Source organism: Phoenix dactylifera, chromosome 18 (genome assembly GCF_051530095.1).
Source record: "Phoenix dactylifera cultivar Ajwa chromosome 18, Ajwa_hap1_PhDact_Kaust_v1.1, whole genome shotgun sequence".
Lineage (NCBI taxonomy): Eukaryota > Viridiplantae > Streptophyta > Magnoliopsida > Arecales > Arecaceae > Phoenix > Phoenix dactylifera.
This window is the reverse complement of record NC_143207.1, coordinates 16,502,034-16,610,021: the sequence shown is the minus strand read 5'-3', so window position 1 is coordinate 16,610,021 and position 107,988 is coordinate 16,502,034. Positions and strand designations below refer to the sequence as shown.

The window sequence follows — 107,988 nt, the reverse complement described above, 5'->3', positions numbered from 1 at the left end:
AAAAATTTCATCTCTTATCCTTATCTTAAAAACCAGCAGACTGTTTTAAGAGGAAAAATTATATCCTACACCGGATACACCAATATAGCCATGTACTAGTATCCCAATCATCTCATCTCATTTCTATGGGCCAATCATCGAGACAGACAAATATTAATCAAAATTTATAGCAACAAAACGAGATGATTGGCATAATACATAGCTTTATATTGCATGCAATGCAGGGAATGATTTCTCAATCACACCTAGGAGTGACCCATCCTGAGCAAGGGCCTGCAGCAAATCTCCTCTTTCCCAGCACCTCCCCAAATATGCTAGTATCTCGTTTTGCCATGTATTAGTATTCCAATTATCTCATCTCATTTTTATGGGCCAATTATAGAGACGAGTAAATATTAAATAAAATTTATAACAATAAAATGAGATGATTGGCATGATACATAGCTTTATACTATATACAATGTAGGAAATGATTTCTCAATCACACCTAAGAGTGAACTTTCCTGAGCAAGAGCCTCCAAATCTCTTCTCTTTTCTAGCACCTCCCCAAATATAATAAAAAAACACTGAGTGCTACCCTTGCCTAAGTTGGTGGCCCACCTAACCCTTTCTTCCTTCTTTCTTTTTGTTGATCTATGGGTACAACTAGGCTCGCCCTGGTTCATACGGCCATGGCGTCAATTCCTTTGCTGTGGGCTCCACCAGTCACGCCACAAGGACATGCATTAAAGAATGGACAGCGGTGCGCCTCCAACCGCTAAGCCATCGCCCATGCATGGTCCCAAACTGCACCACGTCGGCAGGTGCAATAGCTCTGACCGGAGCGAACAACGTGAGAAGGTGGCCTTCGTCGTGTTCTAAATTAAAGTCACATTTCCCCGTTCACGTCCCTTCCGGTTTATTTTTTTTCCCCTGGACAAAACCATTTGCCGACATGGCTTTTTCCTCGCAAAACCATTTGCCGACACGGGTTTTTTTTAAGCCATTTGGCGGTCTCGTTCTACACGTGCTTCTACTTTTCAGCGGCAAACTTGATTGCAACCTCTTTTTGGTTACTTATTTTTAATTTAAAACCACAAATTAGGAATTTTTCGAGTCTCAAATTTAGTTATGTATCGAAATTAAGCAGATTAAACTTTAAACTTAAATTTGATTCACACTAATCAACAATTAGGAGGTCTTAGAGGATACATGTTAATGTCGGTAGATGAGCATTCGCGTTAATGTCGGTATGGCTTGCAATTAAGGATGATGATGTTAGTTTATAAGATCAATCAAATTAAAACTCTTCCTTGATCACTTTCAAAGAGAATTGCATGAAAGTTCCAAGAAGTTGCACGTTTATGGTAAAGTCATCAAATATAAGGACTTCATTAGCCAAAACCAGTTCTTTATATTTGTTACAAAAGTTTAGAATGACTTTTCCGATATGTTTTCGGTCGAGAACAATATGATCTTGGATTAGTATGCTAGGCAATCATAATATTTTAATTTAAAAGCAATCGCATAAACATGCAAGCAAACCTAATAATACCATCACATTATTACTTTAAGCTCAACATGCAATATTTAACACGCACAAAGACCTCAATGTTTGACGCATGAGACTCGTAAAAATAAAAGATAATCCGATGGCCGCCGACTAATACATCATATGTCATGCTTCTAAGCCAATGTAATAAACATATTATCGAGTCTTCTAAAATAGTAATAAAGTATGAGACATAACCAGGCCTATTAATAAGTCACCAACAAAAATATGGATATTTAAAGATTAGTGTCTAACCTAAAACCTAGGTATCAATATGAGACTGTAGAGACCGCCAACTCGAGCTACATTCCAGAAGCGGTGCTACCAAATCGCAGAAACATGCTAGAATGGACTTAGAAAAATTTGTGCTCCAACCAAAATTCTGAAGTAAAGGTGGGGAATCCTTCACATGATGTCATTGGAATAAGTCATAGGCAAAGATATTGCCAAGTCACCTTATGCTTCGAGATATCTGGGCAATGGTGAGGGACAGAGAGGCCTTCCAGGCCAAGCATATTTTCTGTAAAAGTAATGGGATTGCGGACTGGATGGCTAATTATGTAGCCAGTCACTCTAGTAGTACCCTGTGGGCTGGAGATGGAGAGTTGCCATTGACACTCCGAGGTATTTTGTTTTTTGATTTAATTGGGTGTATCCGTACTCGTCAGGTATGATCTACCCGCTTTAGCCCAAAAAAAAACAGAAATACTGCCAAAGTGACCATAGTATTAATGGTAAGAATGCATCTTCAAGGCCAAGGACCAAGCTTTCAATCAAAAAGAAGCCTTCCGGGTTGGTGCGCAACAAAACAGTCCTGTAATCTATACGAGCAAGATCTTCGACAGCAATGGCAATGGTGATTGATGGATGATGTTGGCTTCCATACCATATGCCATATGTAGCTGATTGTGACCATCTTCCATGCTAGGTACCTAACTTTAATCAAAACAAGCAATTGGGATTGATGGATATAGGCCCTGCAATTTCTACCAAACTTCGGCTATAACATTAATGGTGATTCATGGACACTGGTGGCCCTTCCAAATGCGACGGTAATCAATTCTCGCTTCATTGTGGAAATATGTATCTTTCGATATGATCTTTCGACAGAATTAACTTTTATTAAAGATGGGGTATATGTATTTATGAAAGATTAGAATATACAAACACAAGCATATCGTAGAGCCAATATGCTCTATCTTCCCCTATGACGTGCATGAAATGGAGCAGCCATTCATGCAGTTGATATTCTTTTAATCAATTATCTAATGTAAATCGGGGTCGATATGGGAGACAAAAGTTCGAAGTATACAGTAGAGATAATCTTTGTCAAACCAACTTGGTGGCTGTTCTAATTACTCCAAGTAAACAACAATTATTGTTTCCAGTTCAATATATGTAGGTGCTTCAAGAGACTACTTAATTATGCACCAAGCTAATTAGTCTGATAATAACTTTATTATGAGCAAATGAAAACTCTCTCTGTATGTGTGTGTGTGTGTGTGAGAGAGAGAGAGAGAAGAAAATGCAAATCCAATAATATAAGTTAACAAACATTTATACATATGATTGCCATCATCAATTTATTTGTCCATTTCTCTCTACATTGCAGTACATCCATCCCCTTTCTTCTTATAAGCAACAGAGCAACGACTGAATTAAAGTCAGATAGTACTTTGCTTCAGAGATTTGAACAACATCTCCTTTCTTTTACCCCTTCGACTCAGAGCTCTGCTCTGGCTTTGAAGCTGCTCGACCCAAATTAAGCCAGGACTTGCTATGCTCTGGCTTGGTTGCTTCTGCTGCCGCCGGAGAGGAAGCATTCACTTGGTACGGGGCTTTGGTGCTAATCCTGAAAAAAAGTTGACAACCATAAGTCTTCTCCAATTATTCTCAAAATAATCATTAGTCTTCCCTCTTAAGAATTTTCCACATAATATGATCACTGTGCATGAATACTCACCGATCCTTTCTCTTCTCAAGAAATCTATGGAGGGAATTCTTTCTTGCTATGGGCATATCTGTCGTTCGATAAGAAAAATATATATCATTATGAGTCATATTAAAGTCTCTGACCATGACTAGATCTGACAAGATACTATAGAACTAATTAACGCATCATGCTAGGTTGGGAGCTAGTTATGAAACATTTGAAGAACTTAACTTTAATTAATAGAAAATGATTGTAAAAGAATTGTTACCTGAAGCATTGGCTTGGGCAGGTTTTGGCATGCTGTCTTGAAGCATCAAAGTTTGGCTGCCGGAGTTGCATGCAATATTAGAACTATGTTGGTGAGAAAACTCAAGTCTTGCTGCAGTAGTTGAGGATGGGGTGGTAAAACTCAAATTCTTAGCAGCCAAGCTCTCCTTGCTTGCCATCTGCATCAAATCCCCAACTTTTTCTGCTGGAAAATTGTCCAAAACCAATACTTTTCCAGCGTAGAAAATTGTCAATTGATTCTTCTCTGGCTCCCTACATAAAACAAATTAAGGCATGAGAATTAAACTTTGGAGAGAACAAGGTCTTGTGTTAACTTATTCTTCTCTCTCTCTCTCTCATTTTTTTTTTTTTTTTTGGTTTGGAATGAGGAATCAGAAGTCAGCATACTTATTATGGGAGATCACGCTGGATTCCTTCTTAGCCGAGACAGCAAGGGAGTCAAAGCCGGCATGCTGGGGAAAAAGCTCCATAGATTTTGGAGAAGGTTGGTCTGAGCCATTGTGGGCATGGCCTTCTGCCGACACAGCAACTCCCGGCATCAGGCTCATGGTGGTGGGCGCCTGAATTATTCCTGAAATGGAAAAGAAAATAATCGATTAAAAATTATAATTATTTAAAATTTTAGAAGATTCTAACTGAATTTAATGACAATAAATGAGTCGAGCATGCAAATGAATATTTAAAACTTGAGAAATCAAAATTGGAAAAAAAAGGGAAAGGAAAGGAGGAATATCGGTACAGGAGTTGGATAATAAAACATGAAAAAAATACAGCATGAAATCAAAAAATAAAAATAAAAATACTTAAATTTGGTTAAAGTGAAAAAATAATGGTTTCTAGATATTTTGACAGGGAAAGGGAAAAAAAAAAAAATCTAAGGTTGAATCTAGAAAATCTATCTCTTTAATTACAAAAAAATAAATTATACAATACTTAGATTCCACCACATTTTCTTCCATCATTTTTAAATTCATCAAAGGAAAAAATAAATGTTTTTAATAAAAAAATATTTTGAGAAAAAAATTAAAACTCCGAGATCCAATCCACCAAATCTATCTCTTTGATTCCAAGAAAACAAAACAACAAGTCCACAGAACTCCCCATAAAACAGGTCTCAACTCTATCTCTTTCCAGGGGAAAGAAGGTAGGCTTAAAAAAAAAAAAACACATAAAGGAGCAAAGGAGAAGAAGAAGAAGAAGAGCTCAGGTAAAAATCTGACCTTTAGCTTGTTCAAGAGGCCGAGGGGCGACGCCGAGGCCGATATCGCCGAAGCTGCCCTTCTCCTTCAAGTACCTGCTCAGCCGGCTGCAGGTGACGGAGAAGTTGGACTTCTCCCCTGTTTTCTCTCCTCTCTTCCCTCTCATATCCGCCATCCTTTCTCTCTCTCTTCTTCCCTTCCCTTCTCCTCTCCACCTTTTGCTCTCTTTTTATTCTCTTCCTTTCTTCTCCTTCTCCTCTCCTTTGTCCTCCTCCTTTCCTTCCTTTCCTCTTCTTATCCCTTTGTTTCTCCTCAATTCCTTTGGTCTCTTTTCTGAGCTTCTTGGCTCATCTTTATGGCCCTTGTGCTCCCAAGAGAGAGAGGAAGAAGGTAAAGGATGAGCTCAAAAGCACGTGCCTTTTGAGCGGACAAAAGAGAAGGGAAAAGAAAGGGGATGAGGAAAGGAAAGAAGCTAGAGTTATCGACCTCGTGCGTGTTTACATGGAATTTAAAATTCTTGCCATCTTGATTGATGCCGTGCTACAGTTGCTTGCCAAGGAATAGCGTTTATGTGCTTCTTTGTACGTGGTGGTGCTCGTTAGTGTCATTTGGTTCGACCAATGGCGTCGCCTTGTCATCCTTTCAATGCAGTGTGGCATAATCTTAGCTATTACTTGATTGTGAATTATGGCTTGACTTCATTATACCAGTAGTTGTGGTTGTAGTGATCACTATCACCATTGCTTAAAAAAATATTGAATATGATGGCATGTCTTTCTCATGCAAGATATTACATGTATTTGTTCAAATATACTCTTCATGTTCGGGGGATTGAGCCAGCAGATTAAATTTGACCGATGTAAGAATATGACTGTTGATAAGTCCAGCTATCTCGATCGCGTCTTGCGTCATAGATACAATATTCTCTGAATTATTGAAAACTTTTTGAATTATCCTTGCTTTTTCTCTCCAGTGGAGGATTTCCTGAGCCTTATGACTCATTCGTGAATTATTTATGACTAATTTAACATTTTTTATGTATTATACTATTATATATTGTTACTAGAAGTGATTTTCTTTCGCTGTTATTTAATATTTTTTCTCTCCTGTGCCTATTTTTGCCTCATTCTTGCTTTTTTTTAGTTTTATTATTTTTTATAATTCTTTGTTATTCAAATTTTTGATGAATTTTTGATGAATTTTTAAATTTTTAAATTCTAAATCATTCTATCCCGTCATCTTGAATGTTAAAATTGTGTTAGGATAATCTAGGATCAATTGGAGGCAACTTTCGTGTGATGCAACTAAATACTTAGGATATATTTGGTTGGTTAGAATGGAAATCAGGAATATGAAAAACGAAACCTAGAAAATTAATTCCTATCAAAAATAATTAGTTTGATTCATGTGTTAAGATAAATCTAGATAAATCCTTAAGGAATGAAACGGCTTGATAGACCGCATATTAATATAAATATTAATATATTAGTATAATTTAATAATATTATTTCTTTAATATAATTACTAATAAATATTCTTTATATCATAATATTGTTAATTTTATGGTATTGCTAAATATTACAATATTAATAATAAATCCAAAGATGTTTTAGAATTATTTGGGAGAAATAAGCGGTCTGGCGTCGGCATCCGCAATAGTTCACGTGAAAAATGCTGGGAGCCGTCCAAAGGCGACGTTTCACCCGGGACTCTGTACCGCGATGTTCGGGCGTCTACCAGTTGCTGGGTCGTCATCAGACGGTCCGGATCGGATGATTGGAATTTGACATGACAGCCGTCCGATCGATGTGCCCGGACGTGGACTTGAAACTATGGAGGCTGGCTGGTCGGGGGTGGTTGTCCTGGTTTGACCATGACTCTCCCCAAATGGGATCCCCTGCATGGCTCTCTATATAGGGCTCAGTTGCAATTTGGGTTGAGGCTCATTATGCTGCTGACACGTGTATACCTAATCTTATATTGGCTACTTTTCAAATGTGGTCCAACCGATTATAATTCCATTAAAATGGGCCTAACTCGGCCACTTAAGCTCACAATCTTGACAAAAATGTACCTAAAATGGTGGCAGAATTGGAGGTTTTATTGTATTCTAATTAGTAGTGTTTGAATTAACGTTGTGCAAAGCCTTAAAGATGCCATTGAGATGGTAGCTCAGTAGAACGGGGCCTTTCTTCCAACCAAGTGGTTCCGAGTTCAAAATGCACGAATATCGATTAAATTGTGGAGACCGGATGCTTCCTGCTCTGACACGAGGTTTGGAAGGGCTACTGATCCGCTGGTAGCCTCGGTGGTACCAGTTGTGACGTACTTATACGGAGGGTTCATGCCGGAGCTTAGAGGGGTATTCAAACCGGCCGCGGTGCCCAACACACGGTCATTTCTACCCGCATCGAACATTCACCTGGCAGGATGGGGGTCCAGTGGGGGCTGCTACGCGGGGATGGGCTTGTCCCTTCTTCCTCCCTTCCTCTTTCTTTTAGCCAAAAAAAAAAAAACCTCAAAGATTAGGCATCCTATGGCCCTTGCCTCAAGTAAAAGTCCTACTCTCAAATTTAATATGAAAGGATCTAGCTAAAGTTTGACCTAGCCCTAACCTAATCACACCAACTTTGATTAGTATATATATTTCGAATAGGAAAAATTGCAACCTGTCTGGGATTAGCTCTTGTGACACATAATTTATAAACAACATGCTGACATTATTATCAACGTGCTATTCAGACCGAGTCAAATAATTACTAGGCTGCTAACCTACTGCATATATATATATATATATATATATGCATATATATCGATAAAAAAAAGAGACAAAACAAAGAAGTAGAAGGCCATAATTGTTGTGCTTGTAATGTATCCTCGTGCTTCCAATAACTTCTCGTTTACCACCAAAGTAATAGAAAGAGGGTCATGACTCATCATATTATTTGCTACAAAAGGTCGAATTAATTGCCTCTCAAAATATCTCATCCATCATTAATTTCATCACCATTTCATAATGATATTGACCATGCAACACATAGTATTATCATTTGAAAAAAAAAAAAGATAAACAACAAGCAAGATAACTAATTACTCAATATATTGCCAGAGAAGCTGAACTAAAGTGGACATTTTAGAAATAGGTTCTCTAACATTTTAGAAATGGAAGCTGAAGTTACACTTTGAGGATTAATAACGGGGATTTCCATCGTCTTAACTCAATTTATATATTTTTGAGCTAAAGAAAATTTAATCTACTTTAAACTAGTCCACCCCAACTAATTGACTTACGTCGGACTAAACTTCTGTCTAAACTCAATCTAATTAAACCTAATGTAATGTGATCCAACCAAACTATATTATATTACAGCAGAGCAAAATCATCAAGATGCAGTTAAATTTGGAACTCCCATTCTAGCTTGATCTATTTTCTTAATCTTCTTTATGAGTAAGGCTAACCATGCCTATCTCTTTCATCAAGATGCGGTTAAACTTGGTTCTTAATCTTCTTCATGAGATGCCATCCTTCTTACTTACGAGTTTTGTATTCGCCCGGTAGGGCCAGGATTTTTGGGCCCCACAAAGATGACTTGTCGCATCACGGAGTAAGGCTAACCATGCAATGACAAAGCTTGTGACCAATAGCTTTCACAACATTCCCCGTTCGGCCAAAAAACGCGCGTGCCTGCGGGTCCCATTAAGTACATGACGTGTGAATTTCAAACTTACCTGGAACGGGATGGATGGTCAAATATACATCAAAGATTAATGAGATTTATTTTTTTTTTTTTTTTTACAACGGCGGCTCACATCCGACGGATGTGAATGCGACCAATAAGATCAAAAAATAACAAGCTACGAAAATGCTCCAGCGTAGACTCGTGATCTCCTAGATGAAACCTCCTGAGTGATGAGCAGCAAAGGAGGCAACCCAAACACCAGCACTGTTTGCCTCCCGATAAGCATGTGTAACTAAGTGGGACCCACACTCCCTCAGGAGGCAGTGGATATCGTGGAGCAGCGGCCGCTCCCAGATGCGTATCCTCGCCCCCCAAATTCACTTGATAACTGTAGCCGAGTCCCCCTCCAAAAATATACACTCCACGCCCAGCACCTGTCGTGCATAGGAGACCCCCTCCCATGCCGCGCGAAGCTCGGCGCATACCACAGACGTGTCAAAAACAAATCACCCCCTACTGCCCCCAGTCTGGCGTTGTGGTCTCTGATAACAAATCTCACACCTCTGCAGCTCCCTTCCTTGCTCACACTGCCATCGAAGTTCACCTTAAAAAAGCCAGGGGGTCGGGGACCTAAGAGACAAGGATGGACCCGAACGCTGTAGTAGCAGAATGAGTGCCTTAGATTTCCTCAGTGAGCCCAATAAGCGAAACCTCCGAAGTGCCGAGAAACTCCACAGCATGCAGAAGAGCTTGGTCCGCCACTACCCTCAGGTGAGAGCCACCATCCTCAAAGACCCGGGCATTCCTATCCAACCAACTATGGTAAGCTAAGTAGGCAGCTCGTGTCCCCCCCTCCTCGCGCCCGGGACTCCTCACCAAGTCCTTCAGAAAACCCATATAAGTCCTCTATAGACGACCATCTCTGCCGATGGCTGGGGTGGGCCGAGGCACACTACCAATCCGACCAGCACACGGGCACTCGAATAGGACATGGTAGATAGAATCGTCCACCTCTGGGCATGCCACGCAATCTGAAGGAATTCGCACTCCCCGCCTGACCAACACACTTCTGGTGGGCAAACACCCCCACGCCACTTTCCAAAGGAACAACGTAACATGGGGGCGGATATGCAACCTCCAGATCCATCCGCAATCCAACTGCCGCACTGAAGGCCTCCCAAGCAACCCAGAGATATCACAGGCTCGCACCACTAATCTCTCAGTCAGGCTCCAGACCCTCCTGTCTGCTGTCACTCATGTGGGTATCAGTACAGACAGGACCCGCTCCGCCAGCAGCTCCCTAAACATCGATCTGACAAGGTCTTCATCCCACCTCTGCTCTCCTGGAACGAAAAGATCACAGACTCTACGACCTTTTAGCTCTCCCTGATCGTACATGGTGGGCCAGCTCTGCAATAGGACCTCAGAGAGCCACCGGTCCTCCAAGATTCTAACGTCTGCCCATTCCCAATCTTCCACCTAATCGTCGCTGATACCACGGGGGTGCGAGCACAGATCTCTCGCCAGATGAAAGAGGAGCCCCGTCCCACTCGGAGAGCAGATGGAAGAGCTGGATCCCCATACTTGGCCCTCGGTAGCGCTCCCTAGAGACTCTCCAACTCAAGAAGAAACCTAGTTGTCAGCCTGGTCACTAGAACCTCCCGTTGCTCCACCAAGGAGTGGATCCCCAAACCACCCCTGCTGGTCGGCTAGCATATAGTCTCCCAGGCTTGAAGGTGGAAGCCTCCTCTATCACCCCTCTGCCCCCAAATGAACCTCCTAAGCAGTCTCTTCAAGCATCATAGTACTTCTAGGGGTACCATAGTGTGAGCCATCAAATAAAGAGGAAGGGAGCTCAAAACTGACCGTACTAGCTAACCCTGCCCATCATAGACAAGGCGCCTGCCTGCCAACCCTCCAATCGTCGCCTGAGACTCAGCTCCATGGATGAGCGCTCACCCCTGCGAAGCCGTCGGCAAGTGATCGGCACACCGAGGTAGTGCAAAGTCCCCTCTTGCTCCCCTATGCCCAATATGCGCATGATTGCGGCCCTCGTACCAACGTCAATCTTCGGGCTGAAAGAAATAGCAAACTTCGTCAGGTTCATCTGCTGGCCTGATACCCCACAATAGACCCCCATAATCCTATGAATGGTCAGAGCTGAACGCCTTGTCGCATGAGCCAGAAGCAAACGTCATCCGTGAAGAGCAAGTGCGATAATTGAGTCAGGCCTCCCGCCGGTCTATATGCCTCCACCTTCTGTCCCACCGATGCATGCCGAAGAGCTCGTGACAAGGATTATGCATTTATAATAAATAACAGTGGTGATAGGGGGTATCCCTGCCTCAACCCTACCGATGATACAAAAAACTGCGATAGGGAGCCATTAATCAATAAGATTAATGAGACTTCATCTACTAGTGTAAAAGCTTTCAGTTCCAACACATGCTGGAGTTTAAATTAGATTTTCATTTTTTACTCTTTCCTTTCCTCTTCATAGAAGGAAGCATATCAAAGTGGCAAATGAAGTATATTTTTTATTATTCAATCAAAAAATCACATTTCTATACTCCAAAAAATGCTTTTGTAGCATACGTTGTATAAGTCCGAAATTCTAGATTACCTAGCTTTTGCAGCACACATTGTATATGTGGAGTTCTAGCATGGAAACACATCAGCTTGTATGGATGGTGAACTTTATTGATGGTTGTGCTATAAACTTGGAGTGTAGGTCTCGCCTTCATCAAAGAAGGATAACTAGAACTTATAAGTATTCGATATAGGGTTTCTTTGATCTACTGACTTCTCATCTTACAAATTTGCAGTATTCCATCGAATGTTAGAGAGCATGTATTTCTTCACTTCAAGATCAATATACAGCAAATTTTATGATGGTAATTTTTCTTCGAAAGAAATGAGAGAAATGTGGATCAAAAGAAAGAATTAGTTTGCTTCAATATTGTGGGTGAAAGAGATAGGCTTGTCTGACTTTGCTTTGACTGCAGGCAATACACTTGAATCACACAAGCACCATGTGCTTTCTGTGCACAATTCCAAATCCCTCACTTGGGAAAGACCACTAAAAGAAGAGGGAGGAAGATAAAAAGAAGCTGAGATTATCCCTGAACTTTTCTGATATAATCTTCTTTTACAAAAATAGACTTTGTTATTCCAATTTTCAGATAGGTTTGAGTATCTATAGACCCATCTTATCTCATTACATACTCTCCAACATGTCCTCTTCTGCCCTCGTTTTCTAATTGGTGGGCGTCAGCCTCAAAAGTTGACTCAGATGGCAGCCAATTCACTTTCATGACAAATAGAAGGAATTCTGTGCATGGATGCTACCCACAAGTGGAGGAATTAGTACCATTTTGCATATGATTGAAATGAAAAATCTTTCAATTTGACAGAAGGATACTTTTCATTTTGGGACCACTTTTAAGGACAGAAGGTGCATCTCTAGAAACTTAGTTTAACCTGATTCTTGATCCTATTTTACAAAATATCCCTAGACAAAGTTAAGAAGTCTCTTTTAGCTAATTTGTAAAGGAAGCTATGAACTTATTTATATTAATGATAGTATTGTGTAAAAGTTGGCATATATTGTAGTAAGTAGGCTTAAACATAAGACTCTGGCCGGGCAAATTGGAGCACAATGAGTTGCATATTTCATCTCAACAAGTAATTTCTATAGGCAAATCAAACCAATTGGAAATCCATAGCTGTATTTATTATCCAGTACCAAGGTTGTATTGCTCTGTATACACAAATTATAATTGAAATGAAGGCGTATCACGGTATGTGCTACCCTATCATGTGACTTGGAAACCCTGTGCCATAATAATATTTCGAAACTTAATCCATGGTAAATCAATAGTAAGTTGTTACAAAGACTATCTGCATCTTAGAAGCATTTTTTACTTCCAGTAATTTCTCATTGGAGCTTCTCTCATTTCTTTTATCAAGCATAATGATGCGAAACGAGCTTTAATAAGTTCTAATACGGAGATGCTGCATGTATAATTACTGTAAACAATATTTGCTTAATAGCTCAATCTGTACATAGCAAAACCTCTTTTTCTATTTTTTTAAAAAAATTATGGTAAGGGAATTAAATCGTTTTTCCCAATTACTCTTATTCTTATTTTATTTTGATGGAAGGAATACTCATCTGGTAAAATTACCTTGGTAATTTTGTGTCAAATACTTGAAAGTTTCACACATGGAACTTCCTCAGTTCCTCCATTTGTGTGCAGAAACTAGGCAGCAGCCCAGTATGTTAAATAGTAATTTATTTCCATTGGCACATAGACCACACATTCCACTACTGCAACTGAAGATTCTTAACCAACTTGTTATTTCACAGGCAAGGTATGTAGCTCAGAGGAAAAATGTTCAAATTTCATCAAACAGTTGCAGCCACATAACACCCAAACTGTATTGTAACAAGGAAGAAAACAAGCTTACTTTGCTCGTTTGACTAGGGTTTGGAAGAGATGAGGTAGTTGAGGAAGGGTTCGACGTTGGGAGCAAGAGCCTTGAGCTCAGCAAGAGTGGCTAGCTCATTGTCCTCAAACTGGAACGCAGGGGCGCAGGTGACACCAACGAGAGAATAATGCAGCTCAGGGTCCCTGTTTGGAGCTTTGGCAAGAGCACTGCCATCTGATGCAAAGGATTCAACATCCAAGGTTGGGAATGCACCAAACCACACATTTGGTGGTACTGTGTACTGCGGGTGCTGGCCGGCTTCTAGGTCCGGTCCGACGACCGTCAGCTTGATCTTGCCATCATCAAGTAGCTCAAACACCTGGTTGAGGTTGAGATCAGAAGAATGACACAAAGCAAAGAAAAAAAGGTTGGTATTACACGAAAAAGCACAGTATATGTTTAAATAATGCAATCTACATTATAGCTGCTAGAATTAGTTTTCTAACCGTGAGAGGCTCTCCCATATAATAGTGCCAGGTTTCAGAACAAGGGATGCGATGGAGGTGAGCAATGCCTCCTGATGGCAGCAAGAAGTAGATGGCTGAGCTCACAGGACGGTCCACCTTGTCTACAAAAGCCTCAAGTTAGAGGGTGTAACGCTTCAAGGAGACTAACAATACCCAAATAATAAGTAAAAGTTTCCCCAACAGTGTGGTTTCAACTTCATGAATCCTCCTTCACGACTTGTTCCTATTAACAGTTAATTCGCTTTCACTGCCAGCTGAATCAGAATTTATTTCATAGTATAATTATTTCTGAGAGTGGGTGTCAGCCAGAGTTTTTCACACTCCAATATCTTGGCGATCTTGGTAGGTGACTCATACCAAGTTGAATGAAGAAATTTGTCTTACGGAAGTTCTTTCTTTCTTCTTCTTCTTGTTTCTTTCTCCTTTTCTTTTGGTCTGAAGTATGGAGACATCAGATCTACCCGTATCGATATATCACTCTATCAGCCAATGTAATAAGGAGATTAACTACCATTTTATCCAATGATTTTAATATCTGGTGATTAAAATATCAATTAGTCTCAACCACTATATTAGTAGCATATCAACAGTGCTTATCTGTATCAGTCTGTATTAGATGGTACCACCGAGGTCCGACACCAGTACATATCAGCATCTCATTGAAATGACCAACATAGTATCAACCTCAAGAAAGTAATATTTGTGAAGGAGAAACAAAAACAAAGTCTCCAAAGAGATATGGCTACTCAAATAGAGTCTGTGTTCAATTTCACTCACCGAATTAATTTGAGATACGAACAGTGAATTATCCAACTATTATGACAAAATTTGGCTAAACAACCCTGCACTATTTAGTAATTATGCTGCTAATATCTAAACCCAAAGGTGGTTGCTTATAGATGGCTGAGGTAATTTCATTTTTTGGATTGTATTCTAATATCAATAACAAATTAGAATATGTAGATTTTAACTAAAGAGGAACTACTAATGCATTGTTCCTAACCCTAACCCTTATTTCAAATTGTCCAAGCCCCACTATAATCAGGAGTTTCCAACCCATCAAAACAGAGAATCTCTACCAGCAATCAAAGAATAAGCTTAGATTACCAAGAAAGAAGTGATGAATCAAAGAAATTTCATCCATTCTAACAAATCGACCATATTTAACAACAATCAAAATCCAATAAAATGATGGAACGACTCAAGAATACCCACATGAGTACTCGGACAATACCCCCAATGACAAGATCAAAACTTTACCGAATCCACCGTCTAAAATAACGACAAACAGCAATAAAAAGGTCAAATTGAGGAGAAAGATCCATTACAAATGATGAGATAGAGAGGATCCAAAGAAAAATCAAAATATCGATCAATATATAGCTAAAAAAACAAGTTTTTATAGAATTTTTCAAGCTTATAGCAGATAATATCTAAGTGAAATGCGCTTACAATGGGGTGGGAGCTGAGATTTGGGGAGAGTGACGGAGAAGTCTCTGAACGTCTCCAAGTAGAAGCCTCCATCAGGGTGGGGCTTCAGATCCAACAGAGCTGCGATCTCTGAAGCCTTCATCTTCGGCGAACCCATGCCCTTCTCCACGCACGAAAAAAGGGAGGAAGAGAGAGAGAGAGAGGAGAAGAATTGCAGTAAGAATTAGAGGGAGGTGGAGGGTCACGTGCCTCGGCTGGGCTACTCCAACTCAGTCCACACTCGGGACCAAGGCGTCAATGATGCCGTTATGATATCATAACGGCCATTTTATAAAACCGTTAACGGTCATAACGGTTATAACGGTCCAAAATTACTTGAATTGAAATTATTTAAATTTACAATGAGGAATGATATGGAGTTCTCATGAACAATCCTGTTATCATGTGGCAACTGAGGATCGATGCAGCTTGTATAATTTATTGCTAAATATCAAAACTTGGTTAATTATAGAGTTGCAAAATCGAGCTCAATGAACTTTTTCTTGTGCATGGAATAGATATTCTGAAGAATTTTTTATTTAACATAATAATAATTATAGCATTCATTATTTTCTATTGTAACAGAAGATGATGATTGAAATATCATTGTAGATTTTGAAAACATTAGAATAATTATATTATGATATTATAACATACATTATTTTAGAGTATGACAGCAATGATAGGTAAAAATTTTGATGGCTTAGCTTTGCGGTAGCTTAAATTCATCTTTTTCATGTTTTTCTAATTGCATGCAATTTTAGCCTACTAAAAATATACCCTCGTTTAATACTTATTACACAACCTAGCCAAAAGGCTCCTTCTTTCTTCTCTCTTTTTATGATAGGCTAGGAAGGGGTCTCATCTAAGATTTCCCTCCTGCATTTAAGTACAAAATGCTCCCCATTTGGAACAAATTCTTGGGGAATAACATCACCTAATACTTGAACTTGGACCTACCATTTATGACTGAAGGGGTACAGCCATAAACCATTGAACTAACGCTCAGGTCCTAAAAGACCAACTGCCCCCTTAGCCCTAGCAATTTTGGCTCTCAGTTATTTCCCGAGATGTTCCAAAGAGAAACGGATGTTGGTGCTATTCTCATTTTTCCAATATACAGTTAATTAGGTTTTGCTGATATAATTAGCTCGGCATATTGTATGAAGGGTCATGGCTTAGTGCAGTGAATTACCAACCATAACATCTCAATGTCATCCATATATAGTCAGGAAGAAAAGTTCAGAAATGTTTGTTTACTTGAATCAATCCCTAGAAGGAACATTTGGAAAATAGTGATTCACAAAACCATAGCTGGGATGAGATTTTAGGGTTATGAGTTAACATCAGTCATCCAATCAAAATAGAAGCAATGAACTTATCGGATTAAACAAACAGAAATGCCCGGGTTTCTGATTGTGATAGTTATATCTGATATGCAAATGGGTAAAGCAGCTGCAGTGGTATTCAAAACATTCCTGGATTCAATTTTTAGTCCTAGTGCAGGATATGCTGTGATCCTTAGCTAATTGTTAATTTTCAAGTCCACAAGTCATTATTAAAAAGGGCAAACAAGGAATTAAGAGGGGTTAGTTACCCGACGATGGATTAGCATGCTATTTAGATAGCCCCCATAACATGTGTAAAGCATTTAAAAATTATCGATGCTAGTAAAATAGTAAATTCCATGCCAAGCACTTAATTTTCGGCTGTCTTGCAAATTTAATCTTTTGATCTTCAAACTGTAAATTTGCAAAAAAATTTCTCCAATTTTGAAAAAACAAATGCTGTACTCAATAACATATGGAGAAGTTAATTGAACATCTTCAAATCATTTATGCCAGCAGCATGAACAATTGTATTACTTCTTCAAATATAACTTGAGGATTCCGATTGTCCTGGTAAAAAGCTGAAAATTTAAAATCTCTCAAATGATCAATAGGACAGAGGGACTGGATCACAATATGAGCAACAACTGTCGATAGAACTGTCATAAATGTCATGTTGATGATTATAAACAATTATGAAGCCAAAAAAAAAGTATCATTTTTCTCAAAAACTATTATTGCAGCCTTTTTATGTATAATTACATGACAGCTTAGAAAGGGCAAAAGATGCACTTATTTTACAGTTTTAACTTTTGGACATTAAGTTCACAACTGAATGCCAATATTCAGACTTCTACTTCATACTTTACAATTATCATACTGTCAAATTCCAGTTGCTTAACATATACTGCTACATCAGGCATTTTATATATTATGTTCACGACCATTAGAGCAGCACAAAAACAGCTATACTATTGAAGTACTTGCCATTTGCAAATTGAAACTATGATACAACCAGGTATCCTTTCATTGGTTGGAGGAAATACAAATACAAGGAATAAGAGAATCTCTCCTGCACTTCCAAATTTCAGCTTCAAATCCTGTAAGTTCTCTGCTGTGAATATCATCTATAAAATTAACTATTCAAGAATTTTGAGGGCAGAGAACAACCTGCTGCAAGACCATGAAATGACCATGCTTATTTCTTGACATTCCAAAAATATAAATAACCAATGAGAACTCTGTATGTACAAGCCCCCCAGAAAAGGGAAAACAAAAACAAGGGGGAGAAGTAAAACTTGGCAGTAGATGCTTGACAAATTTTTTCAAATATCATAGTCAACGTCGGTGCTGTTCTGTGACACTGATCGCCTCACCAGCTGCCCCTGCTCATCGTAAACGTCGAGGTTCTCACATGGCGCAGGGAAGATGGACCCAATCACACGTCCCTGAACAAACGAGCACTGGAAGATGTGCTTCTTCTTGTAAGTTATACCCACTGACATGTTACGGAAGCTGACACGCTTGACCGGGATGTCCTCACTGCCATGGATCCGAACTGGGACGCGGACTCCCTGTCCGTGAATCTGACTGAAGGATATGTTCTCGATAAGGGGAACAGCCCTGGGATCAAAGCCTTTATCAGGGTGCTCATTATAGTCAGTCTTAATCACGATGCCAACACGGACATTATCAAGGGTCACGTTGTGGTAGGATATGTTGCGGATGTAGCCCCCCCTCCCAGGGGCAGTCTTTATTCTGATGCCCCGCCTTGACTCCCAGACATTAAGGTTTTCCACGGTAACATTTGAAACACCTCCAGACATCTCACTGCCTATTGATACTCCAGCACTGTGCAATAAAAATAGTCTAATTTAGAGTAGGAAGTGGCTGAAATTCTAATGCAATTGATCCATGAGTTCAGCAGAGAAAAATCTTTAATTTCTTAAAACAGCAGTTAGAAATGCAACAGCGCAACTCCAAATTAGGTCTTGATAACCAAACTGAATTGCATTTACTGCTGCTTCTCACATAATAACAATGGATAAGGTCTTCTACTGCCCTCGCATTAGGTATATTGGAAAATGCTGGAAAAACCGCCAAAAAAAACAGGTTGAAATTTGCAACCAAATTGTACGAAAAGGTATTTCAATTCAGGGGGCTACAATCCTGCCCTACAACCCACATGACATGCAGTGCGTCTGCCAGCAGTAGCAGGCAGTTATGAAGAAAACTGTGTTGAGAATGTAAAACATAGCGATTTCTTTATTTTCTTTATCAAAAAAAAAGGAGAGGTGGATGGGATAATTTTGTTTGCCGAGTCAGGGCTGATGTGGAATATGTTGATCCCTGAGTTATGCCTAAGAAAAGTAGCCATGTGGCTATACTGCTAGTTCACCAGAGGAACTTGAAGAACAGTCTTCAAGATTGAAGATGCCGGCAACAATACAAGGAGATATGTAAAAATGGTGAATGGTATAAGAAATGAGTGATGGACTACATATAGATGGTAAATTGTGCATGAAAAAATATGCACATTATTCTGTGTCTTTTGCAAAAAATTATCAATAAATCATGAGATGACAACCAGTTGAATGATTCTGTGAAATAGACCTTGATTCCTAAATGGTTTATGAAATTCACAAACTTCATTGAAAAATTTCAAAGCCATGGACAATCTGGACTTCAGGTGACGGAGTTGTGGACTTGGTGAGGTTTGGGATATGCAATCTGGAGTGAAGGAGCTCTAAAACTTTCTTTTGACATTTTAAAGACCATGTCTTTGATATTACATCCAAGCACAAAAAGTTTAAAGTTTTCAGACTCCGAGTCCATCTTCAAACAGTAATCATCAGCACTTTCAGCAGCTGATTGACTGGAAGTTTTCCATGGCTTGTTCGAGTTTTGGGACTCCAGTTCCTTTCTTCAAAATTCGAATTCGCACTTGCAACTAAAGGATTCAAGGTTACAGGTGCAGAATCATCAAGAAGCCTAGATAAATCATGCTATCCGATTTGCAACTAAACAATCATAAATACATAAAAAGCCTAATGTGTAAAACGATGCAAAATAATCCCAAAAAAAGAGGCTCACCTCACCACAGAGCGAACAGTGAGATTGCGGATTAAAATGTTAGTAGATGGACGCCCATATGCAATTCCATACTGATCCCAACCACTCTTTATGGCTATTCCATCATCACCTACGCATATGTAACAGTTCTCTATCACCATATCCTCACATGAATCTGCATATATCATGAGCAGCAATAAGGACTTGATAGACTGAACAATAGAGAAAGAAAAAGCTATCAAAGAATTCCTAAACAGTGCGAACTAAATTTATCCATCAAATAGTAGATATACAAGTTATCAACGTAATGGGTTTTCTCCAAACATGAATCAGAGAAGCTTGCAAAGCATGCATCGTAGAAAAGGGAAAAGAAGGGGGGCGGGCGGGCGGGAGCGGAATTGAAAAATGTTTGGTTGACAAGAAGACAGCATCCTGGCGTGGGGTCATATTCTGTCAACTTACCAAACCCATTTAAGAACCTTCAAGAAAAACTAAGTATATAATAGCGTAAACTAGATGTACAAGCATATGCCTGACTTCCAAAGCTTCCAAGAAACCAAATATATGTGTCAATCTCTGCAAATGGCTGCTTGCATCATATTGAGAAAAATAAAGGTGTTAAAGCCTTAAAGTGCACACTTACCTGGATCTATTCCATCTGTGTTTGGAGCTCCAGTAACAGGAGCCAAGATGGTAACATTTGTGACAGTTACATTCTTGCAGTCGAAGGGATGGAGCGTCCAGAAAGGAGAATTGCGCAGAGTTATGTTTGAAATAATTATGTCTTTGGACCACATGATCTGCACAAGAGGCCCTCTAGTGTTGTTGAGAAGTCTTTTGAGATATTTTGTCCACCATGCTTGACCTTGTCCATTTATGGTACCGTTGTGTCCTGTTGGACAAGTGGAAGAATACATCTAAGCAAGCAAACCGCAACCATCTTGCTCATTAGTCATTGAAAATTTTCAATTTTGAAGAACCAAAACACAAACAAAAAATAGCTGGAAAACAATATAAACATTAAAATAGCAGAGAATTTAGTAATTCTCAGACTATAACTTATAATGTCATGCAAGATCATAATTTACTGAAAGGGTGGTCTTGATAGCATTATCAAAATACCATTGTACTTTTTTTGTTGAAAAGGAAATCAAACATAGCTTAAAGTCCTTAAAAGAATTTATTTATTTATGCTCTAATTTAACAACTATATTCTTTCCTGCTAGAAACAAAAGTTTTGACAATGTTAACCTCTTCCAAATCTATCCTCATTGTTGCTAAAAGTAGATTACATCTGAACTGGAATGCAAGCATTTATCAGGACGATATTATCTGCCCTGAACCAAATGAATGGAAGAAGGTTGAACTCTTGCAATAATGAAAATCAGAGAACTGTCATTTGTTAGCTTCTGATCTTAGTTAAAGCATCCTTTTTCCCCCTTCTACTATCCTAAATATTAGAATACGATGTAACTATTAAGAGCTAGCATAGGAATTTTTTCTGAGGAAATAAGGTAAGAAAATACAAATTCAATTTCGCTAATTATGAATGTTTGCCTAGCAAATATAATGGATTTGGGTACGGGTAACTTTTTATTGCATCTGAACACTGAATAATTAAGTCAGATTTAGTGAACAGAAGATATAAGCTTTTAGCTGCATTTTTTGTGTATTAGAAGCCTGATTCAGAATAAATTTCCTTAAACTAATTAGCAATTAATACTTTGAGAGTCTTTGGCTTGATATTCAAATTTATCAAATACCTTGGTGAGACAAATATCATCAACTGTTGCCATATATGCCTGTAGTCATCAGCGAATTTCTATTTTTAGGTCACATAGTGTTCTTTCCCACAATTATAGTTATGGTAAGTTATGCTATAGTCTTTCATTATGATCAAGGAATCTAATACTAAAGCTTTCACATGGAAATGTGAAGGCATTGAGTCCTAGCCAAAGTATTTATTCTAATCAAAATAAGGTAAAGAGACATCTCCTTGTTAGTTTGCTAATTGGTTTTTAACATCTCCCAGTAATTAGTGAAGTAAGTTAAGATACATTTGAGCTTAGGTTGATGATTTCATCGATAGAGACAAGGTGCAGCTACAAGGCAACTTAAACAAGTACTTCTTCCAAGAAGTGACTGTTAAGGGAGCTCACGAAATCATGCTTGTTAGTTTTATATGTGAACTCTATTTTCCTTTTTTTCTTTTCCTCCCTTTGATTTATATAAGTTGTTTATCAAAATTAATAGTACTTTGATTACCACCACACTACCTTGACAAAGTACATGTACACTCGTCATTATTTTTAGCCTCTAATTCATCTTGCTTTCCCACAATAATTTTGTTTTACTTATTTTATACATCAGGAAGGAAACCTTGAAGATAAAAGATGCAGCAAATGCGTTAACCTGTTATAACCAAATCCTTCAGATTCTGGCCATGGATCAGACTCCCGTATCGAGGTCCCTTCTGTTCCCTCCCAAATCCATATGATGGCAATGGAGGCATCAATGGCCAATATCTCTCATCCTGTTGCAGCATAAAAGGATTGCAAAGTTAAATAAAATACTTCTCTCATATCCATAAGATGCAGCATAGGGGAACTTTTATAATAAATCGTCATTAATGCCCTTCTGAACTTGTATGATGAAAAATGAAGGCCTTAAAAAAGTGAGGCATGTTTCTCACTAAATGACTATAACCTGGTAATGGCAAGCAGAACAGAAAAAATATGGATTAAGGCCCACTGAGGAAACGATAACATAGATGTTCTCTGAAAATGAAGCAAGAATCCCATAAGTATTTTGATTTTATTTATAATAAATGCTTCAACTGCAGGTTAAGTACTATTTTGTAGTAGCCACTCTCAGAGTCACAAACATCCAGAGTTACAAGAAATATTATAGAAGATCAAATAATTAGATTCTAAGAAGTTATATTTTCTGTCATGTGACTACAGCTTCCCTAGTAGTTACTATGTAAGGAAGTTAATATTTCGAACGAGGGAAATCATGATAAGAGATTAGAGACCTAGTTGTAACAAAAAAGAGACCGAGAGGTTCAAAACCTCCCAAACAATATGAATTATGGCAAATTCTTCTTTTTGAGTTTGTTTCGTTATTGATTGTGTCATATTGTCTTCTTGCACAGTTCATCAAATATAGCATCTTTAAATTATTTCAAAAAGGGGGGAAGGAAAGATGGATAAGCTAATGAATATAAGACTCCAATCTCAAAAGACGACAATGATTATTTGATGTTTATCAGACGAAAATCCTCAATTACTGCTATCTACTCAGTGGGAATTATTATCACATTAAATGGAATTAAAAAAAAAAGAATCCCATATGGCGCTATCAACTACACAAGCAAAATATATGGCTACAACCTCTACAGATTACAAGTTTGATAATGGTTATGGCCTCACAGAAAGACAATGAAGTTGGGTCTCCTATCATTGTCAAATTGGGACTGCAACTTTGCAATAACACAAAACCACACACATCTTAAGGAAACCAACATCCTGCCATGCATAACTTCATAGATACAATAGTTACTTTAAAATGAAGTCATCCACTCCTAATGTCTATTAATTGTTAATTAGCAAATTTCTTCAGCAAAGGTCTCGATTTAGATACATTACAATACATAATAGCATCAACTTGAAGGTAAAATGTTACAATTCTAAGTTAAGCTACAGATATGTCATTCTTATAGAACTTCCATTTTATCATACATAAATGCCAAGATGACTTAAGAGATATAAACATCTTTTAAGTTCCAAACCTTCCCTATATTATTTCTTTACCTCATAGCCTCGTTAACTTAGGCTTACAAGCCTACAACTTCCCAGTAATTCAAATAAAAACAGGACATAACGAAATAAAACAACTAATCTCACCTCAATACCACGAATCTCGGCACCTTCTGCAAGAAAGAGAGTCATATGGCTAGTGAGGTTGAACGGCGCCGTAAGCCAGACTCCAGGCGGCACATTGAGCTGCCCGCCGCCCCTCCTTCCGAGCCTCGCGATCGCCGCCACCGCGCGCTCAAATGCCTCAGTATTCAGCGTCACTCCATCCCCAACCCCACCAAAATCCGTTATATTGTACGACACCGGCCGGAGCTTCGGCGCCGCCACTACCGGCAGCGCCCGCCGGAAGAACCGGATCCCGTCGACGGAGCTGCTCTGCCATAGGAACACCGTCGCGAATCCCACGATCCAGAGCACCAAAAAGAGGGTCCTGTGGGTCGAGAAGAACCCCGGCAGCCACCGCCGGAGTTTGTGGAAGGAGAACATCCCAATCTCCACAATTATCCCAATCAACCCCCACCTATCCAAACAAAAACACAAATTAACAAAACATAAAAAAGAAAAAATCACCGGATCTTCGGAAATTCTCTACCAAAAGAGGTGAAATTTAGGTCGACGTAAAGATCTCGGACAGGAGAGGTCGATCCGGACAGAAGGAAGGAATATAGATAAGGATTTGGAGGGTCATCTTAAGGTTTGAAGAACTAGGGTTTTGGCCATGGGCAAAGGGTATTTAAAAAGAGCGGGACGTGGAGTGAGGTGGAAGAGAAGGGAGAGAGGTCAATAGAGTTGGTGGTTCTGATTGGTCATTAGACGGAGGACGGAGAGGCGACTAATTTACGTGACGAAAATACCCTCAGTAGGAAATGTAATTCCCAAATCGGGACTGCTCTACCACCCCGTTTTCTTGTGTGCTCAAGGTATGCTATCCGTCGGATAGTGATCCAACGGTTGATAGTTTGGGGAACACCGAAAAGTTGTTATGCCGTCGGTCGGTGACAGGACTAAATTATTGGTAATTAATGCAAGGTTTGGTGTGATAGGAGGAATAATACATGTTGCAAATAATGGTTTTGGACTTTGAAACGGAATTTAGATATTTTATTTCACATGATTGGGATCCGACCATTGGACTGACATTGGCTGAGTTGTCTTCAGATTTGTTCTAAATTTTTATGAGATATGCTTGGAATTGTGAATTAGTGGGCTTCTGATTGGCTTGTTTATAGGGAATTTTGGGCCATTTTCTCAAATGGTGACCTGAAATGACTTCTGTTTTCCCAATACCTATACTTGCCAGATTCAGATCCACCTATATACAAATTTAGACTAAAATCTGAACTTAATTATAATTATTTTAATATTGAATCAGTAATACTTTGTAGTTAAGCTTTTAAGTTGCATGCATTGAAGAAGAATTAGGCTGAAATGTCTTGCTTGTAAGATTCTGTGGGTGTTATAAGGTCAAGTACTCGAGTAGGTTAGGTAAGTTGAAGCTTTCATTAGGAGCGTGAAAAAGACGAGTGGATTTTGGTGAAACATCAGTTTTAGGATGGAAGGATGGGGTTCCCCAAACAGTCAAATGAATGAGATTGAAGAACTTGTTTAACCTAGACTTGCAAACAATAAAGCACTCAAGATTATTTAAGGAATGCCAAGTTTGATGGTTTATGTAATTTTGTGGAGTGGAATTAGTCTACCATGGATCCAATATAGTTTACATATGTGGGAAAGGCCGCTAGTTATTCTCCACATAACCAATGGGAAGTTTGTGAATCCGATGACTTGCTTGTTTGTAATTTTGTAAGATTGTGAATTCAATTGCTTGTGTAACTTTTTAATTGATGAAAGAGTAAGGAGGAGCGGAGAAGGTTATTTGGGATTTGGATGAAATGGGAGAGACAATGAGAACAATGCGGACTATTTTCTTTCTTTCTTATTTTTTATTTTCGGTATAACTGCTGCTCACCCTACTTTAATATAGGACCAGTCAACAGAATCAGACACTAGAACCTGACTCAAGTGCGAAGGAGGGCCCCCCCCAGTGTGGCCAAAGTATCTCTCTATAGTGCTACGCAGCGTAGAATGCAACTCAGTCTGCGACTATGTTCGCCTTTCGGTATAGATGCACTACCTGAAAGGCGCTGCAATCTCTCAGCATCAGCCTGATGTCGCAAAGCAAGGGGACTTCTCTCCCTTCTCCATTCCTCCTTCCGTATCTAATCGATCACTGTGGCCGAATTTTTCTCTAGAATGATGCGCTCGGCCCTCAACCTTCGTCTCATATATGAGATCTTCTCTCATGCTGCCCTGAGCTCCACTGATCCGCCCAGCTCTTTTTTAACAACTAGGACTTTGCTGGTCTTCATTAGCCCACAAATACAGATATTTAAGTGGGCCCACCTCTGAAGAATCTCTGACACCTGGCAGCTTCTCATTGATTCTGTATCCACAAGCAGTTATGTCCATCCGTAGCAACCGCCAGTAGATAAAGCCCTCTCTCTTGAGTCGTGGTATTGAATCACTTATCCATGGCACTGGCTATTGGTTCCTCTGCATTCTTCAACCTCCAACCCAGGTTTGTAGATCACCATTCCAATCCTCTTCTCTCCTTTTTTTGTTTTCCTTTCACGCTGCGCCTTCCTTCAAGAATTCAATACCTTACAGCATTTGTAATTCCTCAGTAGTGTTCTGGCAAATTAATAAATTGCCATACCTTCACCTTTACGACTCTAGAAGCTCTAAGTACTCTGAAAGAGACTTGGCTTCTTTACTGACAAGCACTCTTTGTTATTGTTGTTGTTATTGTATTATTTGATGACAGGGTGAAGGCCCCAAACACAGTATCAAGGCTAATCAGGGCTTTTGCAAGACTACCAACTCGAACAAATGCAACTAAGGGGGTGTCCAGTGTGTGTGAACCCCTCCCCCCAGACAGGCCTCTGTGGTTCCCTGGAAGCTCCCCTCCGGAATGGCTTGATGGAAGGTTACTTTATTTTGCCTCCCTTACTTTTGTGTGTGTGTGTGTGAGAGAGAGAGAGAGAGAGAGAGCTGCTTATCTTTGCCACTTGATAAAGCTTCTAATGTTGTACGATAGTGAATGAATTTTCTTTATGTAATCTTACAGTCTCCCGGGAGATTATGGCTTCGATCCTCTTGGATTGGGTAAGCGTTCAGTACTCAATCACAACAAAGTTACATATGCCAATAACCAAGTGTTCTTCTAATACTGAAGTACTATTATCTCTTTAGTTACATTAGAGGAGCACTCAAATCATTCTTCTCATATATTATTACTAGAGTTTTCACTTGAATACTGCTTAATTACATGTTCTTTTTATTTTAATTATATCGAATGTTTCAGGGTCCGATCCAGAACTTCTTCGGTGGTTTGCACAGGCTGAACTGATGCATAGCAGATGGGCAATGCTTGCTGCTGCTGGCATTCTTGTCCCTGAATGCCTCGAGAAGCTCGGTTTTATTGAGAACTTCTCATGGTACGAGGCCGGGGCACAGCAGTATTTCACAGACCCTGTGACATTGTTTGTAGTTCAAATGATTCTAATGGGATGGGCAGAGGGAAGGAGATGGGCTGACTTTATAAAGCCTGGCTGTGTTGATATTGAACCCAAGTTTCCAAATCGAAAGAATCCTAAACCTGATGTGGGTTATCCTGGTGGTCTTTGGTTTGATTTTATGATGTGGGGTCGAGGGTCGCCGGAGCCGGTGATGGTGCTGAGGACGAAGGAAATCAAGAATGGCAGATTGGCAATGCTCGCTTTTATGGGGTTTTGGTTCCAGGCTATTTATACTGGAGAGGGGCCGCTCGAGAACTTGATGGCTCACTTGGCTGATCCGGGGCACTGCAACATTTTCGCGGTAATGCTCTGCTACTCCTTTTTCAGCCTAATGCACAAGGCTTCTATCACCGCAGGGTCTATGAAGGGTCAGATATATATAACCTTATCCTCGTGTATGAAGAGGCTGTTTTCATATTTTAAACTAGTAATACTTAGGTCTAGAGGAACCTTACTGTTGCACCAAGACTCACTATCCTTTTAACAAAGAATGAACTATCTATATAACCAATATTATCAACCTAGGTTGGTTAACAATTCAATTAGATGGTCACTTTTGAGCCACTTGTTGTAAAACTTATCAGCAACACTGAATAGCTGGAGAACAAGATGGATCCTAAGGAATTGTGTTCTAAGGTCCATTTAGAGAAGCTCTTGCTCGCCCATGATAAGCATGGATGCTAGATGGATGTAATTGAGCTTGATCCCTTGTTTCCAACTGAACTAAAGAATGTGAAATTAAGACTGAAAAGAGGAATGAAGCAGAAAGGAGAAGTAATAGAGACAACAAAAATGCTTCTCTCCAACATTGGAGCTCTTCTGCAAATTTAAAGTGTATAGTCGAATCATATACATCCAACATTTCATGATACTAAATTCTTTAGTAATATTCCTATTTAGTTACCTTATTTTAAGCTATCTGTTTTCCTTGTATTATAGCATCCCTCGCCGAACTATACGAATTTGAATAGACATTTTGAATATATTTCTGATACCAGTGTTTACAAATAGTGGGACAGTTTTGTTACTCAGAGATGTTTCTGTATTTGTCACTACAACTTTAAGCTCTCCCTACGCTTTCAGAATAGATATATAATCTTATTTTCCCCTTTTCTGGATAAATGATACTGGAACTATTACATATTTCTCACATACAATATAATACAGTGACATAAGGATGACAAGGGAGGAGCAATGCAAGGATAGACAGTTTTTGTTTTGCACAAAAAACTGAACATAAATATTGTGGTCTTGTAATATGATTGCTTTCCTCTATGAATTGGTCTTGCAGTTCTTTCTTCTCTTCTTCATTCCTGATTGTTCCTTTGCAGGCATTATCATCTCATTAATGTCCTTCAGCCATGGTGGATGGCTTCATAAGAAGATGATGGTAGTTGGGCTGCTTGGCTGGAGTAAAATGCGATAGGCACCATTGAGTTCTTTTCTTTTCTTTTCTTTTTTCCTGTAGTTACAAAGTGCTGCTATTTAGAGAGCCTTGTACACATTGGATGTTACTGCAAGAAATTTTCAATTCAGTCTGCTATTTTCTCATTTGGTTGCGTCTCTGATTTCAGTTTTGCTCATTTTGCTTTCTTCTGCTCAAGTGACTGCATCTTTTGTTTCTCAAGGGCAAAGTTTAATGTTCTTAAGATTTTGAGGTTAGAAAAGACCTGGAAATATATTTTGTTTTCGAACTTTATTGGGTGTGTCCATTCCATTAACCATCCAATTGCACAAGGGCAAATATAAGCAAAATTCTGAAAAGAAGGGCAAATAAGACAAGTAGAGTCCGCGGGTTGGTTGCGGGTTGAGTCCAGATCAAGCATTCTTGATCCGCTTGTTGGTTGGGTTGGGTTCATGTCAAGCCTTAAAAACCTCGATATCTGATCTTAAACCAACTTGAACCCTATAGGACCTGCTCACCTAATCTTGGATTGTTTCTATGGTGCACTGCTGACAGCTAAATTAGGGTATAATTTCTCACGATGAACAGGTCTTTTTTGGGGTCATAGAGAGAGAATAGAGATAAGGTGTGACTGATCTTTCTATAAAGGGTTTTTTTTTTTTTTTTTGGCTAGTCTCTTCCATCGCACTGGTTTTCAACATTTTTTTTTAATTTTATTTTTTTTATTACAGAACACTGAATGGATGGGAAGGATTTCCTCAGTTCAAATTTCAAACCGTAGAAGTTTGATCATTCGTTGGTCATAGTTCAAATTTCCTTTTTCTGGATGTTCTTGAAATTACTATATTGTTCAACAGCCATTGTTTTGGATTATGGTTTATGGTTATGGTTACAGTTATTATGGTTTTGGTTACAGTTATTATGGTTATGGTTCCAGTTATTACGGGTATTACGGTTATGGGCTACATTGATGACCAAATACAAGAGGTCAAATCATAAAGTCTGAGAAATAAGTTTAGTTCTGAAAAATTAAGCAAGTGGCTGCACATATATGGAAAAAAAAAAACATGCTTCCATTTATTTGGTGGCTTTACTTGAAGAAATACTTGGTATCTAGGTGTTGAACAGAGGATTACCAATTACCCAAGCAAGTCTCTAAGCAATCCAAACCCCTCACCCAAAATAAAGACAAGAAAGGGGACAAAAACTTGTTCAACTTTTATATATATATATATATAAAGAGTGCATGAAACCTTTTGAACTAAAAATGGCCTTTAATGGACCCATGGAAGCAGTATTAGATCCTCTAAGGTCCAATTCTGGAAAATGGGTACATAATAGATTTTGATTGTCTAGAGAAAATGATGAGGTCCTCTTTTTAATAGTAGAGAAGGATGGAATAAGGAAAAATTGAAAACTTGATTCTTTTAAATATTTTTAATTGTGCCTAGTACTTTTAAATATTCTCATCATGACCCTTCATTTTTTAAACCAGATGCCTTAAAGAATTGCATCCAAGCTAGAGCAAAACAACTATTAGAAATCTATCAAATGCCTTGATTCTAGGAATTTCCTTCAACTATGACTGTATGCGATTTGCCCTCCCATTGAATACTAATAAAAAACCTCAATGCCATTTCATCTATCTTATGAATTAGTCCCATATTTAGATATGTTTGGTAGTGCTCTAAATTAATGACATTTGGATGTATCACTGGCGCTAAATTGAGGCAACGAAATGATGGTTAAGTAGGCCAAATTATTAGTTGGATCAAATCCACCGTTGAGCTAGTGGGCTAGCTCAACTAGAAAGCAACACATTCCTGGCTTCTCTTTTCCCTGCTCTTTCTTCTTTATTCCTTTTTGGTTATATTGCCTTCTAGTTGTTTTAGGCATCAGCTCAGCAGTCGATCCAGTCCAATCAATAATTTTTCGTTAAGTAGGCCATCTAAGATAGTAAATGCTAACAAAAAGCTTACAAAGCAGCTTTTGAAACATTATAAAGAAATCTCCTATTAACTATTTGTTTCCTCATAAATTTATTATCATATAAATAAGTTTCTAAATGTGTTTGTTTACATACAATGTGTTTCCCCATCTTAGACAATCCAACAAAATAGTATTTCCACAAACTTGCAATGCAAATATATTAGGAAATCTAATTTAGTCCATATTACTTGTATGGCCAATAAGCCCATGTCATTCGACCTGGTTGTGTAACCAAGGATGCATTTGTGCTGCAACAACTGTGTCACCTTAAAAGGTATCTTTCTTAAAAAAACAAGGAATAAAAGAAGAACACATTATGGTCGACAGAGGGGTCACATTATGGAGTCCCCTATGATTAACAAAAGCCAATATGAGAGAGGGAAGAATCCTTTAAAGGTGGACCCCACTGGTTGACAAACAAGCGACGGAGCTCCCTCCCCGAAAGCGGTGGGCCCGACCAGCTAAGCCCGAGCCACACCCATCGAAACAAACCCAACCTCGCCTCCTGGCCCTGCGTACGATCCGGGCCCACGCATCACTGATTTCGGTCCCGCTTGTACGGAAATCTTTCGAGATCCCCTTACTTTCCAAAACGCTCCCATCCATCCGACGGCTGGAAACGACCGACCCTTCATTTGATCGCTCATCCGCCGTCTCTCCCCTCGACCTTCGATCAACGAAAATAATTTTTTCTGCGCTGAATTAGGATTTTAATTTAAAAGTAGAGTGAAAATATCAAACGGCACCGTTATTTTTTAGCTGGCGGTCTGAAATCGTCGCGACGGGCCGTTATTTTGAAGTGAAGGCGTTTCCGCCGCCCGTCCTCATGTGGGCCCCTGTCCGAATTCCCCTTTGGTCGGAGTCGGATTATCCGATAAATCCGGTGGAGCAACTCCACACGGGTGCCCATTCCCATATCAATCTCACACGGGAACCAAGTCATAATGCCTATTTAAACGTGCCATCACGCCACCGTCCGATCGTTAGTCTTCGAATGGATATGAAACGCCGCCACCGGAATATTCTCCCCCTCTGTGAGTCAAAATTCAAAGCGTCACCCTCCCACGTCTCACCTCTCTCTCGCTGCCCAGGAAGAGAGAAAAGGGGATCAAGACAAGAGAGTCCACAGCCGCCCCTCGAGACCTTCCAATCTCTCTCTTCTCAGACGAATCACTGCCGTCAAGAAATCCTATCCCTTCTATGATGGACCGCTCCGGAGGCGCCATGCCGTCGCCGGCGGCGGATGGGAATCTGGAGGAGGCGGAGCGGGAGATCATGCGGTGGGACTTGGCCTCCACGACCGCGCGGATCTTTGACGGCGGGGACCGCTCCGACGCCGAGCGCTTCCTCCGCGCCGTCGACGAGATCTGCCGCTTCATCAAGAAACCCATCGACGTCGGCAGCCCCCGCCGGTCGTCTTCGTCGTCGTCGTCGGCGGCGGAGAACGGGATCAAGATCGCGATGGCCCGGCTGGAGGAAGAGTTCCAGAATATAGTGGTTTCGAGAGTCAACGAGTTCGAGATCGAGTCGCTCGTCGATCTGAGCTCGCTGTCGATGTCGAGCTCGATGTCCGTGGAGGAGGATCGGGCTGGCGATCTCTCCGACTCTGAAGGCTGTGATGAGGGTAGCCTCCTGGCGTCGGGATCGGAGGGGAGCAGCCTGGGTCACAGGAGGAAGAGCAGCAGTTGCCGGTCGACAAGAAGCATCCGGGAAATCGATCTTCTGCCGGAGGACGCAATCGCGGATCTGCGGAGCATCGCGGAGCGGATGATCGCCGCCGGATACGGCCGGGAGTGCGTCCAGGTGTACAGCTCTGCCCGGAAGGCGGCGGTGGACCTGTGTTTCCGGCAGCTGGGCGTGGAGAAGCTCAGCATAGGCGACGTCCAGCGCCTCGGGTGGGACGCACTCGAAGCCAAGATCCGGCGGTGGATCCGCGCCGCCCGGGCCTGCGTCCGGATCGTCTTCGCCAGCGAGCGCCGCCTCTGCGAGTGCGTCTTCGACGACCTCGGTGGCGTCCCCGGCGGCGACGACGCCCCCTTCACCGAGGCTGTCAAGGGCGCGGCGATTCAGCTCTTCGGCTTCGCCGAGGCCATCAGCATCAGCCGCCGATCTCCCGAGAAGCTCTTCAAGATTCTCGACCTCCACGACGCCATCTCTGACCTCCTCCCCGACATCGCCGCCGTGTTCTGCTCCAAGTCCTGCGAGTCCATCTACACCCAGGCCGCCGAGATCCTCTCCCGTCTCGCGGAGGCCGTCCGGGGGATCCTTTCCGAGTTGGAGAACGCCGTCCTCCGGGATCCCTCCAAGATCCCGGTCCCCGGCGGCACCATCCACCCGTTGACTCGCTATGTGATGAACTACATCAGCCTCATCTCCGATTACAAGCAAACTCTTGTCGAGCTCATCCTCACGAAGCCCTCGGTGAGCTCGCGGTTCTCCGGCGACGATCCGGACGCTGGTGGCCCGGAGGTCGACTTCCCGGAGCCGGAGAATAAGTCACCACTGGCGTTCCACTTGATCTGGATCATTGTTATACTTCAGGACAATCTCGAGAACAAGGCCAATCTCTACAAAGATAGTTCCCTCTCCCATCTCTTTCTGATGAACAACGTGCACTATATTGTCCAAAAGGCGAAGGGCTCGCCGGAGCTCCGGGAGCTGATCGGGGATGGCTACTTGAGGAAGCTGACGGCGAAGTTCCGGCAGTCAGCGACTAGCTATCAGAGGGCGACCTGGGTGGGGATCCTGTACTACCTGAGAGATGAGGGGGTTCATGTGAGTGGGAGCTTCTCTTCCGGGGTTTCGAAATCGACGCTGAGGGAGAGGTTCAGGGCTTTCAATGCAGCGTTTGATGAGGTCCACAGGACTCAGGCTGCATGGCTCGTGCCGGACACCCAGCTGAGAGAGGAGCTAAGAATTTCGATATCAGAGAGGCTGTTCCCGGCCTACCGGTCCTTCCTTGGTCGGTTCCGGCATCATTTAGAGAATGACAGGCACCCTGAGATGTATATCAAGTATTCAGTCGAGGATTTAGAGGCGGCCTTGTCTGATTTCTTTGAAGGATGCACGCCTTCTCCACTCAACAGGAGAAGATCACATTGAAGAAGGTGATGCTTTAAAGAGGTATAGACCCACGGGTGTTTTAGCTGATATTCTTTAAATTTTTAGGGGGAAGTTTGCAGGTGCCTGCTATTAGTTGAGTAGAGCTTCAAATTTTACAGGCTCTTATTGTAGCTGATGGAGAGATCTACAATCCTGCATAATATTTCTTTGTGAAATGAAGATCTTGCTGGGGCTGTCAAATACTTAAGGGCCTGCACCTGTTTAGTTTCCCTCTGTACGCAAATTTGTTTTTGATTCTTGACATGATCTAGTCTTTGTTTAGCATGTTCATATTAAGTCTAGTTTGTTGATGTGAGTTTTCGTTTGGAAAATAATAAGTCATAGCAATTTTCTACCTCAGCTTTATGATTTTTTTTTTCCCAATGATATGCCTGGTTAATGAGCAGTAGAAACTTGTCTCTATACTTGTATTTCATACCTCTTCGGCATGATCCAGCAGTTTCTTTGGCTGTTGACACTTCAGGCTGAACAAGAAATTTCATGGATGGGCAGAATTATATGGTTCCATTTTTTTCCTGACTTGGAAAAAAAATGAAATGGGGAGGAATTAGTAAGCCACAATATGCGGAAAACAAGCCTCATGATGTGCTTTTATAAAAAAAAATTTACCCTCTGTAAGCTCATCATGTTGCTTCATATATGTCAACATACTAAAATTAAGAATGCCATTTTATGTTGGTTATGCTTCAGATGATCAGAATTCTTATAGCTAGTTCCTGTTGAATTCTGCACGTCATTATCATGCTTAAGCAACAGCATCTATGCACGTCAAAAGTTTTGATGCATCAACTATAGGTTATTGACATACGTCTCGTTCATATGATTCTTTAAGTTTTTTATGTCTTCCATGCTAATTTGGTAGCAGATTGGCCACCTTGTGCATGTGAGGATTTATTCTGCTATCTAAATGGATAGGCTATACATGACATTATGCTACCAAGATATTACTATAGCTATGGGACTATAATGCAGGACCAACAGGGATGACCTACATATGCATTTAAGGTCCAATGAACAATTAACTAGCTTGCTTTTCAGTTATCAGAAATAGGGGCAGCAGAGGGAAGTTTCGATTTTTATGATTAAATGATAATTCAGCTAAACCTGGCTTGCTAATTAGGAAATATGTAGGTATACTAGGAATTTTAATATAAGGTTTCATGGCAATCAGGATGGTTTTGGTGTTGGATTGAAAGCAAAATTCAGAAAATATAGAAGTTTATGTGCATAAATTTAATGTGGGACACAGAAAATTCAATGCAATAATTTAGCAAGCACAAAGAGGGTAAGGATGGAGGAAAGATAGAGAAGAGGGTGGAACCTGGCCTTTTCAAAACAAGCCACATATACTTATTCTTCATCTAGCTTTAAGAGGCCATTATAGACTCTTCATGAGTTGTGCTAGAAGTAAACTAGGACTATTTAAATTGAGAAAGAAATTTCTTCGTCTTACTTCTTTAGATCAAATTAAAATCCCCCAAAATTAGGATCTAATATAATCTAAGATATGCTCAAGGGACACTTATTGGACCCAAGTTAAACTTCAAAAAGAAAAGTTTCGGGCACTAGTTACTGGTTATGATACTTTAGTGGTACTGAAGGATGAATGGTGCTTCATACTTGATGTAGCACAGTCAAGGGAAGAGATCTTATTAGGGTTTTTGATAAAGCTGAAATCTATATATTGCCAGAATTTCAGGTTAAGACCAGATTTTTCAATAGAACTTTATTAAAAGGTAATATTTTTTTTGCAGAAAATAGGTAATGCTTCACCAAGTCTGACCTCGGTTTTAGTATTCTTCAAACTTTGGTGTATCCTGTGCACAAACTTGTCTTTTAAATTTCAGACTATCTTGAGGATCAACATGCCCAAGTTCTTTGACTTCTCCTTGATGACACTCAGCATCCAAACAGCCTTCTTCTACCAATGGATCAGCAGTAGATTTCATCTCCTTTCCTTCTAGTATCATCGCAAAATCTTTGACACTCATAGCTTCATCAAATGTATTTCATTAGATTCTTCAATACTCTGTGCATCTTGTGAAGCTTCTTCTGTGACCAAATTTTCGTCCAAAAAGCCTTTAGCATGTTGCATATATTCAATTCTTTGGGAAACTCCACCTCTTCTTTTACTTCCATAGTCACCCAAGCAGACTTGACGCATCATAAACCAATCTGCTTCAAATGCACTTGTGGCTTTTAATCGACATAATCTTCACTGTAATACATGTATGATAACACCCAAAATATAAGATGCTTGATTCCTTTGCATGCGTTGCTTTTTCTTCAAGCTTTCCATTGCATAGCGAACATTTTTCCTTCATTGGGCCTACTAGCATTGGGAAACTTCTTCCTCTTTCATAGACTTCTTCTCTTGGAACCTTCTTGGAAATAGTTTGTGCATATCTATTGCCATTCTGAAAGGTAAAGAGCTTTTTGTTGTGCGGCAGCAGATGCATCTCCTTAAGTAGCTTCTTCATCTCATCCCAATCGATGATGGGGTTCGGCCTCAATGAATCATCTGATCTGTTATGCCTCTCCACCATATGTAAGCTCGGCCTTTTAGTTTGTCTTAATGAAGCGTACTCGCATCTGGTCAGACATCATATCAGTGGAAGTAATCTTCTAGCACTGTGATCATATCTACAAACTTATGTGGTTCATGTTCTCCTGTAAAATCTTCATTAAGGATATACTCCTAAGTTGATAATCGGGTATGCTCCATGAATTGGACCGTGATATAACATTTTTTCATACCAAAAGCTGTGATACCAAACTAATGTAGGGTAGTCAAAGGAAGAGACCTTATTAGGGTTTAGGATAGGGTTGAAATCTATATATTGCTGGAATTAAAACCTGAATTTTCAACAGAACTGAATTAACTAGATAATGTTTTTGAAGAAAATAGGTAATGCTTGGCTAATATATAACCTAGGGTTTAGGATTATTGGCTCTACATTGAACTTTTAAGGATTTATGCAATTTAAAAAAAATAAAATCAAATGATTGCTGGAATTTCTTGGAAAAAAATCTGAGAAATATATATGATATTAAAAATATTTGGAAAGTAAAAGGGTGTTTTTGATGAAGAATTAGAAGAAAGGTAGATTTGTGAGTAGAAAGAGAATTAAAAGGAGAGAAGGGAGAGTAAATGGAAGAGGAAGGATGATACCAGATTAACTCAAGGACCTAGGAATCACATGTAGGGTTTCGAAGGTCTCACCTCTCACACTTTCATTGCAGCATCACACCACAATATAAAAAATTGAAGGAATCATCCCTTTCATTGTTAATCAATCATCTAACTCTGTTCCATGAAACTCCAAGACCCAAATTTATAAGACAAAGGCAGTGTAGCAATCTTAGCACTTCATTAAGCATTATGACATTTTTTCCACTTATGATTCGAATGAAGCTGATACATGGTCAGTTCTGCATGGGTTTGGGTGGCTTTAGTGGCTTCTGGATTAGTCCTAAAAATTGGTAATTGCTGAAAACCAGTTGAAATTGAAATGCTGGTTCATATAATATGAGGGCATTGGTAGAAACTTCTATTAAACAGAGGGTCTACAAAGGTAGTGGAAAAACAGGAGTCTCCACAGTCCAAGAACATACAATCTTCAGTGGCCTGCTCAAGGCTGGTTAGAAAAGAATGTCACCACTAGCCTCTTTGGCTTGTCTTCAAAAAGCATAATAGAATGTTCTTTGAGATCAAAGTAAGAGCAGTGTGAATTAGCCCAAATTATTGACAATACTGAAAATTGGTGATTTTTTAAGTGTTTCTTGCTTAGCAGAGGCTTACATGTTCAACTACACCATCATGATGCTTAAAAAGGAGAGATGCCTCTTCCTATCGAGGAGAGACATCCAGAAGACTACATGGATTCTACAGATCGTAGGTCAAAATTTGATGATTGCTAAGGAGAATTCCAGGTTCTTTGAAAACCCGAAAATAAATATTGCTGGAGCCAGGGTGCATGAGGTCATTTTGTGATCTGTCCATAGAACACAAACTGGCAGTGGCAGTGGACGGGACTATGAGATTAGTGAGAACTTTTGGAACAACAATGCTTGGATTCTCACATTGTTTAGAGCCAGGTCAATTCTATACAACAGGAGAGGTTATGATCAACTATGCAAAGTAAGCTTCTGATAAGCGAGATGATAGTTTCTCCGGGGGATGGAAAAGTGAATTTTCTACATGGTTAACTTAGCACTCCTACACTGTACTAGTATTTCTATTTTTTGGTCAATAAGCTTGCTACTTTCCCTATCCAGAAGTATTAGAAGACGTTGTTGCCTGTGAAGATCGAGGTTTTTATCTTGGCATGAGATCTTGGTTTGTATCAGTGTTGGGCACCTACCAATATGATATATGTGAAAATCTCAACCTTATTATGTTAGCTGATAAAAATTGATAAAAATCTGAGACATTTATACTGGTCGATACTTTTCAATCTTTTTTATTTCCTTAAATATTTTTTAAATTAATAATATTTGAAATTAATGTTTAAATATGGTTCCTAATCTTGGATTTTCTTATATAGGTCAAGATGTCAATACCAGGATATGAAAATATTGACCGAGATCTCGAAAAATCTTGATTCTCTCCAAACTTCCAAGTTACCATCGTCAGCTGAGATAAACTGAAATCTTGGTTGATCTTGGTCTTGGCCACTCACAAAGATAACTGATATATCAAGATTTAAAAACCTTGGTGAGTGTATGGAACTTTGGATCTACGCAAGGTCCACAGCTTCCATTTACTTCGTTGAGGCAGTACTCTCCATTTCACTGACATCATACCATGATGGAGTAAGTCTGCATCATATCCGCTCATATTATGGGCCTATATATACCCCTTCCACTGAAACCCCATAATCTAACAAAAACCCCACGATCCGACAAGTTCCCCACATCATTAAAATTGGAGGCAGCTAGTCTGGTCTCATCTCATAATTGTTAAGTGGCCTCACCAAAGACATCATGATCCCAAGAAGCTAAGACAATGGCTGGATCAAGAAATCTGAAGCTGCTGCATGGCCTGAAGCTCAAACTTACGACAATCCACCAAAATGCATTGGCCTTTAGCCAGTCGTTACCCATTCAGGAAGTCTTCTGTGGCATTAGATCTCCAGCTGTTAAAAATTTGACGCAGTCAAACCAATTCTAATTCTCTGCTATTGCCAAACATGGTTCTTAAAGCGCTTCAAATCCTTAGCGAGACACTGGAATGCGATACCATTTTAGTAGCCAGGAGTAAAACCTGGAATGCGTTGCGATACCAAGCAGGTAGAGTTCCCAAATCAACTAGTGCAAAAACAAATGAAAAAGGCAACATTAATATGCATGTCTGTGCGTGTTTGTGTGTTAGAGAGAGAGAGAGAGCACTTCTTTAACATTCAGTTTTCTTTCACTTCAAGCAATCAGCCTCCATAGTAGATAAACGCGTATATAATAATGTCCACATCTTTGGCAGCTCATTTCTCAAGAGACATCAAGTCCAAACCTGCATCTAGATAGTTAACTAATTCGAAATAGAAACGACTTATAAGATCCAAACCAATATCTAAGAAACATATCTCAGGTGAAAACAGAGCATCTCTCGTTGGTTAAAGCTTCTTTAGGCTGGAGCCTCAGAACTTCTGTAAAATATATTGAGTAGCTTCAGGAATGGCTTCATGTACTCAAGGTCTAGGCAGAATAAGGCGACCTTTAAGCATGCACAGAGAGTGAACATTTCCACCGAAAATAGCATTATCATTTGACAAATGGTAGGCATTGTACTTCAGCTCTGAAAGGCATGCTCGAGGGTGTGGTTTAAGTAAAAGCATGCTGCCTTGCGAAGACCTCATCTAGAGCACATTTCGGCTATGGTGATCTAGGAAGACCTACACAGCTGCAACTTGTAAAATAGAAATATAAGAAAAATCAGTGCACCGAAAAAGGAAAAAAGAAAAATAGTGCTCAGGATTGGGGGGAGAAAAAACAAAGCTGGCTAAAAACAACAGTACTATTATTATATGTTCTTAAATTTGCAGCAGAGGAGACTGAATGTATCACTAACACATGTAATTGATGAGATTATCTTGTTTCACTGAGCATGGTTCTAATTACATGAATTCAGTGGATGGCTTCTGGGTGTCGATGTTCAGGAACCACTTGTTTAGCATAGATTTCAGGTGTACCTGCATTAGTTCCCAATGTGACAGATAAGACTGACCCAATCAGCCATTACTAAAATCTGGTCCCAACCAGAATTCTGAATCAAACAGTTATCTGTATGTAGGACCCAAACATATGTTCAGATGAGACTTACCAGATCTTCCTCCATGACTATCAACAACACAGCCACTTTGAACTATGAGCTCTGACCTCTGACATGTAATCACTTTTCTCCAAACATTTGTCTAGAAGACGATCAAAGGGATGCTCTGTAATAGCGTGCAAAAGTATTGAGAGCATATATTGGAATACAAACAAAATATAAAGCAGAAAAGCCATTACTACCAGAAAGGACGAATTGTTGAGTCAAGGCGATGCTTCATTTTCTTTCTAAGCAGATATGTGCATCCTGTGCAGAAAATTTCTAAGTTCAAGTTGTTTCTTGAGCTGCTGAGTATGTTGAGAACTATCAATCATCACAGTGACGTAAACAGTTGCCAAACCCTGCTGTGATCTCTATCACGTGGTCAGCAATCTTGTATCACCACAAAAACTGCTGTAATCATGTAATTGCAATGTGCTAGTGATAGCTGCTATCTGATAAGACATGCATCCATTCAGAGGTAAACAGAAAAGAAGAGGAACTGGCACATACCAATACTTCAGGTGACAAGAATAGAACAGGGTATAGATTATAGGCATCCATATTTAAAATCATACAGGTTTTTTAGCATAGCAACAGCTCTATCAACATATGAACTATTCTATTACAATATTTACAGTCATATCATTCCAAATGCAAGATTTAGGGGATAAGACATGATCAGAATGGCATATTAGGCTTAAGCATGAAAGAAAAGGGGGGAAAAACATGTGCAGCAGGAAGTCATCCTGCTCACCAAAAAATCCATTCATGCAACCAAAAACTAGACTAGCCAGCAAAATCAGCTTCCATGGCCAAGAGTGAGCATGCCTGCAACTTTAACGCATTTTCACATCTTGTGAAGTGAAGCACTGCAAAATACAGACCAAAAACAACTAAATTCCAGGTGCATATTCTTCGGTTAAAATATAAACCAAGATCTTAGATGACAAAAGCATGTTGATAAAAATATGCTACTCCAATTAGTGGTGCAATTTGCTACAGATAAAAGCACCAACTTGTATAAAAATATTTTGGATGAAATTTTGTAGCATGGCTTAACAACTTATTTTCAAAAACTCATGGAAAAGTCACATATATATAGATACATACATACATACATACATACATACATACATACATACATACATACACACACACACACACACACACATACATACATACATACATACACACACACACACACACACACACACACATACATACATATATATATATACACACACACACACACATACATACATACATACATATATATATACACACACACACACACACATATACATACATACATACATACATATATACACACGCACACACACATATACATACATACATACATATATATATATATATATGATCCTCCGGTTCTGTACACTGGCCCAGTCATCTCCCCACCATCATAAACAAGATCGGAACCAAACATCCAGAAGCCAGAGAAGCTACTGATTAATAGAACACAAAATGTTTACTTACCATGTGTCAAGACGGCTCCAACAACTCGAAGAAAAATGTCGGGACGATCTGATGAAATGATTAGTCCAAGGCCCTCATATAGTCGCTTTTGTCAAACATATCTATCGTGCCACATTTTGCATTGGAGGTGGCCCGAAATAGAATTCTTCATGAATGAGGATCCATTCCACATAGCTGGGATAAGGCTTGATGGTTAAGATGATGGTTATGAGTTTCCATCTGTTAGTTAATTTTTTCTTGCTTCAGTTGGTCGGTGATTCAAGCATAATCTTGTGAGGCACTAAAGTGCCCAACATGTCATCATCAGCTCAAATGCTTCAGAGCTGAGTCTCACAGGTAGCTGAGACGTTTAGCTAGGAAACTTGTCTGTAAAACATGTTCAACTAATTTGAAGTTTTTCCTGCTTTATGTTGCCGCCTCATAAATTTGCCTGTGCGCAATCTTGTTGGCTTCCTTGCTCTAACAGCACCCTTTTTCTTTAATTTCTGCAGCTTTTCCTCCCTACCTTCTATATCAGCTTTGATGACTTTGTCTCTTTTCTCTCCTGGCAATAAAGCCAACCTGGCAAACTTCTTAGGTCTCACTTCCCCCAGTCGCTCGTGTATGTCCTTAAAGGCTGGAACAAGACCAGCTCTCATGAAATATCCCTCAGTGAGTTTCATTGAATTTGACTCAGGAAGAGATAATGCATCTTTCAACTCAAGGTCCATGCAGAAAGAAGAGTCCTTCAACCACATCCTAAGGGAGTGAGCTTTTGCCACAAGGACCCCACTACGAGTTTTACATGGTAAAAATGGCGAGCCCATCTCCCAAAGGTATGCTTTCAGGGTGTTGTTCAAGGAAACCATGTTGTATTCAGCAGTCCCTGTAATTAGAACAACAGACTTAGGTGACTCAGGAGACCCGTGCAGTGAAGCATCCTGTTGCAACATAAATAGTATGGTCAGATACCACATCCTGCAACAAGGAATGTAGGAAAGCAAATATATGTAAGCATATCCCCTGGTAATGGAACATGAGTAAAACAGTTGGAATTATTTGAAACAGATTGCAACAGATTCCAATATCTTCCTATCAGAAAAGATGTTGGTGTTATCATCTTTCAATAAAATTGTCTATCGATATGTGCACGATACATCAAAGGAACTTTATCCAAAATTTCATTCCACTAATGGTAAGCACTTCCAGGACCAACTCATAATCATTACCCAGTTGGTAGACCGTATATTTGATCATATCTTGGCATTACGTTGGGTATGCTATGCGTATGGTGATTATATTTATGGCCTCCAAGCATCATTTATAATGCATCACTCTCAGACATTTTTTTCAACTTTCAAGGCATGCTCATTCCCCTTTTTACATTTCGTCTGCTCACACTGACTATGCTACTTATGTTTTACAAGCTCATGTGTCTTGCTTGGGGGCACCCTTATCTCCTCGAATTGAAAAGGCAAGATATTGCACCTCTTTCCAAGTCCAAGACCGAGTTTTGATTAATACCTGTTTTGTGTTAAAGATAGCTTGACTTTATTACCTCGTGTCTAACCTTAGGGCATTGCTTTTGGTGTCTGTACTCTATCATACATAAAAATCAAGTTGTTATGGTGGTCTAGAGTACTTTGGGGGAAAAAAAAACTACACAGAACACATCAATATCAATCACCATATAGTTACTTCTAACTTCACAGCAGGTCACTCCCCAATATGCTATCCATTAAGTAACTAGTGCACTTCAAGACAACCCTAGCATCATGACTTTAAATATCTGATGAACAAACTTATGACCCATACTGCACCATGTGTTTGAGGGAGTGTTAAAATATGCTTGCATATAAGGTTGTTTGATATTGTGTATAAAACCACTTGATATCTTGCACATGAGATACAAAGGCAGATGGCGTATTGTAATTGAATATGCTGTACAGTTTGTAAACTAGGTGTGTATTGGGCTAACAAGCACCACCAACCACTCTCTTTTCAAGTAAATCACCATTACATTCAAACACTTCCTCTTCAACTAACATGCACCGTTGGGATAAGGTAGACATGCTGGTTTCTAAAATATTTTAGTCAGTGATGTTTGAAAATAAAGTGTTCTTCAGTTGTATGTTGCATGGTTATTCATAGAAAATTGTGTGCCCCACTGGTATAGGCTTGTTTTTTAAGAGGTCCTAGGGTTCTTGTCCCCATGGGGATTTTGCTGGAAATTTTAGGTCTGTTCTTCTTGATCCCGTGTGGACCTACTTAGGCTATTCCTTGTTGTGGAACCGACTGCAATTTGGGTTCAGTTCTGGTGCAAGTTAGGTCCTCTTCAGGTTTGGTTTGAGCATGCTTTGGGTCAGTTTGGTTCAGACCCTGTTGGGGATGGTTCTGGTAGAATTGAGGCCTGTCTTTGATCTTGTGGGCCTGGCTGAATGAAGCTCAACCTTGTGACAAGTGTTCAAGAAACCAGTCTGGCTTCTACGCCATTTGTAACCAAAGCTTGATGGTATGGAAAACTACTTTAGGGCCATATAGAAGGACCCATTTGCCTGCCTTCTATGCAGAATGGAGAGAAGAAGAAAAACAAAAACAAAAACCAGCACCAACCCTGAAACCTTTTTCTTTAACCTGAAATTTCTAAATCCTAAAAGATGAAACCAAGAGTAAGATAACCTCCATGGCTGGCTTCACCATAAAACTCTGTTGCCTTCTTCTTCATCTTGTTACTCTTTCGAGAAAAGTTTTGTTCTGTCCTGTGAATATCTTGAGAGCACAGTTTTTATTATCTTCAGTTCTCTTAAGGAAAACCTAGCACCTAATTTTGATTACCCCAAGGGGAAATCCTGCTAACCACTGTCAAAATTGTATTAAATTTTAAGAGAAGAATACCATATTTTATTTGGATCACTTTGTTTCATAAGCCTACCCCTGCACATGAACAAGCTGGAAATCTGAAAATATTCTGACCTTGAAATGGAGACATTGGATCTCTTGTTGGGCGATGGCAGGAACCTTGGCCTACTTGAAGCTTAAGCAGCCATTTGAGCTTGACCTCATTATTGAGACTTATAATCCAATTCGATGCTTATGACCATGAAATTCATGGATGAGAACCATGTCAGCTTGATTTGGGATTTGATGCCTATTGTCTCAAACAAGAGCTGAACCCAATTTGTAACCCAACATGTTGCTTGAAATGTGAAATTCTTATTGCTAATGGGCTGATCTTGTACCAGTTCCCAAAATGATTTTTTCTTTTTGACACCACTTGGTATTTGCTATGCCTACTACCCTAAGCTGTTGGATATTACTCATGAAAATCCACCAAACCACACCCAATCTTGTCTTGCTTCTTGTGTGGCATCTGAAGTGAGTAATCACACTCCACCACTTTGAGTTTGGTGAGTACAACCCATTCATGTGAAATGACAGGTGGAGTGGGCAGGTACACTTCATTGCCTTGAATTAGAGGAGTATAACCTGTTGGTGAATAACTCAAAGGCTAGGCATCTTGGTGATTGGACTGGTCTAGTTTCAGTTTAAGTCACATCCTTTTGGAATTCACTTGCATGATAAGACCATTTTGTAATCGGACTAATTGCAGGCTACAGATTAAAAATGATCATCAAAAGGGTTGGGGCAGCTTACTTCATAGTTTTACACTGTGAGCCATCTTTTGCTGCTCTTTCTAGCTTTATAGAGGGACAAACATTGCGTGAAGGTTGCAACTTGTGATTAAAGATATTGTAGGTTGGTGATTGGTATCAAAGGTGTCCAAGGCATGAGCATATCTGTGGAGATCCACAAATTTCACAAGTCCTATTTTAGCTAGATACCTCAACCATAACCTCGGCTGTTTAAACAACAGTTCCTATAGAGCTTTTGTTACCTTAATTGATCAGTATCGAAAATGAAAAAGAGTAGCAAAGTACAAAAAGCATTGTTTGTCTTAAGAAAACTAACAGTATTTCTCAACATAAAATTATAAGTTATTACTTGATTACGTATAGGATTTAATTATTTTGACTTTTGAGGGGAGTGTTTTTAAAAAATTTTGCGAGTTTTAGGAAGCGCCTTAATATCTTGTCCTTCCACAATCAAAATTGTTAGTAAAGTACGAAAACATTGACTGACTTAAGACAAGTAGAGGTATTTCCCAACAAAAAATTACATAGGAATTTAACTATTCCGAGAAAGTATATTTTTAGAAAGATTTCATTTTAGGAAGCACCATAATACCTTGTCTTTCCACAAGCCAAGTTGTTAGACATGACTATTTAACCCATGTACATCTACAAGAGTTGCTAAAGTAGAATAATGGGATTTTTTGCATATGACCTGATCAATATTTACAACAGTAGACTTACATATAAAGGTATCATGTAAATAATCACTCACCAATAGATGTAATTGGAAGATGGGGTCTGACATTGATGATTTGAGGCAAGGTCTGCCAAACCGCTAGCGGAGCTCGCATCAAGTAGCGGCCGATTCAGTACGATGCCAATAAGTATTATATCAAGCAAGGGCATACCGAACTAAGAGGCGGGAGACGGGGAGAGGGAGGGAGGCTCATGGAGAGGGCGACAAGGCAGGAGAGGGAGGAAAAGAGAGCGAGGGAGGGAGGGAGAGGGAGCAGGTGAGAGAAGGAGGGAGGCTCATGGAGAGGAAAAGACAGAGGGAGGGATGGAGGTAGGGGGAGAGAGCAAGGGCACGAGGCGGGGGTAGGGGGCATATAGAGGGGAAAGAGGGAGAAGGAGAGGAAGAAGAGAGAGAGGGAGAGAGAGGAGGAGAGTGGAAGAGAGAGATGGGGCTTACCTCCATGTCAGTCGGCATTGGTCAATGTCGAAGAGAAACGAGAGCACGAGCAACAAGCAAGCGAGCAAGAAGCGAGAGTAAGCACCCTCTTGAAGGTTCAATCGAACGCAGGGTGAGGGGGTTTCTAAACCGAACCAACCCATCGAACTGTCTCGATTTGATGTTAGTTTTGTTTGGTATGGGACGAATTGCTCGGTTCGGGTTAGTTTGGCGAACGATGATTCGAGCTATTGAATATATCATACCGCCACTAAACTGCTTACAAACAAAAAATCATATGATTTGAAGATCTCTAGATTATGCATCAAGCGGTCAAAAATAGATAGTTATGATTTAACACCCATTTTTGATGGCTAAGGATATTGAATTCACATGATTCTTTCTCTGTAGGTAGTTAGAGGTAGTAGATCATATTTAACGACTCGAATCATTGGTGTTGGATCCCAATCTTCCAATTTTACCTAACCAAATTCGACTTCAAATTTGATCGACCAGATTTCAATCTCTCTCTACAGATATGTATGTAAGTACGTATGAAGTAGTTAGCAGAAGACATTTAAAAAATTACCATTGTTAGTAGAAATCATGACCACCAACAAAAAAGACATCCATAGTTGATAGTTAGATGTGCAAAAATAGGATTGAGCAAGTATAGGATGTGGCAATGGAACAAGGAAAAATAAGACCAAAGGGAGAAAAGAAATCTAGGAAGGCGAGATTATCATTTGGTAGCATAGTTTACCAAAAGTGTCTTACATTTTGTTTAAAACATATAACATGGTTTAAAAGATTAATTGATATGGCATTTTTCATGCACCCCAGAAATGGAGGTATCAGGTAATAAATATGAATAGACAATAAGACTAAGAAAACATGGAGTTTGCATGCAAGAACGCCTAAAAAATATGCAAAACCTTACCATCAAGCTTGAAAATACTTACTTGCATGTGGTCAAGCCATAACGTAAGTCCAACAAGAGCAGCCCCAGCAGACAACTTTCGGAAATCAGCTCCCCAATCTTTTTCTGCAACCCTATATCATCAATATGGCCATCAAATGACTAGCACGAAGACACACACCATTCTGTAGGATACAACATCATCTAGACTATAATGTAATGAAGCTGCTGGATCACCTTAAATTATTGATAGCAGTAGCCTAGCTTATACAATCTCACTTATAATCAACAAGTTTTGTTGTAAGTCCAAGTTTATTATAAGTCCACCAATATATTATGTGAATCACCCTAGATTATCACAAGTAGGAACCTTTTTTAATTCATCTGGCATGTTCATCATCTTATTTATGCTTCTTCAGCATGTTTAATTGACCATATAAGCTCTGTGATTTATTTCAGGTGCTAGCTTTACACATCCTTCCTAAAATCTTTACATTAGTCAAAATGTCCTTGTTCTTGGTTAAAATGGTATACATATTTCAGTTATCATCGGAGAAGAGCTTTAAAACAGAAGAACACATGAGAACAAGAGAAAGATGAAGTACAAATGAAGTACAGATGAACATCAATAATAACAACAATAAAACTTAAGGAATATGTCAACCATGAAACTATAAGAAATCTTTAATCTAGAAAAGCAGCAATACAGGAAACACAATTTTGAGCAATAAGCACAACAAGCCAGTCAAACTAGTACTAGAGGGTAGCAGAAATAATCTTATATAACATCACTATGAATATTAGCTAATACTGCCTGCAAATGAAGAAAGCAGTTATACCAATCATCAACATTTATAAGTATTGTGTTCATGCCGTCACTGGTTAATTTCAAAGTGACTAACAAAAAGATTATCTATGCCAAATACTGGCATGATATGAATGAAATATGCATCCATTTGACCAAGTACATAAAAAAAGACAAAAAGTGCCAGTGAAACCTTTTTCCCCCTCTAGTCTTGACTATCTAGATGGTTTCAAAATATGAACATAATTTTTTTTTCTGTTTTTTGAGCAATTAATTTAATTCTGCTGAACAAGTTGTCTTTTTACAAAACTTCTAAAGTACAAATTACAAATTCTGATAAGTTAAACTGCAAAGTCATATACTTTTACATATTGAAACTTTGAAATCACAACCTATCATTCTTTTTGTCTAGAAAGTACTTCATTAAAAGATTTTTTTTAGTATAATGGAGGGCCAAAGTTCACCAGATAGAAAAGATATACTATTATGACAAGCATTCTACCATTAAGATGTCATTTGGAAAGCAATAAATATTATTTCAATAAGCCAAAATCAAGTCAGTTACTATTGTAAGACTTTATGTTCAAGTAGCATGAGAGTCTAACATAGCAGTCATCTCACTTCCTAATGCTACCCTGACAGAATAATGGCATATGAAACAAACAATAACGCATAAGAATGTACTGAAAAATCATTACTGAAACAAAAATTATTTATGTGAAAATTTAGATAACAAATTATGAAATACCGAAACACATCATGGCGATATATGCTTTTCTTGATTGCTAGTTGGAAAATCCACGAAGCAGTGGCACGACGTTCATAGGCCCAGAGGAGGTCTTCCAAAGCATTGACAAAGTTAAAGGAAGCATTGTCTTCCATGGGCCCTAGTTCTTCGAGCAAATGGTCAACCTCCATGACCAGTGACCCAGCTTTTTCAGTCAGAAGCCTATAAAAGCAGAACATATGGTTGATTATTGATGTCAATCAGAGGAGAGCTGAATTTAGTAATAACAGATGAAGAAAATCACATTCTTTCGGAGAACTTCCTAAGGTGGCCACCCTACCGGATAGGAAGATCGAACCCAGTATCGCTTAGTGAATTAAGGAGAACCATTGCTTCATTGGTTTTCTCACACAAACTTGCAGCTCTAATAAAACATGTCCATATTCTATGGTCCGGTTCCACGCCATCTCTCTTCATCTCCAACAGCTTCATTATTCCCAAGTTATAATCACCATTTTTGAGATAGGCATCAATAACAGAACTGTATGGCAATGTACTGAGATCCAGGCCAGAACTTTTCAAGTTATTAAGCACATTTTCTGCCTCCTGAGGCTGCCCAGCAGTGCCATAAGAAACCATAAGCATGTGCATTGTAGCAATTGTCGGCTCAATGCCATCCTTTTTCATTAAAGATAGCAAGTGTTCGGCTTTAGAATGGTTACCAGAATTCCTATATATCTTCATCATTATGTGATAGAAGGAACGATCCAACCTATATCCCTTTGACCGCATACTTTCAAAAAGTTCTTCAGCTTGTTCCCACAGCTGTTCTTTACCACATGCAGCCAATAAGCTTTTGTAAGTATTTAGCTTGGGCTCGCAACCCTGCTTTCTCATCTCATTCAAAAGAGTAAAACCTTCTTCAGGTCTCCGATCTCTACTATACATCACCATAAGGGTATTATATGTAACCTCATCTGCTTTGAAGCCAGCTTCTTGAATACTCTGATATGTCTCTAACGTCTTCTTAAAATCCTCAATTGCTGTGTACATCTTAAGGAGTGAGTTGAAGATGGTAAGATCCGGTTTGAATCCAGCCTCTTCCATCTCAGCAACCATCATTTCAACATCCCTGACTCGTTTTCCACGGGAGAGCAAACCAATCATGCTTCTGTACATATGCAAAGTTGGCAAATACCCAGCTGCCTTCATACCATTATATATCTTCTTTACCTCAAAGATGTTTCCAGCTCTCACAAAGGCATCGAGCATTGTAAGAACAGTACTTTTACTTATCTTAAAATCCATATCTTGCAACTCCTGAACGACAACATACAGCTCATCAAGCCTCCCATCAACAATCAATGCTTGCATAAGACCATTAACAGAGTCTACAGATGGTGAAGGACCATTTTTCATCATCATATTAAAGACTGCTCTTGCTTGTTCATAGCGACCACTCTCAGCATATGCATATATAAGAGCATTCCAGATTTTCCTGTCAACAGCAGAAATCTGCCTGAGTTTCCAGACAAAGCTCTCAGCCTTCTGCCAGAGCTTTAGCTTTCCAAATGTCTCAATCAGAATGATATAAGTTGAAAGATCACTGAATGAAATGCCAGCTTTTTCAGCCTGATCTACCAAATGATAAGCTGTCTCTGGGAATCTCATTTTACAGTATATATTAACCATACTCTCATAGATCTTCTGAGAAGGTTCAAGGCCAAGAAACTTCATATCAGAGAACAACTGAGAGGCTTTGCTGAGCAATCCAGCTTCTTCACAGCATGTGATCAAGTATTCAAACAGGCTAGAATTTCTGCCAAATGATCCAAAACCTAGCATTCTCATGTTGTTATACTCCTCAATAGCAGCTTCCATCTGCTGATTTTTACACAGCATCATTATGGAAGCCTCGGTTATCAAATGATTGGCATTGGGTGCATGTTCCCTCAGAAACTCAAGCAAAGCAAGTGCTTCCGTTTGCCTCTCCGATGCCACATAGGCATCCACAATAGCTAACAAGATATCATGATCAAACTCTTTGCCTTGCGAAACAGCCCTCTTTAACACTTCAGCTCCATGTACAAAGCATTTACCCTTGACAAGAAGTGCCAATATCACTTGTGGACACATCATACACACCTCCTCCATGTCCTTAATAACTTCTTCAATTTCCTCATCCTTGTTTGCTTGTACAAGAACCCCAAGCAAGGCCTCATACAGGCCATTGTCCAGCCAAAACCCATCACGCATCATAGCCCGGTACGACGCCATTGCCTTCCTAATCTCATTAGACCTCAAAAAAACATCCAACATGACTGAATAAGCTAGACGATCTGGCTTGATGCCCGACCGCACCATATGATCAAATGTCCGCTCTGCCTCGACCCGCATCCCAGCCTTGGCATACCCACAAATAAGAGCGCTGAAAGTCCTTAGAGTGGGCCTCACCCCAGCATCTACCATCTCCAACATCACCTTCCCTGCTTCAGTGATTCTATCAACCTTTCCAAGCGAATCAATCAGCACAGTATAGGTCACAGCATCGGGAGCACAACCGTTTGACTTCATGTCATCATACAATTGGAGGGCTAAATCAAGCCTCCCCTTTTTCCCATACATATGAATGATAATATTATAGGTTATCTCATCCTTCTTAAACCCTGCATCGACCAACTCCTTGCAAACCCTCTCAACCATTTCCACATTCCCCTGCTTGGCATAAGCAAACAGCAGAGAGTTATAGGTAACTGCATCCGGCAAGAAGCCCTTCTCACCCAATTCACGGAATAGGCGCGCCACCTCTCGAGTCATCCCACGCCGGCCGTACACTGATACCATGGCATTGTAGGTCCAGAGGTCGGGCTGGCAACGGGAAGCCTCCATGTCCTCGAAAACCCTCATCGCCTCCTCCAGTTTGGCGCCACGGGAGCAGGCGCTGATGAGGGTGTTGTAGGTAATGGTGTCAGGCCTGAGCCCGGACTGCCGGACCTCCTGGAGGAGCTCCAGGGCCGAGCCAGGGGGCAAAGATTCCGCCTTGGCCCTGGCATTGATGAGAGTGTTGAAGCTCACGAGGTCGGGCTCGAGCCCCCGGTCGCGCATCGTATTCAGCAGCTCCTGGACCTCGGCGAACCTCCCGGTCCGGGCGTAGACGCCCATCATGGCATTGAACACCTGGACGGAGGGCTCGCCGGTGTCGGAGAGGTGGAAAACCTCCTCGGCGAGGGCGTCCTGATGGGCGCGGCCGAGGACGGAGATGGTGATGGCGAGGAGCCGGGGGCCGGGGGCGTGGCGGCGACGAAGGGTGAGCCACTCGAACACCTCGAGGGCGCGGGCCCAGCTATGGCGGCCGACCCACTTGACGACGAAGGCGAGGTCAGTGGGGGTCATCTGGACGCCGCGGTGGTCAAGGACGTCCGCGACGAGGGCGGAGGGGGGAAGTGCGAGGATCCGGTCAGTGAGGAGCTGGACGCGCTGCCGCCAGTCCCGGGCGCGCTGAAGGGCGAGCTTCGACATCTTCTTGGACCGGGTCCGGAACTGCTTTCTGTCTAGGGTTTCGGTGGATTCTTCTCCTAGGGTTTCGGGGGGTTCTTCTTCCATGGTTTTTGGGGAATGGGGATTTGTGCTTGGGAGGTTGGGGGTCGGGACGGGGGGAGAAGGGGAAGGGAATTGAGTATGGAACGAGTGGTCGAGCTTGAGGTTGGGCCATCGCACCGAGGGATCGGCTCTGCTATACTGGAATTCACGAGGCTTGGAATGGTCTTCGGTGGTGGACGAGGTGGAGGTGGTGGCGGTGGCGGCGGCGACCGTTCGCCGGAGGTTGGGATGGGCGGGGAGGCGGGAGGAGGGGCTGGCGGCGGAGAGGGGGAGGGGTGGTCCCGCGAGCGCCATTAACGGCATGAAAGAGAAGCGTCGAGAGGAAGGAAGGAATGGAGGATGGAGTTCAGGTGCGAGGAGGGTATACGCGTAGCGGGAATGGATGTAGTGGCTGCGTTCAAGATGCTGGGACAAAGATCTAGCAAAGTAGAGTCTGGACTCTGGTCGAACTTTTATTCAAAATTATTTTAAAACTTAAATATTAAAATTATTTTTTATATATATTATATAGGCAAATCCAATGGAAGCTTAATTTTGATTGTCTAATTGATTTGCCAGAAAATCTGGAATCGAGTGAAACTTATTTGGAGATGGTTACCGGTTTGAATTAATCTCTATTCAAGCTTGAATTAATAGTTAGCTGATTCAAATAATTAAATTAATAAAATAAATGATATTTAATTATAAAATATTGTGAATATTTTATCATAACAATTTAACTTAGAAAATCAATTAAAACTTCTATATGGTAATATATGTAGATTATATCATATATTATTTTCAAGCCTTATCAAATTAAAACTAATCGAGTTTTCAAACTTAGTTTGCAACCAATTTTGAACCTATGAGCCAGATTCAAGTTTGATTCAATTAAATCTGAATTAGTGTAATTCAAATTTAATTTTAGGTGAACTCAACTTGAGCTCTAGTTTCTTAGATTGATAACCCTAAAGCAAGAGAGGATTATCGTGATACTTTAGAAAAGCAAAAAAGAAAAAAAAAACAATATCAAGAGTACTTAGATATGAGTTAGAGTTGTGGGGTTTATATACGATGATGTTCTGGTTAAAAACTGCATATTCTCTTTGAAATAGTTGGGTAGGCAGGTAGCAGACTTTAATCGTCCCTTAGGTCCAATCATTTATAAGAAGCTAGACTATCCTTTTCTTTTACCACTATTTTGTTAGAATTATCTAAAAAATTATTCTGACCACCGACTACCACAAATGCAGGATCTCTTAAAATCCCTTTAAAAGTAGCAAGACTATATTTTTCTTTTTTTTTATTTGGTAGTCTACTATATTTTTCTCTTTTAGAGCTACTTGAGGTTAGCTGATTGTAAGCTTATAACCATATTTTTCTCTTCACCTCATCTTCATGCCCATGCCTTTTTTTTTTTTTTTTTGCTTGGTAAATAACATACCTATATCTAATCAGCCTCGATAATTTTGATAAAAAAATAAATATATATTTTTTTCTATAGCATTTGTCACTAACCCTACCCCACACTGTCAACAATTTTTTCATTATTTATCCTATGGCTAGGTCAAGCCTCCCTCCTTACTACTCGAGATATCATTTACAATAAAAAAAAATAACTACAGTCCCCCTCGAAAGCCTCCTACTTAACTAATAAACACCTTTTTCTATTTTTTATCTACATTATACCAGCTATTAACAATCTCCCCCTTCAAATAATCCCCATTTTCTTTTTCTCCAAAATCTAATCAGAGTTAGTGAGCCTAGCAATTAAGGTTCTAGAAATAGCTCGACATCCAAAATCTCAAACTTATTCTAGATTAGGAGTGAGATTAATGAATTTTGCTTAGCTATCAAAGTCATCATTAGTCAAGATAGCAAACAATAAGTGAGGAGTGTAGGAGGAGTGAATTCAATGTTCGCCCATAATTATATATCCAACCTACTTATGCAGGTGTTTATAAAATAATTGTACCAAGGGTAAATTGGAAAACTGCGAACTCATTGTGAATGGCAGCATTTTGTTAATTAATTTCAGGCCAGACTGGTTCTTCTTAGGCCTGGGCTGGCCCACTCCAACCACCAATATTAGTTCCTAGTGTAAGTAATTTAAAAATCAAAAACATGAAAATGATATGGTAGAGAAAAATTGCTAAAATTAGTTTTTAATTTGAGTGAAAAAACTTCTTTACATACTACTTGGCCTACCCCCTTAGGGTACCTAGAAAGGGCACCAAACTAGATTTGTTTTGCATTTTACGATGTGCAGATGGTTCATGAAGATAAAGGTGACAGTTTAATTAGGTTTAAATTTAGTATATAGAAGTTTAGATCATAAACCGGTTGACTTGTCTAAACCCATCTACTAAACCGGCTAGATTTCAAGTTTAGACCTATGATATGTTTAACTGGCTTTAACCTATTTAATAATTAGATCAGATCCAGATCCAATAATCCGGATAACTTGTTTAACCTGTTTGTTTGATCGGTTTAACTTGATCCAATTTTTTTATTATTTAGATTATGTGCATCAAGTCTGGGTTAGATGTTTAATAAAGAGATCAGATTTTGACCAAAATATGTGGGTTTCAATTACAAGATTTGTTTGACCCGGGCCGACAGCGACCCCTGCATGAAGGGCTTTATTGGCCATTTTATCCCTGCCCGTCGCTGGAAACCGGGTCAACGGTTACGCGAGGCATTTTCCTTAGGATTCTTGTCGGGCACCGAGATCTTGGAATATTGGATTTTTTTTATCTCTCTTAGAGTTTTGTTCTCCCACTCTCTCTCTTCTCTCTCTCTCTCTCTCTCTCTCAGGGAGTGCGGAGATTGGTGGGATGGGTTCAACGGCAAAGCGGGCCTCGGAGGTGGCAGCTCTGTTCGATCTGAAGCCTAACCCTGAAGGGGGTTTCTTCTCCGAGACTTTCAGGGACTACTCCATCACCCTCTCCAAATCTCAGCTCCCAACCCAGTGTAAGGCTTCTGATATTGGTCCTCTCTATTTGATTCTTCTCTTTGGCTTGGTCCTTCATCTTGCCGATTACTGTATTTTTGTGCAAAATGTCATCCGAGCTTGAAGTTACACTTAAATTTGCTCATATGGTTGTTGTCGGGTTTTGATTTTGCTGCTAATTTTTGTTAGCTTCTTTGTTGGTATTCTTTGGTTGCCGCAAATATTCGCTCTATTGACTGACTGAAGATTTACAATCAAGATTACGATTTAAACTTTGCTTGGATTGAAACCATTTCTTAGTGGTTTGGATGTTCCCTTTTATTTTGATTTCAGTCCCTCAAGTCTTTTTCATCATTTAATCAAGATCTTGCTTCTGCCCTTCAATTCTTATCGAACTCTCTCTCTCTCTCTCTCTCTCTCTCTCTGTGTGTGTGTGTGTGTGTGTGTCTGTGTGTGTGTGTGTGCGTGTGTGTGTGTGTGTGATTCACGTAAGGTCTTAGATGTTGCAACTCTTTGAGATCTCAAACCTAACTCTGAAGGATGATTCTACTTAGAGACATCCAAAGGCTTCTCTATAGCAAAACCCAGTTGGTCAAATTCTCATTCCTATTGTTTTTCCATTAACTTCTTTGCTAAGTTCCATGCCTCAGATATTCCCTAGTTTCTTATTTTTGGGTCATAGCTTGATTCCTTTTCTCAGTTTTCTTCATTACCAAATACAGCAAGATATTCTGATATGGACTCTCTCTATTTCATCATGTTTTTTCGATTTTCTTTTTGTTCTTTTAATTGAAAGGGAGGGACTAAACCTATCAATTTTATTGAGAAAATATTTACAAGAGTAGAAAGGAAGATACAAAATGCTGATGAAGCAATCAAGATCGAATAGGAGATAAAACATTACACAGTAAGTGATGCAGCACATGATGCAGCAGTAAGTACTATGACTAGTTGGACCATGCCAAGTTTCGCAGGAGCAAGCAGATTCATGGGTGAAGAATCTGATAAGCAAATATTTGATTTTATTTCCATTTCATGAGAGAACATGTGATCGAATAGGATTCAAAGGTTGTCTCCTGATTTTCCTTTAAATTTTCCATTGGAGATGGCCAGATTTCTATATTTGTAGTAGAATGATTCTAGTGTGTTTCCTTAGTATTGAGTCCTATTTGAAGTATGATTTTGTACTAGGTTTAAGACCCAAATTAAGGTTAGGGGTCATGACCTATATATATATATATATATATATATATATATATATAAGGCATCATACAAGGTAGCTTTTTGACATATTGATGAAATTTCTTGGAGAGAAAGGACCAAACGAAGGGTTCTTCAATCTAGTTTGCTTCTATTTATGTGTTGATCTTTGAAGTATAATCCTGGCTATCAAATTGCTCTCCACCCTTATCCCTGCCTCAGTAAGGATTGAGCGTCCTTGGCTTTAGAGCTTCCAAGGCTGCCCCAATCTTCAAAAATCCCTTCCATGCGACAACTTCAGAAGTTCTAGATTTCTGCAAGAAGATTCTGCTATTCCTTTGATTCCTTAAACTCGACACAATACTAGTGCCAATTTATCCCAAGCATACCGGCATCGTTTCCTATTCCTCTTTTTTCTCCAAATTGTCCATAATGAAAGCACTGAAGGTGGAACCCTTTTGAACTTCCAATAGATTCTTAATCTGCATCCATAGGCTTTTAGTCAATGGGCAGTGTAGAGGAATATGATTGATTGTCTCAGTATTCCTACTACAGAAACAACAACTGTTGCTAATTTTCCATCCTTTCCTGGCTAAAACTTCATCAGTATGCAACCTATTCTTTATTTCTAACGACATGAAAATTCATACTTTTCCAGAGCTGCACTTTTCCATAGTGAATGGTAGAGGCACATGCCAATCTTCCAAAGTTTAGGAAACTATACAAACTTTTCACTATCTTCCTGCGGTCTTTGGATAATTTCCAGAAAAGTGTGTCAGGTCCCAAACCAGCTCTGGTAGAGATCAATATGTCTCACATTTGCGACCGCTCTTCACGTAATTAGGGGCCCTCTAAATGATATAACCAGATGTTTCTTCCTCTATTCCATTGGTCAGCAATAGGTGTGAATGGCTTGACTACTGCCTGATATGAGTTGGAAATATTGGACAGTGGCAAGTTATTAATTCAGTTGGCCTCCCAAAACCTGACTACTGTCTATTTTCTTAATTACTCAAGCTGGAAGTTTGAAGTTAGACATGAAATGAATCGGCAGATTAGTTAACAGTAAGCACAGCTTTGATAAGAGAAATTCTTCCGGCAATGGATAGTAACTTCTCTTTCAAGCTTGCCTATCTTTTATCTGCTCTTTCAATGAGATGCTGCCATTGGTCTTTTTTTTTCAGTTTTTATTGCTTAGGGGAAGCCCCAAATATTTGACAGGGAGTTGATCTAACTTGCAGTTAAGCATCAATGAGAATTATGTGCTTCTTGCTGGTATTCATCAAGATAGATTAGAGCTTTTATGAAAATTTATCTTCAGTCCTGAGAGCAATGCAATGTTGTATAGAATAACCTTCGTAGATAAAAGTTTCTCCTCATTAGGCTCACAGAATAAAAAGAGTGTAGTCCGCTTACTGTAGGCTAGTAATTCCTTCTGCTGTACCCAAAGGATCTATTTCTTTGATCAATCCTTGGTGCCTAGAGGATCCTTGTAAGAACATCCAGTGGTAGATTAAAGAGGAATGGGGATAGAGGATCCACTTGACAAATGCCTCTTCCACATGATATCCAATTTGCAGCTTGTCCACTAACAAGGACAGCAACCTTGCTTGAAGTAATGATTGGGTTGTTCCAGAGTGCTGACTGGGATGAAAAGCCTCTGTTCTCAAACACTGAGAAGATAAAGTTTCAATTGAGCTTCTGAATGTTTTTTCAAAGTCCAATTTGCATAATATTCCTCCATTTTTTGTCCTTCAATGGTAGTGCAGGATTTCATGAGGACATAAGAAATTATCCAAGATAGATCTACCCCTTATGAATCCAGTTTGTGCTTTGTGAATGAAAGAATCTAAAAGAGGTGCTAATCTAGACTACCTAGTCCTTTTGTAATTTCAAATGGTAGGTTTTTGTAGAATTTTTCTTTTTCAAAATACGAACTTGGAAAATCATTTGTGCGCCACCGCACAAGGGATGTGGCTGTTGTTGATCGTAGTCAGCTTATTAGAATGTGCAGCTGCTATGATTTATGGCTTCTTTGTTGGTAATCTATGTTGAAGCATAAGCTAATTGATAATTAATTCGTTCGAGAAGCTTATGGTCACTAATTTACAATCAAATAGACTGGAGGACTGACATCCCCACAAACATACACATATATATATGGGGACAAAGGGACCCCCATGCCCTCTATTAGATATCTGTACATGCATGGGGGTATTTTGATCATTTGTCAGATGCAACAAATGCACTTTTCTGCATTGACTGTTTCACTTCTTAGTGCATTGATTGCACCTATCAAATGACAAAACTACCTCATGCAAGTACGTTCATGTAGTGCAATACATGGTGGTATTCTTGTCATCTATAGGTAGGAACAACCAAGGTGGTTGTTCCCTGGGAACAAAATAGTCACCCCCTATATATGTGTTATGTGCTAATCCTTGATCCAACCCAATCCACTTATAGCCCTGCTTGTTCCTTTATTTAGTGTTTCTTTTTCCTTTTTAATACCCAATTATAGCTAGAATACTATGCTTGTCTATCTTATTCCACTATGCCCGAACTTTTGGTTCCAAAGCTCCTTCCTTCTCTGGCTTCCTTTGGTACCTTCTATGGTAAAATCTGCATGTCACACAAACAAATGTGTTAGATGATGAAAAATGAAGAACACACTTAGACTTCCCATGTTAATATTATTGGGCTAAGGTTGCCTCCAGGAACCTTCCAGTATCTGTTCCCAGGCCTGCAATTTCTCAGCTTAATGGACAAATTTAGCAAACAGAACAAGCTTAAATATTGTCTTCCTTTGAAATTTCCAGTGGCTCTGGTGAAGCCACTTTTGTCCCAACAACTTCAGTACATCAAACCCTTTTGAGCTATGAACTTTCTGGCTACTTTTGGCACAATTTATATTGCCTTTACTTGCAACATGTCACCCCTTCCATTCTCTATATCAAATATACATTGTAGAAGGGTCTCCCCGGCGTGTTGTGCTAGTGTTTTCATATTCCTCATCATATCATAAATTGAATTCCCTTGACCACATAAGTAATTTTGGATTTGCAAATCATTCTAATCAAGGATGCACACAACTTAATGCACAAGGGGCTCATTTAATCACTTGCGTTGTTGTCTTGTCTTCCCTAATTTATTAATCTGTCATCTTAGTTGCATGTCTGACAGTTCCTTCACTCTTAAACTCTTTCAAGTTTTAATAATTATAGGCTGGCAAACTACTTGGTCCTTCATCTTCATCCAGCGAATTTAAGCCTTCTGCTTCATCTAATCATGTACGTTTAGACTTTGAGGCACGTTTCCTTCACTTTCTAGTGATGGAATTGACAATTATGTGCATACTTCGATAATAACTTCTCCCCACATCATATAGATCTACTCGAAGTTAGGGATGCAAATGGGCCAACCTTTGATCAACATTTCACATTGTTTCGGCTGGGTCATCGAGCAGGCCCTATTAGAAGAAATGGATAACCCTGGCCCAGGCCCAGTCCACTTGCATCCCTGCTATGATGTTTTACTGATATCATTTTTGTTGTATCAGTCAGAATTCTAGTACCCTGATCAAATTCTTTTCCAGTATGCTTTTAAGGGAGTCATAAAATAGGTGGTAACTAATTGTCAATGCAAAAGATTTTATTGATGGATATGGTATGAGAAGATGGGTTTTGCAATCGTGCATATTTATGAAGACTCGTTACCAGCTGAATTGCAACTGTCCTGAAACAGAACGATTCATATAACGAATCAGTGAAATTCCTACAGTTAATGACTTCAAAAATATCTCCCTTTTCAAAATCTCATTGTGGCCTATGGAACTTTCGTAGATTGTCTCTCTCTCATTTGCCTTAATATCCTACATGTCTTTTTCAAAAAAAATTTGAAGTACCTGAGCATTTTCAATTGGTTGCAAAAAACTATTGATATAAAAAAAGATATACTGAAATATGAAATATGTCAACTTACTCCAAATTAACCTCCTCATTTGTAAAACACAGGAGTTGACTTGGACACATGCGAAACACAGGTTACTAGTTAGAAGCTTGAACCTGAACTTACGGACCAATAATAATGTAACCATGCTTTTGGCAAGTAACAACTTTTCACTGGTAAGTAGGAACAGCACATTTGCAGAGTTTAGTTTGAGAATTCCTCATTGCCATATAATGTTTTACGGTCAAAGTAACAACTCTTTAAGATTAGACATTAGCAGAACAATTTATACCATTTACAGGGCAATTCAACAAAAGTCTGTACATGTAATTGCCTATTTTACTGTTTCTAGCTGAATTGGATGGTGTATTATTGTTCAAAGGTGAAAGAAGGTTGCGCCCAAGTAGCCAAAACATTTTGGAGTCATTGCTTTTGCTTTCCACTTTCAGAAATTTTTTTCCCTTTAGGTTGCCATCCACTCTTGATCAAACTACAATAGAATCTTGATCTAGCCTTAGGAATTCAAAAGACTGGCAGCAACTGCAGACGTATCTCTTATGACGAACAAGTGGTGTAGGGGAGTAAGTCCTCATTCATTGGGCAACAGCATATTTCTTTATGATATTGATTATTTGAGTATATTAGCTTCTAACTGAAGCTTTTGCAGATAAGATTGATCGTCCAGTAAGCACAGCTATCTACTACATGCTGCCATCGGGAAGTGTATCAAGCCTCCATCGCATCCCTTGCTCTGAAACTTGGCACTTTTACATGGGAGAGCCTCTCACGGTTTGGAAACTGAGTTCTGCGCACTTAAACTGCATGATACACACATGCTGATTTATGCTTTATGGCTCATTGATCTCAATTTCAACCAGGTGTTTGAGCTGCATGAAGATGGCCACACCGAACTGACCGTCCTTGGCCCAGATCTAGATGCTGGCCACCGACCGCAGTACACTGTGCCACCAAAGGTGTGGTTTGGTTCATTCCCAACCTTGGATGTTGAGTCCTTTGCATCTGATGGCAGTTTTCTTGTCAAAGCTCCGAAAAGGGACCCTGAGCTGCATTATTCTCTGGTTGGGTGTACCTGTGCCCCTGCCTTTCAGTTTGAGGATTTCGAGTTAGCCACACGGCATGAGCTGAAGGCCCTTGCTCCCCATGCTGAATCGATCCTCAACTACCTTATCCTTCCTCGCTGAAGAAAACCTTTGCATGAGTTTATTTTTGTCGTTCAGTTACAATAATCTGTATCAGCTATATAAGTTGCGGCAACAATTTGCTTCAAGATGAAATGACTTTTTCCAGTACAATAGATGGACTGTGTATTAAGTGGCCACAGTGGCTTGAATACTTCCTCTATAAATTATATTCCTCTGCAAAATGAGGAGTTCTGATTGAGAATTTTCAGTAAATACACCCATGATTTAACTGTTTTGGAGCGGTTTCAGTTGTTTACTTCCAATTTTATCAACATTAATGCAAAGTTAACTTAGTGTCTTTTAGATCTTTGCAGCATTCTCTTTCAGCTCTAATTGATCCATGGGTTGGAAACAAGTAGCACGTTGACCTTGAATCCATATAATTCAATTTACAGGGTGAATTTTTTATATATGTGTATATATACAGGGCGAAGAAAATTTCTAACTTTTTATAGCATTCTTCAACTGGTTCCTAAATGTCACCTTAGTCAACTGTCCGACCTTGACATTCTACAATTTACTCTCGGTCTACAAATGGTGTACGTGAAAAAAAAAAAAAAAAAAGCGAATAGTCAAAGGAAAAATCAAAGGACCTCGACATCATACCTTTTCTTAGAAAAACTGATAATTCCACTTTTTGAAATATATTTACCAATATTAAAATTTTAGCTCCTTGGGGTACGATTAAATGTAGCCCGATCATGCTAAATAGATACAAATGATGAAAGCAATTGGTATACCTACCAGGTACCGTGGATTGTATGACAAAAATTTATCAACCTTTAATTCCATCAAGATTCTTAAAGGTGAGATAATGCACCAAGAAAGAGTGGATCGACCTAAAACCAAGCGAACCAGCCAATAAGTTATGATCTGTTACAACTAAAGTTTAACATGGACTCTCCATGAAGTGATCTTCTGAAGCACAACCTTTGAAACCCAGAGTTTTACTATTTATTGTCAGAATTTCTTCTTTCTTCAAAATTTACATCCACAAAAGCTTAAAACATTTTTTCTGACCGTCTTAGGATATAATAAGTGAAAAACAGCAGCATTATATTCATATTCTAATATTTATTTTAGTTATCCAAATTTATTTTACATTCCGGGCTAATCAGAACTACATATTAGCTGAAATTCATATTTCAAATGGTAAACTTCTAGTTTTGCATCCTTGGCTCCTTTTGATCATCGATGTTACATATAGTAATTTCTAACTGAACAGAAGAGCACAAAAACACTATAAGCCCAGCATTCCTTTAACACAAGGACGTTTTGGAACATAGTATATCATATCAATCGCGGATAAACTAAATTCATACTTGGGAGCATTTGACGATAGCTTGCAGTCTTGCAACTTGAAAACCCATAAAATCAGAGAAAACTGCACTAACAGACGCCTGAACTGTTGCAATTTTTTTTTTATTCTATCTCAACACCTACAAGAATCCCACCACAAGTTACTGCACAACTGAGACTGCAACCACAAAATCTGTGACACATTTCATAAAATCTGGTATTAACTAATTCCTAAATTTGAGAGTCTTATGGCATGGGAATGCAATACAATGAACTGGGACCACAAGAAAATAAGAATAAATAAAGAAAGTAAAAAAAAAATACACCATCAGATGCTAGTTTCTCCTCAACAGCAGAAAATAGTACATGTATCATCCCTGATTCAATTTTCTGTAACAGAATGCACTGGCCAGCTCAAGCAAGTAGATGATTATTCTCGTTTATCTTCTTCCATGTCCCCATTGTGTGAGGTGGTAGTGTTGATGTTCAGTGGAGCTTTGGCATCTGGTGAAGCTGAAGAACTCCAACCATCCTTAGAAGGAATAGGCTTTGGCTTTATTAGTGAAAGGGTATCCTCACGTTCAAAGTCTTCACTTGCATCATCTGAGTAAGCATACCTGAGTGCAAGAGTGCACAGTCATAAATTAGCACAGCAATTACATAAAAATAAACCTTATATGAGATTCTCAGCCATTACTTTCAGTATTTGACTTGCTTATAATAGTGCAAGCAACATCTGAAAAGCATACTTCTGATATTGATTTCCTGGATGCTCACTAAATTTAGGGGGTATCAACAATAAAGCAGGAAGAAGTCTTTTTGCACAGAGGTTTAAAGCAGTTTCACAGATTCAATGTATGTAGAAAAAGAATCAAAATGAGTATCAATTTGTTTGCCTATTTTTAGATAAAAAATAAAATATATTCCTGAATTAAAGAAATAAGAAATATGATCTAAACATTCAACTTTGTTAAACCACCCAGCAAACTAAATGCATAAGCAGGTCTATCCTGCTTGTAAGATGCTGTTCAGAGAAAGATCCAGCCAATTTAATATAAACTGCAGATTGCTGCATTACCGATCAGCTATTACATGATCACAAGAGAGAGCAGCAATGACATTCTAACTATATTGTATATCCATAGCAATACATAGTACGAAATTACAAAAGAGTATTCGAGATACTCTTCAGAATGTGTCCAGATGATATGCAAAGAAGCATGCACTAAAAAGGTTTTCTCAATTAAAGACTAGAAGGACTAGAAGGGAAAAAAATTAGTTTGGAGGAAAACCAAATTATAGGAACACTAGGTTCCAGGTCTTTACCTCATTGAGTTCTGAGAGGGTGCCCAGAGAGCACAGATCACACAGAGAAGGGAGAAGGAGAGAACCTGCCAAAAGGCAGGAATGATCCAAGCACTTTGCCAACGCTCGTTGTAGACATCAGTAGACTTGAAATAAAGCTGCAGGAAGATAACTACCTCATCATGGCTGAAAATGCAACACAGGACTTAAGCTCAAAACGAAGGATGACCATCTACAAAGTAACAGGAAAATAATATAGCAGGCTTTCAAATGTGCGAAAACAAAAGGGGTGCCTCTGGAGTCTGGATACCCAACCGCAGGATGTAAGAGATACCAAAGCGTTCTGAACTTAATCCCAAAAAATAGTACATAGGAAGCCTCTAATTTCAAAGAATAAGTGATTTAGCACCACCTTAGCTTGCAGTTGGACTCGGATGTATAAGTTTATAAAATACTGCTACTTGGTAATGAATATTAGATAGTGCATCAATTTCTATAGTATTCTGCCCTGTCTTTATTATGACACGTGATATATGAGTATTACCTCATAGCCAATCCAACCTACAGATAAAATAACAGCAACAGCCAATGCATTTGTGAATTTTCTGTAGATGTCTAGCTTAGCCATCAACCGTCTTGCCTGTCATCCATCAAAGACATACCAGTAGTGGTCAAGAAAATTACACTCCATGATTTTGAGAATTAATGTCTATGTCAAAAAAATGTAAATTAGTTTGAAGAAATATGGCGCAGAGCAAAAACAAAGGTATCTTAACAGCAGTGCAAAGAGATAAAGGTTTGTTTTAAAGAATAAACAACCATTAAGGCAATATCAAGCGAGCATACACCTGGAGTTTGTCCAGTGTTTTGGAGAGAGAAGTGAATATCCAAAGAATGAAGAAAGCATCCAAAACTGCCACTGGAAGAACCAGGAACAACCTTGCTTTTCCAGAAAGATCACTTACAGCCCCAACATTCTCTACCAATTCAAGAACTTCAGAAGCTAGAAGAAAAGTTGCTCCAAGCATAAGCACTTTGGAAGTGAGACCACCCAGAGTAGGCCTGACAACACCAAACCCCATAGCAACAACAAGGATGATGATACGTGAGACTGTTCTTTTAACTGCACCAAATGTTACAGCCCAAAATGTGATCCCCTTTGGTCGGACTCCAGTTTCATTGAACTCTGCATACTCAAAATACCATAATGCCATTTCAAACATGCCCAATGTAATAACAAGTGTTATGCAGTTCTGAAGTGGAAGGATCTCTCTCCAAAATCTTGCATACTGAGAGAACCAAAAGATTCCAAGAATGACAAAAGCAAGTGACATGAATCCATAGAAATTCATGAGAGGGGCCATCCTTCCTGGTAGGTAGCCAGTTGGATTTTTCCACACGGTCTTTCCTTCAATGACCAGTCCATCAAGTGCAGGATCACAATATATGAAGTACAGGTTATACATCCCAGGTCTGGGGATGGTTATAGTTTGGGATTGTAATGTCGCAACAGGATCCTTTCCATTGAAAGAAGCAACAAGCACTTGCGGCCACTCAGGGTTCTGGGTGGAGGGGCGGTAAATGACCGCACCTTGAGTGCACACACCTAATTTTGCGAGATCATGGGTGCAGCAAATAGCTCTCTGACCACCATATGCTGACCCACCAATTGACTCTCGATCATCTATCTCAAAAACTATGGCTTGCACCTTCCCCGAATCAGTGTCTTTACTGGCTGCAACAGCTTTCTCCGTCCTTCTGAAAGTGATCTTTTCAAACCTGGCATCACGAGGGATAAAATTATAACAAGAAAATATGATGAAGAGGGACCTGATTAAATTAGATACTGCAGAAGTTAAAAATGCTATGTAAGTTCTTCGCTTTTTTTTAAGCCTTCAGTTTTTAGATAATCAGTACTTGCAGCTACTACAGTTATCATTTTCTCCATTTGAGTTCACAAATACAAGCCTCAAATGTTCTTGCTTGAAACCTTCTTCATTTAGCTTTAGGTTTAGAAGGTTTCAACCAAACCAGACTCAAACTGGTCCAGAAATCATATCGGCTTTTGATCAGTTTCAGGCGAAAAGTTTTAGTCAATAAGTTCAGCTGAATCAGGCAGAACCTATTTCCATGTAACACCTTCAAGGAGGCCCTATAACACCAGAAGGTTCTAGGCGTGCCCAAACTCCTAATGTCCCTTTCGTTCTACAAATATTAACTAGATCCCCTATGCTTTCCCTGATTTGATGTTAAGCTTGAACTTTAATTAGGACATCAAGCCCTCAGGGAAAAAAAAACATCACCTTTCACCTAACCAGGGCCCAGAGAACCCAGTGGCATGGCAGATTTGAACACTTCACCAACAACAAGATCATTAATTCACAAGGATATCAATTAGCAAGAATCAGAAGCAGAAAAATGGTGTTTTAAGGCCTGGATTCACTCAGTCCATATCAGAATAAAGTCCAAATCTTTCACACAGAAACGAACCAACCACTTGCATCTAGATCTACGACCCAGCTGTCAGATCCAACCACACCACCTCGCACTGGATCTCAACACCGACAGTTCCAATTCCCTCCCCAATTCCACAACAGAAACACCCTAACCCTCCACAAAAACCTAGATTTCCAAGGACCACGCGTCAATAAAACTGCCAGATCTGGTAAAGGGATCACAATGCAAGACGGATGAGCAGTGGCACGAGGGATTACCGGATGAAGGAGTCGCCATTTCCGGCGGCGGTGGCGTTGGGGCTGGGGACGGAGGCGTAGAGGCCTTCGCTGCCGCCGTGGAGGACAAAGGCGTTGCCTTTGGCCGCGAACTTCTCCCCCGTGTAGTCGTGAACCGAGGCATCGCCAAAGCAAAAGAAGAGAACGAGTAAGTGGCCATAGATAACGAGACGGAGAGGAGACGAAGGGGAGGTTGGGGGATCGAAGCGCGCCATCGGATCGTCGAAGAGAGCGAGAGCGCACGTAAGAGAAAGTTTTCTTGATCCAAGGGAGGAAGAAGAAGGAAGTGAGAGCTGGATCTGGACTAGAGCTATGACTAGAAATAGTGGTTCAAAGGAAGAGTGGAAGAAAGATGTCGGGGTTGGGTGTCTTCATCAGGCGACCAGGACGAGGGGGTCAGCGAGTTTAACCAAACAAAAAGGTTACGTCCATGGTTTATAATAACGGCCGTCACCCTAGTATCAGATATTCCGTTACATTTACTACTACAAATAATAATAATAATAATAATAATAATAATAATAATAATAATAGTTTTATTATTGTAATTAGAAATTTTTTATTTTAGTGTTATCCCTAAGTTTGAATCTCTATATTAGAGAGTGTGGATATTTCTATAAAATTAAACTGAAAATTCTGTAGGAATTGAAATTGTTGGCCCATCTAACGTGCATCTTCTAAAAATATATCTAAATTCTAGCCCAAATTCCAATCTTTAGGTTGCAAGAAGAAAAAAAAAAGACTTTTTGCATGAATATTCTTCTAAATATTGAATTTTGCATGAATACCCTTCCAAAAATTGATATTTGCATGTATAGTCTCATAAAACACTTGTTTTTGCTATTCTACCATTTTTTTATCCTTATTTTTGCATATGTACCTCCGCTATCTAACGCCGTTAAAAAAATAATGATTTCAAATTAAAATGACTGAAATACTCTTAATGAATAGATGCGCAAAAAGAAATATTTATAAGATGAATGCGATAGAAAACAAAAAAATAATTTATTTTATTTTTAATTAAAATAAATATAGTTTTTATTAACAGTGTTAGAAGAGAGTATTTGTGCAAAAACAGTATTTTATAAGAGTATAGAAATAAATATAAATTTCAAGAGGGTATTCACATAAATTTAAAAAAAAAACAATAGAAATTTTTTTTTTCCCACAATGACAAAGCCGCACGATCTATGAATCCTGCGGCCCAATTTGGTAGGAATATGACTTTGATAGTTTTTCTTTCAATATCCAAGTGGAGTCCTATTTGTTTTGCTTAGGAAGCATTCTAAACAAATATATTCCACCCACTCCTGTATACAAAAATAAGTGCATCGTAACTTGATCATTTAAGATATGGTTATGATTGGATCAACAAACAGTGAAAAATATTAGATTGCCTGCAAAAGAACATGACACTCAAAACTATACATTCAGTTTTCTGTTCAAGCATTTAACATGTGACACATAAGTGCACTTGGATACTTTAACGTAGGGAAATAGAACTGACATAGAACCCACTAATGTTTACTTTCGGATAACCGATGTATTTAGAGAGGCCAACAGTGCGGTGGATTGGGTGACATCATGTGCAGCTTATCACTCCAAAGACTTTATATGGGAGAACCACGAACCGCCGATTTACCCAAAAAAAAAAAAAAAAGTGTACTTCAGACATCCTCTGCTGCATCCTCCTGAGCTTTTTGAAATCAGAAGCCAAATACTGAGAGGATTTGCAACTATATAGGGTCAGAAGTAAATGCATCACCCAGATAGGGTGCTTCTCATGCTCATCAACTCTCCGTTCACCAACCTCACACTTGTAAAATGTCCTTACCAAATTTTCACCACAATAAAGTATTTGCAATGTAACTTCATTTCGTAAATATATGGCGGGTGTTAAAAAGTACTTTCTTGTGCAAATTATATTTCTACTGTAATTAGGGGTGCCGGGCTTGGCGTATGAAAAATAAAAAATTTATATATTCTTGCCAAGTGGACATAAAAACATTGGAGAATGTATAAGATCAGAAGTTAACACACGTAGAATCTGGTGCAAGCCACATTTGCTAGTTACAGACAATGGGCATGATATAGAAAGACTTAATGGAAGGAATCAGGATTTTGCAAGATGGATATAAAAAATTTGGCACATATCCTGTGCAAGCTATTCAAGATAATAAAGAGGAGTTAATAGGAGCTAACCTTTACAAACATAAGTTAGAGACCTGCCATTTCTGCTTCATGAAAAAAAAACTACAAAAGGAGTGTTTATAGAGTTGTGATGAGTTTGGACTTTGGATAACCCCTTTTGATACAACCAGCCAAACTAACAAACCAAAGCTAAACTTGGCTGAGCTTGTTTACAACCCTAAATAAAAGGAATGCTCCATGGAGTAGGGATCCATCAATTTAAACTAAAAAGGGTTTAATCAAGCAAACAATCATTTTGGCATAGTCTTTCGTATTGGTAAGCCAAAACCGTTCATAATTCAAACTAGAGAAAAATAAAGAAAGAAAGAAAAGAACATGGAGATTGGAGCAGCAACTGGTTAAAAAAATTGAATGACCACCAAGAATACCTTTGTAGATCCAAATGCATCTAAATGAAAGTGAATGTTCAATATAACTTATAAGCACATCACACAGAAACAGCTTATTAAAGCAACAGTTCTCCACTTACAATTTCATGTTCTATGAGATTTTAAAGTTTAAATCATAAATCCAAAATCTTGAACTTTTAGTCCAGAATCTTTATCTATTTTACTCTCTTTGCTTAATGCTTGCTTAACAATAACCATCAAAATGTTTTAGCTCACCTAATTGGTTTAAACTTTATTATCCTCCTTTTCTATGCCTTCCTCATAAGTCATAGAGCTAGTTATTCTATCAATGCAAGCCTTCACAATTTTTTCTAGTGTTTCCAATGCATAATTACTAGGATTTTAACAACTGCAAATTTGCATTTCCTAAAGCAGTTAACAGGTAATGTCATTTAAGTCAGTCTCAATCACATTATCCTATTCGAGCAAAGTCATGAACTTCACACAAGGCACTTCAGTCTCTTTCATCCCAATATAATGTACTTAATGGCTTTGCTTCTTTTTGGCTCAAGAAATAAATACGACATCAAATTATGTCCTATACCTTTATTCAAAGTTCTCACAGTTTTACATGCAAGGCAGGAACTTTCATTGGCCGTCTTAAATTTCTAAGCAACTCAGCGGAGTATCCCATAATATTTTCCCATATTGTTTCATGTTCAGTTTCTTCAACAGCTAAAATAAGATAAAGGCAGCAACTTAAAGCATAATACAGAAGCAGCAGCATCTGTCTCAGATTAAATTCCATCTAGTCACATATAACAGTTCATAAATTCCATATAAGAAAGCCAATGCACTCCCTTTTAACAAGACAAACAGATGCATTAGTATTTACCGGCCTCTTTAAGAGAAAACTGACGCCAAAAGCCAGATCCCCTATGGACCATTTACCCAAAGTCTCAAAGTGAGCCTAAGTGTCTCCGACAAGGTCGATATAGTCTCCAACCATGTTGCAGAGGCTCATGCCGGACTCTGAGATAACTGATTACTTTCAAGCAGAGTAGGTTTGGACCTATCACCACCACCTTCACATTTTTTTGTATGGTAATAACGGCATTTCATATAGCTCTTATGTGAGTACAGCCAGCCACGTCAACAGAAAGAAAATGATACAAGGCATAAGGAATATCAGTGCCCTAGTCCAGATAACTTCTCCGGAGTGCCGAGCAACGAAGGAGGCAGTCCAATCGGCAACTCTGTTCGCCTTCCGATCCACATGTGTTGCATGGAAGGAACCAATTTCCCTGATCAGTCTGTGAGTCTCCCAAATCAGCGGGTGGCCGTCCCCAAATCTCCCTGACCATCTTCACATTCAACATCACCTTGAGACCATTCAGCCTGTAGCCTCCATCTCAATGTATAGAAAGGAAGAGCAGCAGCACCGGCTGCAGTTGCCATGGTCGCCGTCACCATCTTGTTCAAAGATTCAGCACAAGGTGATCTACAAACCATCATTTCATTGTAATAATTAGCGGGAAAAGGAGGAAAAATTAGATCTTTATCAACCAGACCTCACAAATTGTTCAATGAAGAACAATACTTGGCGACAAAAATCTGATCTTTCCTGAACAAGGATGATACTCTATATTTTTCACATAATTTTCAAAACCAATAGTAAGGGAATGCAGGAAAACCACTTATATCCGAGAAAAATCCAGAATAAGACTCTTCGATTGATTTTTTTTATAAAAAAAACTTTCTTGATTACCAGAAGCAATCCTCAAACGCATCAGATGAAGATCTTCACAAACACACAAAATGCATCAAAAAATCTCTAGAGGAATCCAATAATTATCAACAAAAACCTTAACCTTTAAAACTCGCAAGAACCGAACCCTGCCTAGCCCTAAGGAAAAAAATCCGGCCTTTACGCATCAAAACGTTCGCTTAAACCCTTAAGATGAAGGGAAGAGAATTAATACACACTTGAGATCGATTCGGCAGCACCCAAAAGATTCAGAGATCTAAGGGAAGGGCAAAAAAGAAGAAGAAAGAATCGATTATGATATAATATAAATTGTTTCTAAGATTGCGCGAGATTCTTTTCAAGATCCGGGGCACGGCAGATCGCATGTTCTACGTCTATTTATATGAACTGGTTTAATTTTCTGAAGTCAAAAAGGTTGGCGGTCACTACATAATAAAGTATTATAAAAACAAAAAAAAAATACCCTCCTAAACTGCAATCAATTAAAAATATATATATATAATAATTATAAATAATAAATTATTAATTATTAATTAGTTTTCTAATAAAAAATGCACGTTAATAATTGAAGCGGGTACATACCTGGCTAGTAATTAGGGGTGCAAATGGGTCGGTCGGATCGGATCCTGGGTGATCCCGATCCGACCTGGTTTTTTTTTCGGGTCCTAATTTTGGACCCAGATTCGATCCGGTTGAAGATCGGGTCGGATCGGATTCGAGTCAGGTCGGATCTGAGTCCGAGTCGGATCTGGTTCGGATCCAAATCAGATCCAATTTTTTGTGCTTTTGGAAAAGATTTTGGGCAAATCTAATTTGGTCATATCATAATTATGAGGTGCTGGGCGACCCATGACTCGAAAGACTTGCAATTGACCTCCAGTCAGAACAGATGACCCCTGACTAAGTCGGTCTACAAGCCAAATTTCATATCACACTATTTTTTGTCCATATGACTGATTGGACGGAACTTGGTGTCTCCCGGCTCCCCTCTCACGAGGACAAAAAAAAATCCCAGACCTTCTTCCAAAATCCAATTCTATTGCAGAAAACCGGCACATGACCCATATTCAGTTCGGTGTTCCCTCACTTCCTCCCTGCAAAAAGTTAAAAAAAACAGAAACCAAAAAACAGAAGGAAAAAAAGAAAAAAAAGCCTGCTACCGAGACACCAGAGGTATCAACAGTGTAATAGACCGAGAGAGGATCCTCTCTTTTGCTTTTTCCCCTCTTTCTTTCTCTCTTCGGATCCATTCGGGTCAGATCGGATCCGTTCGGTGAACCCAGACCCGACCCAGAAAATGATTCGGGTCCAATTTTAGAACCCGACCCAGACCCACGGATCCTAAAATTTGGGTCGGATCGGGTCTACGCGGGTCGGGCCAGGTCGGGTCTCGGGTCGACCCGACCCATTTGCAGCCTTACTAGTAATAATTGCAAAGTGATAAATAGGTTTCCTTCGTAGAAATAAAGAAATATTTTAGATTCCGACAAGGAATTGATATGGCAGGGTACAAACATGTGTGTAGAAATTGCATCAATTGTATGCACGTTGGATTGGTAATTGAGTGATTATGAAATTGGCAATACAAAACATTACATCACGAGGCATCGACGAATACTATGTTAATATACTTCTCAATTTTTTTATTTTTTCCATTCACTTTTGGAAAGGTTATAAATCATTAAATTTTAAAATTTTGAATATTAGTTTTACTATTATTTGTCCTTTTGGTGCCACCAAACATGCTAAATAACTTGTTGGTTAACAGAAAAGGTAATAAGCTAAATATTAAAGGATAGATAGGCACGTTAATGCCATCGGTATTAGAGCAATTGAAAAGAGGATAATAAAATGGAGAGTATGAGAGTAATGTAGGTCCAAATATCTTTTCTTTTGAAAAATTTTGGCTAATATCACACCATTATTCGAAAAAAAATGAATTAGAATAGGTTGTAGCATAAGCTATGATAGAAGATATTTAAGTTAACGGTACTTCTAAAGTAGAATCCTAATGAAAAATAAAGTACAGGATAAAGTAAAGTAAAGTTAAGGTAAAATAAAATTTATTGGTATATTAGATGTCCAAAGATCCTTCCAAATTATAATTTCATTTATTTATAATAAAAAATAGTAACTATCCACTCTAATTATTGTTACCCAAGTCTGGCCTCCACTCTTGACTTGTTATGATAGCTGATGCTTGTCCTCCTATTATTCTATATCCATCATAATATTCTAATGTTGTACCATCTATCGAACTAATCATCATACTTAATCAACCTTGTCTTCTTGTTAAATTCCATTTGTCCTATCCCATCATAGTTTATGTTAGCCGTCTCTCTTTAATTGGTCAGCTCTCATGCATTCTCGCTCATCTCAATCTATTCCTTTTATTGGCTATTGAGCGACCACATAGCTTTCAACCTTGGCTCAGAATCTGGGTATCCCATCTGTTCAGGTGATGCTCAACAGATTTCTGAAAGGCTACGATCAAATATTGACTTCTAAAGAACAGCCAAGGGTAAAATTGCCTACTTTTCCAAATTAACACACCAGACTCTTGTGTGTGATGCCAAATATTGGATGCTCACCTTCTCTCTCTCTCTCTCTCTCTCTCTCTCTTCTCTCTTTTTTTTTTTTTTTTTTTTTTGGTGGTGGTGGTGGTGAACCGGCATCACGATGGTGAGAGCCCAGAGCAATCATAAAACAAAACACGACCTAATGCCTACAAATGCTCAGTGAGAGTAATGTACTGCTCATGAGGTTTTAATTTTATGCGTGCAGGAAACTCCTTTTGCCATATGATATGAAAGAATTCTATAAACTTATGAAAGTTGGTGTGATGCATGAAAGGTGATTGAATGACAAGTAGCTGTTTACCAAAAAAAAAAAATGATATGTTGTTAACCCAACAACAAAAAAAAAAGCGGGCCTGGTGAACTTCTGATGTGCGACCATTGAGCATATTAATTCTTTTTGTCCCGAGTGAGATTAGTGAGGATGCTGCTGATGACGTTGGTATTCGAAACAAACTACCGTATGACATCCTCAATTTTGCTGTGGTCCAATAAATCTACGTTTCACGATTCTAACAAGAGAAAAATCCCAACCATTTTGACATGTCCCGACTACCGTTTTAGTAGAAAAAGAAAACCGAGTGAAAATTACAATCCCACACTAGCTTTTCATGCGCAATGAATAAACTCCTGTGGTTTATGGTTTAAACCATATACTTTGATGGTAACATGTTCACAGGGTAAAGATGCACATAAATTCTTCACAGCATTTGATGTTAGATTGATGCCAGAAATGCCTGCCTCTGAACTAACGCCATACACAATTTTATAGCTCTCCTCTATTTAGGTACAAATTCACCACCGATGATCAGCAGCCCAGCGCTCGTCCATCCTGAGAAGATTCTCCTCAGAAGCTAGTCGATATCATCGATTTGAGATCAACAGACATCGGTATCGAAGTCAAAATCCATTGTAAGCTAGTCAAAATCAACCATTTGAGATCAAATAGCCATTGGCATCAAATGATCAGAACCCATAACCAAAAATTGGTGCCTCATTGACAGTCTTCTAATCATAATCAAACAGATCCCACCTGCTAAAGTTTGTGAGTTCAAATACGCGGCAGCAGTCAATTATTCCCGGAAGTCCCCTCCAATTCTAGAATGCTGCAACTGAAAACCGGCAGAAAGCACGACCTAGCTTCCTCCCAATGATGTCAAATTCTGAATCAACTGAAAAGGAAAGCAGCAACTCAAAACACATTTACAAAATTCCAGAGTTTTCTAACTTAGCAGTTTGATTTCACAAAAATCAGGTTGTACATGCTTCTGATCAGGAGTATCATCTGGGTCCCACGCATAATATTCTCTATCAAGAAAGCATTGAGGTAACAAGAACGACACTTGAAAAGATTGTTGGGAAAGAGAATTTCACTGAAACCAGCCAAAAAATTTACAACATGCGAATTGAATGCACCTCCTGATAATATTACACTGCTCTTTTTGTTGCCGGAGACTTGATTTCTCTCTCTCTTCCACCCATATACACAGATACAAGAATGGTGTCAGTTTTCCTTTCTTTTCCTTCTTTTTTTGGTGCCCCTTTTGTATACGTTACAGGTGTCAATATATTACAACCCGGAGCAGTCCTGGTTGAGGCTGGGTGTAGCGAAGGCCTTCCTCTACAAGGTACTGCTCTACGGCGACTGGCAACCTTGCAGGAGTTCGTGAGCCCTTGGTATGGTGGCCCGTCCCAACACAAATCATGACCTGAAGCTGTTGCCCAGCAGACCGTGCAGTGCTCCTCAAGATGCTCAGTTCTTGCTTTAAAATATGAATGGCTTCACTCACATGAAGACCATGCAAGTCAATCAGACAATCTTGAGCTCGTCCCTGGAGCACAGCAGCAACTGGGTTTCTGCGATAACAAGGTGAGACAAGGAACAGAAGTCCTCAGAAGGCAAAAAAATGTTCTACCTTGAAAAAAGTAATGTCTTAACCAAGCAACTCATACGCCAACAAATTCAGCAATCCAGCCTACCCTATTCATGTAATTCTCTTTTGATGTTGAATATGATATGCTCAGCAAGTATAAGTTAACCATATTCAGTAGATATATCCCATGTCAGTTGCAACTATAGTGAAACATTAGTGGAAGCTAGATATATAAACTCTACGCAAATAGATGAACCCAGAATAATGTACCTGAATTTATCCCATGCACAGCAAACCAATCATATACCACATAATTTAGCTTTGCCTAATTGATGCATAAATCCATACACTCTCATATATAAACCATGGCAGGCTTCCGTGATGGACAGCGTTGGGGAAAAAACTACCCAATGGCATCTCAAACAAGAATCTTTAGCTCCGACCATATTAGGATTTAGGACTCATTAGAATTTTGACAATCTTTAGCTCAGCAACGTCATCATTTTACTTTAAAACAAGAATTTAGGTATCAACATATCAGGTCGGTACCATACCGCTCCGACCAAGAACCAGTACCTGAGATGGATGCAGGACATTAATCCCTTCGTGGGCCAAGACATCTCACTTGTCCTAGTCAAAACCTGTAGGGATTGGCCAGTCCCATGGTGCGACCAGACCAGGTTGCCTTGTTTTTGAGGGAAAAAAAAGAAAAACAGATGTGAAGGTGGGGACCATGCTCTCTTTTCTCAGGCCTTTGGTCACGGTGGGGGGGTGTGCAAGCAGTGACGTGGAAAGACGGAGAGAGAGGAAGGGAGAGGAGAAATGAGGGGAAGGAGGGTACATCCAGCTTTCCACGATACTGCAAACATTATGCATCTAGTAAGTTGTCACTCCCCTTTTCTTGCCACTATTTTGGCCAAAAAATAAAAAAAATTATAGTCAATTATGGTGTTTGGCATGAAATTCAACTATATTATAGGGTGGGCATCACCCTACAACACATTCTTTTCAATGTATGTTTATTGATATTTTTAAATTTTATTCAAATCACAGGATTCAATACCAATATCAGCACCATACACACCATAATTGACCCAAAAACTTTTTTTAAGGACATTAAAGCATATCAATATTCATAAAACTTCATTTAGGACCAAAAAAAAAGTTAAAACTAATTGAAAAAAAAAGAAATAAGCATCCGAGTACCATACCAAGAAGCCACACTGTCCCAAGAGTTGGTATTGGCATCCTTGTCCATATCATTCCGGGATTAAAAAAAGTACAAGGGTCGGCACTAGTATTTCAATCCTTGCTTAAAAACATGGAGATCACTGCCTTCAAGGAAGATAATAGTTTAAATGTTGGCCAATATTTCTTCCTCCATTGTGCCTCAATTGTCAGTTACTGGGACTTTGACACCATAAAAGATCCACCCCCCCCCCCCCCGGGCGCGCGCGCGCGTGTGAGAGAGTGCGGCCTCCTTCTAGTCCGACTTCCCTAATGTTAGGTGGTAGCATGTCCGGCTCAGCTAAAGCCGCTCACACACAGCAACTCCAGCTGCAACCGCCAAAGCAAGAGGGGTTGGAGGGCGTCTCTCGGCCCCGAGCCGCCACACCAAGCCTTGCACCTAGGCTCCTTGCGGATGCCTTAGAATCGTAGGAACGCGGGCCGAACGGGTAACGCCGGGTGCTATGCAATCCTTAGGACGGTCGCGGATGCAAGTCAAGGGGCGGGCCTACTGGCTGCAGGTTGGCCCGTCCCTTAGCTTGTTGGAATGGATGGACGCACTCCTTCGGATGGTCGTGGGAATCAAAACAAGGGGCGGGTCTACTGGTTGCAGCTTGGCCCGACCCTTGGCTTGAGAAGAAGACAATCAAACTCAAAGATATTTGTGGAGATGTTTAGAGGAACGCTTGATTGTTTCTATTTTTCAAAATGAAGCTTACACAAAATATCTAAGGGAGACTATGATGGGTTTCCCTTAGCCCAAGTCTTGGACAAACCCCAAGACCGAATACAAGAGACAAGGTCCCTCCCAAGCCACTAAGGTTGAAAACACAACAAGTGCTAAGATGTAAGATATATCATAAGATCCCCAAAATGATCCCCCCCATGGCTCATTTATAGCCTTTCTAGTGTGCCCAAGGGTGGCTAAGGCATGGGGGTGTTCATGGCCCATGTAGGGCCAAAGGCTTGGCCAAGGCATGGCCAAGCCTTAGGCAAAGGCTGGCAGCAGGTCTGGCCCTTGGCTGGCCCGGCTGTGGCCTTGGTAGGGGCTAGGAGGGCGGCTGGCAGGGCCTGGGCGCGGCTGGGGCAGCAGGCTGGGCGGCAGGGGCCTGGCCAAGGCCCTGGGCGCTGTGGCAGGGCGCTGGCAGGGGCGCTGGGGCGCGCGGCAGGGCGCCTGGGCGCGCGGCAGGGGCGCGCGGCAGGGGCGCGCCTGGGCGCGCGGCACGGGCGCGGCAGGGCGCGCGGCACGGGCGCCGAGGCGCGGCGCGCGCAGGCGGTCGGGCGCGCGCAGGCGGCGTGCGCAGGGCTGTCGGGCGCGCGGGGGCGCGCGCTGGCGCGGTCTGCGGCGAGGTTCGCTGGACCGAACCTCGCCCGGCCGTGCTGTGGCGCGCGGCGCGTGCGGGCGGGCGCCTGGGCGCGCGGGCGGTGCTGGGGCGCGCGGGCGCGCGCCTAGGCTGCGGCGAGGTTCGCTGGGCCGAACCTCGCCTGGGCGCGCGGTCTAGCACCTGGGCGCGCGGGCAGGCGCCTGGGCGCGGGCGTGCTGGCGGTCTGGCTGGCGCGCCCAGCACTGTAGCTGGCGAGGTTCTGGGCGCAGAACCTCGCCTGGCACACTGTAGCTGGCGAGGTTCTTGGCCTGAACCTCGCCGCAGCAATGCCATGTTGCCGGATTTGGCCATGGCACGCGCGCGGTGAGCTCGACCGAGGTTGGGCATGCTCGGCCGAGGCTTAGACATGTGTGCGGCGTGCTCGGCCAAGGTTGGGCATGCTTGGCCGAGGCTTGGCATGTGTGGCACAGGCCGGCCATTGGTGTGCTTGGCCGAATGAAGGCTTTGGCCAAGGCTCTCCAAGCAAAGTTGTTGGCCTTGGCTTAACCCTCCGTCGGCCTCTTCATGGCCCGATGCCCTCTTTGGTTGGCGGCGCTTGCGGGGGTCCTCAACAGAGAGGAAGTGTGTGTGTGTGTGTGTGTGTGTGTGTGTGTGTGTGTGTTTAAGCATACATAACGGCACAGGCTGATGCCATGTTTTTCCCCACCCCAACTGCACCAGGCCAGGAGCCCACTAATCAGCCACCCCCTAACCAGGGCCTTTAATATTTCCCACAAAGACCCCCGCCTGCAATCCCAGACCAGGGTAAACAATATTTGTGACATTAACCTCATCCAGAGAAACATAAGTTCCAACTAGTTCACTTAATAAGTCCTCATATGCTTAGAAATCAGTTATGACAACTACCGTATGCCTTGAAAGGTCTTATCCAAAATTTCATTGACACACTATTACAAGCCAAACAATATGAAGAAAAGAAGTCACGAACTATGAGATTAGCAGGCCTGATATGTTAGGTTTCTTATTGTCAAGCTCATATTATTATCACTTTTAAATGAAAAAAAACATACCTAGATTCAATAGCTCATGTAATTTGAAAGAATAAGAATCCACGAGACCTTGGTGGCATACAAGACAAATTAGCAGCCAAAAAATGACCAACCTCTGGCGGAAGATGGCTTCCCTAGCTTTACCATGAGCTGCTTTCATCTGCATGTTGTATAGCTGCCCTTTCACACCCAGTTCCTTTGCCAGAGCCTTGTTGCCAATCAGATAAGCCTGTCTTGCCTGTTAGGAATCAAATTCAATAGGTAACACTTTTGAAACAGAAGAGCATCGAAATGTATAATCAAAGAAGCTAGGATTTAAAAACTTCAAAAATAAAAAATAAAAATAAAAAGAACCAGCCTAGCGAAAAAACAACAATCCTAATGAATAATCAACAAATATAAAACAAAATTCAGCTGCCATATGAATAAAAAATGTAATTCCATCACAATTAATGACAAAGGAGACAATACAAACAAACACTATTATCTGTACACAATAACCAGTGTCAATATCTCAAAACACTTACATAAAGCTGTGACCCCAAAAATCTGATGACAACAATTCACATAGACTCATATGCTTCAACAAATTAAAATCCACTAGAGTTTCATTGAAGTGAACATGATCATAGACTAAAAATTACAAAATATAAAGCATATTGTTTCTGACACAACAATGATGACCAAACACCAAAGACATCATGAAGGGCAAGCTGTCAAAACAGTGTTCCCTCCATCTTCAGACTGTGTTACTAACACCATTCATTATAATATTTCTGATGCACTCAATGATCGTTGTTATTTAGAAGTGTGTACAAGGCCATTGAAGCCACAATTAAATCAAGTGGGTTCTACAGAAATACAATTCTCATCTTTAAAATAAAATAAAAGATGATTTGACAGTTTATTTTGTAACAAAAGAAACATCTATACCACCACCAATGAACTATCATAAACACAAGAATATCCATGCACCAACAAATATCTACATTTTGATCCATGAGTATTTGTTACTGGCTAATAAAAATCCTTCTTGGTCACTCTCATTCATAAATAACGTGATTTCCTCAGTCATAAAAGCATCTTTTAGTTATTTTTGCCATGCCCATCCAGGTCTTTCAAGAGCTCTCAAGCCCTTTTAGCCCATAGCCTAAGTGCAAAACTTTTAGTATTCCCCTAGTTTAGCAACAAGAAATTATGGCATCTGCTGAATCCTCATTCTTTTGACTGAACATAACAAGAACGAAAAAATGATGTCATGTATCAACGAGTATTGCCAATGACCACAGGAAATGCTACAGACATCCACATTATGATTTAATTTAATTAGAACTTCAGTGTATTTAGTTGGAAATCAAAATGAAATGAACATCATATTCTAAAAATACAGCTGATCCATTTCACAGTAGCATAATCATTAAGTTTGTAATTCTCACAACATATTTACTGAATAAGTGAAAAGGAAGCCACAGAGAACAAATTTAGACAAAAAGAAGGGGGCATTTTAGCGATGCGGTACATCAATATCCGATGTAACAGACCAATACACTCAATTTTTTGCTGAAGGTGTCAACCTGAATATGTCGACCGATAAACATGTATCAGATGAACTTGGATGATCATGCATTCAAATTACACCCATAAGAAGTTACCTGTTCCAAGCATGCATTTCGAAGGCGTGCAAAATCACGAGCTTCTTCCCTTAATTCTGAATACATATTAGCTACCAGAGAAGAAATATGTGTTATATAATAAGAAATAGATATCCCAGTTCAAGGACAAAGGAAACAAATCCTAATGAATCAAAGATAAAACCCCAAGAGTATTACCTACTGCTTCCCCAGTCTCAAGCCAAACTGGAGCTGCCTGAGATGCACCAGAATTACGCAATTTATCTCCAAAAGCCAATTTTCTGTTACCACTGTTTTGGCTGGTTAAAAGTTGTGAATCTCTACTTGAGCCGACACTGCCATCTGTAGAACCACTTCTACCATACTTCCAATGACCAGAATCCTGGGAAGCGAGTTTTCGAACAGCCGAAGCAAAATCTATATTGCCACTAGATATACTGGAAGGAGATCTATATGAGTTTTGAGATTGTTGAAGACCTTCTTCACTATACTTCGACTCTGCCACAGGAAGTGCTGGAAAGTCCAGCATGCTAAGCCTTGGAGCAGATGAAGCCTTTGAGTTCAGGTTCTGACCAAAATCACAATCAACTTGCGTCTGCAAGTGCAAGTAGAATAATGTTACAAGAAAGCCTTGTAAATGGTAAGATCTAAATCATGATGCAGCTATGATTCAGAAACTGCAAATTTACACCTATCTGCAAAGCTTGCATTGACAGAAATCCAAGTTTGAACAGAATTAATATTCTCCTTTTTTTTATCACACTTACAATGCAATTTTCAAAAATGATAATCACATTAATTATTCTTCTTCTCAAAAAAAAAAAGGAGATAATCACATTAATTATCTCACTCTACTTCTTTAGTCAAAATAATTGAAAAAGAGCACCATAAATTTTTCTAATATATATTCAGCAAACTCATAACAAGAATGTACATATATATGCACAGATACATATAAATATATGTCTGTGTATGCATGCAGGCATACATGTATGTATGTGTGTAAATATATGTATGTTTATCTGTGTATGAGCATTGAATTTCGAAAACATTCTAGAAATATTCCGTATACCAGTTTTTATTCCCAAAAGGCCCGTTAGGTTTCACGGGATTTTCTTTCTATTCCACGTAGATCAGCCTATCTTCTGGCTCTCAAAAACTAATGAAAGACAATATATAGCAGATATGGAAATATAATGGAAATATAATCTAATCCCATCATAATCTTTTCCCATCAGTCTCCCCTCCAAGCCCAATAATCCAGCATCTCCCTCCTATTCTTTCCCAAATCACAATCCCCAACCCACTTCTGCAAACCCTTTAATGCTGGACTCTTCTCCCTAATTATTCCCCTAAAATTAAAATTTCTATTTCATTAGCTTTAAGTGTCAAATCTGCATCTGATAGTTGAAACATAAATAAACATTCCAGCCACAAGTTTGATATCCAATGACTGAGATGCTCATTAATGACTAACATCACATTACTAGATTTCCAGCAAATAAAGAGTACATTAATAACTGAAAAGAAATATAAAATATAGTAAATAAATAATGATTAAATTTATGAATTATTTATAATAAAAATGAATTTCATTAATATTCACAGGCAATGAGATGCACGTGACATAAGGCATGGACAGTTGTGATATCCATCTGACTTAATTTCTTTATGAGTGAACTTTCTGCATGTGATTACTTCAGATAAGAGAACATCAGGTAGATGGCAAGAGAACATTGGATAGATGGCTTGGATAAGGAAACGAAAAGAAAAAGAGAGATAGAGAGAGAGAGTCCCATGATGAGTCTGCACTCTCTCTCTCTCTCTCCGGTTGGGTACTTGAGATATTTCATCAATAGTGGAGGCTTCTCCCCCCCCCCCCCCCCCCCCCTTTTTCCTCTCCCCTCTCTCTCTTAATTGCATTGTGACTCTAAGACATACTCTTCCAATAAAAAGTCCAGCTACACATAAAAAAGTCCAATTACTAAGACGGGAGTCCAGCTCCAAAAGCCTCTTCCATTATGTATAGAGAGACCTCTATTTCAAGCTTAATTAAGCCAGATTCAAGTGAGCTAGGCCAATCTTAAGCTCAACATGTTTATATTTCAAATTCAGATCTTGGGCTCAAGCATAGCTCGTTCATTACTGAGCAAGCCCTTATCAAGCCAAATTCTAAGATGAACACAAGCTGCTTGTGAATAGCCTGTGATGCGGGATTTGCACCCCGTCACCAGCAGAGCCCACACACCAGCCGAGCAGGGGAAGAGAGAGTGTCCCTCAGAAGGTATTGTCCGCTTTGGGTCCGATTTGGGGGTCGAGCGTACCCGGAGCCCTCCTCACGGCGCCTCACGGTTTTGCCCCACAAAAGGCGCCTCCTAAGGGAAGGGTGATTGAGCCCCCCATTATATGGCACAGACCTTCCCGCTGATTAGCCGATGTGGGACTAAATTCGGGGAACCCCCCGTAACACAGCCCCCCCAGCGGGGAGGTCCTGTGCCCGAGTCGGCTCCTTGCTGGATAGGCGGAGGGCCGAGGCCCTCCTTCTAGCGCCATCTGATGCGGGATTTGCACCCCGTCACCAGCAGAGCCCACACACCAGCCGAGCAAGGGAAGAGAGAATGTCCCTCAGAAGGTATTGTCCGCTTTGGGTCCGATTTGGGGGTCGAGCGTACCCGGAGCCCTCCTCACGGCGCCTCACGGTTTTGCCCCACAAAAGGCACCTCCTAAGGGAAGGGTGATTGAGCCCCCCATTATATGGCACAGACCTTCCCGCTGATTAGCCGATGTGGGACTAAATTCGGGGAACCCCCCGTAACACAAACTGTTGCTGGTGGTCCAAACCGAGAACGATTGACACAGCGGTGTGAACGGGGTTCCGTCTGAGTTGTCTTGGTTGGTGTTGGTTACGCTCCACCTTCCACCGGGGAACCTGCGAGCAAGCCTCGCACCACCACTGGGGTAGTGGGGGCCCTCCGACGATCAAGTCAGAGGAGATTGGAGGAGAAGGAGAGATAATAATCGCAAGCAAGAGAGTGCTCTGGAAGATATTGCTTACCCCCCCTTCTCCCCCAGCCGCATATATACCTGGCTGGGGGGTCTCTGAGGGGGGTTTGTCATCGTGGGCGCGACGGAGTGGCCACTGACATGGCCGTTACAGGGCGTCGTGGAGCAGCGCTGGGTACGGCCATGACAGGGCGTAGTGGAGTTCCGCTTTGTACGGCTGATACAGGAGATCGTGGAACAGCATCGGATACAGCCGTTGCAGGGAGTAGTGGAGCAGGAGGCCTCGGCGTGCCTCTGGGAAGCAGCCTGTCGTTATCAAGAGATCTCCGACTCGGGGTCGGAGTGCTGGATCAGGGGGCAGCCGACCCGGGGTCGGGCTGCGGTGCTGAGGATATCCGACTTGGGGTCGGATTGCTAGATTAAGGGGCAGCCGACTCGGGGTCGGGCTGCGAAGCCGAAGATGTCCGACTCGGGGCCGGACTGCTGGATCGAAGGGCAGCCGACTCGAGGTCGGGCTGTGGAGCCGAAGATGTCCGACTCGGGGTCGGATTGCTGGATCAAAGGACAGCCGTAGTCTTCATGGGCGCGCATGCCAGTCACGTGGAGCATGGCGGCTTAGTTCCCCCGTAACAGTAGCCCCCCACTTCCGAGCCTGGAACCAGAAGGGGAACGGGTGAAGGGAGTGATGCTTCGAGATTGCCGCCATCCCTCGGAGAGGCGCGCGCGCTTCGAGCTCCCCGCCTTCTTTATGGCATATGGCGGTTGTTGCTGACCTGGCAATCTGAGGATTTCGGCGGACATCCTTCCTTAATGGTGTCGATTTGCCTTTGGGGCGCGAGCGACCCTTCGGCGGCCAGGCGTCCTCTGGCGTCATCGAGGCATCACCCGCCTTTCCGCCTATTTAACCGGGGGCCCTCCCCCGTCCGTCTTCCTCTTTACAGACATTTTCGAGTTTCCCCTTTGCGCTGCCGTTGTTGCCGTCGGACTGTTCGCTTGCTTCTCCTTTGACGCTCTCGGAGCCGTTCTTCCTTCTCTTCCGGTGAGTTACCCCATTCTTCTACTTAGGGCTCTTCGTACTTTCTCCTTTTGTACTAGTGTACCCCAGTCGTCCCGGTCTTTCCCCCCTTCTTGTCCCCGTCCTGACCGTAGGTTTATTGGCCATTAGGAATGGGCGAAGTGAGAGCAGACCACATTAAGTCGGAGCTGGTCGCCGAGGACTTAGACAAACTCGTGGCTCGGTACCACCTTCCCGAGGCCTGCAACGTTACGCTCCCGGGGCCTGAGGAGAGGATGTCCCATCCTCCTCCAGGGAAGATCGCCATCAATGAGGGCATTCTCCAGGCCGGGTTCCGCTTTCCCCCTTCGGACTTAGTCGTGCAGGTACTCCGGGGTTTAAGAGTTGCGCCGACGCAACTGGTGCCGAACTCGTGGCGTGCCCTGACGGTCTTCCAGATTCTCTGCCGCATGCACGAGATTCCCGCCACTCTGAATGCTTTTTGGGAGTTCTACAGCCTGAGTGGCCACCCCCAGGACAAAGGGTGGTGGTGCTTTGCGGCGCGGCGAGGGTGCGGCCTCGTCAAAGAGGCTCCCTCCATTCACGGCTGGAAGGAGCGTTTCTTCTTCATCGATGTAGATCCCTCTTGGGAAATCAGGGCGACCTGGGAGACGCCGATGAAGTCCCCGATCGGCCTATCGAGACTGTCGAGGGAGGAATCCGATGGCTTGGCCGCCTTGAAGGGGTTGGTTGCCGAGGGCCAGCTCCCCCCGGTGGCCCGCCTTATTTCCGAGGATACCTTGGTGAATGTCGGTCTGAGCTCGGTCCCCACCGACCGTGAGCCCGCCACCATTTCTTTTTTGACTCTTTTCTCCTCTTTCGTCTCGTTCTTTCCTTCGGTTTCTCAGCCCTCGACCATCTCGTTCTTGTTGCAGAGATTGACGACGTCATGCGGTCGGACAAGGGACCGGCTGTTGGTAGGTCGTCCCTACTGGAAGCGGTCCGGAGGAGGAAACGAGCTCCTCCGAGCGGAGCCCCGCCGGCGAAGAAGTCCCGCAAGGAGGTGCCTCCGACGCCGACCGACGAGTCCGGGCCCACCGATCAGGGAGACGCCGTGGGCACGGACCGGCAGCTGACGCTGTATCAGCCCTCCGGTGGTGAGACTGCCGCTATTCCGGAGGTATCATCCGAGCCCGCTCGAGACGGACGGGTCGGGCGTGATCGGTCCCCGGTCCGGCCTTCGACTCAGCCGGCTCCTGATGATCCGAGGAGGGACGCGCCGAGGCCCCGGCCGAGCGGGGCCCTATCAATTCCTGGAGTGACCCCCGCCCCGAGCACAATCAGCAGGACTCTTCCCCAGGCGATGGATAAGGGTAAGGCTGCATAACCACCATCCGGCTCCGGGGAGAAATCGGGGTCGGCCTTCACTACCGATGGCGCCCGAAACCTCATCGAAACAGTGCTGCTGGAGAAGGACCGTCGGCGGGTCCGGGAGTTGGGGGTCTCTGACGTCGGGGCTGCCAGCTGTGTCTGTCTCATGTCGGTGAGTGTTCTTCTGGCCGCTTTTCACCATTTATTAGCTCTGTTGTTCTCCGCCTGACGCCCTCACTTTTCCTATCTCTTAGCTCGCCCAGTACATGATCCGTCTAGAGGAGTGCTACAAGGAACAGGCGGGGCTTCTGGCGAAGGCCGAGGACCGACTGAAAGCAGTGGAAGAGGGAGGCCAGGCCGTGGCGGGCAGGACGACCGGGGACCTCGAGGCGAGGCTCCGGGAGGCCGAAGAGCGGGCACTCGGCTTCGCCGCCCTCGAGAAGCAACTGTTGGAAGCTCGGGAGCAACTCAAAGTCGCCTCGGGCCTCGAAAGCAGGGTTAAGAAGGCGGAGGAACGAGCTGAAAAGCAGTCCCGGAAGGTCGCGGACTATCGAGAGAGGTGGGAGAAGGCTCAGCGGTCTGCCGACAGCGCCCGCAACCGAACCCGGTCTCTTGAAGCCAAACTGGGCGAATTGGAGTCAGCCTTGGAGAGGTCCCGCGCGAACGACCAAGAGCTCCGTTCGCGCCTGGAGGAAGCTGAGGCCGCTCGCACTGCTGCCGAGGCGGAGCGTAAGGAGGCTCAGGCTAATCTGCTGAGGATCTCCTCTGAGGCTGAAGACCGGATTGTGGCGAAGGTCTTGGAGGCTAAGGCTCAGATTACGGAGCGAGCAGAGGCGGCGCTGGCCGAGAAGAGTGCGGAGATCGGGCGCCAGGCGGTACAGGCTTATCGTCAGTCCGCCGAGTTCACCCGTGATATGTCGGAGGCGGTACGGGCCTATCGTCAGTCTAACGAGTTCGTCCGTGACGCGTCGGACGCGGGGTCCGAATCCTTCATCTTAGGCTTCGAGGAGGGCCTGGCAAGGGTGTCGGCTAAGTACCCCGAAGTTGACCTGAGTGGGATTTCCCTTCTCGACTCCTCTCCGGCGCCATCGCCTGCTGATTCTCCTACCGCCTCCCTACCCCCTGCGGACGAGCCCGACGCTCCCGACCCGGGGGTTCCTCCAAGCTGACCTCTTGTACCTTTCGTTGTCCTCTTTTTTTGTATGTCGGCATTTTGCCAAATTGTATGGGCCTTGGCCCTGAAACAATGAAAATTAATACAAGTCGAATGTTTCTTCATCTCGCTTTCGTCCTCCTTTTTTTTTCTTTTTAACTCTTGGCGGCGTCTTGCCGACTCCTGACTCTCGAAGTTCTTCCGGCCCTAAGCCAGGCATCCGAGGGTTAGGCCTCAGAAAATTCTTCCGGCGCTAAGCCAGGCATCCGAGGGTTAGGCCTCAGAAAATTCTTCCGGCACTAAGCCAGGCATCCGAGGGTTAGGCCTCAGGAAATTCTTCCGGCGCTAAGCCAGGCATCCGAGGGTTAGGCCTCAGGAAATTCTTCCGGCACTAAGCCAGGCATCCGAGGGTTAGGCCTCAGGAAATTCTTCCGGCACTAAGCCAGGCATCCGAGGGTTAGGCCTCAGGAAATTCTTCCGGCGCTAAGCCAGGCATCCGAGGGTTAGGCCTCAGGAAATTCTTCCGGCACTAAGCCAGACATCCGAGGGTTAGGCCTCAGGAAATTCTTCCGGTACTAAGCCAGGCATCCGAGGGTTAGGCCTCAGGAAATTCTTCCGGCGCTAAGCCAGGCATCCGAGGGTTAGGCCTCAGGAAATTCTTCCGGTACTAAGCCAGGCATCCGAGGGTTAGGCCTCAGAAAATTCTTCCGGCACTAAGCCAGGCATCCGAGGGTTAGGCCTCAGAAAATTCTTCCGGCGCTAAGCCAGGCATCCGAGGGTTAGGCCTCAGGAAATTCTTCCGGTACTAAGCCAGGCATCCGAGGGTTAGGCCTCAGGAAATTCTTCCGGCGCTAAGCCAGGCATCCGAGGGTTAGGCCTCAGGAAATTCCGCTCGTTGGTCGGCCAAAGCTGGCGCAAGCCGAGGCGACCGGTCGGGGCTTCAGGCTAGTCTGGTCCCGGGATGGTCATCGGGTTAGCCTGGCATCCGAGGACCGAGCCTCGGGAGATTCCGCTCGTTGGTTGACCAAGGCTGGCGCAAGCCGAGGCGACCGGTCGGGGCTTCAGGCTAGTCTGCTCCCGGGATGGTCATCGGGTTAGCCTGGCATCCGAGGACCGAGCCTCGGGAGATTCCGCTCGTTGGTCGGCCAAGGCTGGCGCAAGCCGAGGCGACCGGTCGGGGCTTCAGGCTAGTCTGCTCCCGGGATGGTCATCGGGTTAGCCTGGCATCCGAGGGCCGAGCCTCGGGAGATTCCGCTCGTTGGTCGGCCAAGGCTGGCGCAAGCCGAGGCGACCGGTCGGGGCTTCAGGCTAGTCTGCTCCCGGGATGATCATCGGGTTAGCCTGGCATCCGAGGGCCGAGCCTCGGGAGATTCCGCTCGTTGGTCGGCCAAGGCTGGCGCAAGCCGAGGCGACCGGTCGGGGCTTCAGGCTAGTCTGCTCCCGGGATGATCATCGGGTTAGCCTGGCATCCGAGGGCCGAGCCTCGGGAGATTCCGCTCGTTGGTCGGCCAAGGCTGGCGCAAGCCGAGGCGACCGGTCGGGGCTTCAGGCTAGTCTGGTCCCGGGATGGTCATCGGGTTAGCCTGGCATCCGAGGGCCGAGCCTCGGGAGATTCCGCTCGTTGGTCGGCCAAGGCTGGCGCAAGCCAAGGCGACCGGTCGGGGCTTCAGGCTAGTCTGCTCCCAGGATGATCATCGGGTTAGCCTGGCATCCGAGGGCCGAGCCTCGGGAGATTCCGCTCGTTGGTCGGCCAAGGCTGGCGCAAGCCAAGGCGACCGGTCGGGGCTTCAGGCTAGTCTGCTCCCGGGATGATCATCGGGTTAGCCTGGCATCCGAGGGCCGTGCCTCGGGAAATTCCGCTCGTTGGCCATGCGCCTGTCGCTTGCAGCCCGACGGGGTTTCTCCGTGGCCAGCTGCGATCGTGTTTCTCCTCTTCTCCAAGCGTTGCCTGGGGAACACCAGAAGGGCATTAAACGCTAATTGATGCGTTACCTGGGAAATCGGATCGCCAGTTGCTGCTTGCGAGGAGTGTCAGTTAAGCGGCCGCGATGCGCGCGTTCTTCGAGGCGGATGCGGCCTGGGCGCGGGCGGAGATACGTGGACCTAGGGGTACAGGGCACCCGGAGTGTCCTGCACAAAAAATGCGATTAAGGAGAATGACGCTTAGGAAATCGCGGGAAGATACGCCTTGAGAGCCGGATCGGCTCCGGACTCAATGCGCCCGCATTTATTGGAGCCACCCGTATCGGAACGACCGGGGGGCCGCAGTTTGGCTATAAATATAGGTGCAGGTGCGATGGAGCCTGCCAAGCCGGAGCTGTTCAAGTTGCCATGGATCGTGGACCTTCTCTCTGGCGCATGGCTGAGAGACTCCTGCCGAAGGAACGGGAGGCGCGCCCCTCGCGACTTCAGCCAACTAGCCGTTTCATCTGGGATCAGCAAGGAGGGTCTCTCCGGCGGAACTCCGCTCTAGGCGTTTCATCCGGGATCACATCTCCCCTCCTTGAAGTTCAGCCTCCCGATTGAGCTCTGCACCAGACGCCTGATCCGGGACCGTGCCTCCATATGCTCTTCCCCCTCGTATTCCTTCTCTCCCCTAACACTGGGGAGGACCGGAATATCCCTTGGAGGTGGCGTTCCTCTGGAGGCAGCGGGAGCTTCGTCGGCGGCGGCTCCTCATCCTCTTCGTGGGGCGTGGATGGCGCCTCCGGTTGGAGGCAGTGTGGACTTCTCCTTCGTCCACTTCTTCTTCATCCGCGCCGGCTCTTCGTCTCTTTCGTGAGACGCCGATGGCGCCTCCGGTTGGAAGCACCCACTTCCGACGGGATTGCAACCGCTTCAGATGGAGGTTTCGGGATCCCAGATCTTCAGCTCCTCGGAGTCTCCACCTCTTCTTTACTTTCTTTACACCCTAATTCCCCCCTGGGAATTCCTTGTAATCACACGAGCACGCCGTTGTAACCAGAAATTATTGAAATGCAAAGCGTTATACATTTTTGAACTGTCTTTCTGGCATCGTCGTTCTACTGGTAATACATCCGCAGGTTAGCGGAATTCCAGCTCCTTAGAATTTCTCGACCATCTAGGGCCTCCAGCTGGTAGGAGCCAGGTCGGTTTACCCAGCGAACCTTATATGGGCCTTCCCAATTTGGCGCTAGCTTCCCACCTTCCGCAGGTCGAGATGCTTTAGCTCGCCTTAGCACCAGATCTCCGATTCTGAAAAGCTTCGGTCGGACCTTGGAGTTGTAATATCGGGCCACCCTCCGCTGATACATCGCCATCCGAACCTGCGCCATTTCCCTCGCTTCTTCCAAGAGATCCAGGTTCCCTCGGAGTTGTTCCGAATTGGCCTCGGGTCGGTGCGCGGCCACCCGAGGTGAGGGGAGTCCGAGCTCCACGGGGACAACGGCTTCCGTGCCATAGGTTAGGCTGAAAGGCGTCTCCCCGGTAGGGGTCCGATGCGTGGTCCGATACGCCCAAAGGACATTCTCGAGTTCTTCGACCCAAGCTTGCCCCGTCCGACCGATTCGCGCTTTGATTCCTTGGAGGATTGTCCGATTTGTGACCTCGGCCTCGCCGTTGGTTTGGGGATGCGACACAGATGTGAACCGATGCTCGATCCCGAACTCCTCGCAGAAGTCACGGAAATGCTTGTTGTCAAACTGTCGCCCATTATCCGAGATGAGGACCCGAGGTACCCCAAATCGGACAATGATGTTCTTCTTCACGAACTTCCGGACTTGCACCTCCGTGATAGTGGCCAGCGGCTCTGCCTCCACCCACTTGGTGAAGTAGTCGATTGCAACAATCAAAAATTTCCGCTGAGCTGAAGCGACGGGGAATGGTCCGAGGATGTCCATTCCCCACTGGGCGAAGGGCCAGGGTGCAGTGATTGGTGCCAAGGGGACAGAAGGGACTCTCTGGACGTTGGCGTGGCGCTGGCAGGCGTCGCATTTCCGCACATGATCCTTTGAGTCCTCCAACAAGGTAGGCCAATAATAGCCTTGCCTCATGATCTTATGCGCCAAGGACCTAGCCCCCAGGTGCGATCCGCAGATGCCTTCGTGGATTTCGCTGAGGGCGTAGGCCGCTTCCGAGGGGCGGAGGCACCTTAAGAGGGGGGCGGTGAACGAGGTCCGATACAGCCTCCCTTCATAGAATACGTAGTGGGCGGACTTCATGACGAGTCGCCGAGCTTGATCTTCGTCCTCTGGGAGGATCCCTTCGGCGAGGTAGGCGACGAGCGGGTCCATCCAAGATGGCTCCGGATCAATCGCCATCACCGCTCCGGCCTCGCCGATGCTCGGGGCATCCAGGGTCTCCAGGTAGATCGCCCTCGACAAATTGTGCGCGTCTGCGCCCACCAAGCGGGACAGCCTGTCGGCCCTGGCATTTTCGCTTCTCGGGACCTGCTGAATGTCAACACTGCCGAGGTCGGGAATGAGTGCTTGCACCTTCCAGACATAGCTCTGCATGGTCGGGCTCCGAGCCTCGAACTCCCCTCGGACCTGCCCGACCACCAGCTGGGAGTCGGTGAAGACCTTCAAACGCCGGATGCCGAGCTCCTTGGTGAGTTTGAGTCCTGTGACTAGGGCCTCGTATTCCGCCTCGTTGTTGGTCACTGGAAATCCGAACCTCAAGGCATACTCGGCTATCACTCCATCGGGACTGGTAAGGACCAGCCCGGCCCCTCCACCTTCGGGGTTCGACGACCCATCAATGTGAAGCGTCCAGATTGGGAGGTCGAGGCTGGGTGTTTCCGGCGGCCTAGGTTCCGCCTCCTGCACAGTGCACTCAGCGAGGAAGTCCGCGAGCACCTGGGCCTTGATGGCGGGTCGGGGCTGGTAGCGGATGTCGAACTCACCAAGTTCTACTGCCCACTTCACCAGCCGTCCCGCATTCTCAGGATTGCTGAGGATCTGCCGCAGTGGTTGATCGGTCAAGAGGGTGACGGGATGAGCCTGGAAATAGGGGCGAAGCCTCCTGGCCGCGGTGAGCAGCGCGAAGGCGATCTTTTCCGCCTTCGTATACCGCGTCTCGGCATCCCGTAGGACCCGGCTGATGTAGTACACAGGCTTCTGGAGCTTTGCCTCTTCCCGAACCAGTACTGCGCTGACTGCGGTTGGGGAGACCGCCAGATAGAGGTAGAGCATCTCCCCCTCTTGCGGCTTGGACAGCAGGGGAGGAGACGCCAAGTACTCCTTGAGTTGGTCGAATGCCACTTGACATTCGGCCGTCCAAAGGAAGTCTTTCGGGCGCTTCAACACCTTGAAGAACGGTTGGCAGCGTTCGGCCGATTTTGCCACAAATCGTCCGAGCGCGGCGACCCTTCCAGCGAGCTCCTGAACCTCCTTCACTTTGGTCGGAGGGGACATATCTTGGATGGCCTTGATTTTGTCAGGGTTGGCTTCGATCCCCCGCTGGTTGACAATGAAACCGAGGAACCTCCCGGCCGAAGCGCCAAAGGCGCACTTCGCTGGGTTCAGCTTCATGCGAAACTTCCGCAGGGTGGCAAAAATCTCCTCCAGATCCGCGATGTGCTGTTCGGCATGGCGGCTCTTCACCAGCATATCGTCCACGTACACCTCCATGTTCCGGCCGATTTGCCCTTTGAAGATTTTGTTGACGAGGCGCTGGTAAGTGGCGCCAGCATTCTTCAGACCAAAGGGCATTACCTTGTAACAGTACAGCCCCCGGTCTGTTATAAAGGCAGTTTTCTCCTCGTCCTGTGGAGCCATCATTATTTGGTTGTAGCCGGAGAAGGCGTCCATGAAAGACAGCAGCTGATATCCGGAAGTCGCGTCGACCAGTTGGTCTATCCGTGGAAGCGGAAAGCTATCCTTGGGGCACGCCTTGTTCAGGTCGGTGTAGTCGACGCACATCCTCCACTTCCCGCTCGCCTTCCGGACAAGTACGACATTTGCCAGCCATTCGGGGTAGCTGACCTCCCTTATGAATCCTGCCTCCAAGAGCTTGTCTACCTCCTGGTCGACCACTCGGATCCGATCCGGGGCACAGTGTCTCTTCTTCTGCTTTACTGGTCGGTGGGTTGGGTCGACGTTGAGGGCGTGAGAAATGACCTCCGGGTCGATCCCAGGTACATCGGCCGCCGACCAGGCAAATACATCAGCATTGGCTCGGAGGAATTCCACTAACCTGAGCCGAGCTTCCGAGTCGAGGTTGGCACCGACCCGGACCGTACGGTCCGGGCGACCCTCCTCAAGGGGAACTTCGATCACACCCTCGGCCGGCTCCCCGTGCCGCAAAGCCACCTCGTCTCTGGCGTCAAGGGACTCGACGCTTAGGGCCTCCACGGGCTTCTTCCCTTTGAGAGTTGCTAGGAAACATTGCCGTGCGGTCGGTTGGTCACCTCGGACCTCTCCAATTCCGGCCGCCGTGGGGAACCGCATTAGCAAATGGTATGTAGAGACTACCGCGCGAAGGGCGTTCAGTCCGGGTCGTCCGAGGATAGCGTTGTAGGCCGAGGGAACACGGACGACCAAGAACCCGAGCCGCACCGTGGCTTCTGCGGGTGCAACGCCCGCAGTCACAGGCAGCTCAACGACACCTTCGGCCGAGATAGCGTCTCCAGTAAATATCAGCTGAGCTTCCACTATCCACAAGAACACGCCTTACATCATAGTTCGCCATAGTGAGGGAGATCACCATGGCATCATCATGGGGGGTCTGAACCCCCTTTACATCCTCATCACAAAAAGTGATTACATTTCCGACCCGCTGCCTCTTCGCGACGGCCACCCCTGATGCTTCCACCGAGCCCCCTGCGTTCCTCACAGGCCGAGAGCAGCCCCCAGTGATGGTGTGGATCACGCCCGCGACGGGTCGATTCTGCTCCCGAGGCTCCTGAGGGGCCGGGTCGGCCGGGCGCGGGTCTGCGGGGGGACGTCGGTCGTTTACATATCGACCGAGACGCCCTCGGCGGATGAGAGCCTCGATCTCGTCCCGAAGCTGGAAGCAGTCTTCGGTGTCGTGGCCGTGGTCTCGGTGGTACTCACAGTACGCTCGAGAGGGCCTCCTCCCAGGGATTTTCTTCATCTGCCTCGGGACCGGGAGGTTCTCCCGCCCCTTGACCTCCATAAGGATCTGGGCCCGGGGGGCCAGGAGTGGGGTGTACCGGTTGAAGCGTCGGTGCGGAGAACGAGGGCGTGGGGCGCCGTGGTTCCTCGCCGGTGACGGGCTTCTGCGCCGATGTTGAGGCGTCGGGCTCCTCCTCTGGGGTGCCTCTTTTCGCCTTTTCTTCCCGAGCTTTAGAGGGGCCTCGGCGGCCTCCTTGTTCCGGTGGGCGGCTGCCTCCTCGGCGTCTGCATACTGGTTCGCCCGAGACAACAGCTCCGGGAAGCTCCGCGGCAGGCGTTTGTCCAGGGAGAAGGTGAGTCTGCCCTTCCGGAAGCCACGCTTCAGGGCTGAGAGAGCCACCTCCTGGCTCAGGTTCCGGACCTCCAATGTAGCCTTGTTGAAGCGGGTAAGGTAATCCCGCAGGCTTTCTCCCTCGTTTTGCCGGACATCAAAGAGGGAGTCGGAAACCAATCGCCGCCGGCTACTGACGGCGAAATGGCTGATGAAGAGGCGAGTGAACTGGTCAAAGGACTGGATAGAGTCAGCCTCCAGGCCGGCGAACCACGCCCTGGCTGGGCCACGGAGGGTCGCCGGGAAGGCCTTGCAGAGGAGAGGATCTGATGCTCCATGGAGGAGCATAAGAGTCCTGAAACTCTCCACGTGATCCCGCGGGTCCGCCGCCCCGTCATAGGGCTCGATCGCCGGCATTTTGAATTCCGGCGGATTTGGGGTCCGCAGGATCCTCGAGGCAAGCGCCGGTTGGGAGGAGATCTCCAAGTCGGCGAAGGGATCTTTAGAGTGGCCCTTCAGGACCTGGAGTTGTCGGTGGAGATCGTCCACCCGCCGGTCCAGGGAGCGCGACCGGTGGGTGGGAGACAAGGAGCACCGAGAGGGGGACCGACTGGAGCGCGGGTTCCTTGAGGACTGGGGGGTCTGGGAACGCGCCCGTTCCCGCCTCTTGTACCCCGCGCAGCTTCGATGGGACGGTCCCGGCAGAATGGACCGTGCTCGAGAATCTTCCTCGCGCCGGCGCTCCTCCCCATGGGAGAGGAAGGAGCGCGGGTTAAGGAGGACAGGTGAGCGCTCAGGGAGCAGCGGCTCCTGGGCCCGCTGCGGCGCCCGAGACATCACACCCTGCAGGTTCTGCACTGCCTCCGCGAGGGTGCGGACCTGCTGGGCTAACTGGTCGAACTGAGCGGCTTCGACCATCTGAATCGGGGGTGGAACGGTTGAGTGTTGCTGAGAATGTGTTGGAGACGCAGCGGCCTCCCGGCCGGAGGCGCGAGAGGCCCCGCGACCGGAGGCATTGGAAGCTCCACGACCACCTCGCCGTGCCATTACGATCGCTCTGAGATCAGGGCCCTTCCTCTAGCGCCAACTGTTGCTGGTGGTCCAAACCGAGAACGATTGACACAGCGGTGTGAACGGGGTTCCGTCTGAGTTGTCTTGGTTGGTGTTGGTTACGCTCCACCTTCCACCGGGGAACCTGCGAGCAAGCCTCGCACCACCACTGGGGTAGTGGGGGCCCTCCGACGATCAAGTCAGAGGAGATTGGAGGAGAAGGAGAGATAATAATCGCAAGCAAGAGAGTGCTCTGGAAGATATTGCTTACCCCCCCTTCTCCCCCCAGCCGCATATATACCTGGCTGGGGGGTCTCTGAGGGGGGTTTGTCATCGTGGGCGCGACGGAGTGGCCACTGACATGGCCGTTACAGGACGTCGTGGAGCAGCGCTGGGTACGGCCATGACAGGGCGTAGTGGAGTTCCGCTTTGTACGGCTGATACAGGAGATCGTGGAACAGCATCGGATACAGCCGTTGCAGGGAGTAGTGGAGCAGGAGGCCTCGGCGTGCCTCTGGGAAGCAGCCTGTCGTTATCAAGAGATCTCCGACTCGGGGTCGGAGTGCTGGATCAGGGGGCAGCCGACCCGGGGTCGGGCTGCGGTGCTGAGGATATCCGACTTGGGGTCGGATTGCTAGATTAAGGGGCAGCCGACTCGGGGTCGGGCTGCGAAGCCGAAGATGTCCGACTCGGGGCCGGACTGCTGGATCGAAGGGCAGCCGACTCGAGGTCGGGCTGTGGAGCCGAAGATGTCCGACTCGGGGTCGGATTGCTGGATCAAAGGACAGCCGTAGTCTTCATAGGCGCGCGTGCCGGTCACGTGGAGCATGGCGGCTTAGTTCCCCCGTAACAGCCTGCTTATTTGAATTTGATATAACTGCCAATTTCCTAATCATCAAACTCCTAAATATTCCTCTTAACATACGGATCCCCCAGATATGTCACTAAATCAAAGCATAATGAGGTTGATGCATGCCCAAGTCTAATGCATACAAAGACAAGCTGATGTCTTCTCCTTAATTAATCATATACTAATGATCTAGATGGTCTAATTAGCACTTTTAATATAAATCCATCTTCTGATGGCTAGTTCACCGAAAATTTGCTAGTAACCATAGCTAAAAGATATGAAACCTATGGAATAGAGACTGAAAACCCAGAGCTTTCCCTGTCCACCAACCACTCAACTTGAAATAAAAGGAGAAGGTTCTAGATAAATGCTATATATCACCATTCTTGTGCACGATAATTCCTTTCTTCTGCTTTCGATGAAAACTTACCTTATCAATTCATCCACTAAATGTAAGATTCTCCAGCACGCAATCTACCAACTAAATCAGTTTCCGCAAATTGCTACTCAAATCCAAGAAAAACAAGAAGAAGTTCAGAAGTCCTTAACAGTACATAGTTATCATCTAAACTTTTCATACTTAGGGAGAAGTCATTGTTAAGAACAAAAGGTGCATAAATGTCCTACATCAAATATACTTGGCCTTGTCTAGGATAAAAAGATTCCATTTATTTTTCCTTGAAAATAGTTCTCCATATTGAAATTATTAGAAGTCATACCTAACTGTTTACAAGATTTTCATATTTTCCAATTCTAAACTAGTATTATGAGAAGTGAAAAATTAATAATTGCAATATAAATACATAATTCCATATTTGTCACCTATAGTTGGAATATATCTGCTTTGCTGCATTTATAATTTTCTTGTGCATCTACTAGTTTAAGTAATGAAGCTAGATACAAGTGATCCTGAACTTATTATTGTCAACAAAATTATTATGGATGCACCAAGCATATTTGTATCCATTATTACCTTTTAGGATGGACATTGGTATGCCTATTCATGTTTGAGCTGGAATGTTTGCGAATAGTATAATAACAATGATAATTTAGAACATGTAGCTAATTCAACTCTTCAAGGCTCCCTTTCAGGTCCTTGAATAAATTATGTTCACACCTGAGATGCATTTTCAGTTATGATTGTTTTTGACATGTAGGCAATATTACTTTCTTATACTATACTCTTTCTTCACAATCTCGAATAAAACAGATTCAACATTCAACTTACCCTAACGAAAATTGTCAACCAGCTTTTCAGAATATGTAATTTAGCAAGCTAGAGAGAAAAATCTCTTACTTCCATGCCTAAGGTTTTTAGCAATGGCAAACTTCAGGAATTCAAAACTCAACATGTGATAGACTTATATACATACATCACTAGAAGCTTTCTGCTGACCAGTAATATATCAGTATAAATATACAAAACATACCTCGAGTTGAGTGAGTATCTCGATGGTCAAGTTCAAGTCACAGCCATTTGCATAATACACATCTGCAAGGCTCGCAGCAGAAAAACCTGGAAACTGTGAAACCAAAAACTCCACGGGGTCAATAGCACCATCCTCTAAAACTGCATCTTCAGATGAGTTATTCAGATAGCCATTACTGTAATCCCTGTTGTAGTCATGCCCCTCCCTCCTATTCATAAAATGCTGATCATCATTCATAAACAGTTGGTTCCAGTTCTCAGTAGCTAATGCCATGAAAGAAGCCGATGACTGAGTCTCAGTATAGCCAGACCCAGAATATCTTGTCTTTTCACTCAAGTTGAGATTATCAATACCACGGGACAATACATCCTGTTGTATACCCAGTAACCGGCTTGATGCTGATGCAGAGAATTGTGAAGTTTCAATACGATCATGTATGGACAAACCAGCAAGTGACAGTTGTCCGGGCGTCCGCAACTCATCTTCTCCCGTGACCTTAAAGTCAGGAGTAATATCATCAGGAAGCTGGCAACGCCAAAACTGATGTGCCTCGTCATCTGAATTATTAGAAATACTGGACTCGGAACGATTTAGGACTGCTTTTCCAGAAGGCCCAGGTGCATCAATCTTAGTTGCATCTGCACTTTTGCTGTTCCCAAACGTAGATCTAAGTGCAGAAGGAATGAATTCTGCTGCATTGGGATTTAATGCGGTGACTTTGTTTGATATATTCAATCTCGCATCCTTGTTATTTGAAAAACCTTTGATGGGAAAACTCATCTTTATTTGAAATATAAATATATGATTTACATACAAAACCTTCTAAAGGAAGAAAACTTCCACTCAGGATTTATCCTAAACCTGCAAATTAAAATTGACAGGACAATTCTAACAAGAATGAGAGTCGATTACAACATCATTTATTATGCCACCAAAATATTAGATTCATAGCAAACTCAATAGTTCAAAAAGAATCCTAAATATCGTCCCAGAACTTGTTTTGGAGTTAAACTACTGCATCTGTTGATTGCTTATAATGATATATTAAGTCTTGATGTTTACTATGCAGACGCATATATTCTTAAATATAACATTTTTCCATTGTGAGATTAAATATCATATTGATCCAGTACACGTAAAGAAAAAATGAAGGGAATAAGGAAAGGATGTTCAAGAACTAGGCACAGATAGAAAATGTAAAATCTAAGTTCTTAGCACGGGTTATAACTTCTCGTGACCATTGCTTAATATAATTTCATGCTAAAGGCAAAAGAAATAACATAATGCAGGGCCAGTTCTCTTTGTTCCCTAACCCACAACAAAGTGATAAAGCTCTGCAGATCCAGCTATAAACAATCAATGAACAAAAACTGGACATCTCCAAAGCAACCACTAATGAATTTATTTAGCAATACTATCACCACCCTAGGTGAACAGGACCAGCCTAGTTATCAAGAAATGGTTAGAGCCACAACAAATCTTTCAAAAGATGAGATGTGAACTCATTTCCAGTTGCAAAACAATACAACAGGAAAGCCATAACAAACCCTACAGTCAGCAAATTTGCCCCTAAGTTTACATTTCATTTAACATGTTCCTTAATCAAATTGGAATTCATAACAAATGGTGCATAAAAGAAAATTATGAACATTTATAACATAGACAGTTATTTTTCCGTATAAATTGATATAGCATAGTATATCTCACAATCCACTGAAAGATATATACTTGTACAACAGTTACCATCATGAAGAATATCTGGTATCAGATTCAACAACTTATCCTTTTTTTGAGATTACCATCATTTATAACATAGACAGTTATTTTTCCGTATAAATTGATATAGCATAGTATATCTCACAATCCACTGAAAGATATATACTTGTACAACAGTTACCATCATGAAGAATATCTGGTATCAGATTCAACAACTTATCCTTTTTTTGAGATTATCGTTTAGAAATTTGTAAAGCTGAAAGATAACATAAAGGTAAGTCTTTCTCTTCCAAAGGGAATAAATTAAAATTCTTTCAAATGTCTGGCTGCTTACAGGCTTAAAAAATGACTGAGAGAAATATACAAAGCTTAGCATCACATTAATTTAAAGGATTACTAACAGAAAACCTCTACACGTTTTCTTGCAGACTTTCAGAAATGCTTTATTATAATAAATAAGCAAGCAGAACAAGACACAGAAAGGAGTGAAATTCACTAACAAGTAGCTGAAACAAAAAAAGTGATCAGCAGACTTTCTTAGAAGGCATACAAGGGTTAAAAGAAATTCAAAAGCACACACATAGAGAGTGAGAGAGATTAATTACAAATAATTAATTAAAAGGAGATCAATGTAAGAAGCACATATTCTTCAAATTATTTGAAAAAAAAAATATTTCTTATACTCTATTTTCCTCAGACAAAAGATTCTCCAAATTATTTTCACATAGAAGTATTAATTAAGAACAGTTCTTTTGACAAATTTTATGACACAACCTATCCAAGAAAAATTCATGGACCACAAACTGATAATCCTACTTACTGTTGTAGCTAAGGGTGTTTATTTTTATTTTTAATTATTTTTTCCTTTTCAACATTTGCTTCTACATGACTAAATATATACATATATCAATACCCTTCTATTATTATCCTTGTTACAATCGTTTTGATCTTTAATAACATAGATTCTTCCCAAACTTTTGTTAAGTTCTCCATATCTTTTCCAAATTCCAAATCTCTGTCCCTAGTTAGAGATTTCCATGGTAGCCTCCACCCTCCCACATCCAACTGATGGAGCTGGCTAAGCAGCTAGTCAATCCAAGAAAGGTGCTGATTTCATTCATCAGTTGGCCTCTAAAAGGAGTATTCTTCTTCAATGTGGGCGAGATAACCATCCTCCTAGAGACAACAGCTAAAATTCTGGGAGCTCATGCTGATCCTGAGAATGACCAAGCATTGGTGATAAAGTTCAGGATGGCATATCAGGTATCCTCTGGTTACGGGCTACCCTTGCCGGACGTGCTTCCAGGTTATGCGGACATTGAAGATCTGATCCCCGAAGAGAACCAAACTTGGAGCAGTTTTGGCAGGTTATGGAGTATAGCATGCAAGATAAGAAACTGACAGGAACCAAACTTGTTACCTTCATATTAGACTGTTCATCTTCCTCTTCCCAACTGATAGGTTTACCCTCTCTCAGAATCATTTGCAGCTGTTCTTTTGTCATTCAAGGCATGGGAATTGTTAACTTCTTCAACTAATTTTAGCATTTCTCTATCGAGGGTTGAGTTCTATTGCTCATTTCTCTATCGAGGGTTTAGTTCTATTGCAAAGGGCAATCCTTTGTAAGGTTCTCCCATTTAGTTGGGACCTAGCTTGACGAACATTTTCCTTCTCCACAGCCTCCTCGACCCCTTTTGCACCTCATCAAATGGTTCATGATCAGGAGTTCTGCATCACTTCTTCAATATATTCTTTGACGATGATGTTATATACCTTGGATCATGCAAGAAAGATCTGCCAGTTTCCCTTGTTTTTGAGTGCATTCCAATTGGCGTCAACTTGTTTGTGGTTTACGCACCTCAAAATCGTTGCTACAGGGTGACAACGATTTCGATAAGAAGATTCTGGATCCCTCTTATATTTTTTGTGTGGAGCTCTGTATTTCCCCAAGACCTGGTGAAGATTGTCAATGCCTTCAAGAAGCATTAAGCCACTGGGAACATCACACATTTAGCTAGCCTTTCCCCATTTGGAGAGCGGTGACCACGTGGCAGTGGAGGCTTATATGGAGTCCTACCCCAAGCATATGATGAAAAGGCTATCCCTCCATCTGGTTACGGACGACTTGCTAGTAGAATTATCATGATGTGACACCAAAGGCGCACTGATCAAGTCATCACATGGTAAAGATTCTCTCCTGCATCCTCAGAAGAATTGAAGAAGACATTGCATAACCTTTTATTATTCCTAGGTCGGTTTACCTCTCAATAAAGTGAGTTCAATGTTACTTTGTCAACCCAAATGTTTATAACTTTGTTGGAATTAAAATATTCAGTTTGATGATACAGCTCCTGTCTCTCTCTACCCTTTTCTTTGAGCATCTCAACGACTGAAGTTGGCCATCCAAAGTTAAAAATGGCAGGGTTCTATTGTCCATATCTCTCTCTGTTGTTTTAGTTGTTCAGATGATAAACAACAATCATATAAACCCATGAACATCAGACTTGTACCATTTGAAAGTGGGAGTGGCTTGTCTGCCCCTAGTGATGACACCTTGAACCACGAAATAGATCGTTACAGCATGTAGCATCTTGCATAGCAGCTCATTTCCCTCCATGCATTTGGACAAAAACACATTGTCTTTGTTGCAGCTGTTTAGGACATAGAATCCTTCCTTTTGAGCCAGGCACTTGCCTGAATGCCTCTTGCTTTGTCCCAGATGCTCACCTAGATGTCGCCACAGTAAAGTAGCCTTGCCTGAGGACTATCGAGGCACTCAAGGGTCACCTCACCTTGCCTGAGCACCTAGGCAAGTGCCCGGAGTGCCTTTGACAATACTTAGTTAATGGACAAAACCAGCTTCTTTCTTGGATTCACAAATAGCCCAACATGCTCCACTAGTTGGATGTGGGGAGGGCAAAGGTTACAATGGAAACCCCTAGCCCAATTAGGGAAACAGAAGTGATTGTTGCCCAGTATTTTTGGTGGCTCCTATGAAGAACAAAGTATTTGCCCCCCCCAAAAAAAAGTTCTGTAGTAGCTCATATGCAACGTGGTCTGTGAGGTCCCATAAAGAAACCAACTTGAAATCAAAGGGGGCCACAGCACTAGACAACTTCGCAGCAACAACACCCTCAAACTAAACCTTTAGAGGGTAACCTAGAAAAGTGGAACTGAAGCAACTGGGACAAGCACAAACCATCTTCAAAAAGGATGCACTCCAAAATAAAGAAGAGTCTTGAAAGGAAGTCATTTCATAGGTGAAAGCTGAAAAGGGGGTCTGTGTGCTATTTATAGGCCTCTGAGTGATCAGATGGCGTCCCGTTCAGACTTAGAAAAGGATGAGGTCGATCCCAGTTGAACTCGAGCACAAGATAAAGACAGCTCGAGCAGCCACCCCTAAGCACATGAACAGGAATGTTGTGTCTTCAGACAGCAACCTTTCGTTGTCTGAATTACCGAAAGTACAACCACCTTTAGGATGCTTCAACAGCAAGGTTTTGTTGTTCGAAGTCAACCGCGACAAGATTTCACCATCCAAAAGGAACAAGAAACTAAAAGGGACGAGAAGAAGGACACCCAGGCAACCTATAGGATCAGAACATCGTCGTAAACTCCCATAATTGGATCCCACAGTGCTCTTTAACTCATCATTTTTAAGATCCTCAAGCAAACTTCAAGAAAAGCAGCATGGTCGTAAACGATTTATAGAAACAGCCTGGAGATTCCAAAACAAAGTAGAAACAACTAAGAGGGAAAATTTTTCTTTCTAAGAAAAGAGAGGGAGTTACCCCTCACCCAGCCACCCGGATGGAGGCAGGATCAAACCCAGGTCCTTGGGTACCCCAGCCCGATGGCTTTTTAACCAACAACACTAGATGGCACCCACTAATTACAAAACTTAAAAAAAAAAAGCACAAAATTACAGAACCTCTAAAGTAACAAAGCATAAAACCCTAAAATCAGCAACTTGACCCCAAACCAGCATCAAATCTAACTTCCTGGAAACCCTCGCAAGTAGACTAACAACAGAACCCTTAGAATCCAGTACGGCACGACCTAAAAGAACACCAACGGGAGGACAAGCCCAAGATTACAGCATCACGCACTATAACCCACAAGAATCGAAAAGACAAAGAGCCGCAGCACGAAAACAAGAGGCGAGATCTGAAACGAGAGAGGGAGAGGAAGGAATTCCTCGTTACCTTTTCGTAGATCGATAAGAAGGTAGACGGATGGACATCGACCCATAAAGTAAAACAAGCAAGAGGAAAGAGGAAAGCGAGGGGGAGAAAGGACGGGGGAAGGGCCGCCGCCGCCGGTGCTGCTTCTCTTCTACTGTTAGATCTTCGGATTTGAATCTTCGGGCAGTGATTTCCAGGAGGGGTTTATAGGGAGCTCTGAAACCCTAGTTTTTTTCCCCTCCGCCTCAGATCTGGAGGACCAGCGCCCCGAGAAAGGAGGGTGTCGCAGGAGAAACCCCAGCCTCGCTCGCCTCCTCTCGATTAGATTTGCCTCTCGGCTGCTCGGCCTCTCTCTCTTTCTCTCTGAGTTGACCCCCCATCCTCGGGTAGTTCTATATACACCCCCCCTATTGCTCAGGACACCCCCCAAAAACCAAAAAAAAAAAACCCAAACTAACCTTTAGTGTAATTACCATATTGCCCTTGAAATTTTCTCATACACCCCCCTTCCTCCTCCTCCGTTTCGTTGTGAAAAGAAAAAAAAAAAACACCCCTCAAACTCCCCTTAAACCCCTCCTCCCCCATTCCCCCTTCTCCCTCTCGTCGCCGGCATTCTCCCGATCTCCGACCACCTTGCCGGCTTCTCCCGGAACCACCTCGCCGGCTTCTCCCGAAATTTTTTTTTTTCACGGTTCGTGCTCCGTTCGGCACTGGATCGCCGAACAAAAGGCTTCTGTTCGGCTGAACAGTGCCGAACAGAAGCCTTCTGTTCGGCAACCCTCAACCGAACAGATCTGTTCGGCTGCACAGTGCTGAACAGAAGGCTTCTGTCCGGCACTGTTCAGCCGAACAGAAGCCTTTTGTTCGGCGATCCAGTGCCGAACGGAGCACGAACCGTGAAAAAAAAAATTTCGGGAGAAGCCGGCGAGGTGGTTCCGGGAGAAGCCGGCGAAGTGGTCGGAGATCGGGAGAATGCCGGCGACGAGAGGGAGAAGGGGGAACGGGGGGTTTTGGGCGTTGGCGAGGTGTTTTGGAGGGGAAGAGCGGGGTGGGGGGGGGTTTGGGGGGTGTAGAGAGCAATTTAGGTGAGGGGGTGGGGAGGGTGGGGGGTAATTTAGGAATTTTTAATTTTTTAGGGGTGTCCTTAGCAAATGGGGGGGTGTAGAGAGTATTTAATTTTTTTTTAATTTTTGGGGGGTGTCCTGAGCAATAGGGGGGGTGTATATAGAACCACCCCCCATCCTCACAAATGGGTTTCTTTTTCCCAAGTTCGTGAGACGGAAAAGTCCTTTTCGCTGATAAAAATGGCGGTTAAGTCCTGACCCAAACGATGGAGATCCTCGGGATCCGCACAAAAATTGATGCTGCTTGTACTGGCACGGGCAATCAGGGCCGTCGAACTGAGCAGCTCAAGAAAAGGTTGGATCATGCTCAGGACCAGCCTCTTCTCAAAGTCGTTATATAAATAATAGACGGTTTAGATTGGCTCAACACGTTATATAAATTATAGACGGGTTAGGTTAAGGCTAACGAATATATTGGTTATTAGTTGAATCATGTTAGTTTAGGTTTGAACTAAACTTGAATCGAAATTTCAGTTCGAGCTTGAATCTAAGTTTGAAGTTAAGCTCGTGATCGACTCAATTCAATTCAAGCTTGAATCGGACTAAAATTGATTTTGGTTTGATTTAGGATGATCATGCTAATCAATTAAGCTTGTGTTCTGCTTAATTTGAAATTAAACTTGAATTGCACAGAAAAAAGGTAAAAAAAATACTTCATCTTTGAGATTAATTTTGAAATTAATCTCCAGCCAAACTTGATCAAGCTTGGCTTAGTTATACTGTTACAAGTAATGTCAGTGACTAAGAGTATGGTATTGTTGAGTATGTGCAATGTATTAAGCCCGAACATGGATGGATATAATCTTCTATTTGTCAAAATCTTATACATGTGGTGCTCACGATCTAAAAATAAAAAAGTGGAAAAAAAAATTGAAGGATAGTGTATTAATTTTAGCATAGCAAGCATAAAATTAACCAAGATATGATGGGATGTATGTGTGTCTATATATATATAGAGAGAGAGAGAGACACTTGGCTATATTAAAATAGATCTCTACTTGGATCCAGTCAAGTCTAGATCCAATAGAGATCGTACATTGATGATCTAAGTCATTGAATATAATTTATTATCTCTAAACTACTCACATACAAGAAATCATATGATTTGGAGACCACAGCCTAAGACAACAAGTGGCAAAAAAATATACATTGTTTCATATTATTTAAACTATCAATTTTTTAATGTATATAGAAGTTAGGGATTTCTCAATCAAATATCTTTTTGTGTGCAAATAGTTTAGAGTAATAGATCAGAATGGTGTGGATAATCGATAACCCTCATTGTGCAGTCTAAACTGATTGGCTCAAAGTGAAGTCCACTTAAATATAGCCAAGTCTAGCTTTCTCTCTCTTCTTCTCTCTACCTCTTTGTATATGTGTAACAGTTTAATTATAAAACTAGATAATAATTTTAAAATCAAGGACATGCCATTCAAAATTAAGATCAAACTATTGAACATGATTTACACTATAAAACATCCTAAAATCCAAAAGTTATATATTATGTGGTCTCTAGTCTATATACCAAGTTGATGAAAAAATAAATGACATTATGCACTAGTGTAGTAAAATATGCAATATTTTTGTATCATGAGAGAAATCAAACAAGCAACCTGTACAAGTGGGTAAACCTTTCTTTAAAGATAACAACTTAGGGAATGTCATGATTGATAAGCTTTCTCCTCCTTTCATTACCATTTTTACTAGCTATTTTGCCCCCATTTATCATTGACTTCCAACATATTGATGGGTTGATTGTTTTAATTGTAATAATATATTAAACTTTTATTTCTTTTGCCTTGCATGTTTCAGTCTCAACCCAAGCTCCTCTGCTTCCATCTCAAAAATGTAACCCATATGTATCTCTTTGTCGACAAACGCCTTATACTTCTTTCTTACTATAGTTGTTGGCTTCAAGTTTCACATACAAATGCCAGGGACTAGCTTCACCAGAGAGTGAGGTTTCCTTGTTGGCATTTCCTCCTCCCTCAACCAATGATTTGTTCTTCTATGTTTACCATAGTTGCTTATTCCTAGTAATGAGAAATTAATGGAGAAGCTGTAAACTTAGAGACATCTTTTCTCCTCTTTGTAATGCCACCAAGTGACCAAGGCTTCCTCTTTTGAGCAATAGGCAACCTTAGAGGACAGTATATTGAGATAAAATAGAAATTGAGGACATATTTGTATCTCCATTTGTACCAAAGTTCTCGAGTTATGTGCTTTTTCGTCGAAAGCATTATATTTTGTTTTATCCTTCATCTTCCTCTGTCGTAGCTTTTGTAGGTTCTTGAGTTCATTTCTATCCTACTTTTCTCTCTTTAAGACTGTCTTTGCCATCTACCGATGACTTTCATCCTTCTCAGCGTGTCTTGTGTGATACAATGTAGTCACGGAGGCATTGCCTCCTCCATGGATAGAAATTCAACGAGAAAAAGAAGGCAAGGTAAAGAGTTATTTTGTCAACCATAAATCTTGACCGCTAGTGCTCCTTCTAAGATCACATTTTTCCTTTCACTTTTTGTTCATGTTTAACTATGATTAACTTGCTCGTGAATCAATAGATTGACCCAGACAGCTCGACTGCTAAAACTTCGGCTTGGCAGATAAAATAGATTTTAGAGTTTTTGAGGGTTTTTTTGTTTACTACATCCTCAAAAATTAGCAGCTGAAGGGTGGGTGGATTCATTTATTCAATCCACACTTCACTTCAATTGATAAAAAGGTCCAACCATAAAGGAGAATTTTGACAATGCATCCAGCTGGTTGGCACCCTCTTCTCTTGAAAGTAATTCATATTCAATCCTAAATGACAGTAAATTAAAATCAGACTTTTCTACTAAGTAATGCAAGCAAAAGGCATCCATGATGCAAATGATTCTTTTTTTTAAAAAAAAAAAACGTAGTAACCAAACCCCTGTTTACTCTCAACTCCTCCCTTGAAATGCCGAATACTTGAGAAAGAAATAAATTCTTAATTTATAAAACTTTTGTATTTTATATTTTAAAACCATTTTATTCTCTCTTCTTTTTACTTGTGGTGTAAAGAGGGAAACAAGATACCTTTCTTTTTCGTTTGTCTCTTCATGCTTCATGCAGTGCCCACCCAAAGCTATCAATATCCAAGC

The 107,988-nt window shown here is 42.3% G+C and overlaps 9 protein-coding genes across 16 annotated transcripts; 3 read left to right on the top strand and 6 right to left on the bottom strand.

Annotated features, from left to right (window-relative positions):
- Positions 1 to 3,048: 3,048 nt before the first annotated feature.
- On the bottom strand, positions 3,049 to 5,407 carry LOC103703305 (protein TIFY 10a). The gene is made up of 5 exons (XM_008786118.6): positions 4,973 to 5,407; positions 4,140 to 4,323; positions 3,733 to 4,004; positions 3,495 to 3,552; positions 3,049 to 3,383 (listed from the first exon to the last, which is right to left on the bottom strand). Exons 1-5 carry the CDS (start codon positions 5,124 to 5,126, stop codon positions 3,242 to 3,244), a joined length of 810 nt encoding a protein of 269 aa, XP_008784340.3. The 5' UTR covers positions 5,127 to 5,407; the 3' UTR covers positions 3,049 to 3,241.
- A 7,552-nt stretch (positions 5,408 to 12,959) lies between these two features.
- LOC103703304 (uncharacterized) lies at positions 12,960 to 15,260 on the bottom strand. Its single transcript, XM_008786117.5, has 3 exons — positions 15,042 to 15,260; positions 13,569 to 13,690; positions 12,960 to 13,441 (listed from the first exon to the last, which is right to left on the bottom strand). The coding sequence occupies exons 1-3, from the start codon at positions 15,175 to 15,177 to the stop codon at positions 13,115 to 13,117; spliced, it is 585 nt and encodes a 194-aa protein (XP_008784339.3). The 5' UTR covers positions 15,178 to 15,260; the 3' UTR covers positions 12,960 to 13,114.
- Positions 15,261 to 17,361: 2,101 nt separating this feature from the next.
- On the bottom strand, positions 17,362 to 24,059 carry LOC103703302 (Pectin lyase-like superfamily protein). The gene is made up of 6 exons (XM_008786116.5): positions 23,870 to 24,059; positions 23,365 to 23,797; positions 21,872 to 21,992; positions 20,103 to 20,351; positions 19,481 to 19,634; positions 17,362 to 18,238 (listed from the first exon to the last, which is right to left on the bottom strand). Exons 2-6 carry the CDS (start codon positions 23,761 to 23,763, stop codon positions 17,713 to 17,715), a joined length of 1,449 nt encoding a protein of 482 aa, XP_008784338.1. The 5' UTR covers positions 23,764 to 23,797; positions 23,870 to 24,059; the 3' UTR covers positions 17,362 to 17,712.
- Positions 24,060 to 25,748: 1,689 nt separating this feature from the next.
- On the top strand, positions 25,749 to 28,406 carry LHCA6 (PSI type II chlorophyll a/b-binding protein (Lhca2*1)). 2 transcript variants are annotated; one of them, XM_008786252.4, is made up of 5 exons: positions 25,749 to 25,855; positions 26,102 to 26,263; positions 26,405 to 26,442; positions 26,642 to 27,156; positions 28,187 to 28,406. In XM_008786252.4, exons 1-5 carry the CDS (start codon positions 25,809 to 25,811, stop codon positions 28,202 to 28,204), a joined length of 780 nt encoding a protein of 259 aa, XP_008784474.3. In that variant the 5' UTR covers positions 25,749 to 25,808; the 3' UTR covers positions 28,205 to 28,406. The 2 variants fall into 2 exon arrangements, with proteins under 2 accessions (XP_008784474.3, XP_088570493.1); XM_088714367.2 differs by lacking the exon at positions 28,187 to 28,406 and having other exon boundaries at positions 26,642 to 27,470.
- Positions 28,407 to 31,231: 2,825 nt separating this feature from the next.
- Positions 31,232 to 37,187, top strand: LOC103703301 (exocyst complex component EXO70B1-like). 2 transcript variants are annotated; one of them, XM_017841841.4, is made up of 2 exons: positions 31,232 to 33,372; positions 33,471 to 33,711. In XM_017841841.4, exon 1 carries the CDS (start codon positions 31,450 to 31,452, stop codon positions 33,349 to 33,351), a length of 1,902 nt encoding a protein of 633 aa, XP_017697330.3. In that variant the 5' UTR covers positions 31,232 to 31,449; the 3' UTR covers positions 33,352 to 33,372; positions 33,471 to 33,711. The 2 variants fall into 2 exon arrangements, with proteins under 2 accessions (XP_017697330.3, XP_088570492.1); XM_088714366.2 differs by lacking the exon at positions 33,471 to 33,711 and adding an exon at positions 37,167 to 37,187 and having other exon boundaries at positions 31,301 to 33,372.
- Positions 37,188 to 38,763: 1,576 nt separating this feature from the next.
- On the bottom strand, positions 38,764 to 52,417 carry EMB1270 (Pentatricopeptide repeat (PPR) superfamily protein). 4 transcript variants are annotated; one of them, XM_088714363.1, is made up of 8 exons: positions 48,750 to 52,417; positions 48,431 to 48,631; positions 46,921 to 47,011; positions 41,177 to 42,096; positions 39,883 to 40,134; positions 39,692 to 39,806; positions 39,440 to 39,560; positions 38,764 to 39,271 (listed from the first exon to the last, which is right to left on the bottom strand). In XM_088714363.1, the coding sequence occupies exons 1-4, from the start codon at positions 52,310 to 52,312 to the stop codon at positions 41,560 to 41,562; spliced, it is 4,392 nt and encodes a 1,463-aa protein (XP_088570489.1). In that variant the 5' UTR covers positions 52,313 to 52,417; the 3' UTR covers positions 38,764 to 39,271; positions 39,440 to 39,560; positions 39,692 to 39,806; positions 39,883 to 40,134; positions 41,177 to 41,559. The 4 variants fall into 4 exon arrangements, with proteins under 4 accessions (XP_088570489.1, XP_088570490.1, XP_088570488.1 ...); XM_088714364.1 differs by having other exon boundaries at positions 38,764 to 39,277; positions 39,490 to 39,560; XM_088714362.1 differs by having other exon boundaries at positions 39,490 to 39,560.
- Positions 52,418 to 54,715: 2,298 nt separating this feature from the next.
- LOC103703299 (uncharacterized) lies at positions 54,716 to 61,506 on the top strand. Its single transcript, XM_008786112.6, has 3 exons — positions 54,716 to 54,961; positions 60,757 to 60,878; positions 60,968 to 61,506. Exons 1-3 carry the CDS (start codon positions 54,826 to 54,828, stop codon positions 61,289 to 61,291), a joined length of 582 nt encoding a protein of 193 aa, XP_008784334.3. The 5' UTR covers positions 54,716 to 54,825; the 3' UTR covers positions 61,292 to 61,506.
- A 1,287-nt stretch (positions 61,507 to 62,793) lies between these two features.
- LOC103703298 (uncharacterized) lies at positions 62,794 to 67,065 on the bottom strand. The gene is made up of 5 exons (XM_008786111.5): positions 66,610 to 67,065; positions 64,744 to 65,674; positions 64,440 to 64,535; positions 63,917 to 64,053; positions 62,794 to 63,207 (listed from the first exon to the last, which is right to left on the bottom strand). The coding sequence occupies exons 1-5, from the start codon at positions 66,840 to 66,842 to the stop codon at positions 63,021 to 63,023; spliced, it is 1,584 nt and encodes a 527-aa protein (XP_008784333.3). The 5' UTR covers positions 66,843 to 67,065; the 3' UTR covers positions 62,794 to 63,020.
- Positions 67,066 to 74,863: 7,798 nt separating this feature from the next.
- Positions 74,864 to 104,145, bottom strand: LOC103703297 (polyadenylate-binding protein-interacting protein 7-like). 3 transcript variants are annotated; one of them, XM_008786109.5, is made up of 6 exons: positions 103,758 to 104,145; positions 97,837 to 98,697; positions 80,816 to 81,212; positions 80,639 to 80,709; positions 79,100 to 79,224; positions 74,864 to 75,368 (listed from the first exon to the last, which is right to left on the bottom strand). In XM_008786109.5, the coding sequence occupies exons 2-6, from the start codon at positions 98,614 to 98,616 to the stop codon at positions 75,074 to 75,076; spliced, it is 1,668 nt and encodes a 555-aa protein (XP_008784331.3). In that variant the 5' UTR covers positions 98,617 to 98,697; positions 103,758 to 104,145; the 3' UTR covers positions 74,864 to 75,073. The 3 variants fall into 3 exon arrangements, with proteins under 3 accessions (XP_008784331.3, XP_008784332.3, XP_088570249.1); XM_008786110.5 differs by having other exon boundaries at positions 79,008 to 79,224; positions 103,758 to 104,124; XM_088714123.1 differs by having other exon boundaries at positions 97,837 to 98,525; positions 103,758 to 104,106.
- Positions 104,146 to 107,988: the final 3,843 nt, after the last annotated feature.

Excerpts from the sequence above, each read along its gene's own strand:
- LOC103703305 (XM_008786118.6), bottom strand. The coding sequence starts at position 5,126 with ATGGCGGATATGAGAGGGAAGAGAGGAGAGAAAACAGGGGAGAAGTCC. Across the intron at positions 4,005-4,139 it reads AGCGTGATCTCCCATAATAA|GGAGCCAGAGAAGAATCAAT; the intron begins GTATGCTGACTT and ends TGTTTTATGTAG. Across the intron at positions 3,384-3,494 it reads CTTGAGAAGAGAAAGGATCG|GATTAGCACCAAAGCCCCGT; the intron begins GTGAGTATTCAT and ends ACTTTTTTTCAG.
- LOC103703304 (XM_008786117.5), bottom strand. The coding sequence starts at position 15,177 with ATGGGTTCGCCGAAGATGAAGGCTTCAGAGATCGCAGCTCTGTTGGAT. Across the intron at positions 13,691-15,041 it reads ATCTCAGCTCCCACCCCATT|ACAAGGTGGACCGTCCTGTG; the intron begins GTAAGCGCATTT and ends AGGCTTTTGTAG. Across the intron at positions 13,442-13,568 it reads ATATGGGAGAGCCTCTCACG|GTGTTTGAGCTACTTGATGA; the intron begins GTTAGAAAACTA and ends AACCTCAACCAG.
- LOC103703302 (XM_008786116.5), bottom strand. The coding sequence starts at position 23,763 with ATGTTCTCCTTCCACAAACTCCGGCGGTGGCTGCCGGGGTTCTTCTCG. Across the intron at positions 21,993-23,364 it reads CCGAGATTCGTGGTATTGAG|GATGAGAGATATTGGCCATT; the intron begins GTGAGATTAGTT and ends ATGCTGCAACAG. Across the intron at positions 19,635-20,102 it reads CACAGATGGAATAGATCCAG|ATTCATGTGAGGATATGGTG; the intron begins GTAAGTGTGCAC and ends TGATATATGCAG.
- LHCA6 (XM_088714367.2), top strand. The coding sequence starts at position 25,809 with ATGGCACTGGCTATTGGTTCCTCTGCATTCTTCAACCTCCAACCCAG. Across the intron at positions 25,856-26,101 it reads TTCTTCAACCTCCAACCCAG|GGTGAAGGCCCCAAACACAG; the intron begins GTTTGTAGATCA and ends ATTTGATGACAG. Across the intron at positions 26,264-26,404 it reads CCGGAATGGCTTGATGGAAG|TCTCCCGGGAGATTATGGCT; the intron begins GTTACTTTATTT and ends GTAATCTTACAG.
- LOC103703301 (XM_088714366.2), top strand. The coding sequence starts at position 31,450 with ATGATGGACCGCTCCGGAGGCGCCATGCCGTCGCCGGCGGCGGATGGG.
- EMB1270 (XM_088714363.1), bottom strand. The coding sequence starts at position 52,312 with ATGCCGTTAATGGCGCTCGCGGGACCACCCCTCCCCCTCTCCGCCGCC. Across the intron at positions 47,012-48,430 it reads TATCGCCATGATGTGTTTCG|GGTTGCAGAAAAAGATTGGG; the intron begins GTATTTCATAAT and ends TTGATGATATAG. Across the intron at positions 42,097-46,920 it reads TATGGCTTGACCACATGCAA|GATGCTTCACTGCACGGGTC; the intron begins GTAAGTATTTTC and ends ATGTTGCAACAG.
- LOC103703299 (XM_008786112.6), top strand. The coding sequence starts at position 54,826 with ATGGGTTCAACGGCAAAGCGGGCCTCGGAGGTGGCAGCTCTGTTCGAT. Across the intron at positions 54,962-60,756 it reads ATCTCAGCTCCCAACCCAGT|ATAAGATTGATCGTCCAGTA; the intron begins GTAAGGCTTCTG and ends AAGCTTTTGCAG. Across the intron at positions 60,879-60,967 it reads ACATGGGAGAGCCTCTCACG|GTGTTTGAGCTGCATGAAGA; the intron begins GTTTGGAAACTG and ends AATTTCAACCAG.
- LOC103703298 (XM_008786111.5), bottom strand. The coding sequence starts at position 66,842 with ATGGCGCGCTTCGATCCCCCAACCTCCCCTTCGTCTCCTCTCCGTCTC. Across the intron at positions 64,054-64,439 it reads TAGGTTGGATTGGCTATGAG|CTTTATTTCAAGTCTACTGA; the intron begins GTAATACTCATA and ends ATCTTCCTGCAG. Across the intron at positions 63,208-63,916 it reads CCCTCTCAGAACTCAATGAG|GTATGCTTACTCAGATGATG; the intron begins GTAAAGACCTGG and ends TCTTGCACTCAG.
- LOC103703297 (XM_008786109.5), bottom strand. The coding sequence starts at position 98,616 with ATGAGTTTTCCCATCAAAGGTTTTTCAAATAACAAGGATGCGAGATTG. Across the intron at positions 79,225-80,638 it reads GAAATGCATGCTTGGAACAG|GCAAGACAGGCTTATCTGAT; the intron begins GTAACTTCTTAT and ends GATTCCTAACAG. Across the intron at positions 75,369-79,099 it reads GAAGCCATCTTCCGCCAGAG|AAACCCAGTTGCTGCTGTGC; the intron begins GTTGGTCATTTT and ends TTGTTATCGCAG.